This window comes from Lutjanus erythropterus, chromosome 24, assembly GCF_056507025.1.
Source record: "Lutjanus erythropterus isolate fLutEry1 chromosome 24, fLutEry1.hap2, whole genome shotgun sequence".
In the NCBI taxonomy this organism is placed as follows: domain Eukaryota; kingdom Metazoa; phylum Chordata; class Actinopteri; order Lutjaniformes; family Lutjanidae; genus Lutjanus; species Lutjanus erythropterus.
In genome coordinates, this window is record NC_139340.1 from 18,728,593 (window position 1) to 18,847,320 (window position 118,728).

The window sequence follows — 118,728 nt, forward strand, 5'->3', positions numbered from 1 at the left end:
GTTGCAACACATTGTCCACTTTAGCGCCCACTTCTGTCGCCCCTTGTCGCTGTGGTGGTAATAATGGTTGAATACGGTGTGGCGATCTCATTGACAGTCTTTGCGGTGGTCTTGGTGAGGGTGGTGGGGGTGGCGTTGGAGGCGGCGAAGTTTCCAGAGAGTCCCAACGAGTGTCCACAAACTCCAGGGAAGAGCCGAGCATGCCGGCCAGCTCGGGGGTGGCCTCCACCAGCTCCAGAGGGTCTTTGACGTCCGGCCTGAAGGAGGCCAGCTCCTGCTCATCAGGACCTGTTAGGAGCTGCGACAGGGACGCCTGCCGGTAGAACTCATCCTCAGGGATGGACTGCACGTTGAGCTGTGGGAAGAGGCGCCGGAAAGACCGAGATGTCATCCGAAGTCGACCCAGAACGTCAGCGAGGAGGAGCCAGTTTCTGGGCCTGGAGGAGAGAGAAAGGAGGAGGAAGGAAAAAAACAAGTTTGAGTTTTTACTTTGAGAAGTTTAGACCAAAACATGACCAAGACCTAAGTCTTTGTCTTGTCTCTGAAATATTCTCTGAAGTAGAAGGTGTCTCTCGTTTGGTTAAAATTTAAAATAAAAATTATAAATATCTTGGACAGATTGTTCACATCTGGGTTTCAATTTTAGACAAATAACTGTCAGATGCCTCTGAGGGCAAACCAGGAGAGGTTTTGATTATAGATTAAATATTCAGTTAAGGCAAATTTAAAAGTTGTCTCCCATAAATGTCACAGAGGACAGAAGGAGAGACAGTTTGTCTTCTATATATTCTGCTGTTGCAGCTGAAGACAGCCTGAACATCAATGGAGCTGTTATTGATTCACAATGTCTGTCAATGTGTGTGTGTGTGTGCATGTGTGTGTGTACGTCAAGGGCAAAGGAATGCTTAACACACACACACACACACACACACACACACACACACACACACACACACACACACACAGAGCAACGGACAAGGCCACATGTTGCTTTAAAGCCGGTTGCTGCTGGAATGTTAAACAACCCAATGAAGTGTGTGTGTGTGTGTGTGTGTGTGTGTGTGTGTGTGTGTGTGTGTGTGTGTGTGTGTGTGTGTGTGTGTCAGTACCCGGTGGCCTTGTACCCAGGAGGAGCCATTAATACTACATCAGACACGAGAGGGAAAAAAAATGAGCGAGAGCAAAGAGGAGAAAGAGAGAGGAGGAGAAAAGCGACAGGGGAGGAAGACGAAGTGGAAGCCAATTAGCCGCGTCGCCACGGCGATGCAATCCTCGTTAACGACCTCTCCGTCTGTCCTGCCTTTATCTCTCTCTCTTTTTCTCCATCTCCTCCTCTGAGGATCCTTTTTTTTCTTTTTTCGCTCACACTACCCTTCATTCGCTCTCTCCCTCCTCCGCTATCCCCTTCTTTCTTTTCTAAGCTGGCTTTCCACCACCTTAATTGGACTGTGTGTGTGTGTGTGTGTGTGTGTGTGTGTGTGTGTGTGTGAGAGAGAGAGAGTGTGTGTGAGTGTGCGAAAAAAAGGGAGATGTGTTAGAACAACACTGAGAAAGAATGTGTGAGTGTGAAAGAAAAAAAAAGAGTGTGAATAAGAAAAGACAAAGTGTGTGTGTGTGTGTGTGTGTGTGTGTGTGTGTGTGTGTGTGTGTGTGTGTGTGGGTGTGGTCTTTGTTAGCTCCTCTTCTTTTGGTCTGCTTCCTTTAAAGCTGTTTTTCCACCCACAGTCCCAGGAAGAACTTGTGATGGACCTAAAGGTTCCCTCAGCGTGTTGTTGGTTCAGGTGGACTCACCCCTGCGACAGCGACACCTGGATGTTGTAGCAGGGCAGCAGCGGCCGGTCGGACAGCTCAAACTCAAACACCTCTCTCCTGGCACGCTGCTCCTCATCCTCGTCCTCTTCCTCATCCTCCTCCTCCTCCTCCGGCCCCGGTGGGTCAGCAAGAATGTTATACCCGCCTCCGTCGCTGGACGACTCTGTAAAAACACAAAATATCAGAAACAGGATGACATTCTTGAACCAGTGAAATGACTGTAGTGCGTTCAGAGGGTCTAACACAGGAGCTCATCAGGCGTGGGAACCAGAACCAGAGCCGACTGACCGGGCAACTAAACCAGGTACAAAGTGTATGAAACAGGACGAGTTATTTCTTCACGTCTGACTAATAATTTTAGTTCACTTTGAACGTTTTAGACCAAAATTCCTTTAAACAAAACTTCTGTTTTCCAAGTTTGACCCTCGTTTGTTCAGGACCATCTTTCTTTTTGTCGCTGCAGATCGTCCACGTCTCCTTTAATCTTAAATGATTGATCGTCTGGGATCCCGCCTGTCTCTCTCTCCTGTGACGGGCGTGTGTGTTTGTGTGTAAACTAACCGCACACTGAGCTGCCGTAAAACTCCCAGTAGATTCCTGGATCGCCCTCCGACCTTCCCTGGAGGTCGGAGAGATAGTCTGCAGAGAGGGAGAGAGAGACGGAGAGTTAGTGGCTTTTGTGGTCGATCAAAGAGCCGACCAATCAGAGAGGATGAAGGCAGCGAGATGAAAACAATAGAGCCACACAAACGCACACACAGACGCACACACACACACACACACACACACACACACACACACAGAAACACACACACACACACACACACACACACACACACACACACAGACAGACACGTGCGTGCAGTGAAAGACGGGAAGAAGAAGATGAGTGTTTGTGCTCAGACGGTGCCGGCTTGTCGCCGCGGCGCTTGGCGCTGAGTAGACGGATGCTGGCAGGAGTGTGTGTGTGTTTCTGTGTGTGTGTGTGTGTGTGTGTGTGTGTGTGTGTTTCTGTGTGTGTGTGTGTCTGTGTGTGTGTGTGTGTGTGTGTGTGTGTGTGTGTGGCAGTAAGCTGTTCTGGGATTCAACAGCCAAGCCTCATTAAACCCCTCTGGAGAGAGAGAGAGAGAGAGAGAGAGAGAGAGAGAGAGAGAGAGAGAGAACAAATACAGGCAGGGAATGGTAATCACACACACACACACACACACACACACACACACACACACGCACACAGAAACACATTTTCCTTTCGTCTATTTTCTTCTCATCTCTCTACCAAATTTGTTTCGTTCTCTTTGCTTTTTCTTTTCCTGTTTTATTTATTTATCTGTTTTCTACTTGTTCTAGAGAATAAAACTCAAAGATTTAGAGAATCAAGTCATAATATTTAAAAAAAATGAAGTCATAATATCACAAGAATGAATTATAATATTTAGAAAATAAAGTCAGTATTTAGCTAACGTCGCAACATTACAGGAATAAAATCACAATATTTAGATAATAATGTAATAATATTTAGAAAATAAACGTCGTAACATTTCGATCTTTGTTTGCGTGAAACCCGCTGAGCTTTAACGACTTCCTGTCAGCCGTCTGGAGAAACTGTTGGACTCCAGCTGCTGCTCCTAAACACATCTGGTTCTTGACTCGTACGTCGTGGAACTGATTTCTTAAACTTTAACTTCTGGTCAGGAAACCTGATCCATCATTAACAAAATCATCTTTTTACTGGCACCTTCACTTTGTGTGTGTGTGTGTGTGTGTGTGTGTGTGTGTGTGTGTGTGTGTGTGTGTTACGATCAGCATTTTCCACCCGCTCCCTCCCCTCCTACCCTCCAGAAAGGTTTCCATGGCAGCGCTGTGGGTCATGTTGATTGGTCCTCGTCCAGAGTAGGAGGTGAGGGTGGGGTCGGCGCCACAGGCCAGCAGGAAACGCACCACCTCCACGTGGTCGTTCTCCACGGCGTCGTGCAGCGGCCTGAAACAGGGAACAGACACATTCATCCTGCTGCTCTGTTATCTGGTTAAAATCAATAATTCTGATGATGAATTAATCGTTTTGTTAAAAAATGATGAAGGAAAAAGTTTTTACAGTAAACTGAATCTTCTTGATTTCTGGACTGTTGGTCAAACAAAACCAGACATTTGAACACATCACATGAGAAACTGTGTAACAGCACATTGTGCTGCGTTCAAATGTGTCGTTCTTCTGAGATCTCAGAGTTCAAAGGTTGTGATGTGTTTGTAGGCTTTTGTGGTGGCCATGGAATTTTTTGACTAATGCTAAGTTAATATATTATAATAAAAAAAACATAAAACATGTATGATATTTTATTAATTTTGCTGTTTAAAAGACCAGCGACGACTCGTAAAACCTGCGACGGCTCGTAAAACCTGCGACGACTCGTAAAACCTGCGACGACTCGTAAAACCTGCGACGACTCGTACCTGGTTCCATCCTGAGCGCTGCAGTTGACGTCGGCTCCGTGCTCCACCAGGTGGCGTACGATCCCCAGCCAGCCGCGGGCGCAGGCCTCGTGCAGGGCGCAGTACCCGGCGTTGTCTCGGTGGTTGACGTCACAGATCCGCCGCTCCAGACAGTACAGCACCACCTCCTGGACACGAGGAGACATGTGAACAGCCAATGAGAGCAGAGCCTCCGGACGCTCGAAGGTTTCAGACCAAACGTGTCAGAGGGAAGTCCATCATCCTACAGTTAACGAGGACGCTGACTACAGCTAAATGATCAGATTATTGACTTTTATTGATTATTGATTAAAGGCATGTGACAAAACAAGCCAATCACACATCATCGGTAAAAGAACAGTTCCACCTTAAGAGAACAAGAAGAAGAGACGACGGCCTCCCTCACCCTCTTCTTCTGCTCTCCTCAAATGAAAAAAACGTGTGCGTGTGTGTGTGTGTGTGTGTGTGTGGTGATGGATGACGGCTTCATTTGCAAACTGAGCTCGTTAGCTTCACCACTGCACCTCAACAAGAGAGAGAGAGTGAGAGAGGGAGAGAGAGAGAGAGGCAGGGTGACACTTGTGAGGTCTGACAAGAGCTGTCGCACGGCACATGAAATATTCAGACTGTGTGTGTGTGTTCAACTAATGCCTGCACACACACACACACACACACACACACACACACACACACACACACACAGTTTTCTGTCTCCACATGATTTCCAAACATCGACTGAATTTCAATCTGTGTGGTGCTGTAACTTTAGTGCCACAGGTTCAAGTGCAGCCGATGATTCCTGCTGTTAGTGAGTTTGTCCTCGTCTCTTCTAAAGGTAAAACGAGTTTTATTCTAATGAGGTTTATTCTGAAGGTAAAACGAGTTTTATTCTAATGAGGTTTATTCTAAAGGTAAAACGAGGTTTATTCTAATGAGGTTTATTCTAAAGGTAAAACGAGGTTTATTCTAATGAGGTTTATTCTAAAGGTAAAACGAGGTTTATTCTAATGAGGTTTATTCTAAAGGTAAAACGAGTTTTATTCTAATGAGGTTTATTCTGAAGGTAAAACGAGTTTTCTCTTGAGGATAAAACCAAAATCTTAAAAACTCTTGACCAGGACACTTGGTTTTATTCAGCAGACATTTTTAGCTAATGCTCGAGAACACACTCATGGTCAACTGGTAAAGAGTCACATTCAAAAAATTAATAATAGTGTTATTGTGCAAAAAATATGCAATGCAACCGACGTACAATGTACAAAACTGATTTTCTAAAATTCAATCAGTTACGTCAAATGTTCACACACTGACATCAAATGAAACTTAATAAAATCAGCAAAACTCCGCCCGCTCCACCTGTCCATACGCCTGTGTGCGTTTGTTTCTCGTTACCTCGTATCCCAGGCGGGCGGCGCGCTGCAGCAGCGTCTCTCCGGCGTTTTTGTTCACAATGAGCCGGCGAACCTCAGGAGGGACGGGACGGGCGGGGTGTGAGTGCTGCGGAGAGGGAGGTCGACGGCTGGGCGAGCGAGATGGGTCACACGGAGAGATCTGTGTGTGTGTGTGTGTGTGTTGAGAAAGAGAGAGAGAGAGAGAGAGAGAGACATTTAAAGTGATTAGCATGTGCTCGAGGATTGGTTTTATTACCCACAAAGCAATTAAACACACACACACACACACACAGGCGCTCGCTCTCTTTCTACATCCATCACTGTCACATGTTCACACACACACACACTCAAAGCCCTAGTTTTCCAGGCTCGGTTGAAAATAGCACTGTCACCACCTCTGCTCCCACGACTCTGATTTTGTATTTTGTGTGTGTGTGTGTGTGTGTGTGTGTGTGTGTGTGTGTGTGTGTGTGTGTGTGTGTGTGTGTGTGTATGTGTGTGTGTGTTTGGAGCCAGAGGCTGATGACAGAAAGCTCAGGAGGAGGAGATGGAGGGGAGGATGGGAGGAAGAATAGTTCTAAAGTAAAAAAGGGACGAAACAAATAAGGACTCCCTCTCGCTCTCTTCATTGTCTGTATGCCTCGCTCGCCCCTCTCATCAGACTGGATTCTAACGTGAAAGAATCATTTCTGTCAGGATCAATAACTTTACTTTTCTTGTCTGGAGTTCCACAGAGCTCTGCTTTAGACCTTCTTTTACTTTATTTTTGCTTATTGTAATTGTACAAATAGTGAAAATAATTTTCTGATTTTGCTCCCATTCAAACATCGGAAGGCTTTTAATGTGAAATACATACAGGAAGTGTTGAGTTTATATTAACAGCTTACTTCAGTAACAGAGGACACAATCCCTTCATTTACTTTCATTTTCTAAAAAATGTTTTGTTGTAATTATATTTTTCAGCATTGTGTGTATTTTGGATACTTTTATCTTCACTGATATTTTATATTGATTATTTGTTACAACAGTTTCCTTCAGAATAAATAAAGTTTTATCTTATCTATTATTTATAGCTCCCCTTCAAAGTTTAAAAGATAAATGTTTGTATTTAACAGTAATATTATCTAATTAACATTTGATTTCTATCTTTATTTTAAATTAAGAGTACTTGTGGGTTCATTGTTTTTGTTTCATATTTTTCTCGATTGAAGCTAAAATCTGAATTTTCTAAACGAGGATAATCGGAGGCAGGTAGAGACGGATGAAAAGCTGCATCACAGAGCTGCTGACGCCACGGCAACAGTCTCCGCTGCTTAGCAGCCAGACAGCGTGTGCGTGTTAATGTGTTTGTGTGTGTAATGTGTGTGCGCAGGCGTCTGTCAAACGAAGCCGCTCGCCGCCACGCATCGACAAACAGGATGCGAGCTTTGCCCTGGAGGTGTGTGTGTGTGTGTGTGTGTGTGTGTGTGTGTGTGTTTTCTAGCACAGCAGACTCAAACAAGGAGGAGGAGGGTTGAGCGAGAGCCAAGTGAAAGAGAGAGAGAGCGTGAGAGAGACAGTGTGTGTGTGTGTGTGTGTGTGTGTGTGTGTGTGTGTGTGTTTTAGTGTGTGTGCGTCCTCGCTGCCCTGAGGAAATCTCCGGTGCAGCAGCTGTCAAAACGGCACAAGTCGCCGCCGCCACACACACACACTCACACACCAAAACACACACACACACACACACACACACACTCACACACCAAAACACACACACACACACACACACACACACACACACACACACACACACACACACCAAAACACACACACACACACACACACACACACTCACACACCAAAACACACACACACACACACACACACACACACACACACACACACACTCACACACCAAAACACACACACACACACACACACACACACACACACACACACACACACACACACACCAAAACACACACACACACACACACACACACACACTCACACACCAAAACACACACACACACACACACACACACACACACACACACACACACACACACCAAAACACACACAGTACATGTGGAGAATATTATTCTTCCTCTATAACCTTCAATCACTACATCCCTCCCTCCTTCCCTTGCTCACTCTCTCCTTCACTTTAATCTGCAGTGAATTGAATTACACACACACACACACACACACACACACACACACACATCGTCCCTGCTGAGTTTTCCCAGCGAGCTCCAATCAGGACGATAATTGCAACGATTAACAGCGAGGGAAGAGAGAAAAAAGGGAGGAAAAACAGAGGAAGAAAAACAGGAGAACCGATGGTTTTAACTGTTTCATCATCATCATTTCACCGAAAACCAGAATCTTCATTCATCTCGTGCTGTCAGTTTCTCTGTGAGGTGAAGATGTGTGCAAAAATTAAAAGACAGAAGAAGAAGTTCTTCCTTGGTTCGTTGTCAAATCATGGACTCGTGTCATCATGTCTGAAGGATCGGTGACTCGGACTCGTCGGTCTCGTGGGCATTTTTACCAGAACTTGTCCCAGGTCTCAATGTTTTAGAATTTTTTTAATGTTTTGTTGTGGATTTTTCTCTGATGCTTCAGTCTTCTGAACAAGAAAAAAAGGAGCGCTCCTCAGTCACTAACCAATGAAAAACGAGCGCTCCTCAGTCACTAACCAATGAAAAACGAGCGCTCTTCAGTCACTAACCAATGAAAAACGAGCGCTCTTCAGTCACTAACCAATGAAAAACGAGCGCTCTTCAGTCACTAACCAATGAAAAACGAGCGCTCCTCAGTCACTAACCAATGAAAAACAAGTGCTCCTCACTAACCAATGAAAAACGAGCGCTCCTCACTCACCTTTCCACTGTTTTCCTCATCATCAGTTCCTCCCCCGTCTTCGTCTCTCACCGTGTCTCCTCCCGTATGCTTTGTCTTGCAGGGACGCTTGCCCTTCGGCTTGTTGACGTCGTCGTCATGGCAATGGAAGCGATGGTCTTGTGAGGAGGAGGAGGCAGAAGGAAGAGGAGGTAAGGAAGGGAGGAAAGTGGACACCCTGTGGCTCTCTCTCAGTTTCTGATGCTTGTCCTGGAGGCGGGAGGAGGCGAGGGAGGTGAAGGATCCAGGAGAGGGTTGCCGGGGGGCGGAGCTGAAGGGTTGCCGGGGGTGATGGGTGTGAGAGGAGGGCGGGGCCACATGGAAAACTGAAAGAAAACACATCAAAACAGTTAGGCAGAAGTAAGTAGCCGCTGACTTGGTATTCATGACTCAAATTTAAAGTTTTAATTAAATGTTGTAGATACTGAGGAGTTACATTTTAATTTTGAAACATAAGTATTTGTAACATTTCTGGACCTTCCTCCTCTATCACGTGTTTTCAGTTGACTCATATTTGGCCGCATGAAGTCAAAGTGTTTGTAGTTCAGTTATAAAATCAGCGCACTGCAGCGCTTCACTCTCCAGCTGTCCTGCATCACCTGCGCTGCACGCTGCACGCTGCACGCTGCTTTACGCCGTCAGTGAAGGATTTATTTGGACCAATCAGAGCTGGTGATCGTTGGACAGTGGAAAGACGAATCAAGACGTTTTTTATTGAGTTTTATTTAGTTTCTGTAAAGTCTGAATGAAGCTGACGATGATTCTGGTGAGCTCCGGCTCCAATCTTTAAAACTCCTCCTGAACTCATGATTTAAACGTCTCATGCAGCTCGTCATCCTTCCTCTGTGTGTGTGTGTGTGTGTGTGTGTGTGCGCGCGCACGTGCACGATTTTCCTCCTCGCCAACAAATGAGCTGCTGTCTGTCCTTCAGCGGGGACGACTCAGATAATAAGAGACAGGAAGAGACAGCGAGGCACAAAGACACGCAGCGTCCTCGCTCGACTGGAGCAGCGGGCGAACGAGGCAGCAGATAGTGGGGGAGGGGAGGAGAGAGAGAGAGAGAGAGAGGAGAGAGAGTTTTCTGTTTTCCATTGCAGACGCCTGCAGGAAACACACACACATACACACACAAAGCCAGTGTGTAAAATGTGTAAATGTGGTGACGTGCATGTGCGCACACACACACACACACACACACACACACACACACAAAAACACACAGCCAGAGGTTGTTTCAGGGAGTCACGCCACTTCCATCTGTTGAATTATTTATAAGCCTGGACACGCGTGCGCACACACACACACACACACACACACACACACACACACACACAGATGTTTTGTCCACCTACACACACATCTACAGCATAATGAAGGTGTGTGTGTGAAGCTACTTAACAGAGGTGGGAAGTAACTAAGTACAAATACTTCAGTACTGAAGTATCTGTATCTTTACTTGAGTTTTTATTTTTCTACATCTGAACTCAAATATCTGAATTTCTCCTCCTCATGTTTTATAAACAGACTCATTACTTTAGTTTGAATTATTGATTATTGTTATTTTGCATCATTGTGTGTTTGTGTTAATGTGAGACTTTGGTGTTTTAAAAGTTTAGTTCAATTTCACCAAAGTCTCACATTAACACAAACACACTAACAGATGGAGGCAGCAGGAGACCAACAACTCCTGTGTTCTGTGAGATAAAATCACTGATTTTGTGAATGGAGTTTGGTTGGTTTGTGTGTAGAACAAAAATATGATCAGGATATAATAGTTTGTAAATCAGATGTAGAGCCGACAGAGACGATACCTCTTGGATTTATTCATTCAGAGGTGTTTAGCATTCAAGAAGAGGAAGAAGAGGAAGAGGAGGAGGCTGCAAACACATTCCCTATGCATTACTGTGTGTGTGTGTGTGTGTGTGAGACAGCTCCATCTGGGAGATGTTAGACAGCTATTAGCACGCCACGGGTTCATACACACACGCATAAACGTCAGAAAACACACACACACACTCAACGTCGGCGTTCTTCCACTTGTGATCTCTAACGATCACAGAGGAAGAAAAGAGATGAGAGGAAGAGGAGGAGGAGGAGGAAACAGAGAGGAGGAGAACTGATGACAGCAGAAAGATTTCATCAGCAGCAGAAACTCTTTATGAACTCACAGCTGCTGCCTTCACAATAAAAGCTTCACTGACCCTAAAGAAGAAAAAACTTTTATTTTTTTTAAATTATTTTAATTGTCTGATTTTATTTACCTCAGAGTGTCCTGACATGTTTTAGTCCTGGTTTAACTCTAAAGTAGCTGTACTGTCAATATGTATTCATAATAATAATAATAATAATAACAACAATAATAATAATAATAATAATGGAGTTATGAGATTGTTATGGAGTAAAAAAAAAGTAAAAATCTGTGAAAGAATAAGAAAATAAATGTGGACAAATAAACAGAAATAACAACATATCAAAGTATAACATGTTTATCATATTTTCATCCATCCATCATTTATTTGTTTATTATTGTATACATATTTTTTTTATGTTTTTAAAAATATATCAAGACATGATATGTAGAAAATGATTAATGAGACAAAATAGACGTAACTGGACGAAACAAGAAAGACGAAGAAACAAGACGGTCATTAAAAACGAGGTCAGAGAGGAAACAAGCCGACAACAACGTAACAAAGACGTAACGACACAAAACAGACAAAATGGCAACAAGACAAGCGCAACAATATTTATTTTGTGTATAAATTACTCATTTTATACATTTCATTTATTATTTGTATTTATTTGTAGCCTTTTATTTTATTCACTGTGGTGTTTGTTTTTAAATTTCAAGTTAAGATCAGTTCATGTTTGTTCACAAATAAATAAATTAGTCTTTTTTTCATTTTTATTATTTAGTATTGTTTATATTTTGTTAAATTTTGTTGTTTTTCCTTTTTTTGGCAACAAATAATGTAATAATAAAGCAAAGTAAGATCAAACAAAATAAAGACATAAAAACAGACGATGTCTTTACCTCTTGAGTCGTCCCTCCTCACAAACGCACGGTCACACCAGCCTCCGTTGACCTCTGACCTCCCCCTGACGGCTGGGATGTCCATCCTGAACTTCCTGTCGACCTCTGCCGACCTCTGGCCGGAGGGCAGCCATTGGCTGAGCTCCCCGGGGAGGCGGGGCTTGTTAAGGCGGAGGCCATTCAGCTCGATGCAAACCTTCAGCTTCTTCACGTCCTCCAGGGTCGAGTCTGTGATGGAAAACAACCAATGAGCAATCAGGAGGGATGAAACAACGACCAATCAAAGGTCAGGAAAAATATCTGAGGAAAACATAATAAATAAATAATTACTGTCAATAAATCGTCATCAGGCAGAACAGATAATCAGCTGTGTGTTATCTAAAACATAAAAGACTTATAAGAACTGCAGACTCAAGAACCTCAGTGAGGAGGTTTGAAGGTGAAGGAGAACGCAGGAGAACTCTAACCGTTGCTTAATTTGATTTTCTTGTTGGTGTTTCCTGTCCTGTCCTCCTCCTCCTCCCTGTCCTCCTCTCTGTCCTCCTCCCTCCCTCTCTTCTGCCGGCTGCTGATGATGCTGCTCTGGTGGAAAGGCTCCAGGCTAAAGATACGCCTCCGGTTTATCGCCATGCCGGGATTTGAACCGCCGAGTCCCGGCGTGGAGGTGTTTCCCTGAAACAGGCCTCTGGCTGTGGACAGAAACCGCTGTTGTTGTTGTTGTTGTTGTTGTTGTTGTTGTTGTTGTTGTGGGACAAAACTCCTCTCCTCTTTCTTCTTGTCCTCCTGCAGACCTCCGTCTTCTTCGTTCTTCTTCTGCTCCTCCACTGAACCGTCATCTTTCTCGCGGAGTACAGGGAGGTTGTCGGAGTGGCGGCACAGCGGCGGGACGGGGGGGCGGCCGTGAGGACAGGACGGATGGAAACCTACAGAAACAAGGACAAACAAAACAAACGGTCAGTGAGCTTTTTTCTTCAGACTGATGATGACGGCATGCAGACGACACTCTGCTGTGTATCAGATCTGTAACACTATGACCTCACTGCGTTCATCTTTAGAGCTGCATGTTCATTTTAAGATTTGCTAAATACACATTTTAAACCACGTCCTTTGTGGGACAAAGGGACACAGCGTCATAGAATAACAATAAAACCATATGAGACAGTTTAAATAATCACATATTTTTCTTGTATAATTAGTCCTTGAAGAAAACATGAATAATTAATCATCTTTAAAATGTTTTTGTGTTCGGACGTCGAGCTTCAGCTCAGACTGTCTGGGATTCAAACCACAGGCTGGTTGTTCTGTGTGTTTCCTGTGACCTCTGACCTTTAACACACACACACACACACACACACACACACACACACACACACACACACGTCTCATTAAAGGAAACTGATTTTTAAACACTGACTCGGAGCAGATCAAACACAGTCGTCCTCTTCTGTCTCTCTCACGTTTCCTTTCTTTTATGTGTCGCACTCGTTTTTTTTTTTCTCCGTCCTCCCGTCTTCTCCGACTCTCCCTCTCTCTCTCTGTCCTCATCGTCTGACTCACGGCGCGTCCCGTGGCTCCCGGACACATTATGCGCCATGGCAACGGGTCATCAAAGGCAATCGTCATGACAACGTGGTTGTCTGGGTGTGTGAAGTGAAAAGTGCAGGACAGCAGCGAGCAGCGGCTGCTGACGTGCTCTTGAGCCTCTTCTTTCCTCCATTTTCTGCTCCTTTGTCTTTAATTTATGACATTTAACTTTTTTAATTACGTTATAAACAAACAGACTTATTTTATGTTAAATCAATATATAAATCTATAAATGCAAAAACAGAGAATAATAAAACAAAACACTCGCTGAGACGTTCATGTGCGACGTTTGCTGTGATTGGTGGAACTCGCTGGACGCTACGATGATCAGTCAAGTTTGTGGAAAAGTTGCAGAATTCACAGGGATTGGATGAATTTGTGTGAACTGCTGTGGACTGACTGATCAACACGATAACTGACAGATTAATCAATGATGAGACTCTACAGGTGATTTTTATTTGTTTTTTTCTTACACTCGACTAGACGAGGGAAAAAGTTTTACTCAAACACTTAGAGGCTGTACATCATGAGTTATATTCATCTCATGAGACCAAGAAAAAGATTCCCTCAGTCTTTAAATCACATTTTAATTATCGTCTTTTTTGACACTAATGAGCTTCCGTACTTCAGCTCCTCATTTTATCATAATCATTTTACACCAAAAACTTACAACTACAGAGCTGAAAGATAACGGTTGTGTTTCAGGTGTGTAAATGTGTGTGTGTGTGTGTGTGTGTGTGTGTGTGTGTGTGTGTGTGTGTGTGTGTGTGTGTGTGTGTGTGTCTGAAGGTGCACACTTGACTTCCTCGAGAAAATGAGGGCAGCTCGGCTCAAAGCGAGCGAGGTGCACCAAGAGTTCAAATGTGTGTGTGTGTGTGACTGAGACGCACGCACACACACACACACACACACGCACACACGCACACACACACACACACACACACACACACCCCACATGAAAAAGGAAAGAGACAAAGAAAGCAAACGACTTCAAGCGAGTGAGATCACCCCCCCAAAAAAACAAGTGTGTGTTTTAGTGATGTGTGTGTGTGTGCGTGTGTGTGTGTGTGTGTGTGTGTGTGTGTGTGTGTGTGTGTGTGTGTGTGTGTGTGTGTGTGTGTGTGTGCACGTCATCCTGCAGAGCTCTCCGGAAATCCTCTTACCTCTCGGTGCCTCTGCGGAGGCTGCAGAGGGACTTCTTCCTCCTCCTCCTCCTCCTCCTCCCTGTTTCTTCGTCCTCCCCTCCTCCTCCTCCTCCTCTTCCTCCTCGTCCTCTTCTTCTTCTTCCCTCCCTCCCTCTCCCTGCTGGCCGTCTGCCAGCTCCGTCTCCCCTGCTGCCGCCGCCGCCGTCATCCCTTCTCCGTCTCCGTCTCCTTCTTCTTCTCCTCTTCCTCCCTCTTTCTCCTTCAGCTCCAGCTCAGAGAAGCGCAGCATGGCACGCTGAGGGAGAAAATCAAAAAAGGATAAATGCAACAACTTCAGTGAGAACAAAACATTTCCACTGAAACTGAAACCTCTTCAGGATTTCTTTCAGGGCTCAACTCAGACTTTTATTTCTGTTTTCAACACTTTAACCAACACGTTTAGTTTTGATGAATTTTTGGGGAAATTAAGATAAAATGTGTTTTTTATTTTTTTATGATATTTCTTGGTTTCTTTAAAAACTTTTTTAACAAAGCGAGGTCTTCATTTAAACATGTTTCTCTTGATAATTCCCACAATTTGTCGATAAAACGTCAAAAAATGTGAAAAATGTTCGTCACGGTTTCCCAGAGCCCAAAGTGACGTCTTCAGATGTCTTCTTTTGTCCAACAAACAGTCCAAAACCCAAAGAAACTTCATTTCCTATAATATATGACAAAGACAAGAAAAGCGGCAAATTCACAAAGTTAAGAAGCTCAGTTATCATTATGGTTGAAAATGAACTGTAAAAGTAGTTTGTTGCCTTTGTTTGATATTTGTGGGACTGTTCCTTTAAACAGAGCCGGTGTTTGGTCCACACCACCTTCACAGCTCTGAGATCCTGGACTCTGCTGCTCTGAGACCGAAATAAAACTCGCTGCTGCCGTCTGAAGACGCGGACTGACAGAAAATATGAAGCTGCTCCAAAAAATCTGTGAACAGGTGCCGCTGGGACGAATTCTGGACAAAGTAAAAGTAACTTGTTTACTGCAGTAAAAGTGAAAAAGTACACGCTGTGAAATGTCCTAAAAGTATAAAAGTCAAAAGTTTTTACTGACTTTCTGTACAACTGAACCTCAGAGTCTTCGTCTCTGTGTTTCAGCTTCTTACATCTTTACTTACTTACTCGAAATGTCGGCTTATTATGTCTTTTTTTTTTATCTTGTTATGTTTTTTATGACATTTTTCATCTTGTTGCATCTTGCTAAACATTTTTCATCCTGTGACGACTCCTTTCAGCACTTTCACTTCATCTTCTCTCTGTGCTGAAACTTCAGATTTAAAGGACCAGTGTGTAATAATTACAGGAATTTATTGACGTAAATGGAATATATTATACATAAGTATGCTATTTATTATTATCAATCAACTTATACTCACAATCTTTATGTTTGTGTTACCTTAGAAATAGACATTTATAGTTACGTACTGTCGGGTTGCCTTTTACGGAGGCCGCCATCTTGCACCGCCATGTTTTCTGCGGCTGCGCAGAGCGGACGCGTTACGTAAACTTCGCAGCGTTTTTTTTTTTTTTTTTTTTTTTTTTTTTTTTTCCAAAGCAAACTTTATTGTCATGTTGAAAACATCCAAGGAGACATGACATTATACAAGCAGACATGACATTATACAAGCAGACATGACATTATACAAGCAACATGACATCACTCATACACAAAACAACATTTAAGTACAGGGAGTGCACAATACATAACGGGTAGTAAGGACTTTATCTAGTAATGTGTGCCATAATATTTTCCATAAAATCAGATGTCTTTAAAGCTTTCTTGTTTCTGCATATTTTACAAAGAGATTCATAAAAATATTTAAGTTCCACATAAAACACATTTTCATTTGGCATAGTCTGGAGAAATCTAGCTTTATGGATGTGAAATTTACCCAACAGACATAACAGTTTCATTACATTATTAACTTCTTTATTGTTACAATCAACATTTAAGACCATATTTTCATTGAAAGTGATCAAAACCTTATGAGATTCCAAAATCATTAAAGATATTTGAGTCCAGAAATTAGTAGAATAGGGACATCCATAACTTCGCAGCGTAAATACGGGCGACGAAGAGGAGGACAGACAGCGACGTTTACTGGCAAACTATCTTGTTTTCTGAAGGCTGACAGCCACAGTTTTGACCAGTGGATGATCATAGTTGTTATTTACCACAAGAAAAAGAAGCAGAGTGTGAACTCTTGTTTCTCAAAGAAGTAAAAAAAATGAAGAAAACAAACGGCAGCGTGAGAGGAGACGACAGAAAACAAGGACTAACATCGGTGTGGCGTTTACCACATGGAAATCACTGATGAGGAACTGTTTTCACAGCAACACCGAAGTTGCTCTTTTCTGCTGGACAGGTAATTCATCTTACACATGTAATGGCACTTTATTATGAGATAGCTTTAGCTAACGATATAACATGGCCACGGACATAACGCTAATTATTCACACAAGTAACGTGTTCGTCCTGTGTTTCTGTCGATAATATGTTTGTTACCACGATCGTAATTTTGCATGTTGTTTCAAAAGTATGATCAGGAGCTGAAATATCCGGTGGTGTTACAGAGATTAGCTCACGACTGCTCGAAGTTATTGTCTATAAATGTGTAGAGCTAATGTGACTGTAGCTGACTGCTGGTTTATGAGTTATAGCTATAATTTAGTGTGGTTATGTTTGTCCAGGTGAGCCGTTCCTCTCTGCACCGTCGGATGTAACAGGATGTGTTACAGGTGTGTGTGACTGTGTCACGTAGCTCGTATTTTCTTTATGTTTCTGCAGTTATGACAAACGTCCTGTAACATCACCTCCTATGAAGAGAAAACCTTTTCATGTCTCAGCTGCAGCTTTATCTACCATCGACGCTGCTTCTACTGGGACAGACAGGTTAGTCAGCACAATGAATTAACAGTGCTGTCCTCACAGGTCTGATTATCAACCTAACAGCACTTATTAATAGGTTTTTCATTAATAGTTTATGTTTAATGTTATATCTCCATATGTGTCAGGTATAGAAAATGATGTGGTTAGTTTTTATTACTATATTACTTGTTATTGTTTGCCTATACATTCATTATAATGATGTAAGATATAGTCATAAAGTTACTGTATATTACATCAGGGGTATTTAACCATTGTTGGCTAAGAGTATGTAAGTTTTCATCAAAGCAAAATAAGAAAAAAATCAAAACTTGTTTTCACTAATTAGTGCCTCATATCTGGATGATGGCTGCTAATCAACTGAATCATCAGGTGTGGTTTTTGTTTGGGATGAAAATCTGCATACTCTAACATCTTCATGGAATATAGTTGAATACTCCTGTATGACATCACTATGTATATTTTGTTTCTCTCCTAATGGCAGCAAAAGTAGGAGGACAGTCCATTCTCCTTAACTAGCTGAAAGACACTGTAAGTCATCTGGGATGCCACGATGGAGGAGCCTTGGACCAGATGACCCCAGAAGGTTCACCTTGGTGCCCCCCATGCATGGATCTGCCACACCAGAACTGGTGCAGACACAAGTCAGGAGAGGTCTACGTAAGTAACACACATTTATTTGCCTTTAATGTGGAATATTAACCTGCCCTGTAAATTATACTTTTGGTGAAATATTAGCATTTCCACACTGCATAAAAACCAAATAATATTCTAACTAAATGCATCTTGACACTGTCTTCAACAGGACGGACACTCAGTACAGCTGCTGATTTGGAATGAATTAGACAGGAAGTCACCGTGTTTCATCCAACAACAAAAAGCTGAATCAGTGTGTTTCTCAGGGAGGACCACAGGATGAAAGAGCTGGAGCTCAACGATAACCTCCAGAACCTCACAACTTTTACTGTTCAAACAGACAAATGTCTCATCAGCTTCTTCTGTCTTTATCAAAGCAACTCTGATGAAGACAGAACAAGCTGCAGAAATGTTTGTCTGAACTAAAAGCTGGAGGTTTATGATTATCAGACAGCATTTCTCCTTGTATTATCAAGACTGACAGGGATGACCAAGACTGTTTGTATAAATAATTTATATTGCTGATGTCATTTTTGTCAGTGGTGTTTTTTGTGTTTTTTTTTTTTTAGATTAATCTTTGACCCCTGTAATGATAATATACATTAGTGAAGCCTGAAGTGGTCATGAAAATGTACCAACACTGCAGGAAAGAACTTCATATAAAAGTACATATTTATATGTATAAAACTGTAATAAATACAGCAGGTATATCTAATTATCATCATTTATTAATTGCACTTACAATTCAATGAAACATTGAATTACAAATAATGGACTAAAAAATAAACCATACATGTAATATTAGCAGAAAAATATGAAAATATGGAACATACTCTGCAATATATAAATAAATAATTTATATAATCTAGAACAAATAAAAATTTTGTTTGATTCCCTGATGTTATATACACAGGTTAGTGAGTACTTGTGGTCCTGTATTGACACTCCAGAGGGCCTGGAAGGAAACGCAAACTTGTCCCTGATGCTCCAAACACAGCAGCTGGGGATGACAAGTCGGTTTCCCTGCACTAAAGAGCCATGTAGCCAAAAAATAAAATGCCTACAGGCTGTGTAACGATACTCCCTGTTGTCAACGCCAGGCCCCCTCAACATGTTCCTACAGTTACCACAAGTACACCATGATACCCTGGTAAAAGGTGGGGCACCATGTCTGAGCTGATGCATCATCAGGGCATCAAACAGTCCTGTCTGCCTGCTCAGGAGCTGAGTGGTGAGCTGCCTGTGTTCCTCCAGGGTCTTCAACAAGTCTCTGAAGAAATAATACACAGGAAAAATACATTCAAGGTTAATGAGATGTTTGATATTATGTTGGTAATATGCTAATATCACTGCAGTTTATGATGTACAGGCTGTTCAGAGTCAGAGTAACACGAGCTGAGTGATGCTGTTCCTCTGCAGTATTTATTATCATTCAGTAACATCCCAAGTAATGATGACTCGCGTTACTCTGAGATTACTCGTTACTCTGAGATTACTCATCAGAAGACACACGACACTAACATCGCTACATGAAGAGAACAGAGCTGGAAATATAACTTTGTGTTGGATTAGTATAACAAAGTAATTTTCTAAATACATACCTTCATTTGTGAAGCTTCAAATCGCTCCTCTTCATCCTCCAGCGAAGCTTCCGCTCTGGTCGCCCCCCCGCACCTCTCCCTCACCTGGCCCTGACTGCACCGTAACCTCGGCCTCTCTGCTTCCTCTTTCTCGTCCTCTTCCGCTCCGTCTTTCTCTCCCTCCTCCTTGTCCTCTAACCCCCGACCCATAACTGAGACATTGACTCTGTAAACGGAGAATAAATAAGCGTCCCGCCGTAACTATTGTACTGTCACACTAAACAACTACAGTTACTTCGCCAGTGTCGGCGTGTATCACCATGCAAAGCCGCTCGACAAAATACGACCACATTGTGGAGCAAATAACAGTTATATTTGCCATTTTACATGAAAGTTATGACCTCTAGAGCCTAACAACGAAACACGTTTTTTAATATTATCCATAAACAAACCTCAACACTGGAAAGACTAGCTAATGTGAGCGTTACGCCATTTTGTCACGTGATGGCCTCCTTACGCCTGAAAAGGGAGAGGCAGCGTAGGGGGAAATCCTCTTTGTTGCATTCTGAATTTTGATCGCTAGATGCCGCTGAAAATCAAACACTTCTCCTTTAACACATTTCATGATTTAAACTGCACATCCGTCCAACTCAGAGACACTTTCTCCTGAATATTCACATGTTCATCCTCCACCAACCAAACCCTGCATCTGTTGGTAACCATGAGTAACCGTTGGTAACCGTTGGTAACCGCTCCTCGTGCGCTCCCTGACAGGCCAGTATTTCTCGCTCACCTCCCTCTGCCCTGACCACAAACCCATTTTAAAAATTAATGGCCCGTGAAACGATCTACAAATCCATCCATCGCTGCCGCTCAGAGCCACCAGCACCCAAGGGCATAGGAGCAAACTGTGAGTTAATTTGAGCTGTAACCCCACCTTCCTCCACTTCCTCCACCTTCCTCCAGCTCCTCCACCTCCTCCACCTCCTCCACCTTCCTCCAGCTCCTCCAGCTCCTCCAGCTCCTCCACCTTCCTCCACCTCCTCCACTTCCTCCACCTTCCTCCACTTCCTCCACTTCCTCCACTTCCTCCACCTTCCTCCACTTCCTCCACCTTCCTCCAGCTCCTCCACCTTCCTCCACCTCCTCCACCTTCCTCCACTTCCTCCACCTTCCTCCACTTCCTCCACCTTCCTCCACCTTCCTCCACTTCCTCCACCTTCCTCCACCTCCTCCACCTCCTCCAGCTCCTCCAGCTCCTCCACCTCCTCCAGCTCCTCCACCTCCTCCAGCTCCTCCACCTTCCTCCACCTCCTCCAGCTCCTCCACCTTCCTCCACCTCCTCCAGCTCCTCCACCTTCCTCCACCTCCTCCACCTTCCTCCACTTCCTCCACCTCCTCCAGCTCCTCCACCTTCCTCCACCTTCCTCCACCTTCCTCCACCTCCTCCAGCTCCTCCACCTTCCTCCACCTCCTCCACCTTCCTCCAGGAACCACAACTGGCTGAGCAAACATCCTTCCAGAAAAAAAACGGCCTGACAGCTCAGCTTTCTGTCCAGAGAAGTCCTCTAAGAGGAGCGAGACACAGACGGTGTCAATCAACATATACAACATGTTGATGGGAAATGTAGTTCATTACTTATTTATTCTTATTTCAACACAAACAGGCTCCATTAGGAAAACAACAGAAGCCAGACCGCACACTTTCTGTGCCTGCGTGGTTACAGAAGTCAAGGCTAATCTGAGCTCCGAGGATGAGGAGGAAGAGAGAAAAAAAGGAGGAGGAAGAGGAGGATTTCATTAAAAGTACCACTTTCCTTCCTCCTTCATCTGCCAAGGGATGGAAGAGGAGGATGAGGAGGGGGAGGAGGATGGAGAGATTTAATTTGAGTTGAAGGGGGGATCTCAAGGGGACGAGGTGGTGAGGAGAAAAAGAGGAATAACAAGAAGCAGGAGCAGAGAGGCAGAGAAACAAAAATAGAGAAAAGAGAGAAAAGATGAAGATGAAGAGAAAAGGAGACCGTTTTCTTCTCTGCCTCCATTTTCCTCCTTTTTTTTGGGAAAACCCAGCAGGATAACGGCTGCCTGGAGCGACACACACACACAGCCGGTGTGTTATCCTAACTCGACCTCGGCACGACCCAAAACATTTGTAGACGGAAAAAGAAAAATGAGAGGAGGAGGAGGAGGAGGAGGCCATTCTCCTCACAACACCTCCTTAAACCTGACAATTCTTTTCTACAACTCCCAGATTGTTAATCATCAATCATAATTGGACTTCAACATCACTCAATATTTTTACTTTATTTCAGTGCTTAACTTTCAGCTGACTTCCTGTCAGAATCTCTCTGTACTTCAAACGTAACCAACATAAATTAAATTTAACCTGATTCTTCAACTTCTTTCATCACTGTCACTTACACTGACACTTTATCTTGACCTCTACAGTGGTGACGTTCTGGTTTAAAATATTTTTTCTCCTTGGATAAAACACAGCATTGTGGAGGGTGAGTCTGTGTCCGCTCAGTGAGCGGGAGCTAAATTGCCTTAATGAACAGTATGCAGAAAAATCTGCATCGGAAAACAAACTCAAACAGGCAGCGGCGGTGCAATGATTACCCTCCAGACCAACAGCGAAAATTAGATTTGCCCTCTCCGTCTCTCCAGACTATCATGGACTAATGAAGGGATGATGAAAAAAAGAGGATTTAAATGTAGACTGGGATCTTACCTGGAGTGCTCTCTGTTCTCTGCTCAGCTTGCTGGAGTCGGCGTAAAGCTCCGTGGTCACGCATTTGAACCGGTCGCCCACGAAGCCGGACGAGTTGGCAATGCGTTTGGTGAGGCCGGAGCGCCGGTTCTTGCTGCAGCCGGGCCCCTCATCCTCGTCTGCCAAGGGATCCATGCCGTCCTGGGTGTCTTTCTTTCCATCTACACAGCCAGCACTGGTCTCTCTCCTGAACTGAGACTGGACTGTCTCATTGAAGGAAAAATCTTCACATTTTAGGTCTTTGTTAAGTGCCGATTCTGAAGCCAAATCTGCAGGCGTCAAGTTAAAGCCTCCATTGTTAGGGTTGCCAGGTGGAAGATGCCGACAGGTTGGGCCCAGGGGAAAGTTGTTTACAGATGTGGGGACCCTGGGATTGTTAGTTACACAGGTCTGGTTATTTCCAAAAGAGTTGCCTTTAGAAAGAACATTTCCACAATTTGGACAATTAAAACAGTTCTTTCCACATGCAGGAGCCCTGCCTTTGAAACTTCTGCAAGCTGGGTGTACGGCATTGTGGTTTTCACAATTTATGAATCTGGGATTGAGGCTCCTGCAGTTTGGACTAACAGGGTTGCTGTTTCCATGAGTGGGACCACTGAAAATTATGGGTTCACAAGTTTGAGCCTTCAGAGCCAGATTTCTGCAACATGGGCCCATGAAATTTCTGTTGCCAAAGTTTGGAGTGCTTATATCTCCACTGTTAAATGTGGGACTTCTAGGGTTAATGTTAGCACACAGGGGAGCACGAGCATTTATAACTCCCCCAGCTGGAACACTGGGACTAAAACTCCTGCATGCTGGGACCTGGGGGCTTAAATCTCTACATACCAGCCCCTTACTGCTGCAAACTGGACTGTCTGGGTGACAGCTGCTTGTGACTGTACTCATTGTTCCAGTGATGTTAGAATTGGTACAGTCACTAGAACTGTTTTCTTTGCTAAAAGAACCCAGTGATTTATCATTTCTTGAAGGGCTTTGCTCTGGGTTTACATTGTTATTGGCTGAGGCCTCTGACTTAGCTTCATTACTAGTGTTCTTCCCATCAACAGCATTAATCCTGTCATTAGTGACACTTATCAAGTCCCCAGCACCACCAGAGACTGCAGTTTTACATTTTCTAGAAAACTGCTCCGGAGAAGTTCGGGCACAGCGCATTGTTTGCTCCTCTGGGATGTCCGGTAATGGACTAGGAGGCTCCTCCATTTCCATTATCTCCTCTGAAATTTCCTCAGGAGGAGAAGGGGGTGAAGAAGAGCTGTGATGAGGTTGGGAAGAGTGAGGTACTAAGGCTTGTCTCTGCTCTGCAGCTTGGCTGGGAGGGAGGGCTTTTGGGGGCCTTGGCTCTCTTTCTTGGATTTGGTCGCAGCCACTGCCGCTTGGCTTTGAGGAATCTTCTCTGATGGTAGAGGGGGAGCTGTGCTTGTTAGTGGACAAATCATCATCTGGCTCATCACGGACCAAGTCAATAAAAACTACATCATCTCTGGCAGAACTGAGGCTTTGGCTTGAAGCCTTTATGGTTTGGTTTGCGGACTTGTCTCTTTCAGTGTCACCTTTGTGGGATCTGTCAGCATCTAGCCTTTCCTGGTTCCTGTATGGTTCAGCATTCCAGGTTTTATCTTGGGTCTCACGTCGGTCAAGACCTGGGTGGGAGGAAACAGGTGGGGGGACAATCCCCCGGGAATTCTGATATGTCATGAAGTCACCCTGGCTTGGATGTACTCCATATGGAAGGCCATGTTTTGGTGCCATGCGAGGTGGGTAAAAGGTGCTGTTCCCCAGCAAGACTGGGTGGGGATAGACAGGCCCTTTACCTGGTATGGTCATACGCTGCAAGGACATATTCTCAGCAACTGAATATGGGATGTAGCGGTTAGTGTAACCTAAACCAGGAGGGAGGTAAGAATCACCATACATCTGACTGGAGGAGTTTCCATTTTCCACACGAGATTGCTGTTGTGGATGAGTTTGGCTTTCTTGAGCCTCCACTTTTGCAGGATTTGTGCTCTGTTTTCCAGGGCATGTGTGAGTTTCCCCTTTACCTTTTAGATGGACTTTCTCTAGATCACTAGGGGGGGCTTGTGGCCTTTCAACTTTGGCCTTGGGGGAAGGAGATGATGCAGAGAGTCTTCCCCCTGCAGTGGAGCTGGTGATCACTTCAACTGCCATGGAAGCAGGTGAACTTTCAGGCAGTGGATGATGATCTACACTCTTATTTTTCATTATTTGCGACCCTCTGCTGTCATCAGACTTGACAGCTGGGGAAGGACCTGGAGCAGCCCAAGACGAGGGCACAGTGCTAATCATTTCAGGATGATCTGGAGTTTTTGCTGATGTGCTAACAGGTGGGAGTAGACGCTCCTTTGAATGCTGGTCCTGACTGGCTAGTACCCCATAACGAGATGGTGGTAAATACCCTAACTTGGCCAGAGCCTCTAATTTGGATGGGAATCCATTTGAGAATCCTTCCAACTCTTTGGCAGACAGATCCAAAGGTTTTTCTGCAGCATTTTTGGAAACCTTTTGAGGTACAGCTCTGTCCACCGATGTCTTTGCAGGGGATATACACTTCTCTGCACTACAGCAGTCTGAGTTGGCATCTTTGGTTTTGTTGCTGCCAGACAGCATTGGAGAGGAGTTCCCAGAGTTCAGGCTGCCCATGTGAAAGGGGCAAGACACTGACAGTGAGGTTGAGGATGAGGAGGTGCTTCTGTAAAGCGACTTCTGGAGGTCTGTGGTAGTGTTGCTGAGGGGCTGGGGTGGAGGAACTGAGCATGAAGAATGGGTAACTGGGGGTGACTCTAAGGAAGCAGTGCTAGCTGAACTGTTAACAGGGGCACTGGTACTTCCACCATTTTTGCTGCTCAAAGTGTTGTTGGTGGAAGTGGACTGACTGGACTTTGTGCCACTGCTGCCTTGCTGTCGCTCAGCTTGGGAAATGGATTGAGGTTGGGGCTCTTGGTGGATCTGTGGACTGGTGCTGAAGGCAGAGTGCTCCTGTTGTACCTGAGGACCAACACCCTGTAAGGCCTTCTCCTGGCAGTGGGGCAGGGGTGACAGGACAGCAGGAGCTGGGGCTGCTGTATGGATCCTTATTGGAGGGCCAAGTGGGGATGAGATATGGGCTGGGGCATAATGAGGCAAGTAGAAAAGTCTGTCTTCCCCAGGCGTGTTACTTCCTGCCCCAGCAGCACACAGAGACTGATATGCCAGCTGTTGGTGGATAAAGGGTGATGGCTGGGACAGGAATGAGGCCTTGTATGCCATGTCCAGGAAGGGGTACATGGTTGCATCAGCATAAGGACTGATCCAGGGCAATCTCAGGAAACCACCAGCACCATTCAGGCCCAGTTCCGACTGCTTGTCATTAGGTAGAACTCGGCGATCTAGCCCTAGGCCATCACCTCCTGCAGCAGGGACAACCAGGGGTTTCTGCAAACCTGGTGGTGGGCTCTTGTAAAGTCCAACATATCCATTTGTGGATTTCTGGCCATCCAACAGGGTTACATCTGGTTTATACAGGAGATCATAGCCAAGTGGGAGAGAAGTGCCAGCCTCCTGGGTCTTTTCACCAGAGAGAGGAAGAATGCCGGGATAGAAAATTCCACCATGGGGGCGGTAGTTTTCCCCCACCAGAGCGTTGCGGTCAATGCTGAGGGCAGCTAGCGGGTTCATCCTGTAAGATGTGCTGGCATCCACCTGCAACAGGGAGAAGAGAGTAAGTAATGACCACACTAAGATACAATGACTGTACAACTGCATGCATATGTTGGATATATAACACCAGAAACAGCTACAAAGACCACAGAAAGCTTTGCAACATGCTTTGTATTTGGTTTATGCTTTTTATAAACATGGCGCCATTGAAACTACCCTGATCACCAACCAATTATGACGTTCACTTTGTTTTATGGAAGACCATTTCAGAAACATGCAAGCTTTTAGGTTGTCACTGGACTTTCAGGGGTTATGCTGTGATACAACCTCTTGTCCAGTGTGTCCACTATTAACTCTGTCATTCAATATGGGTTGTCAATACTAAAGAAAATTAGTTCTGCAACTAAATTGTTTTCATTATTGAATATTCTGTCAATTATTCGATCAACAAAATGCCAGAACAAAGTTTTCCCAGAGTCCAAGATGGCGTCTGCTTGTTTTGTTCCAACAGCACTTGAAAACCCAACCCAAAGATATTCACCTTACTGTCATTTAAAATTGAAATAGTCACTGGAACCAGTGAATCTTCAGTCATTCATTATTTCTAAAAATGCATTTAAAGTATAAACAAACCACAATAGTTGCAGTTTGTTTTCCAGTCAATTAAGTTATCAATAAATCTGATCATGTTGGTGGAACTGGTTTTGTGTTGAGTGTTCAGTCTGTGTAGGTTTTAGTACTCTTAAGGTGGATTTCCAGACTTTAGCAACCACCTAGCAAAAAGACCTTTGAATATGTTCTAGATAAAACCCTTGGAGTATAAAAAGTTTTCGGTAGAACCCCTTGAGTGTGTTCAAGACAAAACCCTTGGGGAAAAAAAGGGTAGAACTCTGTAAGCACCTTTAGAAGGTGGAAAGATTCTGGCTAGAACCACCTGAGAGGGTTCTGGTTGGAACCATTATACCATGGAAGCGTTCTCCTTTCAAACCTCTCATAGGGGGTGAAACCTTTCACAGACAGATCTAGGTATAACCCTTTATGCTGGGTTCCAGGTAGAACTTTGGAGTGGAACCTTTATAAAAGATTCTACCAGGAGCCAAAAAGTATTGCAGAAGAACCCTTTAGTACTTTTATTTGTCAGGGTGTGGAATCACAGCACTGCGGCAGATTGAATTAATCCAGAGATAACGTGCATATTTTTCCATTGACCAATCAATTTCAACCAGCGGTTCTCTGAAATAAGTAGCACGAGGTTAAAGTCATCAATCGAGGACAAACAGGGATGAAGAAAAAGCATTTTGTCCATTGAGAGAATCTCCACGACAGGAAATGAAGCCTGTGATTTCATTTTTCCTTTCATGGAGAAAAATAAGAGCAGCCTTTTTCTTTCTTTTTTTTTTATTCCTGGATGACATACGACGCCTGGAGCTACTCTTTCACTCTCCCTCGACAGGAAACAGAGAGAGGGAGAGAAAAAAAGAGGGGAGGCGCGGGTGAGACGGAGAGAGAGGAAGCCTGAGATAAACAAAGGGAGAGCGAGAGACAAAGGGAAAGCATAGCAGCGAGAGAGAGAGATAAAGAGAGAGAGAGAGAGAGAGAGAGAGAGAGGGAGAGAGGGAGAGAGAGTCGGGGAGAGTAATATTGAAGGGGGAAAAAAACAGTCTAATTGAATTTCCTGTCACACGGCGTCGTGAACCATCTCTGATTGGCTATCAGCCGCAGGGCCATTAGGAAATTATCCAGACAGCTGGGTGGCCGCCTGAGATGTGGAGGAAGCGGTGAGATCCTTCACTCGCTCTGTTTTTCAGGGAACCAAAAAAAACAAAAAACAAAATGAAAGATGGGAGGAGGAAAATTAAACTCTGAACGTTAACTCGTAACGTAACTCAGAAATGATTTCTTGTTTATGATTTTTCAGTAGTTTTTCTACACTGAGCTTTTTAAAAAAGAAAAATACGAATACAATGTTCTGTCGGTTCTGAAAGAGCTCAAGGAAAATAAGAAATACAGGTGCTAACTAGAACCATCAAGAGGTCTTCAGCTTGTCCCCATAGGAGAACCCTTCTTGGTTCCCAGTAGAAACTTGTGTGAAGGACTCTTTCAGAGGGTTCTACCCATCCAGGGGGTTTTAGCGTGAGCCTTTTGATATCATCACCTGTTTACCTGTGGAACGTTCCAAACAGGTGTTTTTGGAACGTTCCACAGCTTCTTTGAGCTGTATTCCTGAGTGACTAAAAGCTGTTACACCTTGAGAGAAAGTAAATATTTCTGGTTTCCTCAGAGATTCTGCGTCGGTTCTGCACCTCAGCTCGGTTTTTTGGGATAAAAATGTCGACGACACACTGAAAGTAAAGCGACTCTCGTATGTGGTGACATCAGCGGTGTGGAAACACAAACGTGACCTTTAATCTCACCATGCTGCGAGCCTGCAGTCCTCTGGGTTCTGCGTCAGACGGGACCGTCTGCCTCGAGGACGCCACTCAGTCCGCCATGTCTGCAGACGGAGACAAAAACCACATGAAAGACTGAGTGAAACCCACACTGAGGTTTGTGTACAGGAACAGAGGTCTCACTCTGTCATAGAAACCGTCTCCACACACATTTTTTAAATTTCTGTCAAAGTTTCTTACCTTTTTCAAATTTATACATGCAACTAAATTGTTTTCCTTGTTCGTTAATCTGTCAATTATTTTCTCAATTAATCGATTAATTGTTCGGTTCATAAAAAGTCAGAAAATGTGGATCAGAGTCCAAGATGACCAAAGAGACTTTTGGACGAATCTCTGAAGAGCTTCAACGGGTTCTTTGTATCGTTATTGTAACATTCTGATCTTCATCATGTTATTTCCTGTTTTATTTTGTAACGCTACCTCTTGTGTCTTTTCAGTTTCCTGTGTTTTTCCCGCCTCTCATTAACCACACCTGAGGCCACTTACTCACCTGCCCCTGATTACCCTCCCTGTGTATTTATACCCCCACCAGCTCCACATGTCTTTGCTCTCTGTGATGCTGCTTCTAGCTCTCGCTGTGTTCGGCTCCATGGTTTCGTTTGGACTTTGCCCGTTTATAGGATTTTAGTTTTGTGCCCTTTTCTCCTGTCTGTTTTGTTTGCCTTTTTGGACTCTAGTAAAGATTTTTGTCTCAATCTTGCACAGTTGTTGCAGTTATATGAAAGAGTTCAGATAAAACGGTTGGAACTTTAAAGGGTTGAAGAAATGAAGAAAGTTACATTTCCACATTTTGTGAAAATCTCTATTTGCTGTTTTGGTGTTTTGGACCGTTTGAGCTGCTTAGATTTAATTTTCTCTGCCTTTAAGTTATGAATTGTAAAAGTTTCAGTGATAAAAGTTCAGGTGAAAGTTTGAGGACAAAAAATACAAAAAAGAAAGAAGAAAAAGACAAAAACGTGCTTCAGTTTTCTTCATGCAACTCAACTGAAAATTAAAACAGTTTTTTAATGTTAAAATTCTAAAACAGAAAGTCAATGGAGTTTGTGTGTGTGTGTGTGTGTGTGTGTGTGTGTGTGTGTGTGTGTGTGTGTGTGTGTGTGTGTGGCAGACAGACAGAAAACACACGCGATGTTACGAGCCTCGACATCAGAGTGTGTGTGTGTGTGTGTGTTTTATCGCCCAGCCAGAGGACTGATAAGGCACGTCGCCTCGTTTCCCGAGGAAGTCATAATCCAGCCGAGAGAGAGAGAGAATGTATCAGCGCTGCTCGACACACACACACACACACACACACACACACACACACACACACACACACACACACACACACACACACAGTGATTGATGGCTGTTAGGGAGCTGGGATTTCAATAACGGCTCTTATCTCCAGACTATTGAAGGACAGCTGTGTGTGTGTGTGTGTGTGTGTGTGCGTGTCTTGTCCATGCTCATCCATCAAAACACACACACACACACACACACACACACACACACACACACACACACACACACACACAGCTTGCTCTGCTCTCTGGGAACTTTATTGGCTTATTTGAAGCCAAATTTCCGTGAGATTTTCTTTTTCTCTCTGAAAACTGTCTTCCATCAGTGAGATGTAACTAAGTACTTTTACACAAGTACACATTTGAGGTACCTGTATTTTACATGCTAATGTTTACTTTTACTCTGCTACATTTTAGACAGAAATATGTTTTTAATCTCCCAGATTTATTCTACAAATTAAAATCTGACATTAAAACTGTAATTTTGTGTTGGTGCCTAAAACACCACCAAAGATTTTATGTCTTTTATGTCGTTTGTCGTCTTATGACGTATTTTTTGTCTTGATTTTTCTTTTTCGTGTTTCTGACACTGTGCAGCGAGTATAAACCCCCAGTCAGTGAGACACGAAGAGAGACATGAACTTGGAGAAAGAAAAGAAAATTTCAGCCGTCCTACAAATTGAAGTTTTGAAGGAAAGTTTTAAAGGAAAGGTGCGCAAGTTTATCTGTGACCAGTGAACCCATCTGTCAGTCAGTTGGTCAGTCAGTTGGTCAGTCAGTCGGTCGGTCAGTCGGTCGGTCAGTCGGTCATTCGGTTGTTCAGTTGGTCAGTTGTTGTTCAGTCGTTCAGTCATGGTTCAGTTGGTCAGTCGTTCAGTCATGGTTCAGTCGTTCAGTCGTTCAGTCATGATTCAGTCGGTCAGTCGTTCAGTCATGGTTCAGTTGGTCAGTCGTTGTTCAGTCGTTCAGTCATGGTTCAGTTGGTCAGTCATTCAGTCATGGTTCAGTTGTTCAGTTGGTCAGTCGTTCAGTCATGGTTCAGTTGGTCAGTCGTTCAGTCATGATTCAGTCGTTCAGTCGGTCAGTCGTTCAGTCATGGTTCAGTTGGTCAGTCGTTGTTCAGTCGTTCAGTCATGGTTCAGTTGGTCAGTCATTCAGTCATGGTTCAGTTGTTCAGTTGGTCAGTCGTTCAGTCATGGTTCAGTTGGTCAGTCGTTCAGTCATGATTCAGTCGTTCAGTCGGTCAGTCGTTCAGTCATGGTTCAGTTGGTCAGTTGGTCAGTCAGTTGGTCAGTTGGTCAGTCGTTCAGTCATGGTTCAGTTGGTCAGTCGTTGTTCAGTCGTTCAGTCATGGTTCAGTTGGTCAGTCGTTGTTCAGTCGTTCAGTCATGGTTCAGTTGGTCAGTCGTTCAGTCATGGTTCAGTTGGTCAGTCATTCAGTCATGGTTCAGTTGGTCAGTTGGTCAGTCGTTCAGTCATGGTTCAGTTGGTCAGTCGTTGTCTGTCGGTCATCGTTTGTTCATCTTACGGTCAGTCCAACCTTTTGCCGACCACAGTTTTCACCTGAGGAGGCTGAAATTTGGCGTGAAGGTAAAGTGTGTGACGGTGTGTGTTTATGTTCATGCCACCTGGCTAAAATAGGGAGTGGGAGGGGCCTGTAACAAACAGGTGTATAACTTTTACCATGACGTGGGCAAACAAATGAACTGTTTGTTGCACAGGTGTGTATTTAATAATGTTATTTTCATTCTTTAAAAGTCATCAGAATGTAGAAAAGTGATGAGGATCATCAAACCCTCTGCAGCCTTAAAATCCGTCCTGTGTTTGACGTCTCAGGGTCGGTGCGTTTGAACGCAACGTCTTAAAATTATTCAGCGGTGACATTTAGTTTCACACGGGACATGAACTCCACCTCCTCCACACCTGACGCCAGCAACACGTGCAAAGACAACGAACCAAAAAAACTACAATAAAACTTTAAATATTACTGATATGATACTGATACAGGAAATACTACAGAATATCAAAGGATTACTGAGAGTAAAAATACTCAAAACACCACAATAAAAGTCATGAAAAGTTCAAAGAGGACGTCTTTTTTACAGTAGAGCTGCAATGATTAATCGATTCCTTGTCATGCACTAAATCAATACACAATTATTTTGATAATCGATTAATCCATTTGAGTCATTTTTTATGTTAAAAAAAAGTGAAAATTATCTGATTTCAGCTTTTTAAACTGAAATTATTTGGTTTATCACTTATTTCTGACTTTTTATAGACCAATCAACTGATCAATTAATGGAGGAAATAATCAACAGATTGATCATTAATGAAAACAGTCATTGCAGTTAATTTGGGGAATTTTATGATGTTTCCACGTAAAAAGTAGAGCACAGTACCTAAAGAAGAAAGTGTCATTTCTACACAGACACTGACATCCCATTGTGGATTTTTTTTTTTTAAACTTACCTTTTGTTCTTCTTCTGTGGTGTAAAATCCAGTTTCCGTTTTATTGTTGTTGATTTAATATCCATCCAGTAAAAACACGTGCAGTCAAAACCATTTAAATCATCTCCTCTTGTGCTGAAGTAAATAAATCCATCCTCATTGATCTGCCGCGTGCTGATGCAGGACGGGGGCCGTGGGCGCGCACGTGCACACTCACGACACACACGCACAGACGGCAAAAACACGCGCACGCACGCACGCACGCTGAGACACAATGACCCAAAATGAGGGTGTTTATGAATGAGGTTTGGCGTGAGAGCCGCGCTGCAACATGCTGGGCTCGCAGGCACGCAGGTCAAACAGACGGCGCGCAGAAGTCCGTCAGAAAAACACCAGATTTAAGAAGGAGAGTCAGAAAGAGAGAGCCGCGAGCGGACACACACACCGGACACGCACGCACAATCACGCGCGCTCACGCACGCGCCGTCCGGCACCGGGCTGAACTCCGCTGTGTGTGTGTGTGTGTGTGTGTTGAGATCCAAAGAAATTCAGCCTGAAAATGAAAAACACATTTTTTTAATATATTCCTCCGCGCGTGTAAATAATCCTCAGGGTCTCGCGGGTTATTCCTCATGTGTCTTTTCTTCTTTTCTTCCTCTCGGGTCCCTCTGTCCCTCTGTCCTTCTGTCCGTATGCAAGATTTTTTCCTCCTCCTCCTCCTCCTCTTTTCCCCTCTCTTCCTCCACACGGACGCTGCCTCCCTCTCCTCCTCCTCCTCCTCCTCCTCCTCTTCTTCTCCTCTTTTTCTCTCTGCCGAAGCGTCAAGCCCGTCAAATTTAACCGTCGAATTTCCGCTCGGCGCTTTCAGAATAAAAACACCAATCACAGATTTGTGTTGCACTTGAAAAGTGTTCAGATATTTTCCACGAGTCGAAGTATCAAAACTACAGTGTAATAAAAAATACATTAATACAAGTATTTTTATACTTAAAGTACCAAAAGTAAAATGAGGTGGGGGTGGGGTAAGAAATACATTTATATGCACCAATTAATAATTCAACTGTTACATTTTAGTAATAAGGACAAGAAACAAATAAAGACAAAAAATAATGTAACATAACAACATAAAATATGAACCAAGATGAAAAATGACTTAAAAGACGTAACAAGGTGAAAAATAATAATCAGTTTTTTAAATTTTAAAATACGGAACGCTCCAGTCCCTAACATGTAATGTTCAAACACTCAAATGATGACAGATCATTTATGAACAATTTTTAAAAAACAGAAATGTTTAAATTTTATAAACTCCTGTAAAAACTTAAATTGAAGTTTGAAATGCTTTTATTTTGAAAGCATAAGTCATGCTGTTATTGTTGTGGGTGAATGATGCTGACTTCACACATGAAGCTCTGATACTTTACAGTCTGATTACATTTTAATTTTTATTTTAATAATTCAGATTGGACAGAAATCCATTAATTTTATTATGAATTTTTATTTATTTTTAGGTGTTATTATTTATTTATTTATTCTTCTTCTGCTTGTTCTTCTTATTATTATTATGAGTTGTATTTTTTTAAGACTAAATTTAAAGAGAATATTTTTCTTCTCAGTTTGGAAAACATCTGTCACAAACAAACAATCCTCAATCAATCAGTTTGTATCAGATCGGATCAATAAAAGCAACACTTCAGAGCAGAATCAGACTGAATCCATCAGATCAGCTGCCTGCAGTCAGTGACACTGCAGCGCCACCACGTGGAGACAGTCGGTACTGCAGCACATGACAGGTCTGAAGACTGAGCCGAGGTCTGAAGGGTTCTCCTGTTTGGTTCTTTCTTTTCAGAGGGATCTTTGTTATTTGGGCGCCTCCTGCAGCCCCTCCTTAAAGGAGCAACACGTAACAATTACATCCAAAACTGAGCGCCGCCGTGCGAACAGTGAGCCGCAGCCTCACACTGAATGTTCTGGAGGTTGAAGTGAGATTTTGTGAACAAAAAAGAGAAAAAACTACAATAATCTCAGTTTAGTAAGTGGTTAAGTGATGTAGACTGAGTTAAATAAAGTATGAAGACGTGTGCTCACTCACACTGATTAATTCATTCATTCATTAATTCTAGTAAGTAAGTAAGTTTCAAAGTTTCAGTTGCTCTGTACTCTTTTACAGAACATTACATCATTTGCTAGTTTGGTTAAAAATAATTAAAGTTTGCTGGCTTTAGTTCACTAAATGTTACAGTGTTTGCCATCTTGCTCAAAAGTGTGATATTCTTTGGTAGCTAACAAGTTAAAAATTATGTTTGCTAACTAGTTAAAAAGTTCACAGGCTAACTAACTTTTTAGCTAGTTTGCAACTTTCTAATAACTTTAATTTAGCAAGCAGTGTAATCTTTTTACTTTTTAGCTAGCCAGCAACTTGTTGTTAACTTTTACAGGTGAGATCGCAGCACTGCTCACACGTCCATGTGGTTTCACATGATAAAGGTTGATGATAATAAACATTAACTGCAGATTTTTTAGAAAAGTTTCCATCAAATCAGGCACGGTCCCCCAAACAGCTGTGAAATCCTGGAGGGGCTGATTAACACATTACTCCAAACACCGCTGGTTCTAATTTCTCCTCATCTGAGAAAAACTAAAGAATCCTAAAACTCAGCAGCTTCAGTCCATCTCTTCACTTTTCTTTAAGGATTATTTTTGCTCAATCCATCTAAAAAAATGTCCATTTTAAAAGTTAAACCTCCTCGAGTGTCAGTTTAAAGTTAAGACCAGATCCTAGTTTAAACAAGTTTTAAAAGTGACACATGATCATGAAGCAAACGTCCCTCACAGTCACAAGACAAGCAGCAGCCTGTCTGTGGGTGTTTGGACGTCGTGGATGTCATGTGGCGGTCAGACGGTCGCAGTGACTGGATGACAGCTGTACAGACAAAACAAACTCTCAGGAGTTAGTTTCACTTTCCTAAAGATTTCTGAGGAATTAATTTGAGAGTCCAGTATTGTTTTGATGTCTCTGACTGTTGACCTCGATGGTTAAACACAGACGTACTGAGAAATCTGCTGATTCACCCACGAAAACTGACGCTTCAGCAGCAGCTTAGAGAAAAATAACTATTTGATTTCATTTCCAGTCACTTTAAAGTCAAACTTAAGAACAAACAAACTCTTAATAAACTTAAACTGAAGCAAAGAATCATTTAAAAACACAGAAGAGATGAATTTTGTCCTGCTCAGGTTCATCAGATCACCTCTCACCGAGTTGTGATGCCTGAAAAAAGGATGTGGTTTCTGAGTTTTTCTCCTTCAGTCTCTCGGTTCACTAACTTCTTCATTAACACGAACTACAGCTGTTCTGTGGTTAAAGAGAAAAAAATAACAAAGCTCTTCCTTCGTAACTAAAAATAAAAATAAACCTCCATCATTTTATTTGTTTCGACACGGAAACAACATCATACTTTCAGTTTTATTAATATTCTGCTGCTGAAAACACTAATGTTAAAACAACTGTCACTACCTTTGTTGCACTTCTGCATCCTCTAATAAACACCCAATGCTAAGATTTACAAATCGTAATATATTTAATGTTCAAAACGTCAGAAAAAGTTTGATCAGGAGCAACAAAAAGACGCTCCAAAAACAGCTGATAAAACAAAAATCATTGCCAGATTGAAATAAAATAGAGATCAAGATGACAAACATCTGACTCATACCACACTTCCAGCTGTGGTTTGGTAAAACTGCTGCTGCAAACACACATTTGGTTTGAGAAAGTAAGAAAAGTGAGAAAACCTGTTAAAGGTGCTTTTTATTTTGTTCCTGGAAGTTTCAACCATGTTTCAGGTACGTTTGAAAAAGAGCTTGAGATTGTGTCAAACTGTGCAGAACGGTGACGCTCTGACTGCAACACTGCTGACTGTGGTTGTTCACACATTCACTCTGCAGGAACCTGCACTTACAAAAGACCGTTCACCCCCGAAAAACCTGAGATAACCACTGAAAGAGCAGTGATGCTGTTTACGTTTCATTCTAGTGGAAAGTTTCCAAAGATCCCACATCAGTGTCTGTGTGTTTTTTTTTTCCATGAGTTCAAACATCATATCACAGCTGGAACAAACTGGTGGTGTTTAAATCCTGAGTGTGAGAGCTTCATCTGCGAAGGCTAAAGGTTAGAACCTGTTCATCCTCCCACCCTCCGACCGCACGGCCGTTTCTGTCATCACACTCTCCTCCCACAGGGCACCGAAAAAAATCAGACTACAAAACCTCACAACCTTTTTAATCTGAGCAGCTTCTTTTTATTTCTGCACACTTGAACTTGTAATATTACATCTTCAGTTATATCACACACGTGGTTCGTCGATACGCAGACGACTCCGGCGTTTATATCGATATTTGAAAGGTTTAAAAAGAGACTGAAGAACTGAAGAACAGCAGCGGTTGCAGTTTTTTGTCAGGTTTCATCTCGAGCCTCCAGAAGTCGCAGAGCTTTGAAAACTGTTACTGATCTGAATGTTTTCTGAGGAGCAAAGCATCACAATGAAAAAGAGGAAACTGAAAAGTAGCAGCGCATGATGTGCAAATAATTCTAGTAAAATAAATGTTTAAACTTTAAGCAGTTTTGTTGAAAAAAGAATGCAGTCCAGGAAATTCCCCTGCAGAATTAGTTCAACCTGTCAGCTAAAAGAGGAAGTTATTATCATGCAACACAGTCTTTTTATATGTATTTAGATTTTTTTAGCACATTTCATCAGAACGATCAGGGTGACACTGTTCTTCACTTAATATAACAAACAGCTCATGCTGCTACCTGCCAACACTAACTATTAAATAAAAACAAAGATTATATTGTATTAGACTGATTTGAGGTTCTTTAAACTCGTTAAATTCATGTGAATGAAGCGCAGGTTCAGTCTGAACAAACATTACAGTGTTTCTGGATTCGACTGAAGACTTTTCAACACCAAACAAATCAAATGTACTAAAGGACGTGTTTCCAGTCCAGAGTTTTTCTATGTGAGTCTGTAAAGTCATCAGACTAAACTGGACAGATGAACTGAGTCCAGCTGTGAGGACCGGTGGGTCTTGTGGTCTGATTCGTGGGTCTGACATCAGTCGACCTCCTGCAGTGTGACTTCCTGTTTGACGCCGTGTTCTCGCTGCTTACCGACTTCAGGCTCTACAGATCAGATTAATAAATTAACGTCTGAGCTGTTGATTAGTTTCTGAAGAAGTTCTTGATGATGTTTGAAGCTTCTTGACGTAACAGTCAGCCTTTTGTTCCTGTTCTCTTTCTGAACTTGACCTCAGTCGTGTCTCGTCTTAAATGAGTCACAGTTACTGAAGAAAATCTCCTGTAACTTCTGCTCAGTTTGCAAAATCAGCCCTTATGTTTTCATGACTCGGCGGTGTCTAAATTTAGTCTTCGCCTGAAGTCCAGCAGCATCTTTTCAACTGGTAAAATAAGAGCAGACTAGAAATCCAAGCTGAAATAGTTTGTAGTTCTTCCTGCATCCAGTGACATCACTACTTACTGCTTCAGCTGATGACATTTACCTGGACATCTGGTGTCCTGCCTTTTTTTTTAAACCAGGAAGTGAGACAGGGGTCCTTAGGAAATAGCTTTTCTGAATTTAACGGGAGTAAATTTAGCTCTGTAACTGACAGAGTTGTTTTTGTATTAACGAACCTGTAAACAACAAATAAACCAAAGTTTTCATGAAAGAAACTAAACAAACAAACACAGATGACTTAAAAATAATACAGTCACATTATTCATAAAGTCCTTCACCTTAAACTTGTTCCTGGTCTGGTTCTTCTGACAGGTTCGTCTTCTTTCCAAACGTCTAAATGTCTAATATAAAGACTGCAGGTGAGTGGAGCAGTGTCCAGGTCCTGTCCAGGTGTCCCAGGTGTCCAGGTGTCCAGGTACTGTCCAGGTGTCCCAGGTGTCCCAGGTGTCCAGGTGTCCAGGTACTGTTCAGGTGTCCCAGGTGTCCCAGGTGTCCAGGTGTCCAGGTACTGTTCAGGTGTCCCAGGTGTCCAGGTACTGTTCAGGTGTCCAGGTACTGTCCGGGTGTCCCAGGTGTCCAGGTACTGTCCAGGTGTCCCGGGTGTCCAGGTGTCCAGGTACTGTCCAGGTGTCCCAGGTGTCCCAGGTGTCCAGGTGTCAGTGTGGACGCTGTGTGGGTTGAGGAAGCTGAGCTTTGTAGTAAATACAGTCTGGAGAAGCAGCAGCAGGCGGAGGCTGTCTGGAGGAGGGGAGCTGGATCTCCTCGTACTGAAACACAGCAGGAACTGATTTAAAAAATGATCAAACCAGTTTGATATTTGATATTTTACAGCTAAGTTTCACACAGATGCCATAGTTTCATGGTAAATAAGTGGAAATTACAAAGTAATATATTTGAAATGTTCATTTCAGGGTGAATTGTGTGATTAGCATCATCTGGTCGTGGTGTCGGTGCTGCAGACAGGTTGAGGAGCAGGATGGAGAAAAATCCAGAACAAAGTCTGAACTCTCCTCTAATCAGTAAATGAATTTAATAATAATTAATAAATGAGAGGAGCGTTCAGAGTTAGTTTTCTTTAACAGGCGTGAACAGCAGCAGTCGGTTCACCTGTGCTGTTTCCTGTGTCGCTGTCTCCGGGTTCTCGCAGGTGAAACGTAAAGGGTTCTTCAGCTGGTACTTGCGGTTCCTCCTCCTCAAACACAGAGACGTAAAAACAAAACCTGTCGACAGAACGTCAGGAGTCACGTCACCTTCAGACAAATAAAACCTCCCACAGATATACAGTACGATTAACAGACCATTTTTTCTTTTTTGTAACGTTTCATCTTGTGACGCTGTGTCTCTCTCACGTCGTTTTTGTCTTGTTACATTATTTTTTATTTTGTTACCTCCTAAATTCAATAAAAGTAAAGTGCTGAGTCTGTTTTGAAAATGTTAGAGGAGATTACAGATGAATTTAGAGACTAAAAGTAAAGTAAAGTTGTCAGAAAAATACGACACCTGAAAACTACTTTCAGTCCAGTAATGTTCAGTTTAGTTTTTTGAGGAAGTTGTTTTTACAGTGAACCACAATGACCTGAGCAGTTTTTAAGATCAGACTCACCGATGATCACCGTGAAGAGGAAGACGTTCAGGGCGAATGAGCTGAAGATGACGAGTTCCCTCTGACATATGTTACAGATGTGCTGCAGCTGCTGTTGCTGGGTACCGTTGGACAGAGTGGCAGGAACATCTGGAACAAGAAAAATGACAAAGATGAACGAAGAAACAACCGTCGTATTCACAGGTCAGCTGACGTCGACAGGATGTAAAATGAGGCTCGGGTCTCCAATAAAGATCAGGGACCTAAATTTATAAAAATCTTCACATTGACCGCGCGGAACGTGCAGAACCACAGACGCTCACAGACGATTGTAGACGATCTTTGTGGTGAGAATATCTGAGGCTTCACAGATGATGGATCTGGAGCTGCAGTTTTTTTCCTCGTCCTCTCCTGGATTCCTCCCAGGAATCACCATTCTCCTGTTTTTCTCTCAGTTTCAAACCTTTCCTCCTTTCTGCTGAATATTCTAACCTGTCTGTCTGTAAAGTTCATGTTTTGTTTTGTTACATTCGTCCATGAACGTCTTCATCATCAGACGTGTTAAACAGCGACGTCACATCAAGACGAGCAGCTGAGAAAAATGCTATCAAATCTTTTTTAAACAAATGAACATTTTGGATTGAAGTCTTGTTCGCCTTCACAAACTAAAATATACTTTATTGTTACTGACATGCAGTTCTCATATTATTATATATTTCATAATAGTTGTACCGTTGAAAGTCTTGACTTCTTCTTTCAGAGCGAGTTATTAATCATCAAGTTATTACAGAGTTTGACCGTCCTGCCTGAAACACACTGACACGACCGGATCTATTTTTGTACATGAACGGGGCAGAAATGAGGTTTTAAAGTCTGAAAATCAAACTGTTTATTTTGGGGAAGTTACAAAAACTAAACGAGTTATTTCAGATGGTGTTGAAAGAAAATGAAATAATTTCCTCTCATGAAAAAGACACAGAAATCTCAGTTAGTTTCTGCGTGTCAAGAACACAGAAATCATCTTTCTGAAACAACAGTTAGACATGAAGTCTGTCTGTTGGATTGTACGTTTTTAAATCTGCTTTTTGCACCTTAAACACTTGACTTTGTGTTTCTGTAATAATTCAGTTTGCTCGAACGTTGCTGCAGGTCACACATTCAGAAACACGTTGCACTGAGGCCTTACTGAACTTACAAATATCAGTTTAATTCACAATTCTTACGTCCAATCAAATCTATATATCCTTTCTATTAATTCTAGAGTCAGTAAACAAAATTAAAGCACATGAGACAGAACAGAAGACAGTTACTCACCTGAGACGATGTGGAAAGTCTCGCTGGGACTAATGTTGTCATCTAGTTTCCTACCACAGAAGTAAAGCCTGCAGTCGTCTGTTGTGACGTTTCTAATCATCAGACTGGTTCCATTGATCAGGACAAATTTGGTTATTGAAGTAGAAACATAGTACTGTTGATCAGAACCTCCACTGAAAGTGCGGCCGATGTGCGCTCTGAACCTGCTGTGAATCTCCATGTACCAGTAGATGTTTGAGGCATTCAAAGTGCAGTTCAAGGTGACGTCTTGACCCGGTTCCACCTTGATGACAGTCTGGTTCTTGGCCTCAGCACAAACCACAAACAGCAGGAGGATCATCCAGAGCAGATCCATGATCAGTTTCAGCTCCAACAACAAGAGACCAGCGTCTGAAACCCTGCTCTGATCTGGAGCTGCGTCTTCCTTCACAAAGTGTGAAGCGTTCTTCACTTCCTATTTCACGAGGTGATCGTGTTGCTTGTCAGATCTGACAGACCAAACCACAAACACCGAATTTCATCAGACGCTCAACAACCAGAAGTGAAACATGTTTATACACAGCCAACAGGAAGCTGTGGTGTGAGGTTTTTATTTTACATTATTGTGAAAATACCAAAGAACCAGACAGTAACACCGTTAATCTGCTGCCCACAATGAACCATATGAGCACTGATGCATCTCATAGAAAACAAAGAAAACCAGGATGCAATGATTTACAAATCAAGATATTTACTGTTCAAACTGATCAACTTTATTGTTCTTTGTAAATATCCAGTCATTCTGAAAATGGGTGCAAACGTTTCTCAACTGACAAAACTGTTACAAGATAAAAATTAATATCCAGTCATGATCCTGTCACCTGTTAGCAACTCACCTGTTTACCTGTGGAAGGTTCCAAACAGCTGTTCCCACAAATTTCAGTCTTCTGTTGCTCCTGAATCAACTTAGCAGTAATAGTACTTGTACTCTAATTGCAGTAACAGTAGTAGTATTAATAGTACTGACAGCAGTAGTTCATTATTTTGACTCAGATCTTCATCGCAGGAGTCACATGATGTGATCAAGTGGCTCCACCTGCTGGTCAAAACTTCTTACTGCAGAAAAACTAACATTTCTTCAATTTAACTTTTTATTTCAGAATTAAACAAACTTCAAAAGTTGGAAGATAAACTGAAAAACATAATAAATAATCAAACATGTGACTTTTTGTTTCCTCTGACTCTGATTGGTTGAGAGCTGTGTTTGTCCTGAGGGAAACATTTACAGACGTTTAATAAATAAATAAATAAATAAATGATCAAACTAGACTGGGAAGACTTTGTGATGTCCAATAAATCATCGTCCTCGATCAGTTCTCACTCTTGACTTTCATCGTCTTTGTTCAGATCTTCAGAAAACAAGAACCAGTAGACACTTAAAGTACAACCTCGGTTCCAGAACAGCTGTGTCACTTTGTCAAATGTTAATAAAAACAGAATGTAATCATTTGTGAAAACTTTTTCAACCTAAATTCAGTTGAATCCAGCACAAAGACGAGATATTTAATGTTCAAACTGATGAACTTTATTGGTTTTTGTACGCGGTTGGAACACCTGCACAAATGAAGAAAAATCAAAAGATGGACAAAGTTTTTTTACACAAAGAAGAAACAACTTCATGTCGAACATTTCCTGAACTTACAACAATTTGTTTCTGTTCACTCAACAACTGACATACCTGAGTTTTTTTTTTGTAAGGGCGCCACCTGACGACACAAACTGAGAAATGTTTTTTTTCCAAAGAAATAAACATGTTGAATTCAGTGTCCAATTTAGAACATGGATAATCGAGAAGTTTCTGTAACTGTTTCTTAAAGTTTCTCCTCATCAACGAATCTTAAAACTACAACTTTTAAAGGAGTCTGAGGATCTTGTGACGGTTTCTTCACAAACATCTGTTTATGTTCTGTTCTTGTTCTGGATGTACAGCTCTGTTCACATTCATCCCTCAGTGTTCATCAAATTGCATGTTCTTCATCTTCGATGCTCCGTAAGACAGGATGGTGTATCCTAGCAACACACGCTGGAAGGCAGAGACCAGTTGTTGCAACCTGCTCAGGCGTCCAGGTGTCACAGGTGACGCTGTCGAGGCAGCGTGGATCCAGGAGGCTTAACTTCGTAGTAAATGCGAGTCCAGTCTGCAGGAAGATCAGCGGACTGAGAGGCTTCAGAGGCGGCGGGGTGGATCTCCTGTTAGTGAAACACACAGCAGGAGATCTGAGTACACTGCAACTTACAGTACAGTAGTATTATTGATAGTACTGTTAGCAGCTGTGAGGTATAATTAAAGTTAATTCACCTGTGGTGTTTCTGTGTCACAGCTGGACGCTGAAGGCTCGTTCACCTGGCAGGTACAGATCTTCTTCTTCAAACACAGAGACACGAAGGCGAAACCTGCCAACAGAACACCAAACAAACTTCACATCTAACTTCAGACCCCGCCCCCTTCTGCACGATACTAAACAGAGAGAGATGTCATTGGTCAAACGTTCGTTTATGACAAACAACACCAAAGGCAGGACGCCACAGACTCACCTATTACTACCAAGAGAAGGAAAATCAACACGAAGAAGAAGATGAAGATGACAAGTTCACTCAGCCTGGTTCTCCAGATGTTCTGCTGCTGTTGGTCTTCAGCTCCGGAGCTGTTGGTGGATGGAGTGACGGGAACATCTGGAACAAGAACAAAGATGAGCAAAGAAATAAATTTCTGGTCCTCAACTCCACGGAGGTCGACAGTAAAAGAGGATTCAGTTCTTATGTTTTCTCTTCATTCAGAAACTGACTGACCAACAAAAACCAGGTTCTCCTGCTGTTTAAACGACAGACAGGTAAGAAACACCTGCAGGGGCCTTCATGTGGTCCACCCAAAACTGTGTGACCACTTCTGTGTTTAAATGATTTATTGAGCTGCAGAACAAGATTCTTTAATTCTGATGGTTTAAAATGGTCCCTTATGATCTCTGTGACAGTCACATTATTTTATTTTTCATCTGTAAAGTGAAGGAAATATGGTGAATGGAAGCAGAACCCAAGCGGAACCTTTCTCACGGGAGCAGTTGTGCCCCGGGTGGTCAAAGGTGGGACCTCCCGCCCACACCTGAGACACAACCTGGACGATGACGTGAGCGCTCCGTGTCTTCACTGCTGCTACATTTTATCTGTAACTTACAGGTCAGTGGTTGATGAAAGTTACCAGTTTAAACTCTTTAAAAGTTAATGTCATGTGAAAATTGTTTAAAACAAGGTGTGACATTCACACACACACACACACACACACACACACACACACACACACACACACACACACACACACACACATCGCACCGCGGGTTTGTTTGACCCTGAGTTTGGTCTTGCAGACAGGGAGTGAGATTCGGTTCCCACACATAAATAATCTTCCAGTAAATGTTATTTTGTTAAAAGCTTTACATACAAAGAGTTAATGCATTTATTTATGGAAATGTTTATATTGTGAAATACGTTGTTTAAAAGATGATGTTAGAAGGTAAAGTGTTTTGGTGAAAACCAAACGGTGTCACATTGGAAGTTGTTGTTGTTTAAGTGTGTGTGTGTCCAGAATCACAGCAGATAAGAATTTGCTTGTTGAGATTATAGTTGAATATTACTGTTATTTGCACTGTATTTTTATAGTAGCATTAACGTACCTGTGTTCAAGTGATATAACAGGAACCAGCATGTTGCTTTAAGTATGAATCTGTTATCCACCTGTGAATGTGTGATGTGAGGTGTTTTGAACCAATAGATTTTTGGATGCACTGTCTTCATTTATCTGTATTTTACAGATTCGTACTTTGTTGCTGTGGTACCATATTCTGGGACCCGTAACATTTACAGTCCATCATTTAAATATCAGCACACCACAGGTAGGAGCACCTGGCCATCTTTACAGGAATGAGAGCTGGCCTTTGTGAGACGGATCCCAGCCAACCAGCAATCATTTGTGAGTTCAGCAACTCTAGAGAAACTTGAAGAAAGGAGGATTTGTGAATCCTGCAGTTTTTAAAAAGTATGAAGAGTTACTCACCTGAGACGATGTGGAAAGTCTCGTTGGGACTAATGTTGTCATCTAGTTTCCTACCACAGAAGTAAAGCCTGCAGTCGTCTGCTGTGACGTTTCTAATCATCAGACTGGTTCCATTGATCAGGACAAATTTAGTTATTGAAGTAGAAATGTAGTACTGTTGATCAGAACCCCAACTGAAGGACCGGCCGATGTGCGCTCTGAACCTGCTGTGAATCTCCATGTACCAGTAGATGCTTTGGGCATTCAAAGTGCAGTTCAAGGTGACGTCTTGACCCGGTTCCACCTTGATGACAGTCTGGTTCTTGGCCTCAGCACAAACCACAAACAGCAGGAGGATCATCCAGAGCAGATCCATGATCAGTTTCAGCTCCAACAACAAGAGACCAGCGTCTGAAACCCTGCTCTGATCTGGAGCTGCGTCTTCCTTCACAAAGTGTGAAGCGTTCTTCACTTCCTATTTCACGAGGTGATCGTGTTGCTTGTCAGATCTGACAGACCAAACCACAAACACCGAATTTCATCAGACGCTCAACAACCAGAAGTGAAACATGTTTATATACAGCCAACAGGAAGCTGTGGTGTGAGGTTTTTATTTTACATTATTGTGAAAATACCAAAGAAAGACACGGCGACAGGATCAATCTGCTGCCCACAATGAACTGAACTGAACTGAACTGGAAGGTCAATTCTGTCTCATTGTTTCTTGATATTCGTCTTCAGCTGCTCAACAGTCCACAGTCTCTGTTGTCCTCTTTTGTCCTTCATAATGCACCACACATTTTCAATGGGAGACGCGTCTGGACTGCAGGTCCAGGTCAGTCTAGGACCTGAACTCTTTTACTATGAAGACACGCTGTTGGAACACGTCCACAGTGTGTCTCAGCATCGTCTCTCTGAAATAATCAGGGACGTCTCTGAAGAAGACGTCAGGGACGACAGCACACGTCTCTCCAAACACCTGAAGACGTTTTTAAACTGTTTGCAGTTTTTCACAAAGTGTTGAATCTCACCTCATCCGTGTTTCTGATCGAACAACAACTCATTCTGCTTTTACCGACCTGTCGTACAACTTATCATTTATAGTCAAACAGTACTGCAGGAACAGAAGTAGAAGTACTAGTTACTGCAGTGGTAGTGGCAGTACGAGTTACAGTAAAAGTACAAACAGTAAGTTGCAGCTGTAAGAGTGGGTAGTACTTCTAGTAGTAACTGTAATAATATTTGCAGCAGCAGAAACAGAAGTAGTACAGAAGTAACTTTAATAGTATTAGTTAGTAAAACTTCACTACAGTAACAGGTTACTGTAACAGCAGCAGTACTTAGAGCAGTAAAAGTATTTATGTCTAACAGCAGTAGAACTTACATAAAGAGCAGTAGTAGTATTAATAGTACTGACAGCAGTAGTTTATTATTTTGACTCAGCTCTTCATCACAGGAGTCACATGATGTGATCAAGTGGCTCCACCTGCTGGTCAAAACTTCTTACTGCAGAAAAACTAACATTTCTTCAATTTAACTTTTTATTTCAGAATTAAACAAACTTCAAAAGTTGGAAGATAAACTGAAAAACATAACAAATAATCAAACATGTGACTTTTTGTTTCCTCTGACTCTGATTGGTTGACAGCTGTGTTTCTCCTGAGGGAAACAAAATGAACATTTATAGACGTTTAATAAATAAATTCAGCTTCATATGGTTTCAGCGACATTCAGAGACACCAGTCATACAAAATTATAAACATGAGTTCCTTCAACTTAAATGTTCCACTCTGGAAAACAATCATTAGAACATATCGATCAAATATTACATATTAAATATAAACGGTGTAATAATGATGACTTCAAACACAACGTGCAGATGCTTCAGTGACATTTTGTTTTTGTGCCCATTTTTCACGAGACGAAGTCAAAGATCTCAGACGTCTTCTGCCAACATTAAAGGGTTATTTCTCTCAAATCCTGATTTTTGTGCTCATGTCGTAAATAAACTGTAGAAAACTGGTCTGATGTGTATTTAGTCATCTTTAAAGTGCTATAATAGAACAACTACACACAAAATAAATTTATACTGAAGTTTTCTAAGCAGACTGGAACACACTTAAAGAACATGTTCTTAAAGAACACTAACAGTTTTACAGAGCATTTGAATTCTTGCATTACTCTTACAAAGTAAACTAGATTACTTCTAAACTCTTAGAAATAAAGATTCCAAAAGGGAATTCCTGGATTATAAAAAGGTTCTTTGTGGGTTCTAGATAAAACCCATGGAATACATTGCCAGGTGGGTTCCTGTTAGAACCTTCAGAAGGTGGAATGGTTTGCTGAACCTGGGACAGTTCTTCCTGCAGTGTGAACGTGACCTCAGCATCCAATCTTCAATAACAGCAGATCCTACATGTCCCATAATGCACCTGGCTGAGCTGAATGACATGATTATTATTAGCAGTTGTCGTCCATCTGTCCGCCACATGAACTCATAAAATCAGTTTTATGTCAGAGATGAAGGTTTAGGTCTCCAGCATCGTGAACCTGACGGCTGATAATTAGCAATAATTAACATACTCACATATAAAGACAATATTTCAGCAGTTTATTGGTTGATGTGGACAGAACTGGTTTTGAGGGTTACTGAAGATGCTGAATTCTGTTCGAATAGATTTTTTAAATTCAAAATGGCCGTATTCCAACATGATTTTAGTGAAGTTCCAGTCAGTTGAGAAGCTTCAGGATAAACTGGATCAATTTGATTGAACAGAAAACTTAAACTAAATTATTGTTTGTTTCTACACAGAATTATCTAAATGATGTTTAAAATGAATTTATTTTCAATTTATTTCTAATTCAAAATCACCATTTTAACCAAAAGTTGCCATATTTTGAAAACCGGTCAGCTGATTCTGATGACTGTCATGTTTGTGGCCTGATTCCATTTTGGTTTTCTGTCCATTTTCCGACCTAATCTTCAGCATCAACGTAACTTTTATGCTGAAACTTGAGTTTAAGGAAGAATGCTTGTCAGTTAAGCTTTTATTTTGAAACTTTTATTTTTGAAATTGGTATGAAATGATGGATCTTTTCTGATAGAATCACAAAGAAAAGATAAAAATCTGCTTAAATAAGGTAAAATGTTATAAATGTGGTTATAGATGATAAAAATAAACATAAAGCTTCAGTCAAAGAAAACACAACCTTCATGAAGATGATAATAATAATGATAATAACTCCTGATGTCATTTATCTACTAATTTAGTTTTAGAACTTTTACATGTTTTCAGTCAAACTACTGTATTTCAATGTTTAATGTCTTGACACAGTTTGGATTTTCACTTTTAACACTTGAAAATATTTTTCTTTGTTTTTTTTTTTCTGATTCAGAAATAATGAGTAAAATAAATAAATAACAAAAGTAAACTTTATTGTGACTGTAACAACATGTTAGTGTCCAACTGTTCCTGTTTTGTAAAGTAAGACGGGTCTTTGAGGTCATTTCATTCACGAAATAAAGGTTTTCTCATGCTTTTTTATATTTTTTTGAAAAACTGGGGGCTCTTCGACTTCGAGAGGAACCTCGTAGAACCACACCTCGGATCATCGGAAATATCCCTTTAAGGTGCAACATCAACCTGAACAGAATATCTAGAGAACAAAGAGACGAGGAGAGAGAGCAGAACCACGTGGAGGGAGTTTGGTGTAACCGCAGCACCACCTGATCGTCCCGACGATTCTGTTGGTCCGACCGCTTCGACACGTTTACCTGCAACATCGACACAAACAAACAGGTTCAACACGTCATCCTGACATTTTATGGACTAAACAAACTAATCAATTAGTGGAAAAATTATTGCCAGATTGATCACTAGTTGAAAAACAGGTCCAAACGTGAAAACAAGTTTGGACCTGTTTTTCAACTGACAGGATCATGACAGGATTAATTAATCAATTGCATTATTCTTTGGTATTGATTTATGTATTTTTTTGTTTTATTTGTGTTTCTGTTCATCACTCTGTGGTCTGACAGTTTGGGAGTCAACCAGCAGGTGGCAGCGTTCTACCAGAGACGGAACCAGGAGAGGAACCAGCACAGCTCGTACGACAGAACCAAAAACAGCTCGAACTGTGAGAGGACACACCTGAGACAGACAGAGACACTCTCCTCTGGAAGTCCAGAGACGGGATGTTACAGTCGTACGGGCTGCTGTCCAACGTCTGCAGATTCTTCAGCACAATGGAGAAGTTCCCCTTCGCGTAGAGCTCTGGGAAACTGTCCACTCGTCCTCTGAACCTCTGGTCCTGCTTTGAGAAGTCCGCAATATTTTTTATGATGTCCAGCACGATTCTGTCGTCCTTGTCCGTCCAGTAGACAGAGACGGCCTGCGTTAGAGGGTCGCTGTAGATGCAGGGCAGCAGGACGGGTTGTCCGATGTAACCCTGGACCTTCAGCTGACAGCTCACTGTGAGTTAACAAAAAGATGAAAAGTGAGACATCTGTGGACGTGCAACATTTCCTGCACAGCTGCATATTCATTCTTGTTGGCTGAATAAGGAACCACTGTGTCTCTCTTCTGTCTTCCTCTCCTCATACTTTCACAACAACTTTGAGATTTAAGAGTCTTCGACCAAACAAAACAGCCACTGATCGCTGAAAGTCTGCATGGGTTCTACTAACAATCCAACCTGATGAGTCATAGCTGGAATGAGGGATTGTGTGAGAAACAGGAGAGCTGCTTCACACTCTGCAGCTCCAGAGTGAACTTCTTGGAGACAAAATGTTGTAAAATGTCCTCTAGACTGCACTTCTACTGTACTAAAATAATAAATAATATGATAAAGGGCAAGAAGCAACAAGTTGGATCAGGTGAAGGGATGAAAACCGAACAGAACCTGAGGTGAGATTCATGCTGCTGTCTGTCTCACACAGGACGTCACCATGGGGGAATTTCACTCTTTCAGACTGACGGTGTCGCAGTGAGCTGTCTGTGGGTGAAGCAGTGAAGCTGCACTGACTCACTCACCTTAGAAGGACATATTTGTTCCCACCTCACAGACATGTGACATGCAAACGTGATGCAAACATGACTGAGGTTAACTCAGCAGAGGCAGAGTTTAGAGAGCAGAAGGGAAACACTCCTCGACAGAAGAACGTCTGCAGCAAAGATCCTTCACTTTTCTCCTGCAGGGAGCTGCTTTTCTACCAGTGAGTAAACTGAAATCTCCTGACTGAGTCATATTTGTAGAAATTAAAATTGCTAACAGTTAAAAAAAAGTTACTTTGTACTAAAGAGTCAACAAGAACTTACAGTGCTTGCTAGCTAATATTAGCTAAAATGTTAAAACAGTACATTATTTGCTAGTTTACATCAAAAATGGTCAAAAAAAGCTACATTGTTTGTCTAATTAAAGCTAAAAAAGTTAAAGAAAACACTAGGAGCTGCTGGTTTTCCTGATATTTTCAACAGATTTTTCTAAAGTTCTCTGTATTTTTTTCTTTTCTTTTCCTTTTTGAAACAATCAAACATACTTTAAAGGCTTCTTTCTTTTGTTTTCTCTCTGACTCTAAAGCTCTCGAGAGTTCCTCAGTGTAAATGAAACTTTCTCTGCTTAAATTAAACACATTCAGATGAACCCACCTGTTCTCACTCTGTAAACGAAGAACATCCACAGCAGGATCTCAAGGAACCTGTGGAGACAAAAATAGGATTAAAAAAAAAATCACTGCACTCAAAAACAGCTCAAGGTGACGTTCTTTTAAGCTGAAGGTTCATGTTTATGGTTCTCTGAAGGGAATGTTTTCTGTCTTCTGTGTGAGTGAAGTGAAAGGAGCATTTTCACCACAAAGTTGTTCCACAGTAACGCTTCAGTTCTCCGCAGTCGAGGTCAGAGACGATCACAGAAATGAAGAAGAGAATCAACATAACATCAGATTTCAGAGTTTTATCCTGCAGACTTTATGTTCTGCTTTACAGTCTGACGTTTCATCATCATCATGTGACTCATGTTCCTCTTCCTTCTCTGACGCAGCAGGAGCATCGGCGAGCAGAGAGCGAACACGGACAACATGAGGCCAGTCGATCAGCAGAGAACCCCGACCCCGGCCGTACCCGATAAGTTTCAAATCTGTTGATTATTTTAAATCAAACTGAAAAGTGTATATTTTTGTTTAAACTGAGTTTCTTTATGAGGTGAAATTTCCACATCATGACGTCGTGGCAGAACTCAGCTACAGGAAGAGTCTGCGGCCGTGAGACGCCACGTCGGCGAGGAAGTAAATCTGGTCGTTCCCAACCAGGCAAGTGTTAAAAAAAAAAAAGAATTAAACAGTTTGAAGAGAAGAAATGTTTGAAATGCTGTTTACTGTCACATTAATCTGAATATCTTTGTTTCTGGACTGACAAAAAGAGACATTTAGAGGCGATGATGTTTTACTGACGTCACAGGTGGAGCGTTTTCACTTTGGAACTGTTTCAATCAGTGATCAATCTGTTATCATTTTCTCAGTTAATCGATTAGTTTTTTGATCTATGAAATGTCAGAAAATGGTGCTGGGTTCTTTTAAAGTCCTTAAAAAGTTTCATCCTGACAGGTCTTAAAAACTGAATTATGAAGGTTTTTTTACATGTAAAAACTTGTATTGATCACACTGTAACAACTACAAAACATAATCAATATTGAACCAATAAACACTAATTATATAATACTGACCTTGATAGAATCGTGCATGGACCTTTAAACAGGTAAAAATAAATAAATACATTTAACTTGTTCAAACTTGTAGGTTATTTAACTGTAAAGTTACTGTTGAATGATCGATGAGCTGTTGGACTTTGAGGCTCAGTTCTTGTTGACTTCAGGTCATTTATTAACCCTCAGAAAAGATAAATGTCGTCTCTCCGAGTCTCAAATTCCAAATCAGCAAACACAAGTTAAGGGTCAAACAAAACCCTCAAAAACTGCACATAAACAGAGGAACTGTGAGTTTTGCTCTTAATAAAATAGAAAAGTGTCTGCTAGAAGCTTAAAAATAAAAAGAAATAAGTCGTAACTATATAAGTACTAAAAAGTCTTACTTATATTACAACTGTGATGTTAAAGGGAAGGATAATTTTCATGTTATTGTTCTCATTTTCTTTGAAAATATGTTTAAAATGTAGAGCTGCAATAACGAATTGACAGATTGTTGATTGTTAAATTGATCGTCAACTGTTTTAATAATCGATGGCAAAGAGTCTTTTTTTTTTCTCTGACTTCAGCTTCTAAATTTGGATAATATATTATTACTATTTTTCAGCTGATAAGATTGTGACAGGATCAATTAATCAATTAAATGATCAACAGATTTTATTAAAACAATGATGGTGTGAGTTTTGTAAGGATCCATAACAAACATCGATTCATTGAGAAAATAATCCATGATGAAAATGTCAAAATGAGACTGAAGACATTTTAAGGCTGAATTTTCATCTGATTCATCTTTTTAATGACGAACAGAAACATGAAATACAGATGTGTGACAGACATTTTATGATCCAAACAACAGCTGTGTCAGATGTTTCTTTCTATTTGTGTTTTTAAAAATGCTCATTATTTCCTAAAACAGATGAATCTAGTTGGTAAAAAAAACAACAAAACAACGTTATTTAACGTTAACAGCAGGTTGAGCTGTTTATTGGGCTAATCTGACGTTAAAACAGTTTTAAAAAAAAAACAAAAAAACAAAAAAAACAACGTTATTTAACGTTAACAGCAGGTCGAGCTGTTTATTGGGCTAATCTGACGTTAAAACAGTTTTAAAAAACAAAACAAAAAACAAAAACACGTCCTATAAAATACATTAAGGTCATATTGGCGTTTTTAATTTTATTTTTGTCTCTTTATCTTATAAAAGCTGTTTAAAGACAAATAACGGGAGCTAAAGTTTAACCAGAAACACCCTGACTTCCGGTAACAAGCTAGCATCAGGCTGCGTCAGCACGAACGTTCACTGTTCTTTAACCGGAACTCTCCGGTTCTCAGCGGACTGACCTCGTTAAACGGTTCATGTTCCTAATGTTCTCCTGGAACCTTTTCAAAACAGACGCAAATGCCACTTTTTTGTTCTTCTTTTGCCCTCCAGGAAGTCAATCCAGACACACGTTGTCACGTCAAGATCATACGCACCTCTACGTCATCAACACGTAACACGCATTAATCATTATTCACAACATTTGACACATATTTCAGTTTTTCGGTTTGTTTGTTTGAAGTACGTCATCACAACAATTTTTATTATTATGACAAACCGACAAACAAACGTCGAAAATACGCTGTTAATTTAAAAAACATTTATTTTTCATTAACTGACGTTTTTAGTTCACAGCCCTCTTTCCGTCTTCCTTTTTATTTTTAAAGATTGTGATTGGATGGTTGATTTTTCAAACAATAAATAAGCAACACGTTTTTAGAATATTATAAAATATATTTTACAAAAAAAAAAAACCCTCTGAAGTCAAATTTACTAATTTTTTCTGATGTTTCTTATTGTTTATTTTGTTGTAAGTTCTCTATTTTGTTTTCTATTACCTAATATTCAACTTATTTCTTCTTGTTATTTCTCTGTATGTTACATTCCTGATATGTAGAACACATTTCTTTGTGGAATAAAGTTTGTTTTTTTTAAATGATATGTGAATATTGATATTTGTCTCTGTCTGACCTGGAATAAAACATTTTGGAATCATCAATAAACAATTAATGTTGGAAAAAACAAAGTGGTGAACTCTGAAATTTCTTTTTGACCAACAAGGTTCAAAAAGTCTCATTTTCTTTGTTAAATAAAAAATATTTTGATCTAAATTGTCTCTTTTGTGATTCTGAGTCTGTTGTCCATCTATTTTTATTACTATAATAATTATTAGTACTTTTCTTATTTTATTTGCCTGTTTGTATTGTTTTATATTATATGTATCTGTTTTAACAGAATAATTGTAGAAGAAATGAAATATAAATTAAAACATTTTTCATTTTGTTTTTGAGTTGATAAAGTTAAAAGTTGGAGTTTAAATAAAGTTAGAGTTACATGGACTCTGTGATTACAGTTAAATTAATATGATTGATCAAGTCAACTCAAATATTTTCAGTAAATTAAGAAGTTAATTCACTGTAGAAACGAAAAAACTGAGAAAAATCACAATTTCAAGGCAACATAATTCAACAGATTTTTAGTTCTGAGCTCAAACTCTTCTGAAAAGTTTTATGAACTAATAAATATTAGAAGATATTTTACTTTTCTTCTTTAAATAAACTCAAACCTTTGAGTGTCAAACAAACAAAAACTGTTTATTTCAAAAGCTGTTGAAGTGAATAATTGTTAATAATTTAACATTTTCAGTTGAAACCATTTAAATTTAAGACAAATCACTGTGAACAGTTTTTAAAACAGGATTTTTTGGGTGTTTCTAAAACTCAAAGATTCAGTTTTATCTACAGAAGAAAAGTAAATAATCTCAGCAAAAGATTTTGAATCAGCAAAACTTTATTTGGTTTATTTCCAAACTTTGAGTTTCGAGAATTTGATTCAAAAATCTTGTGACAGCAGCCGCTTTGAGTTTTCTCAACTTCCTGTTTTTTACAGGACAGAACTGATTCATTTTAAAACTGAAAAAAACAATTATTTCATGTTCAGTAAAACTTTCTATTTATCAAAAAATGATGCGTTGAAGTTTTCACAAATTATTACAATCAGTTAACGTGAAGACAACCAGACAAATATTTATTATTACAATTAAATTATTTAAATTCATGTTTAAATTTGGACACAGAAGACGTCCATATATTCATAATTTGCCTCATCAGGTCGTCTTCTTACTGTCGGTTCCACACGACCTCATAACAAGAAACATTCTCAGAACTAGAACCACAAAATGTTCTTCAGCTCGTCTCCATCAGACCCTTTTTGATTCCTGCAGAATCTTTAATAAGTTTTTATATTTCTGTGTTCCATCCAGAACCCTCCACTCTCTAAGTGCACCCTGCAGGAACCCTTTAATATTCTAAGGGTTTTCTCTAGAACATGGCCACAGGGTTCTAATAAGAACCTTTTCATATTATGCTACTAAGAACACTTGATGAAAGAGTTTCAGAAAAGGTTCTTGGGATCAAAAGGGTTCTTAATGTAAACTGTGGTTTTATAAATAACCCTCGACAAACCTTTCTTCAAAAAAGGGTTCTTCAGAAGCAAATGGTTCTGTTTAGAACCTCAACCCTTCAGGAAGAACCCTTTTGGAACCTTTATTTTGAAGAATGTAGGACTTCATAAACCGGTCAAAATAAGAACATGAACTGGTTCATTTTAAAACGTTTTATAAAATCTGTGCTGCAGATTTAAATCTTCATTGTTTCCTAAAATATTTTGTGTTGATATTCTGAACTTTCAGTCTGAAACAGAAGATTAATGTCGTGTTTCATTTATTTATAAAATAATTACACACACGTTAAATGAAACCAAATCAAAAACCAAATTCTAACATCCTCTAACTGATAATAACTGACATAAACTATAATACAATTAAATTACACACATCAACCTGCAAAATGAAAAAGGAAATAAACATCTGAAAAATATAAAATCATCACAGAATACAGCTGCTTCCTTTATTCATATGAATTATTTCAATTTATTTTTTTAATGTCGTAACAGAATTCACTTTGTTTCTTCTTTTTTTGTTCCTTAAAGTTGTTTATGTTTTAATTTTTCCATCATATGTTCTTCATCCTCATTTATCATTTAGATTTAATTTTTATGTGCTGTTCATTTACACCTGATTGTCTGAATAATATCATGTTGTTGGTGAAAAAAAAAGAAAGAAAGAAAGAAAGAAAGAAAGAAAGAAAGAAAGAAAGAAAGAAAGAAAGAAAATGAAGAGTCCTGCTCTGTTTTTTATTGATGTAATTAGTTATTTGTGGTGTTTTGTTGTATTTCTTGCTCTTGTTTTAATGTTTCTCTGGTTGTGCTGTCTGCTCATTGTTTGTGTTAATAAAGATATTTATAGAAAAATTCAAAATTACATTTAAAAAAGTAGTTTGAAGCTAAATAAGCTGCACTTCAGACTCCTTCCATATAAAAGCCTTACTTTCAGTTTTATCACTGAAATCAGTCAAAAAGGTTTCTGTGTTTTTATTTCATTATTTCTTGTTTCATGTTTTCTGATTTTATTGAACTGTATCTGTGTATTATATTATCTGTCAGGTTTATTTCCTATAATGATGCCAACATGCAAACTTTTCTCAGTTAATATGAAAAACTTTTCATTTTGAACCATAAATTTGTATTTCTCTTTGTTCTTGTAGTCATTTATAGCTATTTATTTTTCTGTTTGCAGGCTGATATTTGTCTTTTTCTTTATTAAAAAATGACATTTTATTTGTTGTATGGACAGACTTTTAAAAACCCTCTCATCCTGAGTCAGACTTATTTTACTGGAGTATTTTGTAAAGAAAAATCGAGGGCAGTTTTTAATCAAATGAGCTCCAGATTATATTTTATGTGCCAAAAGTGAAGGTTTAAAAATGCAGTTTCAAAGATTCTCCACATTTATCTGTTTTTTCAGCCTAAAAATCGTCAAGTTTGAGCCTGAAAATACTGGACTCAGTTAATGTTAACTGAATTTTCTGCAGACTTTGCTGTTTATTCACCTCACTGCATCCAAGATGAAAATAATTTGTCTGCAGGAGAGAAGGAGGCTTTACGATCAGATAACACACCTGTAATCTGTGTGTCGGCGTCTGACTGACTGTTTTCCACGTGTCGAGGCAGAAAACAGTGAAAAGAGGGAAGAAAACCTGCATGACCTTCCTCCTGCAGCTGAAACACTGAACTGAACTCAGTTCTGGAGTTTCGGTTCAACTTATTACTGAAGCTGATGTGAAGTTTGAGCAGCTGGAGTGATAAACTGAGCTGAAGCCCAACCTCCATTCATCTGGAAGGACAAAAACTTTTGGTGCTTTAGGCAACAAAACTGCTCGATTGCATTCAGCACCAAAACCAAAACCACACTAGAACTACTTAGTTAGCATTAGGGACCTAAATTACTTGGGCACCAAAACTGGTTGATAAGGTTTAGGCACAACAGCTCTTGGATGCGTTTAGGCATCAGAACCACGTCATTAGCTTTCACAACAAACATGTAGAAGAGACTTCCTCTGCCTGCTGTTTATAAAGTGTGAAGAGTCAGAGGAAACACTGAGAGCAAGTCTGAGCGCGCTGCTGCTGCTGCTGTCGTGTTGTGAAAGAGTTGGTGGTTTATACTTCAGAATGAGAACATGCACTTCAGTTTTTGCAGAAGTACACCCTCGTCAGAAGACGATCCTCCTTTTGTGGTTTTCCTGAAAACATTTCAGCTTCAGTTCTTGTAAATGCAGACGCTGTTATAAAATCAGAGATGTGGTCAAAGTCTACAAGTCTAAAATAACACTAGATTTATTATTCTGATAGCAGTTCAGAATAATAAAACTTTCTACTACAGAGCTGGTTTGGGTTAAAATAAGCACTTTAGTTATGTAAGTTAGGTTTATGTGTAAATGTGATGCAAGTAAAAGGTGTACGTTAGCTTGTGGTTTCACACAGGAGACAATATGAGCTACAAAAGCGTGACTTGTTGATCCAGTGCAAGTATGTTAAGTTAAATATAAAGTAAATATGGACGTTGTGCTGCAGAAAGTAGAACCAGCTCAGGAAATGAGACCAATCACAGACAGATGATGATGAAACAGAAGAAACTTCTCTCACTTTTCTCCCTCTTTAAAGATCCACCATCATATTTTTACTCTCTTCGTATTATTTTATTCTTTTTTAACATTTTCTTGAGCTGTTTCACATTTTCACATCTTCTTTGTGTAAAAACAAGTTAATCCTGAGCTAAAATCATCATGTAAAGACGTTTGTCTTCATTTGCTGGACTCTGGTTATAAAGGAAGACTTTTGTCTCCATCTGGTGGCGACATTCAGCAGCACAGGAACCTTTATTTTAACAGAGAGGAAGATCACAGTCATGGAGGAAGTGTTCAGATCACTTACTGAAAAACACTAAAACAAAATATCCTGTCGGCTACTTGAATATTTCTAGTAGCTGTTGTTGTTTTTAAATTTGTTAACAAACATTCATATATACAAATACAGCAGGTGTCCGCGATCAGTGACGCAATGACGTAAGGCCAGCGTGCGCTACGGCGGTTTACGTAGCGGATGTTGTCAAGTCGTTGTTGTGCTCCTGAAGCTGTGGAGAAAAGCTGCTTCAGCTCGGAACAGCAGCTGACAGAAATGTGTTTTTGAGTTAGTTTTTGTAGTTTTCTCGGAGCGGACGGCTCGTCCTGCTGAACTCATGAGTCCGCAGGAGAGTTTAACTACATTTAAGACGGACGAGAAAAACTTGGACAGCAGCTAACGGAGCTAACCGGCTAGCCTGAGAGTTAGCGTTAGCAGCTCAGCTGCTAGCTGCTCCACCGGCTCACATCAGGTGAGTAACTGCAATTAAAGCCTAAGAGCCGCTGTTAGCAGCACTCCAGTCAAATAATGCACACAGAGAAGTGACAGATGATAGAAGTTTATCTGAGGCCAGAGAGGAGAGGCTTCTGAACTAAAACTGCACCTTCAGCCGGAACCCCGTTAAGATTAACTGATATTTAAAACTGTACTGCGTAAGTAAAGACGTTACTACAAGCAGGAATATAAGTAAAAATACTTGATGAATCATTGGGGAGTTTTGGTAAATTCGGCCTACAAATAATCCACTAACTATAATATACACGGTAAAAGTACAGCTGCATTTTATAAATCGCTAGTTACGGTTCCATGTTTCAGTGGAAGAACTGAAGAAGAAAAAGACTAATGACTTATAATGTTCAGTTTAGTTGGTAGAAGGTGCTTGTTTGATGTATTTCAGTCGAAACTTTTATTAAAAAAATAAACTACAAATAGCAGGGTCATGTTTCATGAAATAAAGTGATGCTGTGTTGAAAAACCTCAGTTTTCTTTAATGGAGTTTGGTTGGTTGACCTTCTATGACACCATCTTTTTGCAGAAGGCAGATATGAGTTTTCCAGTAGTTTAACATATTTCATATTTAATGACTGGTTGCTTTAACAGCTTAAATCAATAGCTAATGATGAAAAGGTTCAATTCCTGAGCTCGAATTCAAAGCTGTTCCCATTCAGAACCTCATTTACAGAATGTCTGATTTAAAAATGACCCGACAGTCTCATTTTGAGGACACACTTTTCATCAAGTTTAATGGTGAAAGACAACAGTAGTAATATAGTATTTAAAACTTAGTTTCAGATGTAATTTTGTGAGCGGATAAAGCAGAGAAATCAGATTGATACTGTTGTGGTTTTTGTTATTTTTCTTTCTTAAGTTATTGATTTCTGTTATGGAGTTCTGCTGCAGCACAAGTTTAATCTACATGTATCTAACTTTAGATGTGGCTGTTAAATATTATTTAGATGTTCTGCAATGTTGAAATGTCACTTGATGAAGCAGAGGCTATTTAGACCAAATTCTGCCCTGTCAGTTCATAATTAGAGTCATGTTTTATCAGATCTAGCGTCTGTGTTTAAAAGTCTCCTATTTTTGAATGGAGTTTGGTACAGAAACCTCCTTATGTTTCCTGATGTTCAAACAGCAGGTAAATGGGGTTGCTGTTGTTATTTTGTGTGGTTTTTGTTAGAGGTTTGGTCTGAGTTTGTTTGTTCTCTGTCATCATCAGCATGGCGTCTCCGTTCAAAATCCCCAAGAAGAAACAGTCAACAGGTTCAGACTCCGCCCACCTGCACGTGCAGTCCCCGCTGTCCCGCCTCCAGAGCTCCGCCCCAGAACTTAAGGTGGTACTACTCACCTGTTAACGTCTGTAAAGGTGGTGTATTTATCTGTTAATTAATGTAAAGTGGTATGACAGTCTGTCAACCTGTCTGAGCTGTCAGGTCGTTCCAGGTGGTATTGCTGATCTGTCAACATCTGTGAAGGGTTTGTATTTGGACTGTTGGACCTTTTAAGGTGGTATTACAGATGTGTCAACTTTTCTAAAAGCGATCGTTTAGAACACTGTTGTCATGTGGTATTAGCGATCTGACAACATATTTCAATGTCTTTAAGTGAACTTGTGGTTCATTTAAAGTAGTATTACAGTACTGAAAGCTTCTCTGTCTTAGCTGTCCCTCTTTTAAGGTGGTATTACTGATCTGTTAACACTTCTGAAGGTGGTTCCTTCAAACTGACTTGTATTTTGTGTGAACAGAGTTACGGGAATCAGTCCAGCAGAGGTGGAGCTAACAGGGTGCATGCTGGGAATGCACTGGGCTCCTCAACAAATAGACAGAGGTGTGTGAAGCGCCCCCTACAGGCCGCACTCATAATTACTGCAGTTTAACAGCACAGTAAACATGTAAATCAAACTCGGTGCCTCCTCTGTTTTTTTAGTTCTCCATGTAAACCTTTGTTCAGGGACGTCGTCAAAACGCTGCTGGGACTCAACAGCCCAAACGGAGGAGCCTCGCCAGCCAATCACAGAGCACCAGGGGGCTCGAGTCGCCAGTCACAGCCTGGACAGAGAGCGGAGTCATCCTCAGCCTGTTTCTCAAACGGGTGAGCTCACAATAATCTGACGCAGAGTCTCCTGTTAGCTCCAGACATTTTCTTTTTCAAAATATTGCTGGGTCATCGATATTTTGTTGATAATGTTGATTGACAGGAAAGTTGCCCAATGGCTTCATGGGAAACAGAACAGAACGGTGACAAATGTTCCTAAAGAACTCAGAAAACATCTGTCTGTGTCTGAACATGAAGAGAAAGAAAGAGAATAAAAACTGATCCTTGAATGAATGAATGAATGAATGAATGAATGAATGAACCTTTATTGATCCCACAACAGAGAAATTCCATTCGGTTACAACCCGTCCCAGGGGGTTAGGGTTAGGGCGCTGCCCTCAACCTTCGACTACTACGCCGCACAGGGGAGGGTGGGGGTGAGGGGCCAAAGAGAGCGTTGAGTCCAGGGTGAGGGTGAATGTCCCAAAAGGAGGTGGGGGTCGGAGCATCTTGTCTGCACTAACATCCAGGAGAGTGGAGAGATAAGCATCCTTGAGAAGGCCGTTTATGTCTGGGAGCCAATGGAGATAACAGATTGTTTTGGAACGGGCAGACGCTGAAATTTTTCTGTCTGCCCTTGAGTCTCTCTGAGTCTCCCGGTGGCTTGCTTCAATATGTCCGAATTAGTGGCCACATTCAGCCGAGCCGAGCTGACAGCTTCTCCAAGTTGGTACCCATCTGGCAAAGGAGCTAAGGAATCGCATCCAGTTTGCGATTGAGCTCACAAAACGCTTGAGTCTGAGTGCTGGTAGCCCTGCACATTCCCTCATTCAAGGCGAGCAGCTTGTCAATTGCCGCCAGCATCTTCCTTTTTTTGTAATAGATCAGGGAGCCGCCAAGACCAATCAGCAGAAAGCCTGAAATCATAAATCCAATTATGTATGCGTCCTCAACATCCTCAACGGAAAGGACCGACAGACACACGATCCTCCACTTCCCCCAGACATCTGTGTCTTCATGCTTCAGGATGTTTTTATACTCAGAATATCGGTTGACAGTTTGCATGAGATAAAACATGAACAAACTGCGTCACTGTAATCTGCACTTTTATGCAAAACAAGATAACATTAGAGGAAGGACAGACATATAAAATAAGTTAAAGTGGAAGGATGATGTGTTCATGTCACTTGAGAAGTAGGCCCTGTTTTTGAATAGTAAAGTAAAGAAAGAGAACAGAGTCATGGCTGTAAAAAGTCTGTTTTAAATGCAGATTTGTATAAATGGCTGTTCTGTTTTCTCCACCAGATGGCGCCCTAAGAGAGCATCAGACCGGCTGCTGCAGCCTGATGTGACCTCAGAGCTTCTGTTTCCACCACAGAAGAAGAAAAGTGACCTCAGTGGTAACATTTCTCTTGTTTATGTATAATAACAACAGTAATAATAAAAATAATATTCAGATTTCAGTCATATTTAGTGAATGTTTCTACCTGCAGATTCGTCTCTGTCCACTAAAAGAATCTCTGTGGAGTCTGTTGATTCTCTGGCCGAGCTGCGAGGTGAGAAGCATGCTGGGAGTTCGAGTTCTGTGACGCCAGGAAAGAGAACGTGGAGGAGAGTCGAGTCTGGCGGGGAGGACGCTGCTGAGGGGAAGGTAAAGGTCAGAGGTCATGAGTGAGTGCACTAAGACAGTAAATGTCAGAATGTTCCTTTAATGTGATGACGTCTGTTTCCTTCAGAGCGACACAGGAAGCTCTCCAGAACCTTTAAAGGAGCAGAAGAAGAAGAACTCGTCTCTCTCTGGTTCAGATCAGACGTCAGACGACGACTTTGTGTCTCCGCCCAGAACCAGAGACAGGCTCTCAGCAGATGAGTCTCTTCCTAAAGACGTCCGCAGACCCTCCATCTCCACGGTGACCCTGTCGCCGAGGGCGACACCTAGCAGGAGGCGGAGCGTGGACAGGATGGCATGGCTCTCAGCCGGCAGCAGCCCGAGGGAGGATGTGAGGGAGAAGGAGAGACGGAGATGGAAGGAGTTCAGAGAGAAGAAGACGTCGAACAGATCAGCTGTTCTGCAGCTCCGACTGAGGAAAACCAAACAGACTCCGACAGAACCCAGTGAGAACCGCGCCATGACGTCAACAGAACGTCTGAACACTGTTTTATCTAGAGCCCATCCAAGGCATTCTCTCAAGAACCCTTCTATATGACGAGGGTTTCATCTAGAACCCACCCAGGGGGGTTCTTCTGTTCTTCTTCTTCTCTTTGATACTGTAGCACAAAGAACCTGTGACATCAGTCTTTAAAAAAGGAACCATTCGTCTTAGAAAAAAAATGACCCCTGTATTTAAAAAAAAAGGTTCTTCAGAAGCAAATGGTTCTGGGTAGAACCTCAGCCTTTTGGGTAGAACTCAATTCTAAGAGTGTTCTTTAAACTGTGTACCAGTTGTCGACCTCAGCAGTCACATGACTAAATATTGTATTTAAATATATTTATGATGGTCTTTGTTCCTTCAGTTGTGCTGTCGAGTGAAGAGGAAGAGGATGAAGAGGAGGAGGAGGAGGGGGAGGGGGAGGACGATGGAGACGGAGGAAAGAGGACGTTCCAAAGCAGCAGCCGACTGGAGGAGACCTCTGTGGGAAGCTCGCAACAGAAACAGGTAGGAGACACACCTGAGACAGACGAGACAACAAGAGTCAGCTGTGTTGGTTCTGTAAACCACCAGGCCATGAAGATCCTGAACCGCCGGGGTTCAGTCTTCACGTTCCTGTTTTGTACAGTTGGAGGAAGTGGAGACCCGACGGCCATCTTTATTTACAGTCTTTGGTCTGGTCCAGGTCCAGTACAGAACTCAGGTTTCTGAGATATCGTTTCCATCCTAAAGTTACAGCAATTGCAGGACAAATTTAAGTCCATTTCCAGCGTGTTTTGTTTAATTTTCCCAGTTTTTAAAAATGTCATCATCGTCTCAGATCCTTGTAAATAACTTGGTGAAAACAGTGTTTGTAGAACTGATTGGAATGAAGAGGAATAAACCAGAATTATCCTCTAAGTCTTTACAGAGAGTGGACACAAAGTGATGACCTCATGGAGCGCAGTGAGAAACCAGCTTGACTTTGACGCATGGCACATGTGGTAATAACAGGACGTATCTGGGAAACAAAGAGCCAGATTCCGCGTAGATCACCGAGGCTTCAGGATAAAATCACCTTAATGTCAGCCAGGTCGTTCCTCAAACAAACTGGAGCTTCGAAATCGCCCCGACAGGCCAGCAGACTGCTGTTTTCTACGTGACTCATGTTCAGTGACAGCAGGGTTTAATTTGCAGAGTCCACCTGCAGCTGATGCTGCAGAACCTTCATCTGGTGGACTCGTGTGAACTGCACAACCATAAACTGTGCAGTGACAAGAGTCTCCTGACGTATCACCAGCAGCTATGAAGCAAAAGCTCTTCAACAATAACATGTTTCAACAACAGAGTCCACAAAATGTTTCATCTTTTTATTTCACAGCGTCGTCGTAGCGACATTTTACTTTTTAAAGCGTCTCAGAGTCTCTGAATGTGAATGAAAACACACATTTCAAAACCAGAATTCTTATTTATCTTTGATTTAGAAGGACTGCAGAGTCGACATGTTATGGTTGAGACACATCTGATTGAAAGTTTACCTCGTACTGTCTGAGCAGTGTCTCAGGACACACATGGGGCGATCGTCCCCTCTGCTGCCCCCCCTGAGTCCACCGGTCCAACAAGATAGATTTTAGGGAAAAGTTATGATCTTGTGAAAGAAGTCAATTTTTATGCAGCCAGTTCTCCGTGCAGTAATGATCTTGTAAACAGGATAATTACTTGTGTAAAGAAGAAAACTAATTGAAGCCTTATAATAACACACAGAAACATTTCTAAGGACACTCATCTTATCAGAAACTGATCTCTGTGGTGTTTCCAGGTCAGGACTGGAGGACTGACCCAGTTCGGTCTCTCTGTGAGGACATGTTGAAGTGAGTCATGTAGTTTGTTTGTGGGTTTACAGGCCTGTAAACGATTGATGGAGTCCTGCTGGGACTCTGAGCAGATCCAGATTGGATGTGAATGGACTGCTGAGTGTTTGTTGTTGTGTTTACTGACGCTGATCCACAAACCAGCTGCGAGTCCTAATAAAAGAAGGTTTTTGTCCTGTTGCAGGGGAAGTGCTGCTATATTAAAGACTGAAAGGTCAGTTTGATGTGACCCACATTTTGTTCCTGTTAAAACTGAGCTGATAAATAGTCGAGTTTGAAGACTCTGATGTTGAATTCTGGTCTTATTATTCTTGTTTTTAGTGGCCTGTGCCAAGAAATCTTATTATATCTTATTATTCTGTTTATGTTGTTGACTGATGATTTTGTTGATTTCTTTAATGAATGCAGATTAACGTGAAATCTTCCATCTTGTCCGACAGGGTCAACAGGCGTGTTCATCCAAAGCTGAAGCAGATGAATCTAAGCAGCCAGTGCCTTCATTCTTGCAGCTGGAGTTTACCTCGCTTCATGCTGGTCTAACGCACGCCGACGCCAACGGGGAGATGATGGTGAGTACGGCTGAAACTTACCAGATTTTCACCAAGATGTGCTGCAGACTCTCAGTAGTGCACCTTTAAAACGTCCAACAGAAAACTGCAGCTCCTTAGTGATTTCAGAAGAATCCTGCACACGAGTGATTACTTTAGTAACACCTGCTGCTGCCCTCTGATTGGTGGGTTTAATGGTGATGCTCTCTCACCCTAATCTACTTATGTTTCTTTCTATTTTTCTATCTCTTTTCACTTTAAAACTTCAACAGACACTGACTGAGTGTTAAAAGAGAAGCTGATGTATCTCAGTGATGAACATGAAACAACACAATGACTGGATATTTACAACAAACTATAAAGTTTATCAGTTGGAACATTAAATATCTGGTCTTTGTGATGGATTCAGCTGAATGTAGGTCAAAACATTTTTACAAATCATCACTTCTTTCCCAGCATTTATGGAGTTGGGGTTGTACTTCCTGTACTGTACATGTGTGTACATGTGTGTACATGTACACCGAGTGTTTGTTCATGTCAGTATAAACACACCTTCAGTGGTGCGTTTGATGCCAAGTGGCTGCCATTGGACGTTTAAGTGTTTCTGGACGATTTCAACATTTTGACCGAGTTTCTGTTTTTTTCCATGTCCTGTTCCAACACACACACACACACACACACACACACACACACACACACACACACACACACACACACACAAACAAATCTGATTGGCCAACAGTTGGTGTCTGTTGCATGTACTGTAGGTTTAATCATTCACATGTGTTTTCCAAAGTGTTTTCAGTACACAGTGTCTGTGTTTCTGTTTGTGTTTATATACTGTGTGTGTGTGTGTGTGTGTGTGTGTGTGTGTGTGTTATAGAAAAAGAAGTCTGAACAAAAGTGCAACAAGTTGTCAAAGAGCCAAAACTTTGGACCAACTCAGAGTTGCTCAGGAGTCCTGTTAGAAAACACCTAATTCATTTGAGCATAAAACGCCAAACTGTTGTCATGACAACAACACCAGAAACCCCCCCCCCCATCTCAGCCTCACGGAGGTGATAAATCGGGGAAGCGAGTCAAAGTTTGGCGCAGCGGCTCGGTTGTTTTTTTTCTTGGCCGGAGGGCAGAGAAACTCCCCGCTGAGCCTGTAAAGTGTTAAGATTTCAGACTTTAACGAGCAATTAAGGCAAAGTTTGGGTCTGATGGCGGCGCGCCGGGTTCAATTAGAGCGCCGTAAAAAACCAGGAAGGCAGGAGAGGAGGAGGTTAGTAGGTCAGCATGTCAGCAGACCACATGCAGAGAATCTGATAAACTGAACAAACAGCACCGAATATTTTCTTTGTATTTTTATTTTCATGATTTTGTTGAGGGTGTAAAATTCTATATTTTTATTTAAAGATAGATATAACATGACATCAGATATGGCAGGTGAGATGAGCGAGTGAAGAACGCAACACTTTTCAACATTTTCTGACATTTTATAGACCTACTGATCGATTGATCAAGAAAATAATCGACAGATTAATCAATAATGAAATAATTTATGACAGGAAAGACTTGAAAAATGTCCAAACATGTTGAGCACAGAGACGTTTGTCTCCACGTTTTCTTTCATCGTCACGTCTTGTTCCATCTTTGATGTCAGTGAGCTGCTGCGTCCAATCAAAGCATAGATTCATCCTGAGGACTAACTCATATAAAGTGTGAGAATATTTTAAACAGAGATGCATCAGGATGTTTCTCAGTAAACTCATCTTTTTTTCTTCTTCTGTTTTTTTTTCTGTCCAGATCACTGAAAATAGCATCATGATTCCTCTGAAAGGTAAAAACAGCTTTACTGTAGACGACGTCAGTTTCTGTTGTACAGTTTAAATAAATCTTCTGTTTATGAGTCGACAGTGACATTAAACAGACATTTACATCAAAGTTATGAAAAGTATTTTTGTAATATTTTATATTAAGGTGCTTGTGCTTAGTGTTAGTTAAGAGGTAATAAGGCACTTATAATAGTCTTGTTGACATTAATGTGACTTAATAAGACTTTGTGTTGTAATAACAAGTGTGAACGATGGAATTTGGGGGTACTGGCGTTATTAAGGTTAATTAATCCTTAATTAATCCTCTGTCTGTCTGTCAGGAGCTGAGGAGGGGGAAGTCGTGGTGGTGGCGACTCAGGTTCAAGGTTACGGCGTCTGGGACGGGGGCGTGGCTCAGGGCGGGACTCTGTTGGCTGGATGGAAAGGCCCCGCCCCCTCACTGCTCTTCCTGTGGGTGACTGACGCTCAGGCCAACCTGCTGCAGATGGAGCTGTCCGCCATCCAGACCGCCAGCAGCGCCTCAGGTGACACTTGAGTTAATAATTCAGCTGCTGTCTGGATTGTTTGTGATGATCGTGACGATTCAACGTGAAAAACACTGCAGACGTTTCTGCACGTTTTCAGCTGCAGCTGCTCACTTCGGTTCGTTATTTGACTTCACTTCTCAGCCTGAGCTCACACAGAAAAACAAGCTGCTGAGTTTGTCCTGCACACGCTGATGTATAAACAGATAAGTACGATGTTGGCACAGTCAGAACAGCTTCATGTAGTTTCCATCATCGCACAGTTTCCACACACTCGGTTTGTTTTTGAGAGAGCAGTAAAAACACACAGAGCTCTCACTCTGACGCTGTTTCCTTGAGCCGTAAATGTCGTCTGAAACCACAACGAAGGAAAAATAAAAAGACGTGTTTGGACTCTCGATACATAATTAACTTAAACAGAATTACAGTTAAGAATGTAGTAAGATAAGAGCGTTAATGAAGTTCACCCACAGACCACACAGTCGTAGTGAGTCCTGCTCTCACACACACCGTCTCTGCAGCAGCGTGCAACCCTGCACTACAAAATCCAGCATTTTCTCAATGAAAGCTTGACTGGAGCTGTGAGGTTTCATGGAAAATTAACTTTTGACAGCTTCTGCAGCGCTCCAGAACTGGGCAGGAACCAGGCAGCCAATCAGGTGGCTTCTCCTGCGCCGGCGGCCAATCACGGCGAGTTAGACGGCCAAATTTTGTGTCGACATGGGGAAAACGGTGATGGCTGCCAAAGAGTCCTGAGGGTGGAAACACAGTGAGGTTTCTGCTCAGAGAGACCAGAGATTACTGATGATGATTCTGTTGTGGAGCCACTGGTCAGACTGGTCAAACTGGTCAAACTGGACCAGTATTCAACCAGAGACTGGGCTGACTTGTTAAACTGGACTCATACAGACAAAGACCAGTCAGACTGGTGTGACATGTCCACACACTGGTCAAACAGGGCGGGTACAGCCTGTAACTGGTCATACTGGACCAGTGAAGAGCAGGGGACTGGTCACAGTGAAACTTCCTGGTCAAACTGGGTCTGTAGAACCAGACACTGGTTTAAACTGGGCCATTCTCTGAAGACCCACTGGTGTCTGAGTCGTGTTCTCTGATTTGTTCTCCTGGTTCTTCAGGTCCGTCGTGCTCCTTCCTCCTGATTGTGTTGAAGAAGCAGCTGCAGGAGCTCCAGGCCGCCCTGCTGGCCTCCATCCTGGACATGGAGGAGTACAGGAGGGGACGCTGCTCCTCCTCCTCCTCTGTTGGACTGACCTCCCCTCTAGAGTGGACGGACGGGCTGCTGCTCCTCCACAGCTGTCCTCCTCCTCTGGACCAGCACCTCCTCAGACTGCTGGGACACTCTGCGGTGAGACGTCCCTCGTTTATATCCCTCCTCTCCATGTCAGGCTCCTTCCCTCACCTCCTCTGGCACGTGTTGCCTCCCTCCCTCGTTGTTCTCCTTCTCTCCTCACCTCCTTGGTTGCCTGTGGTCTTCTCCTTACCTTCCTCTCTCCCCCTCCTCCTCCTCCTCTGTCTCCCTCCTGCAGTGATATCTAATCCTCTTTTGCCCTTTTTATGAGCCAGTTAGCTGTCAGCTGGCGGCGCCGGCGGCTCGGAGCTGATGAGGTGCCTCCTGGAGGAGGTTCAGGGTTTTGTTGAAAAGTTCAAACTCAGCTGGTTGCCCCCCATCAACACCAGAATCTACCAAAACAAACCATTAAAATAAATCTGTTTCTTGTAGGAGGAATCCAGTCAGGTGAGAAACAACCAGAGAAACAAGAAGCCCAGCCTGAACTCCTCCGCTCTGCAGCACCTTCCCACCAGGTGAAACCAGCACAACCAGTATCAAATGTTTACTGGTGCAGGACCAGCAGACACAAAGTCTTTTTGAGTACAGAACAAAGACAAGATATTTCATGTTCAAACTTTATTGTACGTTCCAAAAAAGTAGAAGAGGACAACTTCGTTCAGTCTGATTTTTCTGACTGAACCTTCTGTATGTGGTCTTCAGGTTGATCCAGTACCCAGCAGCACCCTGTAAAGGCCGGATCACAGTGACGAAGGAGGACCTGGCTTGTCTGGACGACGGCGAGTTCCTCAACGATGTCATCATCGACTTCTACCTCAAGTCAGTCTGTCAGACGAGAACAAGAAAACAAACAAACAAACAAAATTTCACATTAAAAGCATGTTGACTTCTTCTTCAGGGAGAAAAGTCTCACTGTATTCAGACGACATGTTTTTACCAGATCACTTCAAAAGTGTTTACAGATACTCGAGTAAAAGTAGAAGTACTGATTCTGCTTTTTTACTGCAGTAAAAGTAAAAAAGTTCAGACTCTGAAAGTATAAAGTATAAAAGTAAGACGTCGTGCTCTGCAGGACATTTGTCCTGACTGTTGTTCCTGTCAGTCAGTGACCTGAATGACCTCCTCCTCCTGCAGGTACCTCCTCCTGGAGGGAGTCGGCGGCCCAGTGGCTGAGCGGAGTCACGTCTTCAGCAGTTTCTTCTACAAACAGCTGAGCAGACGGAGAGCTGCCGGAGAGAACGACGCTCCGTCTGTTCCGTAAGAACATGAACTGTAGTTTGAACGTGTGAAATCAGATTGAGTGACTGGTCAGAGGAGTGATTGGTTAGAGGAGTGATTGGTTAGAGGAGTGACTGGTTAGAGGAGTGACTGGTTAGAGGAGTGATTGGTTAGACGAGTGACTGGTTAGAGGAGTGACTGGTTAGAGGAGTGACTGGTTAGAGGAGTGATTGGTTAGAGGAGTGATTGGTTAGAGGAGTGACTGGTTAGAGGAGTGACTGGTTAGAGGAGTGATTGGTTAGAGGAGTGACTGGTTAGAGGAGTGATTGGTTAGAGGAGTGACTGTTAGAGGAGTGACTGGTTAGAGGAGTGATTGGTTAGAGGAGTGACTGGTTAGAGGAGTGATTGGTTAGAGGAGTGATTGGTTAGAGGAGTGACTGGTTAGAGGAGTGATTGGTTAGAGGAGTGACTGGTTAGAGGAGTGATTGGTTAGAGGAGTGACTGGTCAGAGGAGTGACTGGTTAGAGGAGTGACTGTTAGAGGAGTGACTGGTCAGAGGAGTGACTGGTTAGAGGAGTGACTGGTCAGGGTTAGGAGTGAGAATATCACAAACACAGATTTTAACACATTATCAAACAACATTTGAGAGAAATAACACTTTAGTGTGAACTTAAGTCTGAGATCTTGGATTTTAACTTTTTAACTTTATAATTTTAGTCTAATCTTGCAACAGAAAACATATTAGTTGGATATTTTTCCGTCATTTTTAAAAAACTCGATCAGTCTCAGCCCTCCTCTCTGCTTGTTTCAGTGATCGTCACATGAGGCATCAGAGGGTAAAGACATGGACCCGCCATGTCGACATTTTCACCAAAGACTTCCTGTTTGTGCCTGTCAATCAAGAGTAAGAGAACGTCCAACACACTCACCACGGATTGAATTCAGCTCCACATGTATTTCCTGTCACATAAACGTATATAAGCTGTGTTTTATGACTTTATTTTATCCTTTACCCTCGATAATAAAACTCCTCCTGACTCGACAGAGTCGACAGAGCCGACCTCAGCTCTCTGTCCCAGATTTAAAGACGCCAGTTTGGAGTTTTGACCTCTGCTGGGACATTAGAATAAAAACCCTGTGACTCTACTTTAATTCAAGCACCTCATCACTGCGTCTACCTGCCAACTGGGTAACAGACTGACTGACTGGAGTCACTGCTGCTGAATCAGTTCTGATTCTTCTCAATGACTTTAGCAGACCTGCTTCTCTCTGTGCTCTGATTGTTGTTTTACTCAAATCAGGAGAATTTCACACTAAAGTACCTTCAGTGGTTCCCTCTGGATTTTTAATTACGTTTGGACTCAAATGGATCCTTTTGTTAAGCTCATGTTATCATGATGCTAATTTCTGTCAGCACGTCAATGGAAAATCTCATTATATGTTAGCATTGAGCTAAAAAAATTGATATTTAGTCATCGATTTTTTTTTCTGCCTTCTGTTAGCTTGTAGCCACTGTAAACATGGTTAGCATGCTAAGCTAAAAGGTCTTAAGTGTGGCTGTTTGTCACTTGAAAAAGAACTTTAAAGTGTCTGTAGTTTATAAATTCAAGCTAACAAAGCTAAGCTATCAGTCGCTTCTCATTTCGAAGTTACTGTTAATCACACTGAACACTTCCTGTGGGTGTTTCACATTAAAAGTCTTCCAGGAGCTCAGTTGTTTTCTGGTGGGCTTCTCACCGTAGAGATCAGTCCGTTTTTTCCCCCAGACGTCAGATTTTTTCTTGTTGTTTTTGTGTGCGCAGGGCTCACTGGTACCTGGTGGTGGTTTGTTTCCCGGGTCTGGAGGAGGTCCAGTACGAGGAGTTTCAGAGGCCGGCAGGTGAGCTGCTTTTTGACCCTGAGTTTCCTCCGTAGAACAAAGTGTTTCTGGCAGCTCCGGTGCCTCACAGCCGCTCTAATGTTTACCAGAGCCGCTCTAATCGTCTCCAGGCGTCCTTGTGTTGTTTAATACCCTTCGGGGTCGTTCAGGGAGACAGTTTCGGGGTATTTGGGGCACTGGCAGCAGCTGTGGGAATCACACATCAATTCACACCAAAAAAAATTACAGGATTAAATGTTCCAGACACAAATGTCTCCTCCTCTGAAGAAACTAAGCTCCAACATTTGGTGTTGGAGACGTTTGTGACTTTTTATCTTTATTGTCTGTAAATAAACTTAAAAGAAAGGAAAAACTGCAGCTCTGAAGCCCATTTTCTTTCTGTTTTTTCCATTTTTTCTTTTGCTTGTTTGTTTCCTTGATTATTTTCTTGGTGTGCTGTTTTAAAACTTGGGTATAAGCGAAAATATAGTTCAGCTTGGTTGCTGCATGTATTACAGGATGTAAACATCAATTATTTATTAATGTTTTGTATTTTATTTCTCTCAGTCTTCAGCTCCAGAGTGAACAGAAAGTCACCATAAATGAGCGTTTTGTTCTTATGTCTCAGGTGGATCAGAGGGAGCTGCAGGAAAACCTTCTCTGAGTCTGAGATCACAGCAGCCTCCGGTAACTAAATCAGACTCTCTGGAGTAAAACGTCTGTTTGGTGAAGCTGTTTGAGCCTCAGCAGGTGATTTATTTGTCTGTTTTCTCTGTAACGTGTTTGTCTTTTCAGGACTGCATCCAGCAGGGCTGCAAGAGGGACACCGTTTTAAAAAGGTGAGTCGTCGGCAAAGAAACTGATCCGAGGAACTTCAAACTCTGGTTTTATTTTGACTCGGTTCGGGTGGAGCCTGAAGTTTTGTGGTTTCTTCGTCCTTTCCAGGCCGTGCATCCTCGTCATGGACTCACTGAAGCTGTCGTACCACGAGAACGTCTGCAGACTCCTCAGAGAGTGAGCTACTTTTTTTTTTAATTCTGATTTTTTTTTTTTTTAAGTATGATAATCAACAGTTATTAAATAGTCAGTGTTTCGTTAGAACATCCAGTTTAATTTTTACAGTAAACAAAAGTTACAAAAGTGTTTCTGTCAATTATTTAAAAAATCAGAATCGACAGCTCAGACTTTTAAAAAATTAAAGTACGAAAAACAAACAGTTATTTGTTTTTTAGTATCAGATTCATCAATAAATAAATAAATATATAGCATGTTTTTTAAATCTTCAAAAGAACAAACGGTGCATCGGTCCAAGCATCAGTTAAGTTGGTCACACTGATCAGTTCAAGTCTTTTTCTCATCTTGACGTTTTGATAAAATCAAACATGGCTGAATTAAACTAGAGGGCTGTCGACTTTATCTTTTGTTTCTGAAGTCGTGTCTTTTAACAGACGTGTAAATAATACTTTAAATTTCATATTTCTTAAATGGAGTTTGGTGTAATGTGTCGCCCCCAGCAGGTTCAAACCAGAAACAGACGTGTCAAACATGGTGTCTTTAATTAAATTTGTATTTTTTAGCTACCTGCAGGTGGAGTGGGAGGTCCGGAGGGGGACGCCTCGTCTGTTCACGTCAGACAACATGAGGAGCTCCAACTGCAGGGTCCCTCAGCAGGACAACAGCAGCGACTGTGGTCTGTACCTGCTGCAGTACGTGGAGAGCTTCCTGCAGGTACACAAACGCCTCAGACGCCTCAGAGTCACAGGACAGAAAACAACGCTGTAAAATAATCAAATATCAGACTGCAAATCATCATCAATATGTTTAATCACAATTCAGGATGTAACAACACCAAAACTTTATCGTCCAATAATACCTCGATAAAAAGTTCAAACGATCTTCATCACCACTTTAAAAAACAAAGAAAAACTATAATTTAAAAAATGTTCAATATTAAACAGAAAAAATGACATGTTCAGTGTTTCTGTCTGTTTAAAATGTGATTTCCCTTTTAACTGTATTTTAATGATAAGTTATTCATTGATTAATCGCCGCTATGAATTCAAACGATTACAAATCAATAAAAATGGCATTAATTGTCTCATTTGACATTTTTTTTGCCACTGCTTGAATAAGGAAACTTAAATTTCAACTTATAATGGAAAAAAAAAAGAATAAAAAAAGAATAAAAATAAAAAAGCACAAAAAATGTTTTTGTGATGTCACTAATTATTAATGCATAACTGATTAATTATTAATTAGCATTTTTCTTTGTTGCTGAAATAAAAGTAGCAGCCATGATTGAAACGTGCAGAAAATAAAAGTTTGAATTATGTTGCAAAACAACATAAAAAAAAAATCAGACCAGAACATTTCACGTGTTCCACTTATCTCATGAAGACCTTTTCACACACACACACAATAAATTAATTAGCGCGTTAGTAGCTCAGTAAATCGTGCTCTCTGATTGGCTCCCCAGAACCCCGTGGTGCACTTCGACCTCCCATTGCGTTTGGACCACTGGTTTCCGCGGCAACGAGTGCGACAGAAGCGCGAGGAGATCCGGAGTCTGGTGATGAGGATGCATCAGAGTCAGGCTGAAGAAAACTGAGGACCAAACACACACACACACACACACACACACACACACACACACACACACACACACACACACACACACACACACACACACACACACACACACCGAGCCATTAATAAATTCAACTGTGCAATAAATTATTTATATTTTTTCTACGTTAACAGGTTTTTACTTTGCTTAAAGAAGTTTAAATGTTCATATAGAAATTTTCTTACAGAAAAATATTTAATTTTTCCTTTTTGCATGTAAATAACTTTTTACCCACAATCCTGTGCATTTTCTCCCCTACATTTATTGCTTCCTGTTTTATGAAATAAATCTTATTTATTGTCATTTTGAGGCATTAAAATGTGATTTCTATCAGCAGTTGAAGATTTTTTAAACACATATTGTTGCTATAAAACAAAAAACAAAATCAATAAATACATTTTGATTGTTATTTCTATGATCATTAATAAACATCAAACAAAGGTAAGAATTAAATGTGTGTTAATAACTTTTTACAGTCACGTTATTTTTATGTTATCTTTATGTTATTTTTGTTATTTTTATGTCTCGTGTCTTTTCTGTTTGTAGATATTTATGTTCAAATGCAGAAAAATAAATAGTGAAGTACAGTAACAGAGTATTTGTACTCTGTTACGTTGCAGTAATACTGCGTTCATCCTGTAGTTGTGGTATTAATAATGTCAGTATCGGTGCTGCTGGAGGTGATAACGAGTTAATTAATAATCAATCAGTGTTGATGGATCAGTGATGTCAGTGTGTCTGAAGTGAGGAGAGTGTAAGCTGAGGTCAGAGGTCACTGGGTCACTGTCAGTGTGTGTGTATTTATTGATCCATTGATCCATTTCTTTATTTTATTATTATCCTTATTATTCTCTTTTTCTTCTGTTTTCTATCTTCTTTCTTATTATCTCTGCATTTTCTGTGTGTGTGTAATTGTGTGTGTGTGTGTGTGTGTGTGTGTGTGTGTGTGTAATTGTGTGTATGCTGGTTTGCTAATCTCGGGGTTTTAGCGTAGCGCCCCCCGCTGAGGACCAATCAGCTTACAGCTCATTAATTGGATAAGAGTGGAGGGGTTCACGTCTGACAGACAACAACAGCTTCAACACTCGATATGATCAACACAGTCTGTGCCAATTATTGATCAATAATTATATTAATATCCTCTTTCTGTAAAAACTTTATTTCAACTCTTTGTTTAGCATTTGGCCCACAGTTAATAATGTGTTATAACACCCTGTAACTGTTCATGTGTTTCATCTTTATGTTTTTTTTGTCTTCTGACAAATTTTCTGTTGTTTCCTCCCGTCATGCAGCTGTCGTCTCGTCGTCTTATTACTTTGTTGCAATTTCCATTTTGTTTTTTATTTTTTCACCATTTTCCTGTTGTGTCCTTCTGTTTCGTAGCTGTCGTCTTGTGTCATTTACATGATTTACTTCTTATTACAGTATATTCATCTTGTTACATTTAAAACAGATAATATAACAACAAAATATATAGAATAACAAGTGTGTAAAGAAATATATGCCTTATTCTACAACATATAACAGCAATATAAAAAATACAAAGAAACTGATCAGCAGGAAACAAACGAGAGAAAAAACAGAATAAAACAAAGAAAACAAACAGTGCTGAATGTTAAAGATGTTCAGTTATGACTGTGACGCATTTCTCTCTTCAAAGATTCATCAGAGTCTAAAGTTGAAGAAATGTTTCATGAATTATTTTTGTAAATTAAATGAATTTTGTATGTTGTCCCTGGTCCGGCTCTGATCCGTCCATGTTTTGCCCCAGCAGCCGTAGATTTGTCTAATCTGAGCGATGGGAGGTTCAGATTAGACAGATTTAGGGCCTCCATGAAGCCTCCATCCCGCTTCCCAAAAATAATCTGAGCGAGTGACTCAAGATGGAAACTGATCCCGACGCCAAAATAAAATCAGCGGGAGAATTTTAACAGTGTAAAACTATTCAAACTGCATGTCAGAAACATGTCGAGGTGATTTTCTTTTTTTTGTGGGCGTTTCTGCCGGACGTTTTTCGCTCCTCGTCTCGTCTCGTCTCCTCTCGTCTCCTCTTGTTCCCGTTAATCTCATTATCCAATAAAAGATGTCTGCCATTGTTGACTGTGTGATGCAGCGGGGGGTCACAGTCTGGACGAGGACACGTCTAATTATACACTCGCTTACTAATTTAATCATCTGACTCAAAAAGCAAAGTGATGCACAGATGGATGGAATATCTCATCTATTGATTGGCTGATTGATTGAAAATGTGTCTTGCATCAGGTAAAGAAACAAAATAAAAATGTTATCGTCACAAAAATGAAGACAACAGACATGAAATCTGTCATACAATATATACTAAGATATATAATTATTCATAGATGCATCTGAAAGCAATATTATTTAATGAATTTGTCTAAAACATAAAGTTTATCAGTGTTTGAGTCATATTCCCTTCTTTAATAAACCAGGAAGTGAGACAGGAGTCTTCAGGGTATAGTTGACCCTTTTTATGCCGGATTAAATCAAGTTTTTCTAAAAAAAAAAAAAAAAAATAGAAATAAAATAAAATAAAAATAGCACATTTTTACACCTGTATTATCAATCAGTATGGTAAGTATCAGATCTGAGGTGTTGTATATGTATATTTCTATACATATATTGATATACTGTTTATTTACTCACCGACGGTCTTTGAACGCAGCCTTTGGTTGGATTATCACCAAAAGTTTAAACTGATTTAGTGAAAACAAGCGGAGAAAAGCGAACAGTGCTTCACCTTTGACCTTTTAATGCCGAATGTGACCTTCAGGTTAATCTCCTCGGTCCTGATCAGTCTGCAGGAACGACCACCTGGACACCTCGGAGCTGACGAGAGACCTGCCGCCTCCACGTGGACCACGTTCCCGCTCTGCTTCCCTATAACCTTTCTGTTTCTTTTTTCTCGTCATCAGATCGATCGAGGCTCTCGTACCAAAACAGCTGATATTTGGCTGCATAAATAAAATAAACTTGACCAGGTTCACCTTCAGGTTTAATTGGACCTTTTTCAGCTTTACTGGAGTAAATTTGTTTTTAACTCTTAACTGTTATGAAGCATTTATAAGAAGTTGATTCACTGTATATAAACACTAAATCTGTCTTTGAAACATGACACATTTTTAGATGCGTACGGATCTTGTGGCAGTGCCAGTTTTTGGCAATAGACCTTGTTAAAGCGTCACTCACACTGTTGAATCATGGGAAATTAACCTCTGTGGAGCTGTGGCCGTGCACAGGTTCAAACACGACCATCTCACCCGAGCTCTCTGACTTCCTTCTTCTTCAGGTTTAATTTATATTTTTTCAGTTAATGTGTTGTCTGAAGTGAAGTGTTGGTGTTTCTGCTCGCCATCATCAGCCTGTTTGTTTGATTTCCTTTAAGCAACGCTGACCTGTCGCACCGGTGCACCGCGGCTCTGACACTCATCCACTCCAGCAGCTTAACAAATAGGATTAGAGCAAAGAGAAAAAAATCTCCCCCCTGCAGCAGCAAAGTCCCATCTGCTCACCTGAGAGCAACGAGCAGCCCGGCGACGCCGCGTCAGGACCGTCCCGTCCTGTCCACAGCTCCACTGCATTTCCTGTTTTACTGTGACAAACGCCATGCGATCTGGTGGACGGATGACCGTGAGAAGGCAGCCGCTGATGAGCTGAGGAGGTGGGAATAAGAAGCAGCGAGTCCGGACGGCTGGACGTCGACGTTCTTTGAGAAATGGCAGGAACGTGTGGGAGGTTGGCGCTGTGGGCGCTCGGGGCCGCGCTGCTGTCAGGATACGTCTACATGGAGACGGGTTCGTATAAATGATGCTTTTATAACTTTATTAACACACATTTATGTTGGACGAAGCTTTCAGATCCTTTAAACAAGTAAAAGTATCAATAATCAATATAAAAGTCCTAAAAGTACAGAAATATCAGTGACTGACGTTACAGCAGCGAGATTAAACTACTTTAAATCAAGGTTGTTCTGATGAGTACACAAGTACACGCGTCTGAGTAGAGTTTTTAGGTATCTGTACTTTATTTTTCTACATCTGAAGTTTCTCCTCCTCACATTTTCTAAACAGGAGAGAGAAACAGACTAAGAGACACGAAACAAGACGGAAACAATGTAACGAGACAAAAAAGACATAAAAGACATTTGAACCATTAAATGATTCCAGCTTATTTAGTTCTAAAATATTATTCTTTAAATATTTTCTTGTGTTTTTTTTTTTTTTTTCACTGTTTTCTGACATTTTATAGATAAATCAGTGCTTTGCTCCGTGGAGGAAATAATCAACAGAGTAACTGATAATCAAAATAATAGCTGGACATGCTAACAGCTCATAAATATCAGAAACATGACGAGGAAACACAACAACAGAAACATGACAGTTGTGAGACACTGGTTTCGTTCCTAACAACGTGTTGTATTTCAGTTTTTGATGTAAAAGTACAGTAACTCCCTCTGAAATGTGCTGGACAGAAGTATAAAGTAGTGTAACGTGTTCTTTCTGTCCCTGCCGTCACCGCAGATGCCACTCGTGACTCGTGGGACGTGGACTCGGAGGAGCACAGCGGATATTTATCCGAGCCTTTGGTGGATTCAGATCAACTTCTTTACAGACGACACGTCGCTCTAACTCGCAGAAAAAGGAATATCTTGTTTCCCAGCGGGGTCAAACTTTGTCCTCAGGAGACGTTTGACCAGGCCGTCGCCAACCACCTCAACTTCTTTCACCTCAGAGGTACGTTTGTGGTTTTGGGTTCCCTCGATGTTCCTGGTTCTCTTGTCTGGTCCATGGGAGTTTCAGATGAGTGCACATTCCCTTTTTTTCATGCTTTTCCCTTCAACACTTTCGGTGTTTCACTGAAGCTCTTATCCAAACGGACTTACAAGCTTAAACTCCAAGTCTGCTGTTATTAAAGGCAGCCGATCCCAGAGAGGTCAGAGGTCATGAAGAACCAGATACACTGTAAAAACACGGCCGTCTTAACAAGTCATTAAGTCTCAGCTACAAGCTTTGTTTGCTTCATGACTCAAACAATAAAATCTTCAAGATCCCAATTATTCCATTAATTTCGTGACCAATCGTTGGTCATTTGTGACGGGAGCTTATATCCCACAATCCTCTACTCAGCTTTTTAAAGAACGTGTTATTAACAGTGTTTAAACCAAATATCTGCCACGATGAAAATGTGAGGGCTGTTCTTCATCATCCTCTGCCGCGTTATAGAACAAATAATTCAACAATAAGTTAATCAACAAAGGAATGACTGATGAAAACATTTGGTATCTGCAGCTTTGGATCACAGAGGAACCACATCTTTAACGGATCTAAAGATTTAATGTCAGACTCTTTTTTAAAGTAAAATAAAGAAGTCCAACATCACAAATCAAACAGCCACGAGTTTTCCACTTGAATGACCTTTTCTTTGTGATGCTGATCACCACTGTCACCAAACAGCTGATGTTTACTGACATCTTTTCCAGTTCTGGTCGGGTTCAGCCTCTTCATCGTCTAAATTTAGCCGTTTGTCTGTTTTGGACCTTAACTGGGACGTCTGTTTCAGTGTGACTGGTCAAACATGGTGGACAGTGTTGTTGTCCTTGTGAAAACATCCTGTTCAGAGGCAAACAGTCCGACCTGGAGCTTTCATGTTTGAAAGGACTCGACTGTAAACAGTGAGGATTTGCAAATGTCAGCAGATCCTTTGAGTTGGATTTACAAAATGTCGACTTTTCAAAAGGAGAAACATCTTTGTTTTAAGATCCATTAGAGAGAATCACTGTGTGGATACTTGTGTCAAAACTAAACTGACTTTGTTAATATTATCCTCGACTCACCGTTCTTCGTTCAACTTCAAATGTCAGATGCAGTTGGACTCTGTTGAATTTCCATCTGTAATTTTCGTCCCACATGTTCTGCCTTCAATAAGAATTTCCCAATCTGGGATCAATTAAGTCCATCCATCCATCCATGAACAAATCTTCATGTACAACAGAATTTTGCAGCAGTGCTCTTGTTGAGTGGGACCAAGTCATTGTCTTACAAGTCCCAAGTCGACTCCTAAGACCTAAACTTAGAGTCCTAAACGAGTCCTGATGTCGTTTTTGATTTTGTTGGTTTGTACTTTTTATTTCACGGCTGTGACTCGAGTTTAAAGTTGTATTTATCTTCATCTTTTGTTTAGTGTGTCAGGAGACGGTGTGGGAAGCCTTTAAGATCTTCTGGGACCGGCTGCCGGAGCGGGACGAGTACCAGCACTGGGTCCATCGCTGCATGGACGGCTCCGTCAGCGTCATGGACATCGGCAGCTTCTTCAGCCAATCAGAAGAACACATCAACCTCATCAAGAGTGTAAATACACCAGAGTTTTGTTCTTGTTGAAATGATCACAGCGATCATAGTATAGATGTAAAGTTTCTGTCCCTTCTTCTCTCACGGTTTTGTTGTTATAAGTTGTAAAATGTGTTTGTTTCTTTCAGAGAGTTGCCATGGTTACAGCAACGAACAGGTCAGTTTAAAACTGTGTTCCATTATAAAGTCACGTGTTGATGTTCTGGTTCTCATGTGCTGGTGTTCAGGAACCCACTTTAAAGACAAACAGTCACTTAGTCTCTGAATCGTCCACTTTTAAAAAGCCAGTGGGGTGAGACGGTATCTGAAGAAAAAGGTTTTTGTTTTTTATATATTTAATATTTTTATATTTGACTTTGTCCTGTTTTCTTAAACTCTGACAGTTAATGTTTGATTACTGCCTTGTTTTGTCTGTTTTGTGCAGTTTTTGGATTTTTTACACGACAAAATCTCCTTCTTATAAAGATTATTGCCTTTATAATGAGAAAATTCTTATTATTTTGAGATAATGATTCACTGTTTTGAAACTGAATAGTCTCACAGTAATGACAGACTTTTTGAACTTTTTCTGGGAAAAAGTTTTTTAGGACACAATTATAAACAGAAGTTTCATTATAAGAGTGGGAGTTTGCGTCTTGTAACCGCGCGCTCAGACACGGTGCCCGAGTGACTCGTTAAAGGTTTTTGCAGCTGAACACCAGCCGTTATAAATGAGAGGTGTCGACTGAACGTGTCTGTGGTTGTGTATTGACACCTGTGCTGTGTTTCATCATCACCTGCTGCAGTGTGCCCGTCACCTCAGACCCTCCTCCATGCAGGTAGGCCTGCAAACACCAAACACCGACCTACCAGGCTGGTCTGGAGTCAGTTCACCTTTCAACCAATAAAACAATCCAAAGATTTTTGCCTTTAATCAAAAGCTGATTTAACCTTCTGGTCACTGCGCTGCAAAGTTATGCATTTTTCTTGTACGTGCAACCTGATTCCAGAAAAGTTGGGATGTTGTGTAAAAAGTAAATAAAAACAGAATCCAATGATTTGCAAATCATTTTCAAACCTGATTTAAGCTTCTTTACTCCAAACGTGAAAACACCTGTTTCATTCAGGATTTGGAGAAACATCAGATGCCATCCCTGACGTCTTGTTTAGAGACGTCGCTGGTTACTTTGCTTTCAGCAAAACTTCAACAAGTTTTGTCTTCAGTTCTTGTGAAAAGAAAAGACGATGTGTCACAGTCTTTTTAAAATCTGTTTCAACATTAAATAGCTTGTCTTTTGTGCTGTATTCAGTTAAATATGGTTGGAAATCATTGCATTCTCTTTGTGTTTATGTTTCACACAACATCCCACCTTTTTTGGCGTTGGGGGTGTATTTGAAAAAAAAAAAACGTGCATCAAACTGGACAATTAAGACTTTAAATGACTCCAACCCACAAACAGAAACCTGTCAGTGTTTGCTTTTCGCTCAGCCAGACGACGAGGAGCCAAACTCGAGTGTGTTTGTGTACAAGATGCTTGTTTGTTGTCTTTGCTTCGTTTGGCTTGTTGCATGTTTTTTACAGTCGTGTGGTTTCTGTTAATTCTCACTGTAAAAATGCCTCGGCCCAGCTGTGATGCGATGGCTGCATTTTAATGATTTTAAAGGGGAATGCCAGCTATTTTAAGGATTCACAGATGTTTTGTCATTGATGCTGAATTGGACTCGAATGTTTGTTGACTCGAGTTCCTGCATCCAAATCCTTGGTGGAGAACAGAGAATATAAACTTCATTTTGCTGTGATGACTTTATGAGCTTCTCTGCTCTATTATTTTATCAGATTTTGAAATAGGAAACACAAACTGAACTGTGCTGCAGGCATGTAAAAGAAATCTTAAAATAGGTGAAAACTCCCCTTTAAAAGTGCTACAGTCTGCTTTTGCTCACGAGTCTGAAGTCTTTCCTGAAGTTTCTGTTGATTGAAATTCTGTTCTCTTTGACTCTTTCAATTTTAATAACTTTATTTTTTAGACTTTAATATCGTTGATTTACTGTATTAATCATAGCCACTGTCCTGTAAAAACATTATATCCTTTAGTGTTTCACTGATTAATGGAATATTTATTTATTATATCCACATCAACCACACCTGAACTTCTGTGTTTATCACACATACAGTATTCTTGAAATAAATTTTGAAGATCTCAGTTTTTTGTCACAGTTTGACAGGAAAAAAAATTATTAAAAGATAAACTAGCTTCTTCAGTCTGTCAGCTGGTTTTGTTTTTTTTTTTCTAAATGCTGTCTTTGTCTCTCCTGCAGCTCTGAAACTACAACCGTCCAGACTGGAGAATCAGAGACTTTGGCAGGTAAACACACACCTGAAGCTCCGTCTCTGAATCGTTTCATCTCAACCTAACATGTTGACTTTGATGCATCAGTCAAATAACAGGGAATAACATCAAAATGTCAAGAATGAAGTGGAAGAGAATATAGTCAGAAAGAGGAGAATACACTCCAAAATGTTGAGAATAAAGTTGAAATGTCGAGCTGAAATAACACTTTGACTTTATTCTCAAATTGCAAAATAAAAAAAGAATCTTCCTCCTCTCATTTTTCCTAAAACACTTCAGCTACAATAAGATTCTTTATGGTCACTGAGGGTCAGTTTGTGTTGGTCAGTAGTGTTACACAGCTGAACTCAACTTGTTTCTGAAAATTAAAACTTCAACTTGTATTAAGGGACTTTATCTGACAGCAGGCGGTTAATAGTGTCTTACTGATGACCTCTTAGTGACTCATTCCAAGTCTTTTATGACCTCGTGTGATGGGCGGTGACCCAAACTGCGTGCACAAAACCAAATGTCTGTCCAAGTTTAAAAGTCTGCTGTCAGCTGCAGTCCCTCACCTTACGACCAGTTTGTCTTATGTGAGGGACGAGTGGGTGCCGGAGCGGAGGCTGATTCCCGTCACACGCTCTGCTCTCAGAATAGATCTGTAAGCCTATTTACAGGCAGCAGTCTGGTCAATGGAGGGAGGCTGGATAGAGGACCATCAGCAGAGATGTAGAGTGACTGAGTTATCAGGGTTAGTGAGATCACAGCTACAGGTGGCTGTCCTGTGGACGGGGCAGAGGTGGACATGCTGGCTCTGTAGCAGTTTGTACTTGTGCCAGCGTTGGGCTGGAAGTCATATGTCTCAATGTTTTTTATTTACCCTCAGAATGTAATAAGGTTCTCAGTAGAACCCCCAGGCTAGGTTCTAGATAAAACCATTAAAGCATAAAAGGGTTCTCTGTCAAACCCCCCTTGGTGGGTTCTTGTTAGCATCCTTAGAGGAGGAAAGATTCTGGACAGAGCCCCCAGAGAGAGTCATTGATCCCTTGCAGTGATAAATTCATATCAATCTATTTTTATAGGTAAACTAGTTAGAAATAGGCAATTGACCATTTCCTATTGCCACGCCCCCGAGCTGGTAGCCCCATTGTAATGAAGATTTAACTGTCTGCTGCACTCTGATGTCAAAGCGCCAAGCCGGCACATGTGTATGGAACAGGGTCATTGTCCTAATTGTGTCTTTATTGTCATTTTACAGGGAGAGATGTCATCATCAGGACGGAGTCGATCCCAATGGACCACGATGAACTTCCACCAGGCTTTGAGACCACTGCTTGGACCCCTCCATTCAAAGGGTCGGTTCGAGAGGCTGCAACACCCTTGACTGAGATTCCTGTGGATTTATCCTCTGAACCTACGGTTGCTGCCATGCCAGAGGACATTGAAGACCACGAGACAGGAGGTGGCATCACTTCACAAAGTCCACCTTTAGTCACCACAGACACAGAGGTGTCTGTGGAGTCTGAAGACCTAGATGTTGAGGACATTGCAGAGGATACTGTGGAGGTTACCACAGAGGTTGTTGACTCTGTTACCCACAAGCCCTTTGATGGGATTATTGAGGAAGTGTTGGAAGACAAATTTGCCCCAGACACAACAGAAGAGGAGGCTGCAGTCGAAGATCACAGGATCTTTGAGATAATTCCTGAGCATGTGGACATACCTGATTCTGAGGTGATCCAAGAAGTTACCCCAGAAGGTGAGGAGCCGCCTTCAGAGGTCGTGGCTGAAGCAGTCATCACTGAAGCTACTGCTGTGGTGCTGACAAAGCCCACTATAATACCTGCTATCGAAGCTGTCACAGTGGAGGAATTAGGGCAGGAGGTATCCTCAGAGCCCCCTGCTGAAGCTCAACCAGAAGCCACAACGGAGCACATCTCAGAGACAGCTGTGGAGGTCAGTTTAGATCCAGAGGTTGAAGAGATTCCAGACAATTCTTTGGATATCGCCCCAGACGTAGTCTTGAGTGATGAGATTGTAGAGGAAACCACTGAAGATTCATCAGAGCCAACTGATGAAACACTACCAGATACGCCAGTTCTTGAAGAATCTGAAGCTGACATACAGAACCCTCCTTTAGAACATCCTTCAGAGGCTGTTGTAGAAGATAGTCGAGATGAAACTGAAGTCAGCACAGATGCATTGCCAACTGTATTTCTGATAACAGATACAGATTCAGAAGAAGAAGAAGAAACTGAAATATTTATAAATGTGACTCCAGAACAAGAATCTGTCTCGAACATAGAAACCGAGGTTCCTTCCCAGGTGTCAATTCTGACCACAACTGACAAGATCGCAGCAGAAGTTAGTAAAGACATTGATGAGGACAAAGTGCCAGAAGGTAAACCAACACTGATGGCTGCGGTTACTCCTGAGCCTGCTGTAATGATCTCACAAGACGAGGATGAAGACACGTCCTTCGTCACCGTGGAAACACCTCCAAATACTACAATGGGTGAGATGGAGGCAACAGAGGAAGACACGGCTGAGGAGGAAGAAATAATTGTAGAGGCAACAGAAAAGCAAGAGGAGGAGGTAAAAGTAGAAGTGAAACATGAAGAGGCTTCAGTTGTTATTGAAGATGAGACGACAAAGCCAGATGTAAAAGAGCAAATTGAGACCGTTGTTGAGGAAACCACAGAAGAGGAACTCGCAGTTGAAAGAGAAGACGTCACTGTGGCAACAGAGGAAAAACTACCAGAGGAAACAGAGGAGGCAACAGTTACCATAGCTGATACAGTGGAAGGTCCGGTACATGTTACAACAGTCACAGAAGAAGAAGAACCGAGTGAAGCTGCAATAGAAACATCGATCATTGAAGAAGGGCCAGTAAAGACACTTGATGAGACCACAAAAGAAACAGAGGGAACCACTGAGGCTACAGGAGAGCCAAGCGAAGGTGGAGAAGAAGCACCTGAGGTACCCATAGAACCTGTAGAGACAGAAGGAGGAGATGTGACGGAAACTGCACAAGAACCAGGACCAGAACATGTGGAAGAAACTGTAGGAATAGTAGAGCCAACGGAAGGTGCTGCAGAAGAAGCAGAAATTGTAAAAGAAACTGCAAAAGAGACTGAACACACAAGTGAACCAGAAAAAGAGGCAGAACCCACAGAAGAAACTGTCAAAGAGACAGAACCTGCAGGAGCATCAGCACAAGAAGTGGAACCTGTAGAAGCTACTGTTGAAGAGACAGAACCTACAGAAGAAACCGTCAAAGAGACAGAACCTACAGGAGCACCAGCACAAGAGGTGGAACCTGTACATGAAACTGACAAAGAGACAGAACCTGCAGGAGCACAAGCACAAGAAGTGGAACCTGTAGAAGCTACTGTTGAAGAGACAGAACCTACAGAAGAACCAGTGCAAGAAGTGGAACCTGTAGATGAAACAGACAAAGAGACAGAACCTGCAGGAGCACCAGCACAAGAAGTGGAACCTGTAGAAGCTACTGTTGAAGAGACAGAACCTACAGAAGAACCAGTGCAAGAAGTGGAACCTGTAGATGAAACTGACAAAGAGACAGAACCTGCAGGAGCACCAGCACAAGAAGTGGAACCTGTAGAAGCTACTGTTGAAGAGACAGAACCTACAGAAGAACCAGTGCAAGAAGTGGAACCTGTAGATGAAACTGACAAAGAGACAGAACCTGCAGGAGCACCAGCACAAGAAGTGGAACCTGTGGAAGGTACTGCCGAAGAGACAGAACCTACAGAAGAACCAGCACAAAAAGTGAAACCTGTAGAAGGTATTGCTGAAGAGACAGAACCTACAGAAGAACCAGTACAAGAAGTGGAACCTGTAGAAGAAATTGCAGAAGAAGCAGAACTCACAGAAGAACCAGAACAAGAAGCAGGACTTGTTGAAGATACTGACAAAGAGACAGAACCCACAGAAGAACCAGTACAAGAAGTGGAACCTGTAGAAGAAACTGCAGAAGAACCAGAACTCACAGAAGAACCAGAAGGAGAACCAGAACTTGTTGAAGAGACTCCAAAAGACACAGAACCTACCAGAGAATCAGAACAAGAAGTTGCAGAAGAGAAGGAACCCACTAGAGAACCTGTACAAGAAACAACCACCATGACTTCTGTAGATGAAACACAAGAAGAAGCTGGAGGGGAACTATTGGAGGAAAAAGAAGAAGCTACTTCTGAGCCCTCTGAGGAGAAAACAAAGGAAGATGTTGGTGGCGTTGGACCAGAAGAGGAAGTTGTAGAGGAAATAGTCCCAGAGACTTCAGATGAAACCCCTCCAGAGTCTGAAGAAGAGATCACTCCCGTTATTGTCGTTGTTCCAGATGATACAGAGGGTTTATTGCCTGGGATTGAAGTGCAGGAAACACCTGAACCAAAGGTAACGCTGGAACTTCCAGGAGACTTTATGGAAGAAGTACCAACAGAAACCATCAAGAAGAGTACTACACAGGTGGTTGAGTCTACAAGTAAAGTTTCAGACTCTGAATCCTTCCCTAAAGTTGAGAAAGAAATTGTCCCAGAGCCTCCTAGTGAAATACCTCCAGAAGTTGTGACTGCCACAAGGGGAGGAACCACCGAAGAAGAGTTTCCTGATGAGCCTGTCCTCGAGGTTTCACCTGAAGAAGATGTCCTACCGAGTGAGGACAGTGCCAAGGTTGTCCCAGAGGAAGTTGAGCGTATCTCCCCAGATGTTATAGCAGAAGATGTCATGACTGAGACTCCAGTAGAAGACACATCTGAGTCCACTGATGAAATCACCCCAGAAACCGTTGTGGAAGTCACTGCAGAGAGTACGCACAGTACCGCAGGGGATGCCACTGATGAGCCCACCCCTGGTGCCTCTTCAGACGTCACGACCAAGTACGTCGTGGAGTACAACAACGGCAACTTTCCCGACCTAACAGAGGCGCCGTATGACGTAGATGACAACTTACTTGGAAACAATGGCTTTGGGTTTGAGGACGAGGAGGAAAACTTGGTAAGCACATCTGGGTTAGTTGTTCCTGCTTATCAACTGATGCTGAAAAGATATACCAATACCAAACTGTCTGAATTTTCCTGCACTCAGATTGGTAACGAGATAGATGACACCTTGCTACGGCCCCCGAGGCCCCTGAAGGACCAGGTGGTGGAGCTGAGCATCAAACTGAGAGGAGAAACCTACAATGATGCTTTGAGGGACCCGAGCAGCTTCCACTACCAGCAGCTGGCCAGACACTTCACACGCAGGGTAAGATGGCGTTTATAAGGTCTGAACCTGGAAATATGGAGTACCCCAGAAACGTAAAGTATGGCTCCCCAGCATTATGAAACTGCAGCATGCTAACTTACATATGTTGGGCAGTTTGCTAATTTAGCATAATTTGTAATAATTAGCATAATCCCCCATACGGACAGTATTTCAACAACTGCTTGACTGATTTGAACAATATTGTAGTTGTTCTCAGAGGTTGTTGAGATAACAGGAAGTAGCCTGGGCCGATTTTGATGAAGTTCCAGTCAATTTAGAAGCTTTAGAAAACACTTAACTCTTGTTTAAAAACCCTTGAGTTCAACATTGAATTCAGCATCATCAGTAACCTCAAAAACCACTACAATATTGTACTGTATGTTCAGTCAAGGCTCTAACATTTTATCATATACTATGTTTACTGAGGATCCCAGCTAAGATTTTACCATATTATGTTTAATTAGGCTTCATGCTAACTTTTTAGTTCATACTATGTTGAGTAGTCAGGCTAGATAAGAAGTTAGAAATAGAAAGTGATCTTTTTATGTGGAGTGCTGTCAGTCAGCTCTGCTGTCTTTCTTGACTTACATTAACATCAAACACAGGAGACACAGATGATTCTAATTACTGTGCAGAGAAGTTAATATTTTTCACTCCATGTTGTTGTCATTGTGTTATTTTGGAGAAAACGATGATGCACTGAGCTGTGGTCGGTCTGTCAGCCAGGTTTTTGTGAAATCTGTGATTCCTGCTCAGCCCTCCTCCTCCTTTTCTTTACTCCTTCCTGTCATTTCTCCTCTCTGACTCCTCTCTGACGTCCAGGATGCACACTCATTACCAAGTTGACTTGCTTGTGGTTTCCTACAAACTGCAGACTCAGGAGTTGGGCTCCGGTTTAAAGGCCTCGCCTGTTTTTCACGCATTAAGGATCTTCACGCTTTAGAGCTCAGTTTCCTCGGCGCTGCCAGTTATCGGCTATACGACCCGCCGAGGCAGAAACGGAGCTGGAAAACTTCAGAGAACATACAGAATACGAGCAGTGACTCACTGCGAGGAGTTGGTGGAAAAACAAGCCGTGCCAGGAAAGCAGAGAGTGCCGGTGTATTCCCGTACCGCTGGGAGCTTTTCAGGCTCCGCTCCACCGTTAGTGACGCGGGAAGCCAGTTTATGGTTTGAATGTTGGGGTCGAGGTCATTAATGAGGGAATATGAAGTGGATAACAGGGCTAATAGAAACAGCAGGAGCTCCACTGCAGCACAGAAAGAGAGTGGAGGCAGTAGAGTGCAGCCGCGGGCCACTGACACCAAAACTTTTATTCCAAACTGTCAACTTTAACTGCTAATTAACAAGGAGGCTGTTTGTGTGTGAGGCTCCACTTCCTGTCAGTCACATCACAATTAAAATCAGAAATTGAAGGGTAACTCTGGTATTTTTCAAAATGATTTTCACATTTTTGTGTCTTAAGAGACAAATTCACCATATTCACGCAGGGGCCATTTTTCTCTGACATCACGCTCACGGTGGGGAGTTCAAATGTCGTACTGTTGTGTTCAAGGTTGTAAGTCGTATAAACGTAGAGAACCTGACGACAGTTATCATTTTAGAGCTTCGATACGACAGGAAAGGTGCACATTCAGCTAAATATTAATGAACATTGCTCATGGAGTTGACTGAATGTTGCTTCAGTCACTCAGAAACCTGAAGAGACTTTGACTGTTTGCTCTCTGGTTTATGTTTATTCACAGAAACAAATCACACTTGTGAAAAGCTAAAAATATCACAAAAAGAAAAAACTTTCTCTCCTCTCATTATCTCTCAGATTGAAGACGCCTTCGAGAGGTTGCCGGGCTTCAAGAACGTCTACGTCGTCGAATTCAGGTACAGTTTGTTCTGAGTACGACCTTACTGTCCCCGTATGTTCATGGAAAATATGAGCTGTGCTTCCAGAGCTCAGATGCAGGAATAAACATTTTAAATAGATAATAAGAGCCTTCATGTTGGTGGGATTTGGTGTATTTATGTGAGGTTTTCTTTGTGTTCTCAGGCCGCAGAAGGACCTGGAGCGGTAAGTTTGACCAACTTTTCTCATTTTAAAATCAGTTTGAGGTTTCAGGGCATTTTGGTTCTTCTACGAGATAGTTCTATCACTAAATATTAATAAAAATCAATAAACTAGGACCTTTTCTACCTGCATTAACTATTGATCTGTATTACTGTACTGTACTATTGTCTCTTTGGGTGCTTTGCTTGTTTTACTGCATACTCAAGTACAGATACCTGAAAACTCTTCTCTAGTACAGTAGTCTGAGGCGGAGACGACTCGTTCAGAGGGATTTCCTCACCTTGTGGTCGTGTCCTCACGCAGACCGACTCCCCTCTTAAAGCCCCTTTCACCTCGCCGTCACAGTAAAGACGAGCTCTGCTGCTACTCTGCTCTAATTTCCACTTAATGTCCTTAACAATAGTCAATCAGCTCTTAAGTGGGATAAGTCGCTCGCTGCTCGCCGGCCACCTGCAGCTGCCGCAGGATTACTGTTAAAGATTTACTCACTGTCTTCCCCCACTCTGTCCAGGAACCCCCCCGTCCGCCTGTCACTCTCTGACCACACTGATAAATTCACTTTGTGAGCTCAGAGAGACTCTTAAACTCACCTGAACCCTGCAGAGCCGCAGAAAGTCGTCTGAGGATGACGCCTGACGCCCCGAGCTGAAAGACGATACGGTCGTAAAATCCTCAGGTTCTGCTTTTCTTAAACGCTCACCTCAAAAATGAATCTTGGACTGAAGGATTGAGGTCAGCATGATGTGAAATAACAGACAAGATGAAGACATGTCAGGTTGGGTCAGAATGTGCCGTGCAGACTTTTTGAAGGTTACGTCCGATGTATGTGGAGCGCTCCTCCTGGTTTCATTCCATTTTCTGATATTTTATGATTCAAATACAGAACAAAGACAAGATATTTAATATTCAAACTCATAAACTTTATTGTTTTTCATAAATGTAGACATTCTGTTGGGACAGGAGCAGTAAAGGACTGTTAAACTTGTGGAATGCTCCAAAAACACCTGCTTAGACCAGGTAAAAGAGTTCAGGTACTAGACTGAGCTGCCTGCCTACACCTCCTGATCTTCTTCCCTCCCTCTCAGGGGTCTGGTGGTCCTGGTACACTACGCCATCACTCTGGAGGTCGACAGCAGCGGCATCACCAACGACACGCTGGACTTCATCTCTCTGCAGAACAACCTGGTGGAGAAGAACTACCCCGGAGCCGCCGAGCAGCCCACCGTCGTCTACACCATCACCGACTTCCGCAACTACATCACCGAGGCCCTGCACAAAGACAACTTCATGACCAACAGCAGCTTGGAGGAGCATCCTGACTCTGTGGAGCTGGAGAACGGTACGATTATGGAGATTTAATGTCATTTACTTCCACCCTGTGGAAATTTTAAAAGATTTCCCATCAAATTTTCCTTAAAATTTTAAAATAGACAGTTTTTGATAGAATTCATTTGGCACTTCAAATCAGTTACTTCATTTTAAATACAATTTTATTTAAAATAGGATTTGCGACATCAAAATTAGCAGCCCTGATGTTCACTTTTTTTCCACTCTGTGCTGAACCTCCAGACGTTGCACTCAAAAGTTTTGAATAGAAGATGATGATGTTAAGTTTCCTGTCAGGTCCTCAGTCAAGATTGGGATCTGAGGTGAAATTTGCCTGCAGCCATTGAGGAAACTTCCTGGGAGTAACTTTAAAGTCTGGATGTTCCCTTTGATTGGTTGAAGAATGTTGACAATGAAAAGTTCTAACAGACCGTGACTCTTCTCTGCAGTGGAGAACTTGTTACCTGCTGTGAAACCTACGAGCCGACCGGTCGACACCTTCGACAACATGGTGAGTTAAACAGTTTCTGCTGCTGTTTCTTTTAACGTGAGACACAAAAGACAAACTGTTGATTCAATGTCGTCTGTCAGGATAACGTCCTCGCAGCAGAGAAGCCTCCCGATGCTCCGAGCCACGAGGTGGAAAGCAGTGACGTTTTCCTGAAGAAAGATGACTTCCTGTTTGACCCCTTCGACCAGTGGAAAGGCCCTCAGGGTGTCGTGGTGAGCGAGAACGATGTGTTCATGTTCGACGAGAGCACAGCGCCTCCACCTGCTGCCGAGTTCCCAGAGAAAACAGTCGAGCTGGAGCCAGCAGCAGCAGAGAGTGAGTAAATGTTCTCTAACTGTACAGAACTTTCTTGGCCAGTATCAGATATCCAGTGTGTGTTGGCAGACGTAGACCAAGAAACACCAAAAATTGGAAAGTGGGTCGCAGATCTGTTCAGCCGCATATAATGACATTCAAAGTGATTCTCTAATAATCACGTTTCTGTTTCACAAACTTGGAAGGGTTCTCAATAAATCACTTGGAATATAAAAGGCAAATCAAGGATAAATTTAAGGTGATAGTTTAATTTCCACTGAACCCTGCTGGAACCTTGACCTCGATCAGGTTTTCTAACTGGAATGTGAGTCTGTAAACACGTCTGGATATTTATAATTTATTCTTTTAGAGTTTTCTGTAATTTGAATCTCTTCCTGTGCTTTTTTGTTCTACAGATAATGGAAATATTGAAGATGAGGGATTCCTCCTCAGTAACGCTGCCGCTGGTGAAGATGATACCCCCCGAGGGGATCATGCAGCCGCCCCTCCTCCACCTGTGAAACCTCCAAAAGACTCTGAGGTCATGCTGGACGAAGGATCTGGCTCTGGTTTCTCTGGTGATGGACAGGGAGCTGATCTCTGGTCCTGGCAGCCGGTGGCAACCTCTGTTGGGTTTTACGATGAGGGTGACACCAGCTTGGAGGTGCTACCACCGCCTGATCTGGAGGAGACAGAGGACGAAGATGATGACGCTGGTGTGGAGTCGCCAGCCCCTGAAACAGATGATTTAATTGCAAAGGAGTTCACTGATGCTCCCCTTTTGCGGACAACAACAGTTCCTGTTTTTGAGGAACCAGTGCCAGACAGAGACATCGAGGAACCTTTCTTGGATCAGGTTTTGGTAACGCCGCACATCAGCACAGACCCTCGGTACTCCACCACCACTGAAGCACCTGTATTCTCACCCAAAGGAACTTTGACTGTTGAACTCTCGGTGCAAACAGTGGAGGCATCTGGAATCTGGCATGACTACTCCTTGACCAAACCACAAACCCATGTGGCGCCAGTCACAGATTCTCCTGATTCTGAAGCTTGGACTCGTGAGGCCCCTGTTTTTGCAGGACCAACTGATTCAGCAGTCAAGCTTCAAGAAACCACTGAGGAAGTGGAGGTAACTACTGAAGCAGGAATAGAGCTTCCAATTGGGTCTAAATCAGATGATGTACCTGAGAAGGTAGAAGTTGCACCTAAAGTACCAGAAGTACCTGATACTGATGCTTCCTCAACTGGAGAGGCACCTACCTTTGTAGAAATCCAGGCGGTCACGGTCAAAGAACCCAGCTTTGATCAAACAATCACCGAAGAGCTGACAGAAATCGAGGTGTTCACAGAAAAATCCAAACTTCTGCTACCAGAAACTAAAGTCCACGAGGAGGTTGAGATCTTAGAAGAGCAACACATTGGCACCACTGATCCTGCAATAACACAGGCACCGGTGGTTGGCATCCAAGACGAGGATCTGGTAGTGGATGAAGTCATGGCTGCCACCACCACCACAACTGTCGCTCCAGTCCTCACTTCATCTGAAAGTTCAGACCATAGCAGCAGCATCGCACTCTCACCTGAGAAGGACTCACCGTTCACTCGAGTGTCAGATTCGGCGCCGGAGGACGAGGAACTGCTTCACCATGAGCACCCAAACCATGAAGACATTGACGAAGTTCCAATGATCAGTCCGACTTCAGAAGTTCCTCATTTGGTGCCATCTGTTGTTGTTATGAACGAAACAGAAAATGTTCCAGCGATAGTTGTAGAGGAGTTGCCAGGGACTTCAGAACAGGATGAAGACTTTGGCACCACTTTGAAGAATACTTCGGAAATCGAATTAGGTGCCGATCACCTCCAAACGCCAACTTCCTCACTTCAGGAAGTCAACAACACAACCCCCTCTACCGAGATCCGACCCTTTGAGCATGATTTTTCTGACATACCAAGCATCGACGTCAGCTTTGATGTGTTTCAGTATGGTGGCGTGGCAACTGAAGGTGACAGCAGCGGCTTCTCCAGTGGGGCTCAGGGGTCAGAACTGGACGCCCTCGCGTCACCGACCCGACCTGGCCGGGCCCTAACGGTGTTCTTCAGCCTCAGGGTGACCAACATGGCATTTTCCGCAGACCTCTTCAACAAGAGCTCCCCTGAGTACAAGGCCCTGGAGCAACGGTTCCTACAACTGGTGAGAACTCAAATAATCTGATCTCAGTCAGGGTTGGGAAGGTTACTTTAAAAATCTCTTCAGATACAGTTACTAATTACCTGTTAAAAATGTACTCTGTAACCTAAACATTGCTGACTTGATTACTTTCCAGTACTCTTGCAGATTCATATGTAATGTTCTTCACTCGTGTCTTTGTCTTCGTGTTGCAGCTGGTCCCATACCTCCAGTCCAACCTGAATAATTTCAAGAACCTGGAGATCCTCAACTTCAGGAATGGCAGCATTGTGGTGAACAGCAGGATGAGGTTCGGTAAGCCGGTTCCCACAGGGGTCACCAACGTGGTCTACCTCATCCTGGAGGACTTCGCCAACACCGCGTACCACACCATGAACCTCGCCATCGACAAGTACTCACTGGACGTGGAATCAGGTGGGACTGAAATGAAAGTGGTCTTTGTTTTTGTAGGATGTACGTAAAATTGTAACCCTTCTGAGGAAGATCTCTGCAACAGAAACGGTGAAATAATGCTTCCTCATTGTGCAGTCTCAGGAATAAGGGTTTTATCTAGAACCCACTCAAAGGTTCTCTTCTATATTGTGGTACAAATGACCCTTGACAAAACTTTTTCTTCTTAAAGAGGCTCTTTGCATGAAAAGGGTTCTTAATGGAACTCTTACTCTTACAAAGAACCCTTTTTTTTGAATACAGGGTTCCTCGGAAATAAATCCTTCAGGGTAGAACCTCAGCCCTTCAGGAAGAACCTTTAGGAGCTCCTCATAGTAAACTCCAACCTAACACTGATTATTCATGCAGGTTTATCCGTCAGATCCTTTTGTGAATTCGCCCCTGAGGTGTTCTAAGACGGTTCCTGCTCAGCAGGTTCATCCTGTGTGTGTGTGTGTAACTCCTGTCAGGACTCTGATCTAATACCTGAGATAATCTGTCTGGGAGGAACGTGAGCACACACACACACACACACACACACACACACACACACACACACACACACACACACACACACACACGCTCACACACTGACTCACTCGGATGAATCGACATGGACGCTGTTTACGTCCATCCGTCTGAGCTCAGAGAGTCTGTCTGTCTGTCCACCGTGGTTCTTTATGTCTGCAGGTTGTCTGACCGTCCTGTGTGGAATGTAACTGAGTACATTTACATTTACTCAAGTACTGTGCATAGGTACAAATCTGAGGTACTTTTCAGGCTTTTGTACTTTTACTTAAATACATTTATCCGACAGCACCAGTTACTTTACGAATTCAGATTTTTACACACAAAGATTTTTGAAATATGTTTTATGATAAATTAAAGTACTAAGTTCTGAATAGACAGAACCTTCTGTGAACAGAGAACATCAGGGTCAGTTCATCACAGTTTCATAAAAAATGTAGATTTCTGTATCAGTTCTATTGTTGTAAAGCTGGCTGCTTATAGTGTTTTAAATAAATAACAAATTGTTGTAAATGAAGAACAAATTATTCAAATTGTTCTAAATAAATAAAACAATGTTCCAAATAAATGAATAAATACATTTTAAATAAATACAGAAGTGTTCTAAATAACTAAAGAAATATTCGAAATAAATAACGAAAATCAGTTAAATGTCAAAAATCCAATCCTCTAAATGAAAAATATATTGGAAAGAAAGAATACATTTTTCTAAATGAATGACAAAATATCCGAAAGACATTTAAAAAACATCTAAATAAATAAGAAAATAGTCCCAAGAAATAACAAAATGTTCCAAATAAATAACCGAATGGTCTAAATAAATGAAAATGTAAATAAATGATAGTGTCCTCCAGATAAATAACAAAAAGTTCTATAGAAATAGCAAAATCTTCAGAACAAATAATGTTTAAATGGAGAAGTTCGTAGTTGTTTATAGAGTCAGGTGAGCGCAGGCCGCTCGGTTACATCACTGACACACTGAACCGTACAGAAAACACTTCATTTAAAACCTGACAAACTTTTTGTCTCTGATGAAGACTCATGAATGAAAACATAAATCAGTCAATCAGCTATTTTTCCTCTGCAGAGGAAGATCTGGCGTAGCTTTTATTTTGAAGGGCACCAGGAGGAAGCAGAGTTTGTTGGATTTTATTCTCGGGTACAGATGTTGGTTCTACCTGAGCGAGGCGTCTGCGGATGATTCTGTGTAACGTGAGATCTCCTGTCATTTCCTTCAGCACGTCCATCTCTGCTGAGCTGCAGCTCTTTAATCTGTCTGAGCCAATCAGAGGAGCTCCTGACAGCCTGATAACCCTAATCTACAGCAGTGAGTCACTGCGGTCAGGACTCACTGTGATAATCAGCTTCACCGCGTTCTCCACGCACGTTTTCCATTGCACCAGCACCCACTGGTCCATACTGGGTTCTGCTGGTTCTGTCGCGACGGAAAGTCCAACTTTAAGACGTCATGACAGAATGTTGATCGATTATTAAAACAAAAAACACCAAGGAAACACCAGTACAGCCAGCGTTCTTAAGGTTCTAAAGAACCATTTATTTTATTTTGAAAAAAGGCTTTGTCAAGGGTTCTTTTTAAGACTAAGGAACCATTTTTTATCCAAAGAACTGTTTTTGTAACAAAGTGTTCTTCAATGATTGTTGAAATCCATGAAGAACTCTTTCATCAAGGGTTCATTGCACATAATTTTAAAAGGGTGCGCAGTAGAATACCTTATATTTGTACTCGAGTACATTGAGTAAATATACTTAGTTACTTTCCAGCGCTGCAGTAGAAAGAAGCAGAACAGTTTCTGGTCCAGGACTCTGAAGGTTGTTCTTGTTCTTGTGTTTCTTCTTCTTCTTCTTCCTCAGGTGACCGCGCAGACCCCTGTAAGTTCCAGGCGTGTAACGAGTTCTCCAGGTGCATGGTGAACCGGTGGTCGGGCGAGGCCGAGTGCGTTTGTGACGCCGGATATCTGAGCGTGGACGGTCTGCCGTGTCAGAGCATCTGCGAGGTCCACGCTGACTTCTGCCTCAACGACGGCAAATGTGACATCATCCCCGGCAAGGGCGCCATCTGCAGGTCAGAGGAGCTCAGAGTACTCAGATTACTTCTCTTTGTGGGAGTAGTTGCTTAAAGAACCACACTGGTGACTTTTCTTTATTTAAAGGATGAATCTGTAATTTATTTCCTGTAATGAATCATAAACTGACCACGATGTGTCATCAGAGGTTATAGAAACATGAACTCTGTGGGATTTAGGCTCGTTTTTATTTTGAACATCTGTTTTCTGTTGGATTTTGATCGCAGCTCATAATATGTTGACCAGCAGTCAATAAACAGATATACTGAGGTTAAAACTGAGCGATGACGACACAAAACATCTGTTTCTTGTTCTGAATGATCTGCAAATGTGTTTTTTTATACTGTAACACACGCAGGACAAAATGTTCTACACCAAACAACAACAAAGTGTTGTAAATATATAACAGTGTTCTAAATATAATAAAATATTCAACATAAAAACAATATATTCTAAATGTTCTATCTAAACAAATACAAATAAAGAACAGTGACAGTAAAGGAACCTGTTAGAACGCCAGACTTACAGAATCTGAGAACAGCGTACTCTGAAACAGTATCTGTGTTTGTTCTCTGTGGTATCTTTGGGAACTGAACCTGTGACGTCTGCGTCAGGTGTCGCGTTGGAGAGAACTGGTGGTATCGCGGTGAGCACTGCGAGGAGTACGTTTCCGAGCCGCTGGTGGTCGGCATCGCCATCGCTTCGGTGGCCGGTTTCCTCATGGTGGCGGCCGGGATCATCTTCTTCCTGGCGAGGTCGCTGAGGGAGCAGTACGACGGCGAGGACACCGAGGACCCGCTACGGTGAGCGGCGCCGTTTATTCTGGCTTCACGTCTGTGTTGATCCACCGATTGGTTGTTTAGGTTGATCCTCAATATTCAAATGTTTCCCTCCTCCAGACGGGGCGACAGCGTGCCGACGCTGGAGCGCGCCACCAAGTTCAACCCCATGTTCGAGAGCGACCCGGTCACCGCCCAGTACTACCGTCGCTACGACGACGACGTGCCCCAGTACCACCGGCCCCGTGACCCCGGCCTCCCCCAGTACAGCAGCTCCGTCAGCGCCGAGGGCTCCAAAGACCTCGGCAGCGACGAGATACGACACATCTACCAGAACGCCACGCTCACCAAAGAGGTACGAGAACGGTTCTCTATGTTTACGAACAGATTTATAGTTTCTGTATTTTCTGATCTGAACTGCAGGGAGTCGTCTGCATAGACGAGTATATTAATACTTTCTACTTATGAATCAGCAAAAAACGTCAAAAAAATTAGATCATAAGGTTCTATAATTATTTTATGATGATGGTTTTGAGTTATTCTCAATATCAACATGGGACGAGACGTTCTGAGGACCTTGTTCCCTAAAGGTTCTGTAAAGGTGTTGAATGTCCTGAACCTTTACAGAACATTTGACCAGTTTGGTTATAAAGTGCAGCTTTTCAACGTTCTGTGTGTGACGTTCCATTATGATTATTTAATGGTCACATTGCAGCAGTACATTTGGGACATTAAGAGAACGTTCCCTTATGGTTCCTTGTTTCATTCAGGACTACATATAAGTTAGTATACAGTGGGTTCCCTACGTGACTTTAGACGTTCTTGTTTATTCTGTTCTAGCAACATTACAAAGAGGAATTTTGGGATAAAGAAAGCGTTTCCATATGGTTCTCTGCAGGTCATGAGAACTTTCTCTTTGGGACTTTTTAAGAGGAAATTCTACTTTCTTTAAAAGTTCTCTGAGCGAGTTTCCCTGCCGGTGTAAAGTACGTCACTGGTTAACGTTCCCAGAATGTTCCCAGACGGTCACAGTGTAGAGTTCTTTAAATTCATTACATTTGCAGAACCTTTTAGTGATATTACAGGAACCTTTAATGTTCTTTTTGGTTCTACTCACTGGAAACTTTCCAGGAACCTGCACTATCAAGTTTCATGACTGGATGACTCGTGAATTTCTTCAGTCACTCGTACGTGTCGTGAAAAAGGAACGTGTTAATGCGAGTGTCGTTTCCAGGAGGTGAATGACTGTGGAGGATTTGTTCCTCCCTGTCCTCCTCCTTCACGTTCTCCTCCTGCAGGGAACTTTGGCTCCTGTCTCTGAAGCCACAGGAGGTGTTTAGTAAAATGACTCGTTGGACCGAGACGATCGAGTGTTGTGACATGAGTTTGGCTCGGAGGTGTTTTCGGTCTCAGCAGGACCTCCTCCTCCTCCTCCTCCTCCTCCTCCTCCTCCTCCTCATTCACTTCTGACCTCGCTGCTCGACTGTTACATCAATGTTTTCCTCTGTGTGACCTCTGACCTCTGTGTGCAGGAGATCCAGGAGCGCCTGAGGATAATCGAGTTGTGTGCCAGGGATCAACACTTCGCAGACTTTGTGCGACAGACTCAAGTGTGAGTGTTTTTGTGTAGTTGAGTTTCATCCTTCTTCCATCGTCTCCGTCTCGTCCCGTCTGTCCTGTGTGACGTCCTCTGATGATCCACCGGTCAGTCGTCTTTTCTGTGTCTTATTGTTTCGTCCATTCAGGTTGATATCAGTCTTGATGTTTGAAGGTACCGCACAATGATGCAAAATAACAATAATCAATAATTCAAACTAAAGTAATGAGTCTGTTTATAAAACATGAGGAGGAGAAAGTTGAGATATTTGACGTGGAATCGGCCTACAGTCAGAACAATAAAGAAAACTATTAATTGAACATTTTCCAGCTCAGCTTCGTTGTTTGATGTTTGTGTCGTGTGTTGAAGAGAAAAAGGAGGAAACATTTAAAAATAGCAGAGAGGTTTGGAGATTCTCCACCAGCAGCATCAAATAACCAAACAAACAGCAGTTTGACCTGAAATATGTAGAAATACACAAACAGTCGTCCTCCTTCCTCTCTCCGCTCCTCTGTTTATGTTTGAGCTTCTTTCACGTTTTAATTCTGGGTTCTTTTGTGGTTTGGACGTCGCCTGTTTGCACCACATCACTCGCCGGCCAAAAACCACCAAACTAATCTAATTTTCTCTTGTTTTGTGGCGCAGATTCCTGGAGAGGCGAGGAAGCTCGACCACATAGCGAGTCCTGAGCCGGTGACCTCGAGGTATGAATATCATGTGTCTTATGATCCCTTTTTGCTTCTTTCTTGATTTTTACTCCAGTTTTATGTCTTTGCGAGCTGTTTTATTCATTCTGTGGTTAAAGAAGTGACGTGGAGGACCGTGTCAGGTCGAATGTGTGGTAATAAATGCAGGAAAGTGGCTGGAGCCAGACTGGTTTTCACTGCAGTACAAGTACAGATACTTGAGTAAAAGCATTTAGTTACTTCCCACCTCTGATTTTGTGAATAAGTAGCGCAGTAATAATGAATATTTACCTGTGTCTCTACAGAAACCTGCCTTCATCTCTGATTCGTGGAAGGAAGAGGAGTTCGTCTCCCGTCGCCTCGCCGCCTCCGATCGTCTGCAGGTGAAGGTGACGAGACACTGAGACTTTTGGGAGTTTATTTTCTGACTCTGAGGACACTTTTTCTGCTCTGTTGGACGGACGGGACCTGAAGTGAACTTTGACCTCTGCAGGGTCGTCTGCTCCTCTAACTTTTACCCTCGTTTCCTCCTGTAAATACTGTGCTGTTTGTTTTTATCACCTTCAACACTTCAGTCACTTCTTCGCTTCTTAACTTCTTGACATTTTCACTGCTGAGTACCGCTGTCTTACACTTTATCAACCTTCATCTTTAGCTTGAATTCAAGGGCTTCTGTTTAAACCTGCTCGTCACTGTTGTCGCACAAAACAAACCAAATCACGTCGCTGAAGGTTTGTTGGTTCGTTTGCAGATCTTCGACGTGTTTTTTTTGTGTGATTTCGGACAGCTCTGACTCCCAGCGCTCCTCCCCGTCAGTGCCTTCACCGCTCTGTTAGATGTTTTTGGGATACGATGCGTAGAATCTCAGAGCCCTTGACGTCAGTGTTCCCATATTTCCATGACAACCCGGATCATAAAGCCATCGATCAGCTGCCCGTCTGCGTTTTCACACGAATGTTTACATTTCTCAACCGATGCTGGAGTGTTAACTGATGTGTCCAACATGCGTAGCCTGTCAGTGTCTTGTACGTTCATGTTTTTTTAAGAAGTCCAACCCATAATCTCCGTGTCGCCGCCCAACCGAACAAGAACTCCAGAAAGACATTTCTGAAAGTTCTTCATGTTCAGTTTGACCACAGTTGCCAGTTTTCAGTGCTGCCAAGGTGTCACAGAAACTTTTTAAAGCACCCGAGCAAACCCGTTTCTCCTGCAGATTCGTACGCTGAGAGTCGACGTGCAGTCGAGAAGTCACATGATCAGCCAGTTCTTTGAACACTTTGGCCAGTAGATTGAGGCTGTTGCTTTACAAACAGCCAACAACGGCTTTGCTTTAATTTGAGTTTGAAATGAAATGAAATGATGTTTATCAGTAAAATCACTGAACAGAGTTCTGGTTTCATTCAACCAGAACACCGTCTGAAGTCCAACTATTTCTAATATAATAAAACCTGGATTCTATTTTATCCAAAGGACCTGAGAGTTTTGGTATCTTGTTTCCATGAGATTTTTTCCTGTTTACGTGATTCATCTTTTATCTCATTCATGAAAATATTCTCATATGCAAAGATATTATGTTGTTTGCAAAGACATCTTGTTCACACAGGATTTTATCTTGTTGGTGAAGATGTTTTCTTGTTTGTGCAGGACAGTATCTTTTTTGCTGAAGAAGTGATCTGGTTTGTGAAGATATAATCTGTTTTGCGGACACATTATCTTGTTTTGCACAAGATATCATGTTTGTGCAAAGAAAAAAACTCTCAGGACTTTGTGGGTTTGATCTCGACGTGTTTTATGACCCTTGAACAACAACAAGAAAACAACACTAAAATAAAATTAAAGACATTTTACAGAACCAAAACCCACTGGACAGCCAGTAAAAACCCATCTCAAACATTTTTATGCTTTTAATGACTTAAATTTTCTTTGTTTTTTGCATTTACTTGAAACATTTCTACTTAAAGTCACCATTTGGAGTGTAGATGGAATATATCCTGTAGGCTGATATTTATTGTCGTATGTTTAGACGCTGAATGTTTGAGTCTTGTTTTATTTTCTTCCTTCCTTCCTCTCATCACGACGTTTCCAAACCTTCAACAGTTTCTCAACAGGCCTCTGACTCCCCAGAATTCACACGTCAAATCAAACTGATATTTGTCTGCTGTGTGCAGGTCCATCGCTGTCATTGTGTTTTGTATTGTGTTTTCTATGCTGTGCGTCCGACCGTAGAACAGAGACAAAAACAAAAACCATGATGTGTAAGTGCGAGCTGGCACTGTCACGTTTTTCTAAAATAAAATGACAATATTTTTACATTATTATCTGAACATTGTGAATTATTTGCACAGTTTTATTGATCAGTAGAAACATCTCTCGAACATTTTGCATTATTGTGTCTTATTGGACGGAACATCGAGACAGAAAAGACGATTGACTGGTGGATCCATCAGAGTATGTCACACAGGACAGACGGGTCGAGACGAGAATGATTTAAAAGACGTTAGAAGGTGTAAGAAGAACAAAAAAAAAGACCTAACAAGACATAAAACATGCAACAAGACATGAAGACATGAAAGTCTCAGCAAGACAAAACAAATGTAACAAGGTGCCAATGACACAACAAGATGCTAAAGACAGAAACAGACATAAAAGACAGCAGTAGAGGATGACAAAGATCCAACAAGACGTGAAAGACAAAAGGAGGCAAAAAAGACACATCCCAAGACGAAAAAGACCAGACGTGTAAGACATACGAAGACGTAAAAGACATGACAATAAATTCTGTAAAAGACGTAACAAGATGAAAAAGACATAAGAGGACTTAAAAGAAGTAAAAGACATAAGAAGACATAAAAGACAAAGATGTGAAAGACATAAAAAGACAAAAACAACGTAACAGCTGACAGAGACTCAGTCATCTTCACACAGAGACAGTCAGTAGAAATGTCCTTCAGAGGACGACTCTTTACTTTTATACTCTGAGGACATTTCAGAGACTAAACTTTTTCACTGCAGTAAACAGGTTGAATCAGTTTTATTTAAGAGTCTTTTCTTCGTTGACGTTCGTCTCGTCCGCTGTTGGACTGTTTGTGTCGTCTTCAGCAGAGAGCCAGAGAGGTGCATGCTGGGTAAACGAGGCCACCCAGTGGCCAGATGGAGGTGGGCGTTTAATTCCTGGAAGGTTTCAACAGTGAGACATTCAGAGGAAAAACTCACCTGTCAGTCAAACTCATCGTCATGACGACCTGAAGACAACAGAGCAAATAAAGGTTTGAACCAGGAGAGGATTACAGAGGTGAGGAAGAGGTCAGTCTCCTCCTCTTCATCTTCATCACCTTCATCTTCTCTCTCTCTGCTGAAATATGAAACTTTTCTATTTGTATTTAAAATTTATTATTTTTCAGTTGAACTGAAATCAGATTCTGTTGTTTTTCTTCTCTTTGTTTATTTTCATACAGATTTTTATAACAGAACTCAGGATATTAACATTTCAAACAAAACAAACAGAATAAAAAAATATTAATATTTAATATTTTATTATAATATGTTGCTTTAATATCTTATGTTGAATGTTTTTTAATATCTGACATTTATTTAATTGATTTTGGAAAATAAATATCTTTTCAACATTTTTTTTTTTTAAGTTTTCAGTAACTTATCTTTATCTAAACTTTTTATTTGATTTTATTTCCTCTCGACTGTGTGTGTGTGTGTGTGTGTGTGTGTGTGTGTGTGTGTGTGTGTGTGTGTGTGTGTGAGGATTTTGTGTCGACAGACTTCAGTTGTCGTCAGTCAGACAAACTGATGAAAAGCAGGAATATTTGTATTTTTCATCGCCCGCTGACGGAGGAATGTTTGAGTGTTTGAGGGTCTGACGTGACTCTGAGGGGTTTGTTGAGGGGTTTGTTGAGGGGTTTGTTGTGTAACACTGAAGGTGTGGTCGTCGTCTCTCAGGTTCACCGGTGGATCAGCATCTGAGTCGTGTTGAAAAGATTCTCTCTGAATATTTTTAGGGGCCTGCAGAGGTGAAAGTGTGCAGGATTTCAGAAGGACTCCTGAGTTAAGTTGAAAAAAGAAAAGGTCATTTTGTGATTTTCAGGTTGTTTCACACCTGCCTTGATTAGTCTGAAGTATAAAAAGTATAAAAGTAAAGAGTCAGATAAAAACAAAATGTAAAGACACAAAATATTTAACAAGATACGAAAGATAAAATATGATGTAAGTGATGTCAAAAGACAGAACAACACAAAACACTGCAGGACGAAAAATGAAGACATGAAAGATGGATCTGGACAGAAAAAAACAACGAGATGGAAAAGAACGTAAAAGATGTAAGAATGTGAGACAGACAGACTCTCTGGTTCAGTTGTCTTTGTACAGAAACAGTAGAAATGTCCTTTAGAGGACGACTCTTTACTTTTATACTCTGAGGACATTTCAGAGATTGAACTTTTCCACTTTTACTGCAGTAATCATGTTACTTTTACTCAAGTATCTGTACTTGTACTGCAGTAAAGACTGAGAGGACTTTGACCACCTGCCAGAGCTTTCAGTCCCTGATGTTGGTCCTCTTCTTTGTCCTCATCACTGCGTCCTCTCGCTGACTGTTTATTTCCATGGTGACGATGATGATGTTTCCACAGTCTGCTGTTCGGAAAGTTTGTTTCAACAGTTTTGAAGCTTTCAGCTGGTTTGTGTCAAACGTGTGAAAACCTGAACCTCCTCCTTCACGTCTCTATTTTTGGGTTTTTCCAGCGTTTGGTTTTGTTTTGGAGGAAAAGAGTCGCTGCACGTTCTGGACTCTGTTCCTGCTTCATGTTTCTCATTTATTTTCTTCTCTCTGAGCGGTCATGTTTGACAGAGTTAATAATGTACTGATGCTGCATGACGTCTGCTCACTTTCAGCTTCACGGCCTCGTCATCACGTCTTCCTGCGAGCTGAATCAAACTGTTTCTGTCTCAAACACAAAGAGCTGATACCCAAAGACAAAGAGGGGAGACGTTCATGTCAGAGACGCTTCAGTCTGCTGCAGATTCTCACTCAAACAAGAAAAGTCTGGTTTCTCTCCCAGCATGTTAAATTCGGCCGGTCAGTCGGTGGAGACACTTCAAACTGTGAAAGATCATTTTTACAGGCTCATCAGAGTCAGGTGACCTCGTATAAAGACTGAGGAAGGATGCTGGATGCACTCTTAGAAGTAAGGGTTCCAAAAGGGTTCCACCTGAAGACCCAGAACCATTTCCTTTTGAAGAACTGGTTTTGGAAGAAGAGTTTTTTCCATGGTTCTTTGTATCATAATATAAAAGAGACCTGCTGGTGGATCATTGATAAAACCCATGGAATATTTGTAGATTATAAAAGGGTTCTAGATTTAAAAAAAAGACAAAGGAAATGGTTCTTTGTAAAACTACAGGTTCCATTAAGAACCCCTTTTATCCAAAGAACCCTAAATCTAATATGTGCAGCATTTTCTGTTTGTATAAAATTCAAACTCTGATCTGGAGTCTCTGAAGGGACGAGACCACAAATCCTCTGGATGTGGTTCTGTCGGTTCTGTTGGTTCTGTTGGATCTGTTGGATCTGTCAGTTCTGTTGGATCTGTTGGTTCTGTTGGATCTGTTGGTTCTGTTGGATCTGTTGGATCAGTGGTCTGAGGATGATAATGACAAGAGGAGATCCAGTCATGGAAACTCTGTTTATGTTCTGCTGCGGTTTCTTTTTGTTGTTCTTCATGTTCCTGCTGATCAAGATGGAAAGTGAAAATAACCTGGGAATGTCCCTTTAGTTTCTCTTCTGCAGTCAAACCTGGAATCCCCAGAAACCCCATGAGACCACCGTCACACTCTGAAGTGAAATTCTCCAACATTTCCTAACAAGAGAAAATAAACTTTCCGACAGAAACAGTGCAGGATGAACGTTCACTTCAATTTTCCTTCACTTCTTGGTCCGACCGCGTCCTCGAGTCTCAGAGCTGAGCTCACTGATGGTCTGTTGCAGGTGTTATGACTCCGCCCCCTGATCTCTCATGCTGTCATTGGCTGTATGTTGTCACTGCTGTCATTGTTGATTAAAACAAATTTGATCCTCACAGACTCACCTGGTTCTCTGTCTGCGGCGCATCGCTCAGATCTTCACACATCGCGGTCGTTGATGAGAGCGGCGGCAGTTAGCCTCTGATCTGGGGGATTTGTTGCAGATCTCTCAAAAACTGTCGGCCACCTTGTGAAATCGAAGGGTTCTGGTGCCTCCATGTCAGACACGGTGCCTCCTGGATGCCCCTGTGGTGGATAACATGTGATAAAGTCCGTTACTGAGCTCCAGCTGGAAAATATGACGCTAAAGACCATTTCCTTCATGTCCAAAAACTACAAGTGCCACTAATAGCGCACTCTAGAGGGCAGTTATCACATTTTATTTACCACAGGAGCATCCGGGGGGGAACTTAAAAACACACACAGGTGCACCACCACTGTACCAGTAGAATCTGAAACTGAAACTGAAACTCAGCTTTCTGCAGGTTTGTAACATGAATATGTTTCCATCATAGTTGTTTACTCTGCCCCCCCCCCCCCCGCTGAAGTCCAGGGGGGTAATTAACTCCCAGTCTGTGAACTCAGCAGAGATCCGTCTCTGTCCATCACAATAGACGTTTCTGTTGCTTATTTTCGTTCCTGTCCACGTTCCTGTTGCATCTGTTGCTGTTTTCGTCTGTTGCTGTTGATGCTGTTGCCGTGTTGTTTTGTGTCTCTCAGGTCTTGGATCGGCTGAATGGAGAAAACCACTCTCAGACTTCACAGCATTGAACTCATCAGTGTGTTGGACAGACAAGATGTCCTTTTGCTTCAACACGTGAGGACAAAACCTTTTTTTTTCTCTCTCTCTCTCAAAAGCCTGAAAATCGAGCTGAAGTTAAAGTTCAGAGGGTTTGAACGATGTTTGTTTGGACCGAGGCGAAGTCGACCCTTTAAAAAGTCTAAAACTCTGTGATGAAGATTAGTGCTCTCTCTCCCAAAGTTCATTTTTGGACTGAATTTGTTTGTGTTGAAGTTTAAATTTTGACACATCTGATTTATAAATGTCTGTTTTTTTCAGCTTGTTGAGCTCTCTGTGGACTGAACCTTTGGACTGAACTCAATCTGAGCTGAAAACGTAAAGGTAACATGAGGTCGTCTGCTTCTGTTTCACCTTTTTATGGAGCTCGTTGGAGTTTTAATTGACGCTGAGTTGAACACCTTTCGGTAACCTTTACTGAGGAAGTTATAAAAGTCGACATTTCCTGTCAAAGCTGCTGCCAGCTGCAGAGAGGACGTCCTCCACAGACTTTTATTTTGGAGTCTGAGGAGACAAAACGGAGCAGAAAGACAAAATAAAAGCACCAATAGTTTATTTTCATTTCCAGCTCCTCGTTTCTGTCCTTTTCTTGATTTGTCAGATTCTGATTGGACAACAGATATCAGCTGAAGCAGATCCTCTGCGAGGCCTCGATGACCTCCAGAACTAAACCGGTCCAGGATCCGGTCCAGGATCCGAGCTGAGCCAAAAACATTATTACATAAGTTCTGTCACCGCTGCAAGAAATAAAGTCTGACAGGATCGATGATCAGAATCTGTCGCTTCATCTGGGACTGATCTAACCTCAGGTCTGGCCGTATTTTGGGGATTTCATTGGCTACACCAAACACGGGGGCACCGGGGTGGCGAGCACCACCAGCTCCACCTTCTGAGTGATAATCAGTGACTTTTTAAGTCAGAAAAGTCTTCTGAAATTGTTATCAGCTGAAAGCCTTTTCAGCTACAGACCCCTCAGTCTGACTGTAGCTCATAAATCTGCAGTTAATTCAGCAGAAATCACTTTACTTTCACAATGACTTTCACAGTTGCTGCACTTTGTTATTTTTGCCCTCAGCTTCCTTCAGGTCGTCCGCTCAACGAGACCAAATGAAATGATAGTAAAGTGTGTGTGTGTGTGTGTGTGTGTGTGTGTGTGTGTGTGTGTGTGTTTGGAAAGCCACAGGAAAACCAGGACTCGCTCTGCTGACAGTTAAATCAGCTCATGAAGGATCACCGACTGGAACAGCAGACGACTTCTCACTCATTTAAGGCTGAATTATGGATCCAGGGTTTGTTTAGGTTGGCCTCGGCGCTGCGGTGAAACCGGCACGACAACGCTGCAACAACAGGCCGCAGTCAGAGTGGATCCAGTTGGTTCTATGAGTCTCACAGATGGTTCTGTGTCCCTGTGTGGTGGACGACTGGACGTCTGCGATACAGCAGGTACTTACAGATAAACTTTTTTTTATTTTCCTTTAAACTGCTTCAGCTGCTTCTACTGCTGTTTGAGCTTTCCTACATTTCCCACAATGCCTTTTGACCAGTGCTGGACCATAACTACGCTCTTAGAAATAAAGGTTCTGAGAGGGTTCTTCCTAACATGCAGAGGTTCTACTCTGAGCTATTTGCTTGGATGGAACCCTGTTTTCAGGAAAAGGTTTTTCAAGGATTGTTGAGAGTTCTTGGTAGAACCTGAGGTTGGGTTCGAGATAAAAGCTTTGCAATATGAAAAGGGTTCTCAGTAGAACCCTAGATGAGGGTCCAGCTGACCAATCAGAATAGAGTGAAGCTGTGTAATAATGTAATGAAATGAAACAAAGTAAAAATTAAAATTAAATAGAAAGAAATAAAAGGCAAAAAATAAATATATTTATATTTTAATATAGAAGTGGATTAGAAAAATACTAATCAAAATACGTCTGATCAAATTTTTGTCATTAATCATTAATATAATCAATTAGAAGTGATGCGTCTGTGTGTCTGTCAGAGGGAAACGATCAGACTGCAGGACTGACATGATTAAAGTTCTTCAGCAGTTATTTCCCAGCCTGCTTTGTGTCACATTATTAAAACCAGGCTGGGCGTCGCGCTGCAGCCGGCAGCGGCGACAGGTGGCTCACACATGGCCGCTGAAGAACATGATCCGTGCTGACAATCAGAGGATCATAAGTACTTTTTCCTCCCTGTTGTCGGGGCCTCGGGGTCGAACCGAGGCTCCGACAGCTCTTAACCTCTGGCCCCCATCAGACGGCCCTGAACGCTGACGCTGAGCGAGGATGGCGACTGCTAATGACAGGATTATCTCTGAGAGGACTGAAAGGACGACTCTGGAAACTGTTGGCAAACTTCAAAGGAACGTTCTGACGATTTCCAAAGTCCTCCTGTTCTCTCTGTTTGGAGTTTCAGTTGCAGATCAGTTTCATTAGAGGTCCAGGACCTGTCTAACCCAGCTTAGCACAAACACTGGAACCTAAGGGTCCTTGAAGAACTCCTTCTTCCAAAAAGGGCTCTTTTGATTAAAAGGGTTCTTAATGGAACCCATCCATTTCTTCTTTCCAAACTGAAGCAGCAGTTGAAAGTTCACATTCAGGTCCTGGTTTTTGATTTTACAGGCCTGTTTGCAGCTTCATGCCCTCTAATTTAACCTCTCTGCTCGTACGTGAGCTGGCTGCACAACGACGGCGAGAGTTGAAAGCTGACGTAGAGCCAACGTTGTGGTAATGCATCATTTCCAGGAGGAAGAAGATAAGCAGGGTGAACCGAAGTTAATGTGGGCGCGTTTGGAAGCGAGGCCGGAGCTTTTTCTGAGGTCAGAAGAGAAGCCACAGAGCTGATCTGGGCTCCACAGTGGTTCTGGTTAGGCAGGTGCCTCTTTGAAAAGTTATCTTACTGCGACTGGAAAGTATCTGGACTTGGCTGAGTGGGGGTTTAATGGGAAACACAGTCCTCGGTGAGAACAAGTGCCCCTCTGATTGTTTCCCTCCTCAGTCTGGATTCAAACTCAGTCGACCTTCCTGTCAGAGGCGGTTAGCTTCGGTTGCGTAACAACTTCGCAAAAAGAAAAAAAAACAAAACAAAGAAGCGAAAGGTCTTAAAATGGTGAAGTGTTTTTTTTTCTTCCTCTTCTTGCAGAAGCGATCGATTTCATCTAATGGGTGGCAGGTTGTGTTTCATCTGCAGGAAAGAAGCAGAATTCAGGGATTGAATAACGGTTTGACGTCACTTCAGACGGCGGCTCGACTGAACAGGTGACGTCTGGAACATGTGAGACTGTCAGGAGCTTTAATGAAGACGACTAAAGAGCTCACAGGTCACAGTTTGAGTCACCTGAGCTGCTGGGTTTCATCATTTACTGAAATAAACTGCCTCAAATATTCAGACAAACTAAGGTTTTTGTCACGTTTGAAATAAAAAGTCAACATCGACCATTTTAATTTGTGTAGCCAGCAGCCTAATCCAAGGATTACAGTGTTAAAGTAACTTCATTACTTTGTGACTTTTAGATTACCTCAGTACCAAATATGGTGAAATATTTTATCATGTTTTATGTTTGTCATAGATTATTAATCTCTTGTCCAGATATACATGTTAGCAGTAATCATGCACATTTAAATGTACTTTGTTAAGCAGGTATTCAAACTTTTATCCACACAGCATCCAGCATCACCACCTGCTGTCCCAGAATATTCTTCAGTAGTGGGAGATTTCACAGGACAGTGAGCTAACTGGACTTCAGTGTGGTGAATATGAGTGGCTGATCTGTGACCAGCAGCTAACATTAGCTTCACAGAACAACTTGAACAACGTTGAAACATCTCAGTATTTTTACAGTGCAGTGCAGATTTTGTTTGCAGAATTCTTTGTTGCAGTCTGCAGCACTTTCAGAGATGTTGGTCCGTTCAAGAACTCCAAACAAATCCAACATAACAGAACTGTAAAATTAGCAGCACAATGAAATCTATCTGGTATTTTCGGGGATTTCCTTCGATTCTGGAAGACGTGGTCTTCTTCATGTCTTTCACCAGCAGCTGAGGAGGAGGATTATTTTGGTATAAAGTCTCTCCGAGGAGGCGCTCTCTGCTCCTCGGGCCTCACAGAGCTTTTTCTTCATGTAAGCTGGCATGGAAAATAAGCCATCCTCTTCTCCGCTCCGCTTTCCAAACCTGAGACGTTCCAAGTGGGGGAGCTGACATGGTGGCGTTCGGCCCGCACAGGCGACATCTGCAAACACTTTCCAAATCACTGCACCAGCTGAGGAGGAGGAGGAGGAGGAGGAGAAAGAACAAAAAAAAAGTTTTGGATGAGTCCGTTCTCTCGGGGTGCTGACCCGCGTGCCCTGATGTATCATCTGTCGTCAGAAGGTTCGGTTGAAGGCAGCGGTGGGAAGTAACTAAGTACAAATACTTTGTTACGGTAGAGTTTTCGACTATTTATATTTCTGACAACGTTCATCAATGCAAAGTCATATTTTCATATATTGGCCAATCCTGTTTGGTCCAACTTTAGGCATCGCCTTGGAAACACAGTTTACCATCAAACATAAGTTCATCCCTGTGTGTTCTGGTATTTTATTAATATTCTATACAACTTTTCCTGTTTCTGACCGTTCCAACATAAATTGTTGGTCAGTACGTCCAGGGAGCTTCAAAAGAGTCAAATCAAAGCTACGTATGAACTTAGTTTACCTTCAGTCTTCAGTGTTCGTTAGACTCCATGTCCATGAGACGTTTATGTCCCATCTGAATCACTGTCAGTTGACACAACAGCTGCAGCCGCTGGCAACATTTGACTTTACATTTGTCACGTTGATCAAAGAAATCTGTTGATTTAAGAGCTGTTATTTCTTCAAGTCGACTTAAAAACCCTGCACAGCTGCAAACATCTCAACCTCCACCTCCACTGATTGGATGTTGGGTTTTTGAAGGATTTGAATTCTGAGTTTACCATTTTTCCAGTAAATACTGTGAATGCATCGTTGACCCTTCTGGTCTTGTGCATCTCCAGCTGCGGTGAAGTGCAACAGAAACCTTCAGATTCACTGTGACCTACATATCCTGCTGAACTGCATCGCAGTGAGAAACACTGGATCCACCGTGATGGATGGAGTCAGAGCTGATTTATGGTTCCACAAGAACCGAACATGGAATTAGAGGTCTGCTCCTCCTCACTGGAACCTCCTCTGGGTTTAACAGCAGTCAAGATTTATTTACAGAGATGTTTAGTCTTTATACAGTCGATTCTCTGAGAGCTACGAGGAGAGAAAACCTTTTTCTTCACTCTGTATGACTGTGTGTAGGTTTAACAAGAGAAAGGATGGGAAGGTTCCATTCCTCTTCTTTTATGAACAATATGAACAAGTTTGTAACTTATCTGACATCCTGTGAACACGATGATGCAAGAACGTTTTCATATTCTTTATTTAACTTTCTCTTACTTTTATTCTGTGGTCGGATTCAACAAACACCCACTAACTGCTGATCCACATTTCCTCATTTTGGAGCTTCAGAATAAAAGCTTTTAGATAACAAAATAACAAGGGACTTTTATTGTGAAGAATTTATAGGAAATGAAATATTTATCCAGAGATTTCATCATTGTCTCTGCTGAAAAGGGAAGCAAAAAGTGGCGTGTCCACCTGAGTGAATGAAAACAAGACGAAGACATAAAGACATAAAACGTGACGAGACAAAAATGAGAAAAAATATGTAAAAGACTTAACAAGATGTAACAAGACAAAAGAGACAAAAAGGATGTAAAACGTAACAAAACAAAAATTATGTAAAAGATGTAACGAGATAAAAACGTCAGAAAGATGAAGACAAAAAGGATTTAAAAGACATAAAAGGGATGTAAAAAGACAAAAAGGAAATTGTAAACAAATAATAAGAAGTTGTAAGAACTAAAATGAAACAGAGGACGACTTTTTACTTTGAGTCACTTTTACTGCAGTAAACAAGTTGAATCAGTACTTCTGCTTTTCCTTGTACTGCAGTAAAGACTGAGAGGACGTCTGTCTCCTCTGGAAGTCAGACATGTTGGAAACAAACCCGCAGTTTATCTAAAGCACTTTATTTGAGGTCAAAGTCGCACCTGAGACGTCGGTAATAATCCGTCCTGGAACAGAAGATCAGTGTGGTAGGTCATAGTTGGATGTTTACTACAGAGAATTAAGACGACAGTTTCACCGTTCGTCTTCCAAATACGTTTGGTTAACCTCAAAACCCGACTCATCTACAGCTTGAGGAATTGTTGTCATCGTTTCCCCAGTCTGTTTGCCAGTTTCCCAGCAGCCCCTGAACGCTGCGCAGACGAGGACTGAGGAACTCTTTGTGTTTGTGTCTCGTCTGCCATTTCAGAAATCGGAGGTTCTGCACGCTCTGGCTCGAGTCCCGCAGACTCCACACGTGTCTCTGGGAATCCGTTCAAGGCGTTAGGAAAGAAATGCCAAACAATCACTCTGGTAATTACCTCATTACCCAGAACCCACCTGAGAACCGGAGGAGGCGGCTGGCGGGGAGCGTCCGCTGCTGGCGCCTGGCTGGAAGGTGATACTTCCTGTTGGTCACATGGTGGAATGAAATGATTCTGCTGCACCTGAGAACCAGCAGACAGGTGGAGGTAGAACTCTAAGCTGACAGAAATGTCTTAAAGAACGCTGTTTGGTTCCTGGTAGAACCACTTGGAACCTGTTCAAAGAATTCCCCCTAGAACCCAACATAAAGGGTTACACCATCTGTGAAAGGTTCCACACAGAGTCATCTATGAGAGGTTCTACAGAGAACCCTTCTATGGTGTAATGATTCCACCCAGAACCCTCTCTATTCAGAACCTTTCCACCTTCTGGGTGCTAACAAAAACCCACTCAGGCGGGTCTGTCAAGAACCCTTTTTGTAAGCCAAGAATTTTACAGAGAACCCTTTTATATTACAAGAGTTTTATTTAGAACCAGCCTAAATGCATCTACCGAGAACCCTTTTATAATGTGAAGTTCTTCAAGGATTTCAACAATCTTTGAAAAAATCTGACTTCCAAAAGGGCTATTTGGATGAAAATTGTTCTTAATGGAACCACAAAGAACCCTTTCCTAACCCTAACTATTTTTCATGTGCAAAATTAGCTTTTTGTAGCCTGCTAATGCTGTTGTAGCATGTCCTACATTATGGAACATGTTTTTTAGCAGAACATGTTTAGCCTAGCTTAGCATAAAGACTGAGGGGTAAAATGCTAACCAGTGTAACCACAAGACAGCTAGCCTAATCAATATTTGTTATTGCATTCAGTATTGTTAGCTGTTTGTAGCTTGCTAATATTTTAGTACTTAATACAGCTAACAGCTCCAGTGTTTGTAGCATTTGTTTAGCCTAGCTTAGCACAAAGATTGGAAGCAGCTGCAAAAATCGTCTAATGTACATGTTTCATCTTGTTAGCCATCAGGCTAGTTACCAGTCCATCCAGGGGTTAGCTCTTGTTGACAGCAGGGTTAGCTCCAAAGCTAGGTGAAGCTAAAAGCACCTTTGTTTCTTGTTTTCTGTTCAATAAACAAGAGTTAACGCAGCTTCAGAGCTGTTGGACGGAGGATTTTAGAGACTTTTAACCGTCAAATTGAGTCCAGATGAAGCTAATCAGTCAGAGGTCATTAAATAGATCAATTTAATGGGTCTTTTGACATTAATAACCCTGTAAACTGAACTATAGGCTTTAAAAATCTCTTAATTATCGTTATAACGTATAATTCAAATAATGAGAAACCCCCTAAAACCACCTCTTACATTTATTATGCATAATTAATCCTGATTAAATGGACAAATTTAGGGGATTTAGGGGATAAGATCATGTTTTCTGGTGTGTATTTATTGTAAAGAGTAAAACTGAGGTTTGTGTGTTTGTTTTGAAGCGTTCAGCGTCTGTCTTCACGCTGCAGCTCAGGCCTGAGGGCAGACAAAGGCAGCATTGTACAACAAGTTTCCCTCAAAGAAAAAGAGAAGCAGAGCAGAGTGACGGAGGTTATATAAGCGTCGCTGGGTTTTCTCCTCTGGCCTCGGCGATCATCACCGTGATGCGATGCAGGTGGCGCGTGGGCTCTGGCACGCCGTGTCAATGCCGGCGCTCTGGCAAGAAGAGACGTTTGATTGGTTTAAGAGCTCCCTGTTCCCGGGAACAGCTGGGCCTATCAGCTGAGGATCCAGGTACACTGTAAAAAATATCAGTGTCAAGTTTTTCAAGTAAAATCCTCCTCATGTCCATCTTTTCTTTTCAGTCAAGACCTTTAAAATGCACACGATGTCATTTGTCTCTGTTACGTCATTTTTTTTGTCTTTTTTTCTTGCTGTGTCTTTTTTGTTTGAATCCTACATCATTCTTTGTCTTGTTACGTAGTTTTTTTGTTTTATTGTTTTCTGGGTATTCTGGATTCTTCTTAGGTCTGTAATTCTTTTGTAGAACTTCTCTGCTCTTCATGTGTATTTAAATATTTTCATTTGTGAACGTAGTTATTTAGTTCCACATCTATTTTAATCTTATCGCCTTTTACAGTTTTTAGCTTCTTGATTGAAAGTGAAGGCTGTCTGATCTAAAATAACTAGATGATGGTTGCACTTATATTTGAGTCTTTTATTGTGAAGGCGGGTGTGTTTTATTGTGAAGGCCTGTGTGTTTTGTTGGACAGTGTGGCGTGCAGAGTGACAGTAAAGGTCAGGAGTCGGAGCGAGGAGCTGGCAGCTCTCAGCCTGCAGAGACGCTGGAAACAAACTGCTGCTGGCGCTCAAATAACAGCTGCATTGTTTCAGTGCGTTCACACACCGCGAGAGAAAAATGCTGCCGGAGGTGTGAATGTTTGTGGTTTTTTTACCCCGCTGGGCTGCGGAGGAGTGAACATCGCCCTCTTTATTCTACCTGCAGGAGCTTTAATGGTGTTTTTGTGCTTTAAACTGTTTTAACTTCCTGTGAAGCAGTGAAGTCACATGATGAAGTCAATCCATCCATCATCCATCACTCTTATCACTGATTGCCTGAAAAGTTTTGTTTTTTTTAAATGCTAACTATTTTTCACCATGTGCTACAAGAGAAATTATTATTATTTTGACTATTGCTGTTATTAATATCATCGTTCTTGTCAGTATTATTCATTTTTAGTATTTTAGAAAGTTTGTGCAGAGCTGTGCAGAAAACTTTTTATTCAGTCAGATTTTACGGCTTTAGTTTTTCTTTAATCACGTCGTAACTTTAAAGAATCATAAAGTTTTATTGTTATCATTAGGAGTAATAGTGGAGGTATTCATAATTGTAGTAGTGCTGATGGTGACAGATTTGTTTTTAAAATGGACTTGTTTTCTGTTGAAGTTGACTTTTAATTGGCCGTAGGATAACAGCGCCACCTTAGCCTAATTAGCAGCATTAGCCTCATTAGCTTAATTAGCAGAGCTCAGGGGGAGCGTTGTGCCTCGGGGCTGCGAGCGTGTTTGTGAGAGTCGAATAACAGCGTCCTTAATTAGTCCGGGCCGGTGGAACCTCGCCGCCGTTTGATGTGGGAACGTTTAAGTTTTACAGGACGAGGCGTGGAGCCGCTCTGCTGCATGAACGCAGACATGAAGAGAGGGAAAAAAAAAAGAAGGAAAAGAAAAAGTTTCACAACCTGTGAGCGGCTCGAGTGTTGACTTTGGCGAGCGGCGTGTTGAAGCTTGTTGTTTGCAGCTGTCAGAGTCTTTACTGTCGGTTTGATGCTGAAACTTTTACACTTCAAAGAAACAAGATGAAAATCTGAAGGACTGTTTCTTCACTTCATGTGTTCAGGACAGAGCTCCTCTGTTTGACTTGACACTGACTGAAGCTCCTGCACTCTGGACTGACAGGACACAACCGATGTGTCTCTTTAAATTCACATGATGCTTTCTTTTAGACTTCCTGTTTTACTTTGCATGTTTTTGCCAGTTTGTAAAATTTGGCCCAGAGAAAAGTTCATTGGATCACCAGAATTAAGTCCTGTGTGTCCAAGACTTAACAAGACAAAAACCATGTAAAAGATTTAACAAGACAAAATGATTTAAAAATTCTAACAAGACGAAAGCAACATAAGAGACGAAACAAGACAAAAATGATGTTTCAAGACAGCAAGACAAAGAGTAAAAGACATAACAAGAAGAAAATGATGAAAAAACATAAGACAAAAAAGCTGCAACACGACGAAAATAACATAACAGTAATTAATAAGACAGAAATGATGTAAAGCTGCAACAAGACAAATACAACGTGACAATATTTGACAAAAATAACAAAAAAAGACAAGTAACAATTAAACGAGTTGAATCTGTACTTAATAATTTACTAACGCAGCATTTCTGTCTCATCCAGTCCAGGTTCGTCTCCTGTTTGTCCTCATGCTGGTAGCAAATGCGCCGCTTGTTCACCGGTTACTAAAACAGGAAGAGGAAATGTTTTTTCAACCAATGAAAATGATTGGTGCGTCCCAGCGAGGTAAACTCTCCAGGGTTGCGTTGTGACCCCGCCCTCAGTCGGGTCAGTTCTTTTAGTTGCAGTACAGCAGTTGTCCACCGGGGGCGTTCTGTGTCAGCTCTGATACTTTATAATTCCTGAGCTGATCGAGGTTAGAGTCTCTCACCTGACTGACAGGTGAGTATTTAACGCCTGTGTTGCAGCTGTGGTTTGACACCTTGCAGCACCTCTTGGCTCGTCTTCCTGTCGTCACAGATTAGTTTTTGCTGTTTTTCCTGCTGGTGACGCCTGATGAGCGTCTATCTGTCATCGGTTTCCTCTTTTAGCAGCCTGATTTATCCTGTTGTGTAACGCTCCTGTGAATCTTGAATATTCCCTTTTTCTTTTTCTGCATTAGCTGCTGCTTGGCAGCGCCGCGCCTTCCCTCCATCCTGTCGCATGTGACGGCACGTGTTGGACCAACTGCATCCTCAAAGTCCAGTTCCAGTGTTCGGGTTTTCCCTTTGGTCCTCCCCCTCCTCCTCCTCCTCCTCCTCCTCCTCTGCTTCTTCTTCTTCATCATCATCCCTCCGTTTCCAGCTCACTCCAACATGGAGAAAACATGTCAGCAGTCTTGGCTCCGCGGCTGTTCCCAGCATGCACGTGTGAAGCAGGCGGATGTGTTGTGATGCGGGTGGGGTTTGTGTGTGTGTGTGTGTGTGTGTGTGTGTGTGTGTGTGTGTGTGTGTGTGTGTGTGTGTGTGTGTGTGTGATGTTTCATTTTTACCATCGTGCTCTGGTCCAGAAGCGGCCGGGCCACCGAGGACGCTCTGGTTTCACAAGCTTTTCAGCGAGCACGTGGAACGAACCTCAGTGACCCAAACACACCGACACACACCGCTGCTGCTGCTGGGTAATCTGTGTGTGTGTGTGTGTGTGTGTGTGTTAATAGACGGCCCATTGACTGACACTCGTTACAGTTCGTTTGTTGAGTTTTCTTGTGTAACACCGTTAACATTC

The 118,728-nt window shown here is 41.8% G+C and overlaps 6 protein-coding genes and 1 long non-coding RNA gene across 9 annotated transcripts in view; 3 read left to right on the top strand and 4 right to left on the bottom strand.

The window, feature by feature from the left end:
• LOC146304994 (BCL-6 corepressor-like) overlaps positions 1-32,783 on the bottom strand; it is a 34,305-nt gene extending 1,522 nt beyond the window's left edge. The window contains exons 1-13 of the mRNA XM_084714024.1: positions 32,089-32,783; positions 28,298-28,377; positions 22,188-25,925; positions 14,331-14,607; positions 12,051-12,506; positions 11,584-11,811; positions 8,532-8,875; positions 5,671-5,829; positions 4,261-4,427; positions 3,645-3,790; positions 2,374-2,451; positions 1,792-1,975; positions 1-437 (exon numbers count right to left, since the gene is read on the bottom strand). The exon at positions 1-437 is cut by the window's left edge and continues 1,522 nt beyond it. Of these exons, the coding sequence (XP_084570150.1) occupies positions 1-437; positions 1,792-1,975; positions 2,374-2,451; positions 3,645-3,790; positions 4,261-4,427; positions 5,671-5,829; positions 8,532-8,875; positions 11,584-11,811; positions 12,051-12,506; positions 14,331-14,607; positions 22,188-25,925; positions 28,298-28,300 (6,217 nt within the window). The 5' untranslated portion in view covers positions 28,301-28,377; positions 32,089-32,783. The remainder of the gene's footprint in view (positions 438-1,791; positions 1,976-2,373; positions 2,452-3,644; positions 3,791-4,260; positions 4,428-5,670; positions 5,830-8,531; positions 8,876-11,583; positions 11,812-12,050; positions 12,507-14,330; positions 14,608-22,187; positions 25,926-28,297; positions 28,378-32,088) is intronic.
• Positions 32,784-38,212: 5,429 nt separating this feature from the next.
• Positions 38,213-41,246, bottom strand: LOC146304995 (uncharacterized). The gene is made up of 4 exons (XM_084713250.1): positions 40,477-41,246; positions 39,180-39,312; positions 38,688-38,847; positions 38,213-38,347 (listed from the first exon to the last, which is right to left on the bottom strand). Exons 1-4 carry the CDS (start codon positions 40,829-40,831, stop codon positions 38,237-38,239), a joined length of 759 nt encoding a protein of 252 aa, XP_084569376.1. The 5' UTR covers positions 40,832-41,246; the 3' UTR covers positions 38,213-38,236.
• Positions 41,247-42,017: 771 nt separating this feature from the next.
• LOC146304996 (uncharacterized) lies at positions 42,018-47,237 on the bottom strand. Its single transcript, XM_084713252.1, has 4 exons — positions 44,564-47,237; positions 43,011-43,188; positions 42,815-42,932; positions 42,018-42,705 (listed from the first exon to the last, which is right to left on the bottom strand). Exons 1-4 carry the CDS (start codon positions 44,916-44,918, stop codon positions 42,586-42,588), a joined length of 771 nt encoding a protein of 256 aa, XP_084569378.1. The 5' UTR covers positions 44,919-47,237; the 3' UTR covers positions 42,018-42,585.
• A 720-nt stretch (positions 47,238-47,957) lies between these two features.
• Positions 47,958-52,717, bottom strand: LOC146304997 (uncharacterized). Its single transcript, XM_084714105.1, has 4 exons — positions 52,583-52,717; positions 50,191-50,240; positions 48,694-49,014; positions 47,958-48,317 (listed from the first exon to the last, which is right to left on the bottom strand). Exons 1-4 carry the CDS (start codon positions 52,597-52,599, stop codon positions 48,169-48,171), a joined length of 537 nt encoding a protein of 178 aa, XP_084570231.1. The 5' UTR covers positions 52,600-52,717; the 3' UTR covers positions 47,958-48,168.
• Positions 49,558-53,216, top strand: LOC146304998 (uncharacterized). 2 transcript variants are annotated; one of them, XR_014769332.1, is made up of 3 exons: positions 49,558-49,757; positions 50,582-52,213; positions 52,308-53,216. It is a non-coding gene; the product is annotated as an uncharacterized LOC146304998 (long non-coding RNA). The 2 variants fall into 2 exon arrangements; XR_014769331.1 differs by lacking the exon at positions 52,308-53,216 and having other exon boundaries at positions 50,582-52,285.
• Positions 53,217-57,780: 4,564 nt separating this feature from the next.
• Positions 57,781-74,472, top strand: LOC146304999 (sentrin-specific protease 7-like). 2 transcript variants are annotated; one of them, XM_084714035.1, is made up of 22 exons: positions 57,781-58,050; positions 59,299-59,413; positions 59,827-59,909; positions 60,009-60,173; positions 61,422-61,516; positions 61,610-61,767; positions 61,853-62,231; positions 62,631-62,773; positions 64,557-64,685; positions 66,456-66,489; positions 66,805-67,008; positions 68,145-68,374; positions 68,750-68,832; positions 69,020-69,136; positions 69,452-69,574; positions 70,347-70,439; positions 71,338-71,414; positions 72,022-72,080; positions 72,189-72,232; positions 72,339-72,407; positions 72,971-73,121; positions 73,870-74,472. In XM_084714035.1, exons 2-22 carry the CDS (start codon positions 59,300-59,302, stop codon positions 73,999-74,001), a joined length of 2,682 nt encoding a protein of 893 aa, XP_084570161.1. In that variant the 5' UTR covers positions 57,781-58,050; position 59,299; the 3' UTR covers positions 74,002-74,472. The 2 variants fall into 2 exon arrangements, with proteins under 2 accessions (XP_084570161.1, XP_084570162.1); XM_084714036.1 differs by having other exon boundaries at positions 60,033-60,173.
• A 2,968-nt stretch (positions 74,473-77,440) lies between these two features.
• On the top strand, positions 77,441-102,766 carry LOC146305000 (uncharacterized). Its single transcript, XM_084714114.1, has 21 exons — positions 77,441-77,831; positions 78,558-78,770; positions 80,218-80,384; positions 80,513-80,541; positions 81,170-81,202; positions 82,683-82,729; positions 83,955-87,712; positions 87,803-87,964; positions 89,784-89,842; positions 90,009-90,029; positions 91,112-91,365; positions 91,802-91,863; positions 91,944-92,178; positions 92,574-94,351; positions 94,543-94,762; positions 97,178-97,388; positions 98,004-98,192; positions 98,289-98,523; positions 99,701-99,780; positions 100,411-100,469; positions 100,757-102,766. Exons 1-20 carry the CDS (start codon positions 77,753-77,755, stop codon positions 100,442-100,444), a joined length of 7,866 nt encoding a protein of 2,621 aa, XP_084570240.1. The 5' UTR covers positions 77,441-77,752; the 3' UTR covers positions 100,445-100,469; positions 100,757-102,766.
• Positions 102,767-118,728: the final 15,962 nt, after the last annotated feature.

Bases quoted from the DNA above. Each gene is read 5' to 3' on its own strand.
- LOC146304999 (XM_084714035.1), top strand. From the start codon at position 59,300: ATGGCGTCTCCGTTCAAAATCCCCAAGAAGAAACAGTCAACAGGTTCA. The intron at 61,517-61,609 runs GTAACATTTCTC...TTCTACCTGCAG, and splicing joins GAAGAAAAGTGACCTCAGTG to ATTCGTCTCTGTCCACTAAA. The intron at 72,408-72,970 runs GTGAGCTACTTT...TGTATTTTTTAG, and splicing joins GTCTGCAGACTCCTCAGAGA to CTACCTGCAGGTGGAGTGGG.
- LOC146304997 (XM_084714105.1), bottom strand. The intron at 49,015-50,190 runs GTGGGTTCATCT...GTTAACTCACAG, and splicing joins CGTTTACAGAGTGAGAACAG to TGAGCTGTCAGCTGAAGGTC. The intron at 48,318-48,693 runs GTGTGTCCTCTC...TCGATGTTGCAG, and splicing joins AGTGTCTCTGTCTGTCTCAG to GTAAACGTGTCGAAGCGGTC.
- LOC146305000 (XM_084714114.1), top strand. From the start codon at position 77,753: ATGGCAGGAACGTGTGGGAGGTTGGCGCTGTGGGCGCTCGGGGCCGCG. The intron at 90,030-91,111 runs GTAAGTTTGACC...CCTCCCTCTCAG, and splicing joins CCGCAGAAGGACCTGGAGCG to GGGTCTGGTGGTCCTGGTAC. The intron at 91,366-91,801 runs GTACGATTATGG...TCTTCTCTGCAG, and splicing joins CTCTGTGGAGCTGGAGAACG to TGGAGAACTTGTTACCTGCT.
- LOC146304995 (XM_084713250.1), bottom strand. From the start codon at position 40,831: ATGGATCTGCTCTGGATGATCCTCCTGCTGTTTGTGGTTTGTGCTGAG. The intron at 39,313-40,476 runs GTGAGTAACTGT...TTCTTGTTCCAG, and splicing joins GACTTTCCACATCGTCTCAG to ATGTTCCTGCCACTCTGTCC. The intron at 38,348-38,687 runs GTGAACCGACTG...GCTGTGTTTCAG, and splicing joins CGACACAGGAAACAGCACAG to TACGAGGAGATCCAGCTCCC.
- LOC146304996 (XM_084713252.1), bottom strand. From the start codon at position 44,918: ATGGATCTGCTCTGGATGATCCTCCTGCTGTTTGTGGTTTGTGCTGAG. The intron at 43,189-44,563 runs GTGAGTAACTCT...TTCTTGTTCCAG, and splicing joins GACTTTCCACATCGTCTCAG to ATGTTCCCGTCACTCCATCC. The intron at 42,706-42,814 runs GTGAATTAACTT...TTTCACTAACAG, and splicing joins GTGACACAGAAACACCACAG to GAGATCCACCCCGCCGCCTC.